The sequence below is a fragment of the Bos mutus genome, chromosome 20 (genome assembly GCF_027580195.1).
Source record: "Bos mutus isolate GX-2022 chromosome 20, NWIPB_WYAK_1.1, whole genome shotgun sequence".
In the NCBI taxonomy this organism is placed as follows: Eukaryota; Metazoa; Chordata; class Mammalia; order Artiodactyla; family Bovidae; genus Bos; species Bos mutus.
Window position 1 is genome coordinate 62,297,359 of NC_091636.1, and position 121,896 is coordinate 62,419,254.

Below are 121,896 nucleotides of genomic sequence, written 5' to 3' on the forward strand. Positions count from 1 at the left end.
CCTGGTGGCTCATCTGGTAAAGAATCCGCCTGCAATGTGGGAGACCTGGGTTCAATCCCTAGGTTGGGAAGATTCCCCTGGAGAAGGGAAAGGCTACCACTCCAGTATTCTGGCCTGGAGAATTCCATGGACTGTATAGTCCATGAGGTTGCATGCAAAGAGTTGGACATGACTGAGAGAATTTCACTTTCACTTTCACTTTAGGAGGGCATCACCTCGGAGGTAAATGTCTCCCTCTAGCCCTGCGATGGTTCTGAGAGGTCTAGGGGGTGAGGGTGGGCATGGAGGGCCCAAACACCCGGCCTCCGGCAGCCATGGGCTTTCGGTTCATTTCACTGATGCCCACACAGTGCCCACCGATGACACACATCCAGGGCCTCACGTGGCCCTGCCCACCAGGCACCTGGGACATTGCTGTATCTCTTCCTAGATGGGCCCTGTCCTCCTGCAGCAACTCCTGGGGGATGACAGTGGTGATTTCCCACTGCCTTTCAAGCTTCTCATGCACCCACCCCCACCCCCAGCAGTGCCCAGAGGTACCCTCTTGTACAGGGAGGGTACCCTCACAAAGGTCTGCAGCTGGCCTGGTGGAATGTGAAGTCCACAAGCTGTCCACAATCTCTACTCACTAGGCTGTAGTTTCCCCCCGAGCAGAGCAAGGGGCAGATTTGGGGAAGGACTCCCACCTCCCTGGGCCCTGCCTGCAGAGTCTAAGAGCAGTGGTCTCCCCGGGGCAGCACAGTTGCACACGTAATGCAGGAAGAGTTAAAGGCTCCTGAAGTCATGGATTCCTCTCCTGGCCTGGGGAAGCCAGCGTTCCTAGGTCACATGTGAGATTCTACATCGGTGGGAGACAGAGTCAAAGGAACCCACAACTAAACTGAACACTTGCCTCTGGCCCCTGAGAGACTGAATGGTGATGAAGGGCTGGAACTTTGGCCTCCAGTTCTGCTTCTCCCACTTGCTGGCTCTGAGATTTTAGACAAGTTACTTCAAGTCCTGGAATCTGTTTACCCACCAGGGAAATGGGAATACGAGTTACCTACCCCAGTGGAGCTGGCCTGATGGATGCGAAGAACTGACTCACTGCAAAAGACCCTGATGCTGGGAAAGACTGAAGGCAGGAGGAGAAAGGGACGACAGAGGATAATATGGTTGGATGGCGAGTCAATGGACATGAGTTTGAGTAAACTCTGGGAGTTGGTGATGGACAGGGAGGCCTGGCGTGCTGCAGTACATGGGGTGGCAAAGAGTCTGACTGACTGACCCCAGTGGATCCTTGTGAGGTTTAAGGCTTCTATGGTACATAAAGATTGTAGAGAAATGCTGGCAAATCGTAAGCCCACAAAAGGACGGAGCAGCCTAGCCTCGGGGCACAAAGTGGAGGCCGGGGCTCCTGCTCACATCTCTCACTCTGGTGATGACTCAGGCCTCTACCCCGAACAGCCTAAGCAGTATCTACAGAGGTCAGGCAAGAGCCAAGAGCTCACAAAGGTTCAGTATCCTCAGGTCAGTCTGAATTTTCAGTGATGAGGAGGAAGAGGCCCAGCTGGAAGATTCTGGAGAAGCCAGGAGGCTCTGACACCATGGCCGGTCCAGACTCTCACCCCACTCCCACCCCAACTGCCTGGCATCAGGCCACATCAGCTTTCCCTCCCCCATCATTCCCCACCAATGCCCCAGCCAAGGCATCTTCTCCTCTTTAAAGGGCCCAGAATGTTAAGTTTAATGGGCAGGCAGGAGCGGTGGAGGAGAGAAGGGGAAGGATGTGATTGGCATGGTCCCAGCCTCACGTTGCCCTGGGGGTCACTCTTCACTCCCCAAAAGCGTGTTCAGCTCTGAGCAGCTGTTTGCCCATTTGCCTGGCTAATGAATGCCCCACCAGGTCTGGCAGGCTCAGGCAGGGAGGGAAGGGTGAGGAGGAAAGAGAAACCATGCAGAAGGGAGGAGTTGCCTGGGCCTCGGCCACACGCAGAGGCTCACTTCAGTGTTCACACGGGCACATGCACAGGTGCATGCATGAATGCATACAGAGGTGCACACTTGTGCACACATGCACATATATACCTTCTGGCTCACTGATGGCAGAGGCAGTGGTTGTAGGACCATCCAGCATTCTCCTCTGTTGGTGAAGCCCCAGACCACGTCCCTGGATGATCACTCTTTGTCCAGCGCTTGTAACATGTCTTCTGGGGCTTGAGTCACTGAGATGTGACAGCCGCAGGCACTGGGCAGCTGTAAATATTTAACAGACTTAATGGCACCCCACTCCAGTACTCTTGCCTGGAAAATCCCATGGACGGAGGAGCCTGGTAGGCTGCAGTCCATGGGGTCACTAAGAGTTGGACACGACTGAGCGACTTCACTTTCACTTTTCTCTTTTCATGCACTGGAGAAGGAAATGGCAACCCACTCCAGTATTCTTGCCTGGAGAATCCCAGGGACAATGGAGCCTGGTGGGCTGCTGTCTATGGGGTCGCACAGAGTTGGACACGACTGAAGCGACTTAGCATAGCATAGCATAGCATAGGGAGCGGTGGGTGGGCCATGATTTGTTACTGTTGTTGTTTAGTTGCTAAGTCATATCTGACTCTTTGCAACCCCAGGGACTGTAACCCGCCAGGCTCCTCTGTCCATGGGATTTTCCAGGCAAGAATACTGGAGTGGGTTGCCATTCCCTTCTCCAGGGGATCTTCCTGGCCCAGGGTTTAAACCCAGGTCTCCTGCTTGGCAGGTGAATTCTTTACCACTGAGCCACTAGGGAAGCCCGCCATGATTTGTAGGGCTTGCCAATTTCTGGGGTGTAAATGCTCTCTTGAGGCTAGTTTCAGGCCCTGACATGTCACTGAAAGTGTGGTCAGGAAGAGACTCCTCGGACCAACTGTGGTGAGCATCCCTTCTGCTCGGGTACCAGGGAATCACAGGTGATGTGAATAAAAGTTAAAAGACCACAGTACTCAACCCTCGCAAGAAACGGAACCAAACACCAGCCCAGCTGCTGGCCAAAGTTTGTTTATTCAACTGACAATATTTATTGAAGTAAACAAAAACCAGGGATAAATCTTAGGGGGAAAAACAGTCCTTTTGACTTTTGCCAAAATACATAATTAACACTGACTCAGTGGACATGAGTTTGAGAAAACGCCAGGAGATAGTGAAGGACAGGGAAGCCTGACGTGCTGCCATCCGTGGAGTTACAAAGAGTCAGCTGTGACTTAGAGACTGAACAACAACAGTTAACATAGGTGGGATGCTTTTCAGTCTAGAAATTGGCAGGATAAACATCACCAGGTAAGCGTAAGCTCAGGGAGACATCATCTCTTGAAATTTTTGTTTGTTTTGGTTTAAAATAACTTCAAAAGGCTTTATAATGCACAAAGCCAGAAAAGAACTTACTAGAAAGGCACCTCAATCTAACTGAGGTCACGTGGAAGGAGTCTCTGCCTCAGATGTGTGGGATCGCTTTGTATGAAGGGTGAAGGGTCGTGTGAACCTTCTGGAGTGACTAGCTGGGGTGGGCAGATGTAAACTTCCCCCTCCTGAGAAAAAAACTAAGTCCTTCTGTGAGCAACAGCCTCGTCCCATTGTTCTGCAAAATCCTCACCAAACAATTTCTTTTCATTCCTCTGCTTTGGCCTAGTTGTGTGCAGCTCACATTTTTATTAGGTTTTTTAAATAAACCTGAGATGACTCTCAATGCAAACAGAGAAAACCTCGGTTACAGTCCATTTGAAAAACCGCTCACTAGAATAGGGGAAGCGAAAACACATTTTTGTATTTATCTAAAAGCAATGGAGCCTCAAACAGTAGTTAAGATTATAATATTCTTGAGGGAGGCAAAATCCTCAATTCCAATATAAACTATACAATTGGTTATCTCTATACTGTTAAGAAAGTGTCCCTGCCAAATGAGCTAAATATACTCTGGACAGCCAGGATCCTTTACAGAACAGCAATCTGAATGAAGGCAAAGAAGAGATAGAAACAGAACACCACCCCCAGACAGTAACCCAAAGCAGAAGACTGTAAACCTATTGGAAATGTGGGTTTAATGTCTCATCCTCCAGGAGCTCATTAGTGACACTGTTGGGCTATCAGAGCCTAGATTTATGAGACTCAAACTTTAGGACTGACAGACACAAAAAGGTGAATGTCCAGCCACAATCCCACTGTGGGAGGTAGGAGTCAGGACCAACCCCAAGTTCAAGCTAAATTGGGTCAGGAGGGCATGCAGATGCTGCCTTATCAAAGCGTTCTTTTCAAAACCTTTCTTTATAAAATAACTTCCACCTCTTGAATTTGAAAGTTACAAGAATCCTATCTTGTACATTTTTCCAGAAACTTGGACATTGAATGAATGGAGGTGAACCTGCTTTTCCAGGTAATGGGGGATAGAACAAGAAAAGATGCAGCCTTGTGTTCCTCAAAAGTCAAGGCATGAGGGTCCTGGAGTCCCCTAGTTGATTCCTTCTTCCACCATTTTGAAGTTGTACAAGCCTTGGCAAGTTACTTAACCTCTCTGAACCTCAGTTTTCCTCATCTGAAAAATAGAGGTAGTAATAAGTATCACCATACATAATCAGCATCACTGTTGAAATTATTCATTGAGATACACCAGGCACGTGGTGAAGGTTCACCAGTTGTCAGCTATTGGTTCTACATTTCATTGATCCAGTTCTCCCACATTTTACCATTTCTTCCATGCATATGACAGTCTGCAGCATCCTGGCACTGTGTCAAACTTTAACTGCACATCTTACAATCAACTGAGTCTTGGTTTGATGAAACACAGTGTTGTAATTATCAGTATTATTATTACCAAAGAGATCTGACCATAAAACAATAATGAGACTGCTTTCACGGGCTGTGGACAATAAGCAGCCTTATTATTTTAAAACAGCATGGCACAGACTTCCCGGCTGGAAGACTCTCCTGGGGGCCTCCATGCTGTGGTAAAGAGGGATGGATGTTGCCTTCTAGCAGTAAGTGACTTGCTATAGATCTGTCTTGTCTTAAGCAGCTCAAGATCTGAAAATCTGGATCTCTAATTTAAAAATTAACTAGGAGATAATACTTTAAAATAGAGACCTTCACAAAAGTATCATCCATTTAAAGTAATGTTTCTCAACTCAATTTTTATCACCTCTACCCCTCAAATATTCTTTTTAGATATTTTTGTCCTAATCACTCCCCAGTGAAATATTAAGACTAAAGACATACTGTATATCTACTTATGTATTATATATCTGTGCTTTGTTCATAAAAAGCTATACAAATGACACACTAAAAAAGGATTTTTCACCCCCCTTTGAGTGCAGAATTACTCCCCTTGAGAGTACATGCTTTAGAAACAGATCTTAGAGAGCATTTGAAATACTACATGACAGGACAGTTTTATTTGCGCTCAATTTTTACATGACATGTCAACTCTGAAAAGAAGGAAACCCAAGTACTCCTTGGAAGGAAAGTTATGACCAACCTAGATAGCATATTCAAAAACAGAGACATTACTTTGCCAACAAAGGTCCATCTAGTCAAGGCTATGGTTTTTCCAGTGGTCAAGTATGGATGTGAGAGTTGGACTGTGAAGAAAGCAGAACGCCGGAGAATTGATGCTTTTGAACTGTGGTGTTGGAGAAGACTTGAGAGTCCCTTGGACTGCAAGGAGATCCAACCAGTCCATTCTGAAGGAGATCAGCCCTGGGATTTCTTTGGAAGGAATAATGCTAAAGCTGAAACTCCAGTACTTCGGCCACCTCATGTGAAGAGTTGACTCATTGGAAAAGACCCTGATGCTGGGAGGGATTGGGGGCAGGAGGAGAAGGGGACGACAGAGGATGAGATGCCTGGATGGCATCACTGACTCAATGGACGTGAGTCTGGGTGAACTCTGGGAGTTGGTGATGGACAGGGAGGCCTGGCGTGCTGCAATTCATGGGGTGGCAAAGAGTCAGACACGACTGAGTGACTGAACTGAACTGAACTGAAGTAGCATATTTGATAAAATGTTCACAGTGAGATGTCCACACCGTGTTCATTACAGGCCAGTGTCTCTAGTTGTTTTTTAGACCATGCTACCTGAGCAATTCACCAGGAAGGTGGGACATATATCAGCTGGATTTGCCTCTACAATTAATGTAAACTTGTCTCAAAGTTACATTGACATTTTTTGATATGTATAAGTGTTTATTCACCCCGTGACAAGTAGCCCTGGATTATGTCACTCATTCATATGATAGTTATTGAAATCATTTTTGCAGTAGCTCCCTGATAATTTTCCTTATCTCACCTTGCTTTGTCGCTGAAATCAGCATCCTGGTTAACCATCTTCCTGAATATTTTCTACAGTTTAGCTCCAAGGGCAGGATTCTCTGCATCCCTAATCTCACTGGTCTTGACCAGGATGAAGTTTCTTGGGCCCCAAAGGAAGGAATCTGGAAGCAGCAGAAACAACTGCTTCCTGCTTCTCACTTCCCACTTGCTGCTTCTGGCTTCTCACTTCCCACTTCCGGCTTCCAGTTTTGGCCCAAGCTTCCGGTGCCTCTGCCTAGAGGCAGAGACTTAGTGTAAAGATGGACAGATGATACTCAGGAAATGAGCTCTGTGGAGCTGAAAATCTTTGCACAGGAGGAGGAAAGAACAGAGGCTAAAGGAAGGGGAGGAATGAGGGGAGAGGGAGCCACAGCCTCTGTGAAGGCAGCAAAGGGAGGGAGCCAGTGGGGAAGAGCCAGGAAAAGGGATGGTCACCCCACAGGGTAGAACTCCAAGGAAGTTGGAGTGGACTTGGGCCTGGGGCTGCAACCGGGGGAGGCCCCAGCCCCTGCTTGGATTACCCCGTCAGTAGCCCAGAAGTAACCAAGATGACCCGACCCAATCCAGAGACCACTCAGAAGCAGGCTGGGAGGTTGCCCTGGGAACTGCTCCAACCCAGAGCGGGGTCTCCCAGGGACCCAGAGGCTGGGCTCAGGACAGCACCCAGACTCCCCACCCCACCCCCAGTGCCCAGCAGACAGGCAGCTTAGGTGGCTCGTGTCTGAGATGTCATTTAAAGAGGGTAGGCCCTCCCACTCCACAAGAGGAGAGTGGTTCCTAAAATGTTAATTTTAAAAAACAGCCTGAGATCATTTTCCCTGAGTTATAGCCCAAGTAGGGGCTCTAGGACACTCAATATGACCATCAGCTCTGTCCTGTTGAACCTCAGGGAAAAGGCCTGAAAGAGCCTTCTCTCCATCCCCGGACTTGAGGGCCTTTGCCCTCCATGGAAGGCAGTATTTGTTCTGATACGGATCCCATCCCTGGCTGCCTTGTCTGGGCCTTACTGATGTAGATGGGGCCAGCACTGGCCTCATAGCTCCTCTTTCCTTGTGTGATGACCTGCCAGGGTCCCTGACCTAGAACTTGCTTGGCAAAGCTGGAGGTCCTCAAGAATGAGAACTGTGGAGGTTACTGAAAAATGCACTGTTATTCCTGAAGAGAGGGTCCCAGGCCTGGTAACCATGACCCTGATTTTCCTCCTAATCATAAATAAATGATAGCCTCTTTTTTCTTGTTTTGATTAGTGGAGAGGATCCAGGATGAAGAGGGCTGAGAGGTGGACAGGGGCATTGCCAAGGAGTTGAAAGGGCAGAGGAACAGGAAACAAAGACCATCTTGCTGGACTCTGCAATTTCTCCAGGGCTCTGCTCTGCTTCCACCAACTCTCACAAAACAGAGGTGGTGTTGAGGAGTTCATATCATATCTGAAGTCCAGAATTGTGCCGGGCTGACTGAAAACATTGGCAGGAACCACTTGTAGTTTTAAGCTGATTGATTGCATATTTAATTTAACTCCACTATTGGGGTAAATTCAAAAATCACTTTGCAGATCTTTCACCTGACAAACGAAGGGGGCTGAAACAGGTAAGCTGGTACTGACACAGGATGTATCAAGAGACTGTAGGTCTGCTAAGAAAGCAAAAATTAGAAGCTGGAAAGTTGAGCACTGGACAGACTTGGTAGAAGAAGGCTCACACACACACACACACACACACACGCACACACACACACATACACCCTTTGTTATCCTGTTTTATTTCCATCATTGCGGTTAACACAACCTGAGCACACATCATGGGCTTACTTCGTTTGTCACCTGTCAACCCACCATTAGAACACCCTGAGAGCAGGAACCCTATGTGTCTTGTTCAACTGCAGGGACCCCAGAATCTAGAACACCTGGAGCCAGAGCTCATCACTGTTTGGGAGGGAGGGGAAGGAGGGCTAGCAGCTGGGCTCTTGTCCCATTATAGACGCTGAAATCAACCACACTGAACAGCCCTGCACAAGCTGGTGATGTCAATCTCCTCCATACGCATCAGGCCAAGTACAAAACCATGGATGTGGGACAATGACCATCTCTAGAATTCTAAGGTTACCTAAAGGGCAACTGTACAAACCAAAGAGAGTAAGATGGAGAGAAGGAGAGTCCTTCCCAGTTCCAGAGGCTGGAATAAGCCCTGGATAATTCCAAATAATTCCAACCATGATAAACCCGCTTAAGAGGGGAGTTTGTGGTCGGCACTGTACAGTGAGCTGGAAACCCCAGAAATGGTCCCATCAGTAGGGTCTTGTCCCCGGAATACTGAGGCTCACTTTCCTTGGTCTGTAACTTTGCCCTGGTCAACACAGTGGGAATGCATTGCTTAGGGTGATGTATACATAGAGTCCTGGCCCACAATGTGTGCTTAGCCCACATTCTGATGTACTTACGTGGAAGGAACAGAAGCTGTGTGGTCTGTCTTGATGGGACAACAAGCACACTTGACTGGGAGATGTTTCTTTACTCTGAGCATAATAAGCCAGCTCATTTATAGCAAGACTGTGTGTAAACCTAGCTCCAGTCTACACCGGGACAACACATTAAGATGCATATCAGCCAACCGGAGAGTCCAAGAGGCGGACTGTGGTCAGAGGATGCTGGGCATGCACCCAAGGAAAGAACAGGGGTGTGGACCCTGGAAAACTAAGGGCTCAAAAGGGCCTAGAAATCTTATGGAAGCATCTGACAATGAGGAAAGAATGTAGTCACTCAGGCTACAGAAGGGGAACAAAAAAGTTAGACCTATGAGATAGGGAAGAAAAACCAGCTAAATGCAAAGAGGCTTTGGTAACAATTAGAACTTAAAGAAAGCTGAGCACCAAAGAATTTATGCTTTTGAACTGTGGTGTTGGAGAAGACTCTTGAGAGTCCCTTGGACTGCAAGGAGATCCAACCAGTCTATCCTAAAGGAGATCAGTCCTAAATATTCATTGGAAGGACTGATCCTGATGCTGGAACTCCAATATTTTGGGTACCTGATGCAAAGAACTGACTCATTAGAAAAGACCCTAATGCTGGAAAAGATTGAAGGCAGGAGGAGAAGGGGACAACAGAGGATGAGATGGTTGTATGGCATTACCGACTCAATGGACATGAGTTTGAGCAAGCTCCAGGAGTTGGTGAAAGACAGGGAAGCCTGGTGTGCTGTGGTCCATGGGTCTCAAAGAGTCGGACATGACTGAGCGACTGAACTGAACTGAACTGAAAACTTGATAACAATTAATGTACAATAGAGAAAAGGATGGCTTCTAGAATTGTTCTGACCTGGACTGGGGCCCTAACCTGCGTCTACTACTTCTGAAAGTGAAAAGTCACTCAGTCATGTCCAACTCTTTGCAACCCCATGGACTATACAGTCCATTGAATTCTCCAGGCCAGAATACTGGAGTGGGTAGCCTTTTCCTTCTCCAGGGGATCTTCCCAGCCCAGGGATCAAACCCAGGTCTCCCACATTGCAGGTGGATTCTTTACCAGCTAAGCCACAAGGGAAGCCTTAGTTCTGAGGTCTTGGCCAAATTACCCAATTTCCTTATGCCTCAGGCTTATTATCTCTAAATTAGGAGACATGACAGCAATTTCTTCAAAATTTGCTGTGAAAGTTAAAATTGTATAATGCATATAAGACACTTTGCACAGATAGTAAGTGCCCATAAACATAGCCATGATCATGTTATTATTGTGGAAAATTCAGGACATACTATTATGGGCTATCACCACCCAGCAACCCATGGTTTCTCAACACCTCAATATTGACTGTTGAGGCAGGGAGCTTCTGGAGGAAGTGAAGGGTAAAACTCCAAAGTTTGGAAAAAAGTCAAAGTTGAATCCGTTACCATTCAAAGTATTCAATGGGTTGAATTGTATCCCCAAAAAGACATGTTAGAGTCCTGACCCCAGTACCTCAGACCATGACTGTATGTGGAGAGAGGGTCTTAAAGGCTGTAATCAAATTAAAATGAGGTCATTAGTGTGGGTCCCAATCCAATAAGATGGGTGTCCCTATAAAAAGGGGACATTTGGACACACACGGGGCAAGACCCTGTTGAGAGACACAGAGAAGACGGCTGTCTACAAGCTGAGGAGAGACTCCTGAAATCAAGTTCTCCCTCCCAGCCTCAGAAGGAACCAGCCTGCAGGCATCTCGAGTCTGGACTGCTGGCCTTCCGAGCTACAAGACAGTAAACACCTCTGGTTCAAGCCCGTGAGTCTATGTGGTACGTTGTTACGGTGTGTTTGCTCGGTTGCTCAGTCATGTCTGATACTTTGCAACCCCATGGACTGTGGCCCGCCTGACTCTTCTGTGCATGGGATTTCCCAGGAAAGAATAGTGAAGTGGGTTGCTGTTTCCTCCCCCAGGGGAATCTTCCTAACCCGGGGATCAAACCCACGTCTCCTGTTTCTCCTGCATTGGCAGGTGGATTCTTTACCATTCCGCTACCTGGGAAGCCTGTTAACAGCAGCATAAATAAACTAAAACAGGTCACCACTTACCAAACATATAGGGCCGCTTGGGTGGAGATGGCTATGGGCAAACTACCATCCGTCGTAAATACAGACTCCTGGGTGCCAACACCAGCAACTGATCCAACTAGGTCAGGACGGGACTCCAAATCTGCATTTAAAAATCACCCCCAAGGTACGGCAACGGATGGTCGGTTTAAAGGCACTGGATGGACAAGCTCCAGAGGACTCTTCGGCTCTATTAACCATCCACATGAAGCAAACATGAGATTGAAGGTGTCTGCACACACATATGTGTCTGCGTGTGTGTCCACGTGTCCAGGGCTGTGTGCTTTCTAAGCATATACCCATGTTCAGAAAATAGCTTCAAGATTCTGCAGATGAGAATGACCGAAGAAGAGCAGAGCATACAAGTTGAGTTGATTTGTCTTTTCCAGAAGCAGCTTATCTTGGGCCAAGCAGCCCTGGCAGCTGAGTCCTGCTCCCGCTGCCGGCACAGCTCTGGCTGACAGCCACTCAGGCAGCTGCCAGGGGTCTGAGGGGCAGCGGGGTGAGCGGATCCAGCTGGGGTGATGCTGGGGCAGCTGCAGCTGCCCAGTGCCCGCTGCGCACGGCTCCTCTGCAGAGCACAGGTGCTAGAAGCTGCTGGGCACGACAGCTGTTCCACCAAGTGAGCATGGGTCAAAGCGGGAATGTTTGCAAAGTCCACACCTGTATCTGTGATGTGCCATAGTTTCATTTTCAAAGAAAGAAATAGCAGCAGCTCAATACAAAGTAAGCATTTTTCTGGCATTTTCTTTTGTATAAATATTAGCCAGTTCATATGTATAAGGCCATTTTTCCACAGGAGCTTAGATATTAGGTCTGTGCATAAAGATAGCTGAAGACCCAGCACACTATGCAAACCTATGAGAGGACAGCGAGCCCCAGCATGTGTTTAAAAATAGGTGGGGATGTCTGAACTCATGTCAAATTAACAGTCTGCTTCTAAAGGGGGATAATTTATTAATAGCTGCATAATATTCTCCAATTGCATTTAACTTAACTAAAGCAGACTGAACAAATTCTATCAAGCTGAAAGCTATACCATTCCCTCATTCAGCTCTGGGTTGTCGTTTTTTGTTGTTGTTGTTTTTTTCCTCCTGTGTAATGGTTATCTATAGCTGCATAACAAATTGTCCCCAAAATGTAGCTACTTATTAACAGATGACTGGATAAAGAAGATGTGGTGCATATATATAATAGAATATTAGCCATAAAAAAAAGCACAAAATAATGCTATTTGCAGCAACATGGATGGATCTAGAGATGATCATACTAAGTGAAGTAAGTCTGACAGAGAAACATAAGTGAAAGTGAAGTCACTCAGTCATGTCCGACTCTTTACGACCCCATGGACTGTAGCCTACCAGGCTCCTCCCTCCTTGGGATTATCTAGGCAAGAGTACTCGAGTGGGTTGCCATTTCCTTCTCCAGTGGATCTTCCCAACCCAGGGATCGAACCCAGGTCTCCTGCATTCCAGGCAGATGCTTTAACCTCTGAGCCACCAGGGAAGCCCTACCCCTTGCAGCTTTTTACATTTAAGAAAAAGATGCAAAAAGATAATATCATATGATATCCCCATATGTGGAATCTAATTTTTTAATGATACAAATGAATTTATTTACAAAACAGAAATAGGCTCACAGATTTTTAAAATAAACATGGTTACCAAAGAGGAAACACGGGAGGGAGGGGTAAATTAGAAGCTGGGGATTAACATACACACACTACTATATGTAAAATAGATAACTAACAAGAACCTACTGTATAGCACTTGGGAAATCTACTCAATATTCTGTAATGACCTATATAGGAAGAGAATCTGTGCTCGCTTGTAACAGACCACCCCTTGTAGCTTTTTACATTTAAGAAAAAAGGTCTCAGGCTGATAAACCGGAGGCAAACAGACCTGATTACTGGGCTACCTGACAGCAGCTCTGTTTTGAAAAAAGGCAAGAAAAAGAAGCAAGCAAGACTCTCACTGCTTTGTTCCTTACCGTATACCCCGGACTGTGAGCTCCACCTTTGTGATCCCCCCGACTGCCCATGTTGGGGGTGGGGCACAGTTCTTGAGATGTAGCCTGCCGTGTCTTCCCCCGTGACTGGCAGAGGAATAAAGCCATCTTTCATTCCCTCCAAACTCTGTCTCTGTATTTCTATTCAGCATCGGTTACAGCGAGCCAAGACTTTGGTGACATGGGCAGAGCTGAAACAGGAAAGAAGCAGCCTTTACCTGATTTCACGTCATAAAGAAGCCAGTCTGTGCCTAACCCTTGAGGCTGTCTCTCTTGGTGTCATTAAGTGATGCAGTTGACAGGGGTGGGCAAACTTCCTGCAAAGAATCAGACAGTAAACTTTTTTTGGCTTTAAAGGCTATATAACCTCTGTCCCAGCTATTCCACCTTACCATGAGAGCACAAAATCAGCATTAAGTAATATGTAAAAGAGTGGGCATAGCTGTGTTCCAATAAAACTTTACTTACCCAACAGGCATCAGGCAAAATTTTGTTCACAGGTGTAGTCAGCCAAACCTTCAGTTGAGAATAGCATATATTCTATTTGGGAATAAAATAAAAATTAGCAGTAAAGGTACAGTAGTGCTAGTATGATCCTATTTTGAACAAAGGTATTTTGGTCACATGTATAAAATGCTTCATCACAAACAGATGCAAATCATATTGAGTCCGTAAGGATAATCACCGTCCAAGTAGAGGACACATAACCGGCGAATTCTCCTGTTGTTTTTCAAGTCGTGTGACAGTTGAATCAATGGGGTGACCATGGGAAGACCTGAAATTACCTGATACTTTCCCTTTGCCATTCTAATAATGAATTTCTACCAAATCAACCAGAAGAGGAGTACTATTTATGTATTTATTTCAGTTAATGATATAACAGAAAAACATCATGCTGTCCATGAAAATCCTATGTGTTTGGGGGGTACAGATGAAAGACAAAGCACATGATGGAACTTACTAAACCTAAAGCTGAAACTCCAGTACTTTGGCCACCTCATGCCAAGAGTTGACTCATTGGAAAAGACTCTGATGCTGGGAGGGATTGGGGGCAGGAGGAGAAGGGGACGACAGAGGATGAGATGGCTGGATGGCATCATCGACTCGATGGATGTGAGTTTGAGTGAACTCCGGGAGATGGTGACGGACAGGGAGGCCTGGCATGCTGCGATTCATGGGGTCACAAAGAGTCAGACACGACTGAGCGACTGAAGTGAACTGAGAGTGAAGACAGAGGAAGAAGGTTGATGGAGCTCCTTTGAGTCTGAGCACCTGGAAACAGGAGTCAGGCCATTATCACAAGATCAAGGAAGTTTGATGGAATCTTTCTGTTAGGGGGACCACTGACCCAAACTGCCCACCGTGGCCAGGCACAGTAGTAACCACTTACATTAGTTATCTTATGACAGGATGTCCTGGTAAGGAACATGGAGCTAACAAGCTACCACCAACTGGAAGAATGTGGGAAAGATTAAGAGTAGAGAGGAGATTTCAGTCTGTATGTCCTACCAACCTCCAGAATCCTTCTCACTGGAACCCATTTGACTGAGTGATGCATGTGCCACCAGGAAGGACCCTGAGTCAGACTGATTGGTCAGAGACAACCCAGAAACTAAACAATTACCGTAAAGCCTGAGACTGTGAACCATGTGGCAGACCAGTCCTCCTGGGTTCCCCAACCCTACTACTCTCCACTTCGGTGTTCCTCCTCAGTGATGTCTCTTGCTTTGTCAGCATGTGTTATCTCCTTGGAAAATTCATTTTTGAGCACTAGATAAGAGCTGGCTTCCACAGTGGCTCCGACAGTAAAGAATTTGCCTGCAAGCTCTTGCTCCTTGGAAGGAAAGCTATGACAAACCTAGACAGCATACTAAAAACCAGAAACATCATTTTGTTGGCAAAGGTCCATATCAGTTCAGTTCAGTTTCCCAGTTGTATTCCATTTTTTGCCACCCAATGGACTGCAGCATGCTGGGCTTCCCTATCCATCACCAACTCCTGGAGCCTGCTCAAACTCATGCCCATCGAGTCAGTGATGCCACCCAACCATCTCATCCTCTATCATCCCCTTCTCCTCCTGCCCTCAGTCTTTCCCAGGATCAGGATCTTTTCCAAAGAGTCAGTTCTTCACACCATATGGTCAAATGATGGAGCTTCAGCTTCAGCATCAGTCCTTCCAATGAATATTCAGGACTGATTTTCTTTAGGATGGACTAGTTGGATCTCCTTGCTGTCCAAGGGACTCTCAAGAGTCTTCTCCAACACCACAGTTTAAAAGCATCAATTCTTCAGCACTCAGCTTTATGGTCCAACTCTCACATCCATACATGACTAGTGGAAAAACCATAGCTTTCACTAGATGAACCTTTATAGGCAAAGTAATGTCTCTGTTTTTTAATATACTGTCTAGGTTGGTCATAGCTTTTCTTCCAAGGAGCAAGTCTTTTAATTTCATGACTGCAGTCACCATCTGCAGTGATTTTGGAGCCCAAGAAAATAAAGCCTGTCACTGTTTCCATTGTTTGCCCATCTATTTGCCATGAAGTGATGGGACCAGATGGTATGATCTTTGTTTTTTGAATGTTGAGTTTTAAGCCAACTTTTTCACTCTCCTCTTTCACTTTCATCAAGAGGCTTTTTAGTTCTTCTTCACATCCTGCCATAAGGGTTGTGTTATCTGAATATCTGAGGTTATTGGTATTTCTCCCAGAAATCTTGATTCCAACTTGTGCTTCATCCAGCCTGGCATTTCACGTGATGTACTCTGCATATAAGTTAAATAAGAAGGGTAACAATATACAGCCTTGATGTACTCCTTTCCCAATTTGGAACCAGTCTGTTGTTCCATGTCCAGTTCTAACTGTTGCTTCTTAACCTGTATGCAGATTTCTCAGGAGGCAGGTAAGATGGCCTGATATTCCCACCCCTTGAAGAATTTTCCACAGTTTATTGTGATCCACACTGTCAAAGGCTTTGGCATAGTCAATAAAGCAGAAGTAGATGTTTTTCTGGAACTCTCTTGCTTTTTTAATGATCCAATGGTTGTTGCCAATTTGATCTCTGGTTCCTCTGCCATTTCTAAATCCAGCTTGAACATCTGGAAGTTCATGGTTCATGTACTATTGAAGCCTGGCTTGGAGAATTTTCAGCATTACTTTGCTGGTGTGTGAGATGAGTGCAATTGTGTGGTCATTTGAACATCCTTTGGCATTGTCTTTCTTTGGGATTGAAATGAAACTGACCTTTTCCAGCCACTTCTGAGTTTTCCAAATTGCTGGCATATTGAGTACAGCACTTTCACAGCATCACATTTTAGGATTTGAAATAGCTCTACTGGAATTCCATCACCTCCTCTAGCTTTGTTGGTAATGATGCTTCCTAAGGCCCTTGACGTCCATGTATTCAAAGCTATGGTATTTTCAGTAGTCACATACAGATGTGAGAGTTGGTCCATAAGGAAGACTGAGCACAGAAGAATTGATGCTTTGGAATCACAGTGCTGGAGAAGATTCTTGAGAGTCCCTTGGACTGCAAGGAGATCAGACCAGTAAATGCTGGTCTGGAAAGGAAAATCAACCCTGAATACTCATGAGAAGAACTGCTGCTGAAGCTGAAGCTCCAATACTCTCCACCTGATACAAAGAGCCAACTCAGTGGAAAAGATCCTGGTTCTTGAAAAGATTGAAGGCAGAAGGAGAAGGGGGAAACAGAGAATGAGATGGTTGGAAGGCATTACCAACTCAATGGGCATGAGTTTGAGCAAACTCAGGGAGATGATAGTGAAGGACAGGGAAGCCTGACATGCTGCAGTCCAAGGGTTTGCAAAGAGTTAGACGCAACTTAGTAACTAAACAACAACAGATAAGAGCCACTCTCGGACCCTGGAAGGGGTCCTCCTTCTTGCAAAATTTTCACTCATCATTCATCTACATAACCAGGAAAATATTCCAAACAATGGACTAAAGGCTTCCAGTGCTCACTCTTCCATTTCCTCATTTAGACTACACTTTGGAAATCCCAAACATTCAAACTCAGAGTGCCAAGAGGCAGGGGCATTTTTCCTTTAAAAGAGGGTAATAGTGGGTAAAAGTTAGCAGCCTCAGGGGCAGCATCAACCTTACCCTCTTGTGCCTATACATTGTTGCTTTTATTCAGTTGCTCAGTCATGTCTGACTCTTTGCCTTTACATGGGAACCTGTAATGAGACTCATTCACAGCCTCCTGGGATAATATGGGGAGTTGTTTGTAGTCACGGAGCACTAATACACATAATCAATCAATGTCTTCTCCTCAACTGTGATCAAAAACTGAAGAGATTTAACTTTTAAAAGGGAGACTGATGTGATGTTCATAAATCAGTGAGCTAAACATTAGCCCTCGTAAGTGTCATAAAATCAGTTAATGATCCTTTCTGTGGTGAATACAGTTCTTAATCAGTAATGCCATTACTGTATATGATGCCTCCCTTAAAATGTCTCAGCCAATGCATCTCAACATGCAGCATTCACTTTCTTAACAATCACGTGAAAAAATAAGGGTATATCAGGAATTCAAAAACTGCTTTGGAATTTCAACTTCCTAGCAGGTCCCGAAAAATTATAAAAAAAAAAGTCAAATGTTTGATGGTTCTCAAACTTTAGCATGAGTGGGAATTAACTGGAAGGCTTGCTAAAATACAGGTTGCTGGGCCCCACCCCAGAATTTCTGACTGAGTAGCTCTAGGGTTGAGAGCTTACATTTTTGCGAGGTCTCAGGCGACGCAGGTGCTGCTGGTCCAGGGACCACACTTTGAGAATCGTCGACTGAAAAGAATTGCACAAGCTAAAAATTAGAAGATGAGCATTCTGCATCTCTGAATGTTTGGAGACCTCCCTTCTCTTCCTTTTCTTAAGCTTCCTTATTTCCTTTCCATTTATCTACTAGTCAAAACCCCACTCACTGTGCTGATGGTGGAGACATTAACTGAAGTGGTGATTGGGGATGATACAGATAAGAGGTTGAACAGGAAGGATGTGAAGGCAGAGCTCTGGGAACCTGGGCTCATGAAGGGTGAGACTGAGGGGCTGGGACAGAACCCAAGAAACTTCATGGAGCTGGGGACATGGATTTCCAAGGGAAAGAAACTCCTGTTGCACAGAGTTAAATTCCCTGATTTTGGCGGTGTCCGAGTGCTTGTGAGCGAGATACTAGAATTCAATAGTACAAAAGAGCAGGCAAGACTGTCACCTGGAGAAACCAGGGGTAAGCAAAGTGAAAAGCCCCCAAACTGACACAACTTGTTGACTTGAAAAGATCTACAACCTAAAAGCTGAGAATTGTGTTTTATTCGGCAGACACAACTGAGGACGTAGGCCTGGGAAGCAACCTCTCAGACAGCTTTGAGGGATTGTTCTCGAAGATAAGGCAGGAGCCAGGATATATAGGGAGATTTGCAACAGAGACCAGGCAGTCGGAATATCAAAACGCTACTGTTAAACAAAGGAAACCAGACATCTCAAGTTAATGAATTTAACTTGAATTAATGAATTTCTCTGTCAGAAAACTAAGATCATGGCATCCGGTCCCATCACTTCATGGAGAAACAGTGGAAACAGTATCAGACTTTATTTTGGAAGGCTCCAAAATCACTGCAGATGGTGATTGCAGCCATGAAATTAAAAGATGCTTACTCCTTGAAAGGAAAGTTATGACCAACCTAGACAGCATATTAAAAAGCAGAGACATTACTTTGTCAACAAAGGTCTGTCTAGTCAAGGCTATGGTTTTTCCAGTGGTCATGTATTGATGTGAGAATTGGACTATAAAGAAAGCTGAGCACCGAAGAATTGATGCTTTTGAACTGTGGTGTTGGAGAAGACTCTTGAGAGTCCCTAGGACAGCAAAGAGATCCAACCAGCCCATCCTAAAGGAGATCAGTCCTGGGTGTTCATTGGAAGAACTGATGTTGAAGCTGAAACTCCAATACTTTGGCCACCTGATGCAAAGGGCTGACTCATTTGAAAAGGCCCTGATGCTGGGAAAGATTGAGGGCAGGAGAAGAAGGGGAAAACAGAGGATGAGATGGTTGGATTGAGGCATCACCAACTCAATGGACATAAGTTTGGGTAAACTCTGGGAGTTGGTGATGGACGGGGAGGCCTGGCGTGCTGCAGTTCATGGGGTTGCAAAGAGTTGGACACGACTGAGAGACTGAACTGAACTGAGCTGAACTGTGTATGGAAAGATGCAAGAGTCTGGACTCACTGAAATCATTCCTTTGATCTGCCCTCAACTATCTGGGGCCAGAATCCTCTTCTTTCCCGCCCAGATGCCCTCAGGGTGCACAGTTGGGGGTGGCTGCAATCACAGAGGCAGCCTGCTTGGCTCCATCCTGAGTGCCCTCAAGGCTCACCACTGGGGGCAGCTGCAGTGGCTTGAAGGCTGCAACTTTGTTTGTTTACTGATGGCAGGCAACATTTTTCATGCACAGACCCATTATTCTGAAGGAGTCTGTAAACTTTCTATGAAGGCTCAAATAATAAAATTTAGGCTCTCCAGCCTGCTTCATATCTACCATATCTCAACTCCAGCACTGCAGCATGTGGCTAGTAACCATAGACAATACACAGATGAATGCACATGGCTGAGTGTCTATAAAACTTTAATTAAAACCAGAGGCAGGTTGGACTTGGTTCATGAGCTGCAGTGTGCCCATCCCTGCCCCAGAGGAGGAAGGACCCTCACCAACAGACCTACCCTGGCTCTCAGGGTCTGAGTCACATCTGAAAGGCATAAATCCCTCCACGCCCACAGTTTCTTCCTGAAGGGTCTCGCTTGACCTGAACAGAGAACCACAAACACCAGCACACCTGGATTTTATCTTTTAAAATGTGTCCCGGAGGAACTCTTTGTTCAGTACACCTGCACAAACAACACGGCATGTTAACATCTCAAAGCTTCAGGATCTGGGGAGTTGTCCGGGGTTCAGCTGGTTTAGAGCAGAATATCAGAAGCTGACCTCTGTCACTTGTCACCTTGCACCCTTTCAGCCTCCAGTCATCCAGAATATAAGCTCTAAAAAAGCTGAGAAAAGTGAAAAGGAAAGCGACCCCATGGACTATACAGTCCGTGGAATTCTCCAGGCCAGAATACTGGAGTGGGTAGCCTTTCCCTTCTCCAGGGATCTTCCCAACCCAGGGATCAAACCCAGCTCTCCCTCACTGCAGATGGATTCTTTACCAGCTGAGCCACAAGTAGCCCCCAAAAAGCTGAGAATTTATCTTCAATTTCTAGAAAAGTGCTTGGCATGGAGTAGGTCCTCAAAGGTGTCTGCTGAATTAAAGAAAGTCTATAAAATCAGGAAACCCCTTTTTAGTCTTGAGATTTCTAGGTCTGTCCTCAGAGTCTGGTAAGGGACTGTAGTTCCCTCCTCCTGCCCTTATAACCCTGGGATGGTAGCGAAACCGCTTAACTCAGATAGGACTCAAACCCAGCCAAAACCCAGACAGGGGCCTGAACCCACAGGCTGGGATTCAAATCCACCATCTTTTAATTAAAATCACACACCTGGTCTCAGGACTTAATGAAGCTCAGTTTTTGTTTTTTTTTTTTTGTTGTTGTTGTTTTTGTCTCACCACAGAAGGAATTTGGTGAGAGGGAAAGTACATGGGTTTACTTAGTGAGAAAACACATTCCATAAACAGAATGTGGTCCTTAAAAGAGCAAGAGTGATCCTGGGAAAAACACAATTCACAGACAAGAGTATGGGCCATTTCAGAAGGCAGGAGGCTCTGAAATACTGCATGGCTAGTTTTTATGGGCTGGGTGATTTCATAAGCTAATGAATGGGAGGATTAGTCCAACTATTTCAAGGGCAGGGATTTCCAGGAATTGGACCACCACCCAGTCTTTGGCCTTTTATGGTTGGCTTTGGAACTGTCAACTGGCGGGCATGTCATTAGATGCTAATATATTATAACAGGGGTTTGTTGTTATTTTTCAGTTGCTAAGTCATGTCCAACTCTGTGACCCCAAGGGCTGTAGCATGCCAGCCTACTCTGTCCTCCACTATCTCCCAGAGTTTGCTCAGATTCTTGTTCACTGAGTCAGTAATGCTATCTAACCATCTGATCTCTGCTGCCTGCTTCTCCTCCTTCCCTCCGGCTTTACCAGCATCAAGGTCTTTTCTAATGAGTCAGTTCTTCACATCAGGTCTAAAGGATTGAAACTTCAGTTTCAGCATCAGTCCCTCCAATGAATATTCAGGTAATTTCCTTTAGGATTGACCGGTTTGATCTCCTTGTCCAAGGGATATAGGCTATTGGAAGTCAAATCTTTCACTGTCTTGGACCTAGTTGGTTCTAACCAGTTTATGTCACATCTCTAACAGTAATGTCATTCTTTTAAAGGTTATGCCTTGCCCTCTTCCCTTCTGGCTCAGTAGGAAGGACAGGGCTTCCGGGGGCAGGGGGCCAGGGGTGGGGGGGCGACTTGGGGCCAGTATATGTGTATCAGGACCATCCCCTGTGAGTGGGTGATAAGGACAAGGTTCCTTCCTCTTTCTCAGCTACAGTAGCTGAGGATCCTGCTGGAATCTCAAGGACCACTCAGTTCTCCAGCCATGTAAGTGACATTGGAAAAGCTTGTGAAGAACACCAGGGAGGAGCCCAGGATAAAAGCAGAGTGCTGTGGGCAGCTGATGGAGAGCCTGGAACCAACACTGTGTCTCATGGGATGGGGCAGATTTTAGCACCAGAAACTCCAGCAGGGTAGTATCAAAAAGAGAGTGGCTGAGGGGAGCAAACCTTCTATTTATGTCACAGATCCACTAGAGACAATACTTTTTATTTACCTGCAACCTGCAAGCATGGAAGGAGAAAAAACTAGACCCTGAAGTCTAAGAATCTTCCAACAAGCAAGAGATTTGACATAAGATATATAATCTATGGTGGTGAGCTAAATTGATACAAAGCCAGGGAGCTTTTGCAGCTTGAGTTCCTAACAGTAGGCATGATTTATGCACTAGCACTATTCCTCACTAGGTGTGGGTTTGGGACTCGATGCAATTCTCTTACACGTATTTCATGACTTGGTGTTATACAAGGAATGGGGTTAAAGATTACATTCCCCAATGAGTAAGCAGCAGGTAACAGGAGAACCCTGACTAGTACACTACCTATGGGAGGTCTTTTTTTTCCCCTATTAAGACCTTCAACTGGTTGGAGGTCCACTCACATTATGGAGGGTAAGCTGCTTTACTCAAAGTCTACTGATTTAAATGGTAATCTCATTCTTTACATGTCTTCAGAGAAACATTTACAGTGCTATTTGACCGAATGCCTAGGTGCTGTGGCCTAGCCAAGTAGACACAAAGATGAACATTTGCCTGGAGTTATCCTCTGATGGTGTTGTAGAGAGAGAAGCTCAGGTATTGGTCCACGTTTCTTCCTGAAGTTACAGGAGCCCTCTCCTTAATTCCACAAATTCTTCCTGTATTCTACAAGATTCCAGTAAATATTCAGAGTTGGTTTCTCTTTCTGAGAAGAAAAAGGAAGAAGAGAGGGGAGGGAGGGGAGAGAAGGTGGGAAGGGGAGCAGAGGAAAGAACAATAACATCCTTAAGTGAAAAGGGAGCAGTGAATAAGCCAAATCCAGCCCAGGTGTGGCCCAGTAATTACTCTCCCATCTTGCTGGAGTGACATTACACCACGTTTTAGCTCTTCTGTGGACCCTGCAAGGATTAGCTTAAGTGTAACTTTTCTTTACCCAAACGTTCCATGGTTCTTTGTTTTTCTTTTTTTTGTGAAGTTGCTCAATCATGTCCAACTCTTTGCAATCCCGTGGACTGTAACTTACCAGGCTCCTCTGTCCATGGAATTTTCCAGGCAAGAGTACTGGAGTGGGTTGCCATTTCCTTCTCCAGGGGAATCTTCCTGACCCAGGCATTGAACCCAGGTCTCCCGCATTGCAGGCAGACGCTTTACCATCTGAGCCACCAGGTAGGGATATGAACAGTTACGTTGTAAATTTCCAGCACACTACTGAAAGTTGTATATTTTCTTTTATCTTTTCTATAGTCAGTGGCAGTTTATTAATTTATGTCAGTGAAAAACTCTGAATGGTGCCCCGGGGGCCCCTCCAAACCTGAAGGATCGGCTCGGGGTATGTTCTTATCTAAATTAATAGCAATCATATTTCCCAAGCTTGGACCTTTTTTTAAACATTGAGCAACAGTTGAGCTGACTTTTCTTGCAAACATGGTAAGAGCTAGGATACTGGCTAAAATCATCACTTACAGACTTCTCTGGTCTACAAAAATCACACACAGATACTTTAGCCTGCATGGAATAATTAATCAATTATTTGGCTGAGATAAAAAGATGGCTTAAAAAGAAACCAAGGTAACTTCAGCAGGGAAAATAGGCTTTAAATTTGTAGAAGAAAGTACTTTCTATTTCTAACCCCAGAACTGTGAGAGAGAAGAAAACTGCAAATGAAAGAGCTCAAAAGTTATCTTCCAGAATCAAGGCCAGGTATACACTTATTAATAGACTATTATCAGTTTTTTTGGAGAAGGCCATGGCACCCCACTCCAGTACTCTTGCCTGGAAAATCCCATGGAAGGAGGAGCCTGGTAGGCTACAGTCCATGGGGTCTCAAAGAGTCAGACACAACTGAGCGACTTCACTTTCACTCTTCACTTTCATGCATTGGAGAAGGAAATGGCAATCCACTCCAGTGTTTTTGCCTAGAGAATCCCAGGGACCGGGGAGCCTTGTGGGCTGCCATCTATGGGGTCACACAGAATCGGACACAACTGAAGCGACTTAGCAAAATTATCAGTTATTAGGCAAATTCAAGATTAGGGTATAAAAAATTTAGTGTATGTTCACACTGATTCCTAATAAAGAGCTGAATTCATGAATAAATTAACCTAAATCTATAAAATATTTGTGCATACTCAGTTGTGTCCAACTCTTTGTGATTCCATGGATTATAACCCACAAGGCTCCTCTTCCCATAGAGTTTTCCAGGCAATAGTACTGGAGAAGGTTGCCATTTTCTACTCCAAGGGATCTTCCTGACTCAGGAATGAACCCACACCTCTTGGGTCTCCTGCATTGGCAAGTGAATTCTTTACCACTGGGCCACCTGGGAATCCTTATAAATCTATAAAATAACCATATTTAAAACCCTTTCTGAGACACGTGTACCCCAATGTTCATCACAGTACTGTTTACAATAGCCAGGACATGGAAGCAACCTAGATGTCCATCGGCAGACGAATGGATAAGAAAGCTGTGGTACATATACACAATGGAGTATTACTCAGCTATCAAAAAGAATGCATTTAAATCAGTTCTAATGAGGTGGATGAAACTGGAGCCTATTATACAGAGTGAAGTAAGTCAGAAAGAAAAACACCAATACACATATATATGGAATTTAGAAAGATGGTAACAATGACCCTATATGTGAGACAGCAAGAGACATAGATGAACAGACTTTTAGACTCTGTGGAAGACGTGGGTGGGATGATCTGAGAGAATAGCATTGAAACATGTATATTATCATATGTGAAATAGATCACCAGTCCAGGTTCCATGTATGACAGGGTGCTCAGGGCTGGTGCGCTGGGATGACCTTGAGGGATGGGATGGGAGGGAGGTGGGAGGGGGGTTCAAGATGGGGAACACATGTACACCCATGGCTGATTCATGTCAATATATGGCAAAAACCACTACAATATTGTAAAGTAATTAGCCTCCAATTAAAGTAAATAAATAAAAAATTTTTAATCCAGTAACAAAAAAATACAAAAAATAAATAAATAAATAAATAAATAAAACCCTTTCTATTGGGGAGGTGATCTAGGTGAACATCATCAACATAAAAATGAAACTTCACTTATGTGGCCTTCCATCCCAAAACTCATAACCTCTGTTTAACAATGAAACAACAAGCAAACATAAATTGAAGGATAATTTACAAGATGACATAGTAAGCAAGAATCCTTATCTATTTTTTTCCTGGAAGCCTGAGGGAACATACAAAGAATAAATGATAGACTCTAATGCCTCCAGGATTATTGATATATAGTGATTCACTTTCTCCTTTGGACATAGAGAATACTTCTATTTAGGTTTTCCAAAGTATATTGTTATCATCATTTTTCAAAACGTATTCATAGATAGTATTTCTTGAAAGCACTCAAGACATTCAGATTGCCTAATGAGAAAAAGGCACAGTATGCAGTTTGGAAGAGAAAAATGTGGCCAAGAGTATCCTGTTCGAGGTTTTTGCCATTCCTTACTTAAAAGCCTGTGAAAAATGGGTTTTTTTAGTTCTGTGGAAAATGCCATTAGAATTCTGATAGGAATTGCACTGATCCAAAGATGGCTTTGGGTATTATGGACATTTTTAACAATATTGATCTTTCCAATCTATGAACAAGGGATATCTTTTCATTTGTTTGTGTTTTCTTCAATTTCTTCCATCAAAGTCTTGTGGTTTTCATATTCATTTCCTTGGTCATATTCCTATTTTATTGTTTTGCTGGAATTGTGAATGGGAAAGACCTTAAGGGCGTTATACTAAGTAAGATAAGTCAAACAGAGAAAGATAAATATTGTATGACATCACTTACATGTGGACTCTAAAGGAGCTAAACTCATAAAAACAGGAGTAGAATGGTGAGGGTAGGGGGGAGTGGGGAATGGGAGAAATCTTGTTCAACGTACAAATTTGAAAAGTGAAAGTGTAAGTCACTCAGTCATGTCTGAATCTTTGTGACCCCAGGGACTGTAACCCGTCAGGCTCCTCCGTCCACAGAATTCTCCTGGCTAGAATACTGGAGTGGGTAGCCATTCCATTCTCCAGGGATATTCCCAGGGATCGAACCAGGGTCTCCTGCACTGCAGGTGGATTCTTTACCTTCTGAGCCCCCAGAACTAGCAGATAAAATGTCTTGGAGATCTAACACACAGGATAGTGATTATAGTATCTGTATTCTAAACATCACAGTTCCTAGAAGACTACATTTTAATTGCTCTTACCACAAAAAAAAGAGAGAGAGAGAGAGAGAAATGATAATTATATGACATTATAGAGGTGTTAGCTAACGCTAAGGTGGTAATCATCCTTTGATATATAAATGTATGAAATCAACACATCATAAGTGTTAAACTTACACAATGCTGTATGTCAATTACATCTCAATTTTTCAAGCCTGTGCAAGGCAGCCCTTTTGAAAAATCATGTCAGCGACACTATTAAAACTCGAAGACTGCTCAGACTGCCTTTTCAAAGGCAAACAGCACAGCGGGTGAGTTGTGTGAATCCAGAAACAGCTGTCATGAGTAGGGAAGCCCAGTCAGTGGGGGCTGCTTCTATCTCTGAAGGCCATCCTCACACTTCCCTCCCAGCTGTCATCGCTGGCCCAAGGCCAGTGAGTCAGCCTAAAAGAGGGGAGCCCCTGAGAGTCCCCCTGCTGCCTTGGGCCAAGCCGAGGCAACACCCCCAAGCCATTGTAATCCTGGCCAGTTGTAGGGTAGACATTACCACTGACTACAGTGTGGTGATTGTATTTTAATCCAAACATAAATATTTTTCTTATTGTTAAATCAACAAGTGTCTGAAGAATGATCTAGGACAGCAGTTCTCAAAGTGTGGTCCATGGAGGTTTTCTATCTATCCACGGCACTTGTGAGGTCAAAACGAATGTTTTTAAATACTACTGAAATGTTATTTGCTTTTCTTTCCCCCCTCTTATTCTCTCTTAAGTGTACAAGGAAGTTTTCCAGAGGTTGTGTGTGTTAGTTGCTCAGTTGTGTCCAATTCTTTTGCAACCCCATGGACTGCAGCCCACCAGGCTCCTCTGTCCATGGGATTCTCCAGGCAAGAATACTGGAGTGGGTTGCCCTCCCTTCTCCTTCCCAGAGGTTACATGACATGATATTGCAAGAGACTGAATGCAGAGGCAGAGGTAAGAGCCCAGCGGTCTCTTCAGCGGGACTTAAACCAGGACCTTCTGGTGCATCATTACTCCCACCTCACGTCAGGCCGGACCAACCAGGCCTCTGGCACGTGGGCTGCTGTTCCCTCCATGTTTCTCTCCTGGGGTAACGCCCTCCTGCTGCCTTCTGTCACCAGGAAGGTTCTGTTCCACACACTCCCTCCCTCAAAACCTATTCCTTATCACTATTCCTACCCACTCACAAACCTGCGGGAATCTCCTTTCTGTCCTAGAACTTTCATTGTCTGTTTTGTATTTTAAAATAAATGCCTAGTTGGATGTTGATCTAAAATCTCTAACAAGTAATGTGCTTTGGCTAAACTCATGCTTAGCCCTTTAAAGTGTAGCCAGAACTTTCAATGTGGTGTCACGTGTATAATACTTTCTGTGAACATTCTAGAGGGGCATGTTACGATCCCCACCTTTAGGTGAGGGCGCTGAGGCGCACAGCGAGTGGTTTCTCTGATGTTGCACATTTCGTGTGTGAGAAGGCTGACTCAAACCTCAGCCATTCACAGGTTCTCCTCCTCAGACTGATTTCACATGGAAAGCTGAGTCGAGGCTTCTGGGCCTGAAGAGAAAGGAGTGAAGCCTAAGTGTCCTTTGGCTGGTCATCTGTCACTTAAGCTCTCTAAATGTGACATACTCACAGCCTTTCACACACACGCACACACAAACTAAGAAGAAAAGGGTAAAATAATGTCTTAGTACCACTAAACCTGGATGAAAGTGAAAGTTGCTGGGTTGTGTCTGACTCTTTGCAACCCCATGGACTATACAGTCCATGGAATTCTCCAGGCCAGAATACTAGAGTGGGTAGCCTTTCCCTTCTCCAAGGGATCTTCCCAACCCAGGTCTCCTGCATTGCAGGCAGAGTCTTTGCTAGCTGAGCCACCAGAGAAGTCCAAGAATACTGGAGTGGGTAGCCTATCCCTTATCCAGCAGAGCTTCCAGACCCAGGAATCGAACCGGGGTCTCCTGCACTGCAAGTGGATTCTTTACCAACTGAGCTATCTGGGAACCTGGCTAGATTCTTTAAAAAGAAAAAAAAAGCTAACAAAAGTACGTTGTTCTTCTATTTCAGGTTTCATACTCCCTTGAGATGATTTTATCCTGCTGAAAGCCTCTTTATTCTTGATATCTTTGTCATGTTTGTTTTTCGTACTTATAGCAATTCATATACGCTTGTAGGATATTTTATACAAGGGATAAATGCTAAGACATAATACTGAGTAACTATTTGAATCCCCGCGTGAGAGGTGTATTATTGCCTCCACTATAATCACAGAATGTGGAAGTAGCTTGCGCAAGGTCAAATAATGACTCAGTGAAACAGCCAGAAACAAAGTTATCCCTACCCTCCACCCTCATTTCTTGCTAAAACACATTTTTCATAAAGAACTTACGTAGCATTTGCAATTCTGTGCCAAATCAGTATTCATGGTTGTCGTATTCCCATCTTTTTTGCAGTTTCTATTTTCCAACTTCCAAATAAAGATAAGAGGAATATTTTGCTGAGATTTGAGCTGTTTTTTTTTTTTTTCTTCAAATATCCTTAGCTAAAGGATGACCTCAGATGTGATGAAAAGTGACCTTAAGATCCTCTACCAGCTGTTGAATCACTTTTGCAAAATGCCTCAAAATGCTTTTCAATTACCCTGTGACTAACTGACAAGTTGGGGTCCAATGAAACCCTGAAGGACTCCGTGTGTGTGTGTGTGTTTTGTGTGTGTGAGTGAGACAGAGAGAGAGAGAGCCAGAGGGAGGGAGCGAAATAGCCCACCATTCTTATTTGGCTTTGGGACATGCTTATCTATCTTCTTCAAGTATTGTATGTGACTTGTGGGTGTCAAAGAAATTATATTTAAATAAATATTACTTAAACCCCCACAACATAATATACTGAGAAACATCCTGGATGTTACAAAGCAAAGTTCAGAGTGGCTGCTGCCCTCACCTTCCAAGCAAAATCAACAATGGAAGAGAAATCCTGTGAGGTGAGTCACAATATAAAAATTCTCATCCATTAGACAACAGCACAAGAAGACAGAGGCATGGGTCAGCACGAAATGAAAACGCAATGTTCATCAAACTGATTGATAGGTGCGGTTATTTTAAAACACCGTGGGATAATTCTTGTATTTAATGAATACAACCCAGACAGCATATTAAAAAGCAGAGACAATACTTTGCAAACAAAGGTCCATCTAGTCAAGGCTACGGTTTTTCCAGTGGTCATGTATGGATGTGAGAGTTGGACTATAAAGAAAGCTGAGCACCGAAGAATTGATGCTTTTGAACTGTGGTGTTGGAGAAGACTCTTGAGAGTCCCTTGGACTCCAAGGAGATCCAACCAGTCCATCCTAGAGGAGATCAGACCTAAGTGTTCATTGGAAGGACTGATGTTGAAGCTGAAACTCCAATACTTTGACCACCTGATGCGAAGAGCTGACTCATTTGAAAAGACCCTGATGCTGGGAAAGATTGAGGGCAGGAGGAGAAGGGGATGACAGAGGATGAGATGGTTGGATGGCATCACCAACTCAATGGACATGAGTTTGAGCAAGCTCCAGGAGTTGAGGATGGACAGGGAGGCCTGGCATGCTGCAGTCCATGGGGTCGCAAAGAGTCAGACACGACTGAGAGACTGAACTGAGCTGAACTGAATAAGAACTGCATATAGATTGCATCACCGACTTAATGAACGTGAATCTGAGCAAACTCCAGGAGATGATGAAGGACAGGGAAGCTTGGCATGCTGCAGTCTATGGGGTCACAAAGAGTTGGTCTATGACTTAGTGACTGAACAACAACAACGAGAACTTCTTCTGCAGTAACAGCAGTACATACCATAGTACATTCTACTTATAAAGCACTTTTAAAGGTGCATCCAAGGACCGTGGCAAGAGCTGGGCTCTCCTGGGTCTCCCCAATTAGCTACCAGTCCCTGTGCTTGGCCTTTCACATCCCTGAGGACCAGCCCGAGTTTGGCCTTTCATAGGCTTGGCTCCTTCATCCTTGAGGGCAGAGAAGCTCTGGTATCTCAGGATCTTATGGAGAGCAGATGATGGAGAGCTATATGGGTGTGCAGGGGGCACTGGGAAGGCCCTGGATTCTCCAGGCCTGAGGGAGGGCAGCGTTCACATCTCCAACTTGCAGATAAGGAAACTGAGGTTCGGAATGTTTCAGGGACGTAACTGAAGGCACAAAACACACACACACAGAGGAGAGAATCTGCATTTTCTGTTTCTTCTTTGAATACTTTTCCAGTGTTTACAGCATTCATATTAAGTAGTGTCTTAGATTCAGTGCCATTTTCCCCAGTATCATTTGGGATGACAAGAGAGCCTTCTTAAGAGAGGAAGGGAAAATTAGCTCCCAAAACTTACTTTAAAAGGCAGCCAGTGGTGGGAGGCAACGGGTTTGGGGCTTAATGCTCTGGTTTCTGGTACCAGGATGCACTCAACAGGGTTGTGTCCCACATAAGTCCAACGATCCTTTCTTTTCCCTTTTGTTTGCCTTTTTTCTTGGTAAAAATGGGTCAGCCTATTTTACTCCCAGAGGTATGGTGCACTTGTAAGATTATTCACTCAGGAATTCTAATATTTATTGTGTGCACATCCACATAAAGAGTTGTGTCTGACATTTATCCTCAGGATAGACGACTTGTGTGCCTGGACACACACACACACACACACACACACACACACACGAACATATAACACACAGAGGGACAAATGTACTTATGAGTGAAAGTAGAGTATCAGAAGAGACTCACGGCCACCTGAACTCGCGCCATCTCCATTTGCTGTTGCTGTTCAATCACGAAGTTCCATCCAACGCCGCGACCCCATAGACTGCAGCACGCCAGGCTCCTCTCTCCTCCGTGACTGTGTTTAGTTCTCATTCTGTGTGTAGACCTCATTTGCTGCTCTTCATTTATGCAACAGTTGTGAGAAAGTAAATGTATCTACACTCCAGAATGATGGGGGAGAATGTCTATCTGTGCCCACCCCGGTTTTGGATGCTGAGAATGCAGCGGGCAAGCTGGACAGGAACTCTCTCCTTGTGGGGCTGAAACGGACTGTGCATCAGAGGAGAAAGACAGCAATGCCCAGGCAGAGAGATGATTGATGAGGATGAAGACAAAGTGGTGAGAGTCAAGGGCCTGGGCTGCCTTCTCTAGATCAGGACCTTCTCTAGGTCAGGCTAGGCTCTTTCAAACCCTTATTCAAGAATGGGGAGGTGTTAGCCATGCAAGAATCTGGGGAGATGATCCTAGGTGGAGGGAACAGCTAATGTTAAGGCCCAGAGAGAAGGACTAGCTTGTCACATGGGAGGAACATCAGAGAGGCCAGTGTCCAGAGTCGCTGTTACAGAGGAGCTTCTGGGGACAGGCAGGGCCCCATCACCGGGGAGGGGTTGCATTTAGCTGCATGTAAAGATACCATCCACAGAGGCTGGATCTAACAGGGGACTGTTTTCCACAACAGTCTGGAGGCAGGGTCAGCTGCTCTGTAAAGCCTCCACAGAATCTCAAAGCCCCACCTCCATCTGTCTTCCTGCTCTGCCACCTCTTGCATATGGCTTATATGCCTTTGGTTGCCTCATGGGTGCAGTACAATCACTCTGGCTTCTACCTTCTGTATGAATTCAAGGCCATCTGAACAATGAAGTCAACAGGAAGAAAAGTGGTCCTCTTTCAAAAATGTAGAAACTTCCCCAGAAAACCCCAGTCAACTTCCACTTGTATTTCAATGGCCGGAACTGTCTCTTGACCACTCCTAGCTGCAAGGGAAATATCGGTACTTTTTTTCAAGCTCAATTCCTTAAATAACAGTATTTTCTGCAGTAAAATGCAAGGGATTAGGCAGGTACTCCCATCATAATGAATAGTCCGGATTCTCCTTTAGATGGGAAGGTCTCTGTGGGTAGGTGGGTGACTCAAGAGTTCAGGTTCTACATATAAAACTAGGCACAGCTGTTATACCAGAAGGTCTTGATCAGTGTAGTCCCAAAACAGGTCTCAGGCAAGTATATGGATACTCTCAGTCCTCACTGCAGCCCAGTGGGGACCAGAGCCTCCAGGGCCCCTGGGTAGTTAATTCCTTCCTCAGAAGGTTCCTTACCTCCAGGGTTACTTGCAATATCATGGGTCACTGAATCTAAACTGCCATCACTCTTAACATATGACTTTATGTGCCACTAAGGGGAAAAAAGCCATACCAAAATCAGATTGGTTATATTCTTTGCAGCCAAAGATGGAGAAGCTCTATACAGTCAGCAAAAACAAGACCGGGAACCAACTGTGGCTCAGATGATGAACTCCTTATAGCAAAATTCAGACTTAAATTGAAGAAAGTAGGGAAAACCACTAGACCATTCAGGTATGACCTAAATCAAATCCCTTACGATTACACAGTGGAAGTTACAAATAGATCCAAGGGATTAGATCTGATAGACAGTGCCTGAAAACTATGGACGTAGGTCCATGACATTGTACAGGAGGCAGGGATCAATACCTCGCCCAAGAAAAAGAAATGCAAGGCAAAATGGTTGTCTGAGGAGGCCTTACAAATAATTGAGAAAAGAAGAGAAGCAAAAGGCAAAGGAGAAAAGGAAAGATATACCCATCTGAATGCAGAGTTCCATAGAATAGCAAGGAGAGATAAGAAAGCCTTCCTCAGTGATCAATGCAAAGAAATAGAGGAAAATAATAGAATGAGAAAGACTAGAGATCTCTTCAAGAAAATTAGAGATACCAAGGGAACATTTCATGCAAAAATGGAAACAATAAAGGACAGAAATAGTATGGACCTAATAGAAGCAGAAGATATTAAGAAGTGGCAAGAATACATAGAAAAACTATACAAAAAAACACGGCTTAATGACCCAGATAACCACGATGGTGTGATCACTCACCTAGAGCCAGACATCCTGGAATGTGAAGACAAGTGGGGCTTAGGAAACATCACTAGGAACAAAGCTAATCGATGTGATAGAATTCCAGCTGAGCTATTTCAAATCCTAAAAGATGATGCTGTGAAAGTTCTGCACTCAATATGCCAGCAAATTTAGAAAACTCAGCAGTGGCCCCAGGACTGGAAAGGGTCAGTTTTCATTCCAATCCCAAAGAAAAGCAATGCCAAAGAATGTTCAAACTACCGCACAGTTGCACTCATCTCACATGCCAGCAAAGTAATGCTCAAAATTCTCCAAGTGAGGCTTGAATAGTACATGAACCAAGACCTTCCAGATGTTCAATCTGGATTTAGAAACGGCAGAGGAACCAGAGATCACATTGCCAATATCCACTGGATCATCGAAAAAGCAAGAGTCCCAGAAAACACCTACTTCTGCTTTATAGACTATGCCAAAGCCTTTGACCATGTGGATCACAGCAAACTGTGGAACATTCTTAAAGAGATAGGAATACCTGAGCATCTTACCTGCCTCCTGAAAAATTTGTATGCAGGTCCAGGAGCAACAGCTAGAACTGGACACGGGACAACAGACTGGTTCCAAATCGGGAAAGGAGTATGTCAAGGCTGTATATTGTCACCCTGCTTATTTAACTTCTATGTAGAGTACATCATGTGAAATGTTGGGCTGGATGAAGCACAGCTGGAATCAAGATTGCCGCGAGAAATATCAATAACCTCAGATATACAGATGACACCACCCTTATGGCAGAAAATGAAGAACTAAAGAGCCTCTTGATTAAAGTGGAAGAGGAGAGTGGAAAAGTTGGCTTAAAACTCAACATTCAAAGAACTGATCATGGCATCCAGTCCCATCACGTCACGGCAAATAGATGGGGAAACAATGGAAACAGTGATAGGCTTTATTTTCTTGGGCTCCAAAATCACTGCAGATGGTGACTGCAGCCACAAAATTAAAAAATAAAAGATGCTTACTCCTTGGAAGAAAAGCTATGACCAACTTAGACAGTACATTTAAAAGCAGAGACATTACTTTTCCAACAAAGGTCCATCTAGTCAAAACTATGTTTTTCCCAGTAGTCATGTATGGATATGAGAGTTGGACCATAAAGAAAGCTGAGTGCCAAAGAATTGATGCTCTTGAACTGAGGTGTTGGAGAAAACTCTTGAGAGTTCCTTGAACTGCAAGGAGATCCAACCAGTCCATCCTAAAGGAAATCAGTCCTGAATACTTATTGGAAAGACTGATGCTGAAGTTGAAGCTCCAATACTTTGGCCACTTGATACAAAGAACTGACTCACTGGAAAAGACCCTGATGCTGGGAAAGACTGAAAGCAAAAGGAGAAAGAGGTGGCAGAGGATGATGCTTAAATAGAATCACTGACTCAATGGACATGAGTTTGAGCAGGTTCCGGGAATTGGTGATAGACAAGCTTGGCGTGCTGCAGTCCATGGGGTTGCAAAGAGTCAGACATGACTGAGTGACTGAATTCACTGACTGAAGGGGAAAAAATGAGTCCAGTTAAACTATAACACAGTGTTTTCTAACCCAGAATGTTTTTCCTGTACTTCTTAGAAATGGTTCTTTTAGACTTAAGTTTTTAACTATATAGCACTCACAGAAATTATTCTTACAATTAATTTGGTTACATGTCCTTCAAGTGTCTATTTAGACTCCAGATCGTCAGTGTCTGTGTATTCCTCAGTATGTTCTATCAATAGTGTTGGTGATGGAGCATCTCTTCAAAGTGTCCCACTATTGATTTCGGATTTTCTTCTAAGCTGCTGACACCTGTCTGCAAGTTTGGATGTGAATGCAAGACAATGACAACTACATCATGACTGCTGCCTGGCCAACAGCTCTCTTGCTAGTAGTGCCACTGAAATGGGGGGAATAGTTCCAGATCCACCCGTAGTGTGTGCATTTCTACACGTGCCCTGAAGCAAAGAGCTGGGCAGCACTGGGTGAGACCTCCAGTTAGGGAGGCTGAGGGAGCAGTGGAATGTGAGCCTGGCACTTAGTGGAGGGACAGGTGTAGAAAGACAGGTTTGCAGATTTGTGACCCACAGGCACACAGATAATGGGCCTCATGGGCCAAGGAAGCCAAGGCAAGGCGGAGAAAAGGGTTGGTGTTGAGCCTTGGGATTCTCAAGTGTTTAGAAACCTACAAGAGGAGCCAACCAACACCACTGAGAATTAGCAGCAGGTATCCAGTCCAAACCCTGGATATCAAGGCAGTGATAGCGAAGCCTGATGTCAGTTAACGAAGAGGGGCACAGTCAGCGAGGTCAAGTGCTGCCCAGAAGTCAATGAGGATGAGAGCTGAAGAGTGACCACTGGACTGGGCAGCAGAGAGGACATGAGTGACGTTGATAAATGGACCTTCCTGGTGGGTGGCAGCCTCTGTGGAGCTGGATGACAAACAGATGGATTGGACTGGGTTGAGGAGTGAGAGTGGGTGAGGTGGTCTTCAAGCAGCTGTGCTGTCAAAGCTAGACATACGGCCGAGAGAGATCGCGGTGTTTCCATTTCAAAACCACATGACATGTGTGGATACTAACAGTACAGTGGGATTGACTGTGCAGGAGAGGATACGAGTCGTGGCAAAGTGCTTGAGAAGGTGAGAAGGACGTGATCCAGAGTACGAGACCAACTCAGCTTTGGGCAGAATCAAGACCCATTGCAAAGCCATCATCTTGGCACAAACGCACAACCTTCCAAAACCTTTATCCAGGTTTCCAGGCTTCACAGCACTGCCTCATCTTCTTTCGGGGGTGGGGGACACCCCCGAATGTCCTGTTTCTAGCATCTTTTCAATAAATCCTGCAGCCATGAAATTAAAAGACGCTTACACCTTGGAAGAAAAGTTATGACCAACCTAGACAGCATATTAAAAAAGCAGAGACATTACTTTGCCAACAAAGGTCCTAGTCAAAGCTATGGTTTTTTCAGTAGTCATGTATGGATGTGAGAATTAGACTATAGAGAAAGCTGAGCACCTAAAATTGATGCTTTTGAACTGTGGTGTTGGAGAAGACTCTTCAGAGTTCCTTGGACTGCAAAGAGATCCAACCAGTCCATCCTTAAAGGAAATCAGCCCTGAATATTCATTGGAAGGACTGCTGCTGATGCTGGAACTCCCAATACTTTGGCCCCCTGATGGGAAGAACTGACTCATTTGAAAAGACCCTGATATTGGGAAAGATTGAAGGCAGGAGAAGGGGACGAGAGAGGATGAGGTGGTTGGACGGCATCACCGACTCAATGGACATGAATTTGAGTAAACTCTGGGAGTTGGTGATGGACAGGGAGGCCTGGCGTGCTGCAGTCCATGGGGTCGCAAGGAGTTGGACACGGCTGAGTGACTTAACTGAACTTCAATAAATCCGGGCTATTCTCGTACCCCTGGTCGGTCCCCGTTGGTGTCTCATTTCCTAACTGCGGCTCCAGATGTGAGTTGGACGACGTGGCAGACCGGCCGGTTCCCCGACGACGACACGCACCACCAGCCTGGGGGCCCCGCTCTGGAGGCTCAGCTTCCCCACCACGGTCACAGTCCTTCTGGCGGGTTAGCGGACCACCGCCCACGTGGGTGACACCCTCCCGCTGGACTACGCTCATCCAGTCTCCCGCTCCTGCCTCGCCAGCATAGCCAGCGTCTACTGACGCCCAGCCCTCCCCACGCCCCCTTCTTCCTCCTCAGCTTCAAGCCTTGGCGTCCTACGTGGCGCTAAGGACTGCGCATGCTCAGTCTACGGGGCGCGCGCGGGGGCCGGCGGGGCGGGGCTGGGCTGGGAGAGCGCGGTGACGCCACTGCGCAGCCGCGGGTGGGCGGGACCGTGCCACGTCGGCGCGCGCCGGCCGCGCCCCCTCCCGGCGGCCGCGGTCAGCTAGCCTGTGCGCGACCCCGGAGCGCAACGCGCGCGCTTCTCGCTGTCGGCGCGCTTCCCTCCTGGCCGCCCGAGCCCGCCGCCGCCTAAGTCCGTCCGAAACCGGCTTCGCACCATGTCTTCGCCTCCCGAGGGGAAGCTGGAGACGAAAGCTGGACATCCGCCCGCCGGTACGGACGCATTCCCACTTTCTCTCCTCTCGCGGGTCCGGAGGGCGGGCTCGAACCCGCGGGCATGGGGCGCGGGGCACGCGGGGCGCCGGGCGGGGAGGCGGCGGCCCGCCGGTCCGCTCGTGCGGTCTGAGGTAGACTCAGCCCCGCGCGGGCGACACCTGTTTTCTTTACGCGAAAACATCGCAAGTCCGTGGGAGTTGCGTGCAGATTAGACTGACTTGAAAGAAGCCCAGCCGAACAATGTGTCCCCAGAAGTTTGTGCGGTGAATGCTTCCTTAGAATGCACAGATGCTTTAGAAAGGAAAACGAGGAGCCGAAACAATGACAAATCACAGAGTTCTCAGCGTCTTGGCGATGATTAATTGTAAGCTGACAGCATTACAAAAAAGAACCAAAGGAGTGGAAATCTTTTTTTTTTTTTTTTTCGTTAACCACTCAATATGACTTTTTTTCCCGCCCTCCAGTTTCTTTCTCATTCTGCTTTTCCTCAAAAGTGGTTTTGTTTTGTTTTGTTCTGCTTTTTGCTTCTATACATCCTAAACTTCTGAGACAAGGAAGTTAAATGCTGGAGTCTTTTTCTTCGAAAATGAGACTCTGAGCAGCCTTTATTTTCATATCGTCTCCTCCCCCTTTTGAGCACAGTTCCTGTTTGCTCTTTCGAATCTGCCCAAACGGGTCGATTGCTTTTTTCACCTCTCCTTTGAAATGACCATCAATCCATATGGACGGGCACTAAGGGAATCAGAGGTGACTGACTCCCAGTGGCTTCGGCGTGTGGGGTTTTTAGGGTCTTCATTCCACACGTCAGTGAAGAGTATCAATTCAGTCTGCTAGTAACAGAGGCCTGAGCCAAACATGGCTGCTTTCTGTGGAACATTTATGCCATCTTCTTGTTGAAGGAAAGATTTCCCCAATTTCTGCCTGCCGTCCCCACCATAGGGCACTAATTCTTTGTCTCTACTAATTCTTTGTCTCCACAGTGAATATAGCAGTTCCTTAACATATGTTGCATTCCAGCGTAGGTCATACTTTTCATTAGTGAAACAAGCTCTCAACAGCAAGACAGGCACCAGGAAAGAAAAATGGCTAACCGATGCATGGGGGTGGGGGTGTGAGAGGCATGGGATTGTAGAAAACAGTTCCACTGTAATGGAAAATAGATTTTGGGGACCTCTGTGTTGAATTAGTTTTAAGTTAAAAAAGAACTTCAAAGCGTTTCCTTTCATGATAACTCTGGCCTATAAGTCCTACCACTGCGGGTTCTTGCCCAGCTGCCTGATGACCTGGGCAGCCAGGCAGGAGGGAACACCTTCGTTTACACTGGTGACCCTCAGCCACACAGCCGCAGTCTGCCTGGGGCTCCCCTGTCCCCAGGGAGTGAGTAGCAGTAGAATGTCCGTGTTGGGACGATACCAAAGCAAAGTGGCAGTAATTGCATACAGAGACAGCCATATGGAGATCTTTAAGATCGGAGGAGTAAACTGTTGCTATTAACTCCCTGGGAGAAATTTCACAAAGGACTCTGAGTTTTCTCTGAATTGTAAACAGCTAAGCTGTGTGAATCACGAATTAAGTATCTTATTTATGTCCAAGGAGAAGGGAGCCAATGTATTTGTGCTGGCATAGCGGTGAACTTGAGTTCTGAGTTTGAGGCTGGTCACTTCTCTAGGGCTCGGTTTTCCTAATCTGTGAAATGGGAGGTTTGTGCCAGATGGTCCCTGAGGAGATAGCAGGGCAGAGCTTCCTTTCTGCGCTTAATGTCACCATGTATAGGATTGGAGCCCAGGGACAGTCAGTGCCTCAGGTAAACTCCTCCAGTGACTTCAGGTTAGTGACTCTTAAGGCTTTGAGAGCCCAGTCCAGCAGGAGCCACTAAGGAAGCCGTCACTGTCATCCTGGCTTTCGCAAGGGTGGTCACACTTGGCCAGAGCTGGAGGAAGGGCCTGGCATTCTGGCCCAGGGGTGCAGGTTAGAAAGAGACCTTTCGTTGGTTGCAGTGTCTTGTCTCTCAGTTAGTACCGCACAGAGACCTCTGCGTGGAAGCCTTTTCTGGCAGAAAGGTCTGGGTGGTCTTGTTTACTCCAGCATGACCAGAGAACAGACAGTTCTGCAGAGTGAATGTTAAAAGAAAAAAAAGCATCTACTGTAATAAAGGGTAATCATCACGGATAGCCCAGAACCCAGTTCCTAAGTCAAAATAACAGCCTTGAAACATTGGGAACACTTTCATTAAGTGCTTAAGTTGGATGATAAAATCTTGTGCCTAAGTCTGCAATCAAAAACAATAAAATTCTCCTCCGTGACTCTCTTCATGTTCTTTTGTGTTTTCTCATTATTGTTCTCTGAACCAGGTACGCTTCTCTGCACCCCACAACGTCTACCTGTCTGCCTGTGCCCCTTGCTTCTGGGCCTGGGTCCCGTTGATGAGCAGGGCCTGGCTCTGTGATACCTAATAAATAGCTTGTGAGTTTCTCCATATCCTCTTACTGCCTCTCACTTCCTCCCTGGCACTCGAGGCCCACAACTTCCCTCCACTGCTGAGCTGTCTCCAGCGTGTCCTGGTGGTGCAAGCGGGACTCTCAGCCAGCTTAGGCAGCAGCAGCATCATGGAAATCGTAACTCATGTTTGCCGAGTGTTACAGGGCGTGGGGTGCTTCCCGGGTGGCACTAATGGAAAAGAACCCGCCTACTAGTGAAGGAGACGTAAGAGATGCAGGTTCCATCCCTGGGTCAGGAAGATCCCCTGGAGGAGGGTATGGCAACCCACTCCTGTACTCTTGCCTGGAGAATCCCATGGATGGAGGAGCCTGACAAGCTATGGTCCAGAGGGGTGCAAAGAGTCGGATAGGACTAAGTAACTTAGTATGTGTGCATGCTTAGGGTGTGGGGTATAGGGGAGAAAAATCACTTTCCCTTTATTCTTCTAGGTTTCTGGCTGAGATCCCCCTTATGATAAAGAACAGACTAATAAAGAAAAAGAAGCAGTTCAATAACATATATCTCTCCTGTATGCATAGCAGATGCTCAAGAAAAATGAGTGACTCCCAAGCCCCACCTTAAATACTAATGATAAAACATGCCCTAAAACATGCCCTGGAGAGGAGGTTCCCCTTGTGGGAAGGAGCCAGGAAATGCCTGGTAAGCCAGGGGAAGGTCGTTATGCAGAGTAGGATTCTCCTGTGACTTAGTCATCTTTCTTTTCCTGTTAGAAAAAGAGATACTTACACGTGGAGATCTCCCTTTGGAGTGTAAAAGTTCCCAGCAAGGGTGACTTCTCTGTATCCAGCTTTTCCTTGTGTGCTGTTTCTTAAATCAACTCAAAATCATACTTGCCCAAGAGTCAGGTTTTGGGGGTGGCAGCCTGCTCCCCTTCACCAGTTAGTTCTAAGTGCTTGGCACTAATGAACAGTCACCTTGCAGTTGGGATCAAGGGGACAATGCCGTTTTTAAACCTGGCCAAGCCCTCTGGAGTGTTCCCGACACCCCCAAGTCAGTGACTTCAGGGTGGCTCCCCTGGGTGGGGGGGTGGGCGGGGCTTTGCCTCCTGGAACCTCAGCTGCTGCTGCTGAACCTCAGCAGCCCTTCTCAAAGGGGCTCCATTCTTCACCAGGTCCTCCTTCCCGGACGTGAGGTTAATGAGGCTCCTAAAGAGACTCGGAGGAAGGGGACTGTGTGCATAAATACAGAGTCCACCCACTGAGTGCTGGTGGGCACTGCCTGGCATCCTGTGATGTGCTGGTGGCTGGGTCCTCTGTAAAAGTAGCCAAGTCTTCATGATTTGAGAGCTCGCCACTGCTCTCGGCGACCAAGTATTTGTGGAGAAATGAAATGAGATTGCTGCTTTTCTGGGAATTCTTGTAAATAACAGATGAACCGAGTGAGTGAGGTTCTGTTTCATCTAATAGCAGAACTCTGATCCCCAACAGAAGGGGGGACTCGGTGACAAGCCACACTGTGACTCACTCCTGCCAGTTTCCGTGGGTTTCTGGCAGTGGTGGGAATAACGTCTCTTCATAACATACGTTTTGCCAACCCTGGTCCCCTCCCATTTCCCCAGGGGACGCAGACTGTATGTCAGGAAAGTTCTCATAAATCTAGTACGTGATGGCTTGAAGTGTTACTAATCTTGTGTGTGGTTTCCTTTCAAGAGTAGACTTTATGTCCCTTCTAGAACTGAGTCAAATGGAAATACAAACACAATTCTATTCATTATAGTGGAAAAAAGACCACTTTGTTTTTCTTTAGTAACTTCAAAATAATTCAGTTCTCTGGTCTACTGATCATTCAGGATGCATTTAAAAGGTTGTGGGTGACACTTCCCCTGAATTACCTCCCTTTGGAGGTTTCGTATTATCCAGGCCACTCTGTTGCTAGAAAGGCAAGACTGATTTGGTTTTTATTGTATTAGCCATGAAATCAAAGGTGTGCTAATCATGACCCCCAGTGTGCTCAACCCAGTCACACTGATCAGCGCTTGAAGATACAGGACAGAGGTGTCTGCCTTTGCTCCTGTGTGGGTGTGCTCTGTTGCTAAGACATGTCCGATGTCCGACTCTTTGCAACCCCGTGGACTGTAACGCGCTAGGCTCCTCTGTCTATGGAGTTTCCTAGGCAAGAATACTGGAGTGGGTTGCCATTTCTTCCTTCAGGGGATCTTCCCGACCCAGGGATAGAACCCACATCTCTTATGTCTCCTGCAATGGCAGGCAGGTTTTTTTTACCACTAGTGCCAGTTGGGAAGCTCGCCTTTGCTCCTGAGATGCCAAGTAAAAAGAGAGACCCTTTTAGTCACGGCATTTTTTTGTTTTTTTCAAGAGCTTCCAGTTGGGGTGGACCAGGCACTTCTATGACGTGTTTAAGATTTCCCCTCTGTGCTCTGAGACTTTGGCTGACCTGTGCCTCCTCCCCCTCACTTCTGTGAGTGTCCTGTTCAATTCATAAGATGCCTGCACACTCTTACTTGGTCTTGTGAATGGCCTCCCCTTCCCAGCTTCATAGACTCTTTTGTTTGTATAGGGACTATACACTTTTGTATCAGGTCCTGTATTAGTTACAGTTATATCAGCTGTATTACGTTGTATTCACTGTTGTAACAGACAGGTCCAAATCGCAGTGGCTGAACAAGTCAAGGTTTGCTTCTGTCCCAGGAGGCCCTCCAACCGGGGGAAAAATGCAGAGGGCGAGGCCCCTCCTGTCCAGTGTGTGGACTCCTCGGAGGGGACTGAGTGCAGGCTGAGGTGTGGGGGCCTGGAGATGCCACCTGCAAATGCCAGGTGTCACTGTGTTAGTTTCCCGTGGCTGCTGTAGCAAAGGACGATAAACTTTGTTGTTTAAAACAGCACCGCTCTATCGTCTTACGGTTCTGGAGGTGAGAAGTCCAAAATGAGTCTCACTGGACAGACATCAAGGCATTTGCAGGGCTGGTTCATCTGGCGGTTCCAGGGGAGAACCCCGTTTCTGCTGCTTCCACTTTCCAGACGCCCCCACGCTCCTGGGTGCACGGCCCCTTCCTCCACCGCAACAGTTGTTCCAGCCTTCCTCACAGTAGGCACGCTGATGCTCCTGTGTCACATTTCAGGTTCCCCTTGTGAACACAGTTGCCCAGCCACGTACTCTAGAATAGCCTTCTTATTTTGAGGTCAGCTGATTAACAACCTCAGTACCATCTGCAACTTTAATTCCTCCTTGCCAAGCATAGTCACAGGTGGGGGACTAGAGTGTGGCCAGCTTGGTGGGGAGGGGGACATTACCCTGCTTACCGCAGTCTATTTTCCCTGGAATCAGCCACGACCCAGGTAAATGGCCCCACTCACTGCAGGGAAGACTGGGGTTGTGGTCAGTGAACACTGTCGGGCTGCCTGTCCCCGAGAACCTCCAGGCAGGGATCTTGCTCTTCCCTGGGCTTTCTGAAACCAACCTCCCTGAACTCAGTTTCCCCTGTGTCTGCCTCTCCCACTCCTCACCTTTGGACCAGTCACTGTCTGGCAGGTCTTGGCCCCGTCACCACACGAGCTGAGCACCGAAGAATTGATGCTTTTGAACTGTGGCCCTGGAGAAGACTCTTGAGAGTCCCTTGGACTGCAAGGAGATCCAACCAGTCCATCCTAAAGGAAATCAACCCTGAATATTCATCGGAAGGACTGAAGCTGAAACTCCAATATTTTGGCCGCCTGATGGGAAGAGGTGACTTCCTGGGAAATACCCTGATGGAGGCCACGAGTTGAAGTAGCCAACAGAGGATGAGATGGTTGGATGGCATCACCGACTCAGTGGACATGAGTTTGAGTCAACTCCAGGAGATAGTGAAGGACAGGGGAGCCTGGTGTGCTGCAGTCCATGGCGCCATAGAGTCGGATAGGATTGAGCAACTGAACAACGACCAGGCACTCTGACCTCTGGGTCACAGCCGCAGGGGGATGGAGCCCACACTGCGTGGAAGACCGAAGGCCTCTCTAGTCCCAGCCCACGCGCGAGGTCTCTGAACCTCACCCCGCCTCTGGAGAGCGAGCAAGGTTCCTCCGTGTCAGTTAAGGGCCTTCCCACCCTAACACCTTTCGCCTCTGAGTGGAGAATAGCAGTTTCCCTTCTTTCATCCTCTGTTTTCTCAGAGAGGAAGCCATCAGGGGTGCAAGTTCAGCAATTTATCGGGGACTCATTTTTTCGGGCAAGCATCACCCGTTGTGGAAAGCCCCTGTGGGGACTGACTGAACGTGGCCGCGGGGCTGGGGAGCTCCCGGGGTCCCCTTAACTCAGAGCCGCTGCCCCTCTTTCTCCCACTCCTTGCGGCGCGCCCCTCGCTCAGGACGCCAGCCTCCCTGGCTGGGCGTGGCCTCTTTGCTGGCCAAGGAGCCCCTCTCCGGGTGGGGCCCCTCCTCTTCGCTGAGAATGACCATGACCGCCTCCCTGTGCCTTGGTCCCACCCACTGTCCCCATCCCAGGGCCGTCCAGTCTCGTGCCCACTTCGCTTTCCGGCCACAGCGCTGCTCTACCTGGGAGGATTTGGTTCACCCCTGATCTGCACCTTGGGCGTCTCTGGTTTGCTCGCCTTTTGTTCTCGCCGGAACAATTCTCAGAGCCCTTCCTGGCTTCTTTTTGGTGGGTTTGCTTTCCTTTGAATCACATTTCAATAGCGCTTCCCTGCAAGAGCAAAGGGAAGCCTCTGCTCGGGGGTCCTGCCCTGCTGGTCCCCGGGGCTGGCCCCTCCCTGGCTCCGGGCGCTCTTACCGTCTCAAGCCCGCTGGGGACACCCTCCTCTTCACCCTGCCTGGCCTGCTTCTGTGGGTCTTCCTGGCCTGCTGTTGAGGGGATGGAGCCGTCTGTTGGGGACCCTTTCACAGCCAGGCACCCCTGCACCTGGGGGGGTGGGGGCTGCCCCGCCCCAGGGCGCACTGTCCTCGGTTGCTTCCTCCCCTGACAAAGGCCGAGGTTTCCTCCGCCCTCTTTGCTCTGTGGGCAGGAAAAGCTGCTTCACAGAGAGCTTTCCACATCAAACGCACTTTCTTCCTGGGCAGGTTGGGCCTAGAACCTGCCCGGAGGCATCTCTCTGAGGAGCACTGATGCTCTGTTTCCTGGAATGTTCAAGCAGGAAAAGGCCTGTGGGGTGAGATTAAGGGCACCGGCTACCTCTGCTCGCTGTGGCTTCCCCTCCTCCTGGGGTTGGGGTTGGGGGGTGATCTGCACCACAGGGTTAGGGTGAGGTGGGTGGGGTGGTAACTGGCCAGTGGTTAGAACCGGGCCTGGCACGTGGCCACCCAGTGGGAAGGGTTATCCAGGGTCCTCAACTCTTCCAAAAGCTTCCTTAGATGGTGATGGGCTGAGGACAGTCCTGGAGGTGGTCAGCTGCTGGGGCGGGGAGTCCCTCACCATGGAGGGCGCACGGCTCCCTCAACGATCTGGTGTTCAGGTCCTGCCACCCCCACTTCACACAGAGGAAACTGGGAGGAGGTGGTAAGCCACCAAGGACACACACACAGAGGGCTCTGAGCGCTGGGTGCTCAGTGTTAAAACAAACCTTAATAACAAACTTAACTAGCTTAATAACAAACCTAGACAGCATATTAAAAAGCAGAGATATTACTTTGCCAGCAAAGTCAAAACTATGGTTTTTCCAGTAATTATGTATGGATGTGAGAGTTGGACCATTAAGAAAGTTGAGTGCCAAAGAATTGATGCTTTTGAACTGTTGTGTTGGAGAAACTCTTGAGAGTCCCTTGGACTGCAAGGAGATCCAACCAGTCCATCCTAAAGGAGATCAGTCCTGAATATTCATTGGAAGGACTGATGTTGAAACTGAAACGCCAATCCTTTGGCCACCAGATGTGAGGAGCTGACTCATTGGAAAAGACTCTGATGCTGGGAAAGATTGAAGGCAGGAGGAGAAGGGGATGACAGAGGATGAGATGGTTGGATGGCATCACCAGCTGGATTGACATGAGTTTAAGCAAGCTCCAGGAGTTGGTGACGGACAGGAAAACCTGGTGTGCTGTAGTCCATGGGGTTGCAAAGAGTCAAACACGACTGAGCAACTGAACTGAATGAGAGTAGCCAGGAGTTGAGCATTTGTGGGAGTCAGGCCCTGATGGAGGTGTTCCATGTGGGCTCCCTCTTCAGTCCTCAGAAAACCTCTGGGGGTAGAGCATTGCCACCCTTTCTTCACAGATGGGACCCGGAGGCAGAGTGCCAGCAGCTTGCCTGGACACTCACAGACACACAAACACATACACATGTAGAGCTGGCACTTGAACCTGGGGATCTGGCTCCCAGAATTCATAACTAAACCTTAACTTCTGCCCAGGATTCCTACCAAGAGGAAGCTTGTTATTCTTTACATTTGAAGCTCACATTTGAATAACAACCATCACAACAAAAGTCTGTTCTGGTTTTTACTACTGTCTCAGAAAAATACTTGCATTTGCAAATAATTCTGCAAAGATTTCTGCAGAAGTAACTCTTCCTTTGTTTTTCTGACCAATGAAGGGTCCTAGTGACAGTGATAAAACAATCGATAAATATATGCTGTCATATTTTTTGGCAGTCATGCAAGTTAAAATGAATCTGTCTCAGCCTTGAGTTATTATTATTGCCACTTTATTGCAGCATTAATCACCACCCATACTGTGAGAGACTGATGAAGTTAATTGTTTTTATAAACTGGATTAAATGAAGTGCTGAAATGGAGGTGTGGGTCTGGGAGTGTGTGCCTACTTCAAGAGAGGAGTGGACAGGCTCCCTGCGAGCTTCTCAAGACTTGATTATTTTGAACATCACCTTGACATTCATCATCTGTTCCTTTTGTAATGAGTTGCACACCCTTTTTACTTTTAGCCAGTTGATAGAATACACCCGGGACTTACAGTGTCAAGGTGTTTTGTCTGCCAAGTTGAAATGATTCAGAGATTATTTTTAAATGGGCATCTGTATTACTTTGTGCAGGCTGCTATAACAAAATAGCACCAACTGGGTGGTTCCATCAACGGAAATTTATTTTCTCACGGTCGTGGAGCCCAGGAGTCCAAGATCAAGGTGCCAACAGGTGTAGTTTCTCCTGAGGCCTCTCTCCTTGGTTTGCAGATGGCCACCTTCCCTCTGTGTCCTCATGTAGCCTTTCCTCTGTGCACGTGTGTCCCGGGTGTCTCTTCCTCTTCTGATAAAAAGACCAGGCCTATCAGATTCGGGCCACCCTGTGTGTGTGTGAGTGTGTGACTCTGTGTGTGTGTGAGTATAAAGTCAGTCGTGTCCGACTCTCTATGACCCCATGGGCTGTAGCCCGCCAGGCTCCTCTGTCCATGGGATTCTCCAGGCAAGAATACTGGAGTGGGTTGCCATTCCTCTCTCCAGGGGATCTTCCCAACCCAGGGATCAAACCCACGTCTCTTATGTCTTCTGTATTGGTAGGTGGATTCTTTACCACTGCACCAGCTGGGAAGCCCTAGGGCCACCCTAACAGCCTCTTTTTCACTTGGTTAGTTCTCTTTCTTTTAGCTGCACTAGGTCTTTGTTGCAGCATGCGGGCTTTCTCTAGTTGAGGGGCCTAGGCTTAGTTTTCCTGCAGCATGTGGGTTCTTAGTTCCTGAACCAGGATCAAACCCAGATCCCTTGCCTTGGAAGGCAGATTCTTAACCACTGGGCCACCAGGGAGGTCCCCTTAATCACCTCTTTAGAGGCCTGTCTCCACACCCAGTCAGGTCTAAAGTTCCAGAGATCAGGGCTTCAATGTACGAACTTGGGGAGGTCATAGTTCAACTCATAACAGCACCTTTGATCCATTTCTTATGGACATGGGATAGGATTGGGATAAGTGGGGCAGGAAAATGCTTTTTTGTTTTAATGTTTAATGGGACGATTCTAGCCTTATTGTTCAAACAAAAGCATTCATAATCTTACATTTCAAGAGAGTGGGTAAAGAATAACGTAAACATAATTGTAGAATTTTCAGTCTCCATTTCTTAAGGTTTGGCAGGCTTCATAACCCTGGAAATCTTGAGAAGCCACCTGAAAATGGTATTTTTGTTTTCTTTTTCTTCTTTAAATCTTAGCCCAAAGTGAGGGTGATCTCTAGGAGCAACACCCAAAGAAGAAACTAAATTGAGAACGGTTAGTCTGAGCCTTGGGCCCCCAAGAGGCAGGAAGTGACTTGGTGTCTCCTCTTCTTCCGATAAGAACACCAGTCGTGTTGGGCTTCCCTGGAGGCTCAGATGGTAAAGAATCTGCCTGCAATGCAGGAGACCTGGGTTCGATCCCTGGGTAGGGAAGATCCCCTGGAGAAGGAACGGCTACTCACTCCAGTATTCTGGCCTGGAGAATTCCACAGACAGAGGAGACTGGCAGGCTACAGTCCATGGGGTTGAAAAGAGTTGGACATGACCGAAGCGACTTTAACTCATGTTTAATTAGGCAACCTCCCCTCCACAACACACACACAGCCTCATTTAGCTTAAGACCCCAGCTACAAGCTGGGTGCTCAGGAGCCAAACCCGTGGAGAAAGGGTGCAGGAAAGTGTCCAGCAGCACAGTGGGTTGGTGAGGAAGCTGGTGTGTTTCAGCCTGGCCTCCAGATGGAGAACTGAGTCTCCTTGAGAATTTGTAACTGCAGATCTGCCTGTACATGGGCAGTCTGTTCAGATTTACACTTTGGTCTTTCCTGTCCTGAGAAATCAGATGTAAAAAGGATTTTCTGCTGCCCTTACCCTTGGTTTGACAGAAGCATGCATAGCATCTTTCCAAGGGGTGCTGCCTAGACCACCCCGGAGGATCCCCACAGACAGAGGCTCACTGAAGACGGTCCCCCTAAATGAGCCAGATTCAGAAAAACGAACAGTGGGGGTGAGACTCCTGATGATAAAATAGTTACATAGGACTTCCCAGGTGGAACAGTGAATAGGAACCCACCTGCCAACGCAGGGGTCACTGGTTTGATCCCTGGTCCAGGAAGATTCCACGTTCTGTGGAGCGACTGAGCCTGTGCCCCACAACTTCTGAGCCGAGCTCTGGAACCTGCGAAGAGCAACTCCTGAGCCCGTACTCCACATGAGAAGTCACCTCCGTGAGAAGCTTGTGAACCACAACTAGAGAGGTGCACAGCCCCAACTAGAGAAGCTTGTGAGCAGCAACTAAGACCCAGCACAACCAAAAGTTAAAACTAAAAAAATTAGGTATACAACCATAAGACAAGTATGCCTAGAATGATAAAATGTATAAAAGAATCAAAAACATGGGAAACAAGTAAAATGCTCTCAAATAAAGACCAGATGAATTCGAGGGGGGAAACGCTCTAGAAATGAAAAGATAAAATGATTGGAATCAAAATCAGTCAGGATAATTATTCCTACTTCAAAAAATTTCAGGATAAAATCAGATTTTTGAGAGAATTACTGGACAGGATTATACTTCTTTCTTAACAAATGGAATATCCACACTGAAAAGAAGTGTGGTGGCAGCAGGGAGAATCTCGTCCCAAACCTAGGCCAGCAGACGTGTCATTAAATGCAGTCTTTTATTTCTCATGCCTCTGCTTTACCTTCCTCTGAGCGAGTGCCTCTGGGTACCACTGGCCGTGCTGCAGCCACCAGCAGCTTTCTGAGTTCTCCCAGGGAAATTGAAAACTAATAAACCTCAAGTGTATAAGCCTCAAGGTGTCTCACATTCTCCTTCCTGTTTGCAGCATCACAAAGAAAGCAGTCCTGAGCTGTCATCAGCAGGGTCCAACTTAAATTTGGCTGTACCAACTCAATGGACATGAGTTTGAGCAAACTTCAGGAGATAGTGAAGGACAGGGAAGCCTGGCATGCTGTAGTCCATGGGGTCACAAAGAGTCAGATGAGACTCAGCAACTGAACAGCAAGAACAACTTAATTTGAAACACTGGAAGAAGTGGCCTGACCAGCTGGCTGTGCTTTGTGATCGAAGCAGGGCTGTGACAGAACGTGGAGTGGCTGTCCTGGGGCAGAGGGGGAGGGCTGTGGGTAGGTTGGGGGGTGGGTAGTGCTGGGAGCCCCACATACGAACCCTGGACAGTGAGCTCAGTTAGCAAAGTCTGCTTTCCATTAAGTGCTGGGAAGCTGCCGTGCACCTCTGTCTTAGTCTGTTTGGGCTGCTACAACTGAATACCATCGACTGGTGGCTATAAACAAAGGACATTCTGGAGGCTGGAAGTCCAGGGTCAGGCCAACAGCAGATTCAATGTCTGGTGATGTCCTGGTTCACAGACAACTATATTCTCTGTCCTCCCTGGCAGAAAGGGTGAGGGAGCTCTCAGGGGTCTCTTTAGGAGCGCGCTAATCCTGTTCATGAGGGCTCCACCCTTATGACCTAAGTGAAAAGGAAGGAAAAAAGTGAAAGCCACTCATTCATGTCTGACTCTTTGCGACCCCATGGACTGTAGCCTGCCAGGCTCCTCTGTCCATGGAATTCTCCAGGCAAGAATGCTGGAGTGGGTAGCTGTTCTCTTCTCCAGGGGATCGTCCCAACTCAGGGACTGAATGGTCTCTTGCAACAAAGGTGGATTCTTTACCATCTGAACCACCAGGGAAGCCTGATGACCTAAGCACTTTCCAAAGCCCCACCTCCAAACAGCATCACTTTGGGAGTTAGGACTTACAGCTTCTCTTCTCATCTAAACTCCTCCAATTTAGGACATGGCTCTTAACCCCTTTCTGGAGATGAAGCATTGAGACTTTGAGCAGCTGACGACTATGAGAACATGTAGCTGAGGACATGGAGGGACCTGCTGACTCTAAAACACAACGCTGTCAACTGCTGTGTGACACTGGCTATTCATATAAGGCCAGCATTTCCAAACTTTATCCCGTGGAATACAGGAGTCCGAAAGGATGATAACCAGCATTACTGGGGAAGGAGGGACATTCTGTGGTGAAATACACTTGGGAAAGACTGCACACTCTGTGCCCACGTAAAGCTTACAGTGCATGCTAAAGGCAGAATATCTGTCTTGAGGAAACCCACTTAGTTTGTTCAACCTAGCTCTTTCCACACTTACTAGATCCTAGAATCTCCGTTTTTATTGCTGCTTTTTCTCTTGCAAAACAGCATTAACGTATTAATTATTAAGGAGATACAAGTAAAACTATAATAAGATACCACACCTACTAGAACAACTATATTTACAAAGAAATGCAATAGCAAGTGTTGGTAAGCATGTGGAGAAATTGGAACCTCCACTGGTTGGAGTGTAAAACAGTGCCATGGCTTTGGAAAGCATTTGAAGATCTTTCAAGAGAGTGAATATGGGATTACTATGTCACTCAACTATTCCACTCCTACATATGTACCAAGGAAATAAGGGTATAAGTCCGTGTGGCCACACAAAACTTGTGCATACACAGTCGTTCATAATGGCTTTATTCGCAGTAGCCAAAATGGAAAAAGCACACATGGCCGTGCACAGATGAGTGCATCTTAAAGTGTGGGCTATCCATGCAGTGGTGTATTATTCAGCCATGAAAAAGAATGAAGGGACTTCCCTGTCGGTCCAGTGGTTGGGACTTTATCTTCTAAATTCAGGATGTGTGGGTTCCATCCCTGGTTGGGGAACTGGGATCCCACATTTCTCGAGGTCAAAAGGCCAAGAGAGAACCAAGACAGTGTTGTAACAAATCCAATACAAACTTTGAAAATGGTCCACATCCAAAAAAAAAAAGTCTTTACAAGAAAAAAGGAAGGAAGTACTGACACATGCTACAACATGGGTAAACCTTGGAAGCATGATGTTAAGAGAAAAATCTTGTCACCAAAGGCAGCGTATTTTACGAATCCATTTGTCAGATGTCCGGAATAGGCCAGTGCAGGTGACTGGTTGCTAGGAGCTGAGGGGAGAGGAGGGGTTGGAGAGGGACCCTTGATGGGTTTCTGTTGAGGGTGATGATATTGTTTGACAATGATTGTGGCCACAGTGGTGTGACTCTGAATATACACAAAACTGCTGAACTGTACACTCTAACTAGGGGGACCACATCGTATGTGAATTATATGTCAATAAGGCTGTTTTTTAAAAACGAACTTAACTTCTGCCAACCCCAGGGTTTCACAGCACAGTCTGGGAAAGGCCGTAACCAGAGCGGGCTTTGTGCTGTGACATGGCCGATGTCCTGTGTCGCCTGTGGCTGTATCCCCATCAGAGCACCATCGGCATTTGAGAGAATGTCACAGGCAGGGATGGAGTGGCCGCTGCTGCCTCACAAAACCGAACAAAACCTAAAAGCCAGCGGCCGCTTTCTCCACGTGGTTTGTACTCTGGTACCACCACTGCTCTTAACCAACTTGAAAGGAGACCAGACACACAGATGAGCCTTGGAAACTTTCTAAGTGGCTCCAGAGCACGAGACAGTGTTGAGCATCCTATCATACTAAATCTCCCACAACAGTACTGGGGCTTCAACACGGTTCAGTCCCTGGGTTGGGAGGATCCCCTGGAGAAGGAAATGGCAACCCACTCCAGTATTCTTGCCTGGACAATCCCATGGACAGAGGAGCCTGGTGAGCTACAGTCCACAGAACTGCAAAGAGTCAGCTGTGACTTAGTGACTCAAGAACTGCAATAATAGCACTATTCTCCATGATTAATAGCTGTCACTGCCAGCCGGCCTGGACTTGGGGCCACAGGACAGCCACACACCTTTGAGTAGCTCCCCTGCCATCTGGTGGTTGCATGTCCACACTGATCACACACCTTCGTCTTCATTTCAGTGAAAGCTGGTGGGATGCGAATTGTGCAGAAACACCCGCATTCTGGAGACACCAAAGAAGAGAAGGACAAGGACGACCAGGAGTGGGAAAGCCCCAGGTAGGAAAGTTCTGGATTCACAAGTCACCCTTATTCGGTTAAACATTAACGTTTGTTCTCTGCTGCTTGCTTCTGATAAACCCTGAGCTCCTGGGGCCCTGTGCTGTGAGCTTTTCCTCTCCTGCTCAGTGAGGAGGGGGTTCTGTCCCCCAGACAGAGGAGAAACAGGACAGCTGGAGCACGCCTTCTTCTCTTGCCCCGAATAAATCTAAGTGGATTCATCCGTCTTTGGGCAGAAGCCCTCCACCACCACATTGAAATCACCCACAGACCTTTGAAAATGCTGTTCTGATTGAGTCTCTGGGCTGTCAGGGCAGAGAACCACTGATTTAAATAGTGTTCACAAGCGTTAGAGCTTTGCCAGTTTCAGCCAAACCTTAAATCATTGAGGCCACACCCTGATGAGTAACTGAGTACCCTTAAATGACGTCTTTGCCCCCAGATCCCTGGGTCCCCAACAGCTCACCTTCCTGCAACACCACCATCTCTGTTTACACCTGCTTTCCTTGCAGGTTCTGATGTCAAGTTTGGTCCAAAGACCTTGTTACAAGCCCATCTCCTTCCACCTGTAACACACAGCCACGCGCCACCAGTCCCCACCTGTCTGAGCGTGTCCCCAGAAAGGGAAGTGAACACTAAGCTTTGCACCATGTAACTCATCTCCAGCCGCGTCTCAGCCAGAGGAAAAGGAAGTGTGGAGAGCAGCCAGCCCATCTTTGTGCATTTCATTCCAAAAGTCCTAAATAGCAGGTGGAATGCTCCCCAGGTTACCCATGGGAGACTGAAGTCCACAGAGGCCAGTGCTTGCCACACTGAGTAGGAATGAACCCCAAGCCCAGGGTCCCGAGCAGGCCAGGCTTCCAAAAGAATAGCTCCTGACAGCAGGTACCCTCCGAGAAGGACGTGCATGGGTTTGGTGACCCCACATATCTGCTTATGTATATGCTGTGCCATTGGGTATTTTCTGGAAAACGTTGAGTGTCACTTAGGGCGGTCCCTGGAGGGGAGGACAAAATCTGGGGAGAAGTTTCTGAGTGATTATTGCCCATTTTAAGTCATGAGATATCAGCACCAGGAAAATCAGCTCAAGTTCTGGTTTTTTAAAAGAAGAAGGTGGTTTAAAGAAAAGTCTCGAATTTTCTTCCACTAACTATTTTCACAGATTTGTGTTTGGAACATAACCACATCACGAATTCTCCTACAGGTCCACGGTCCTGTATCTGAAAACCGTGGGGCCTAATTTATATCAGAATTCAGAAATTCTAATGTCTTGGGAGAGGAAGCAGGTTTTAGCAGAAAAAGACCATATGCATTTCATACAGTACCCATTGTGGGGTCTCGAGCAGCCTGTTGGAATCTGTGTATGATGTTTACACCAGCTGAGATGCATTTTAAAGATTTACAGACTTGGACCAGTTCAGGGTAAGTTTTGCCTGCATAAAAGAGTTAGAACGTTAGGTGTTGAGAACATTCTTGGACTTGGAACCGAGGATAAAAACATGTGACCTGTAGCATTCTTCCACTAGAAACCTGGAACGTCATTTCCCTTCAAATCCACGGGTTCCTTAAGAAGGAAGAGAGAGGATGAAACAGAGAGCTGTATCTGGGGGGGGGGGGGGCGGGAATCCTGGGAAATTAATGAAATATGCTTTTCTGCATGTTTAAGTGGAATAAGGGACAAATAGCTACTTCTGTGTGTAACACAGTGTCAATACAGTGACAGCTGATCATTTCTTATCGTGTTTAGAAATAACGACAGAACAGCCCATTCATTTTCTATTGATTTTTTTTTCTCATGAGATGAAATACAGCATTTATGGAAGATGCACAATGTGAATAAACGTTCCAGAGGGTGAATGATTGCAAGAGAAAGGAGGGGGATACCCAGCACCCTAGGTTTTAGTCTCTTACCCACCATGAAGGCTGGTTTGCTCTGGAACCAGGTACTTTTGAATCAGGCTGACTGCAGGGCGGGGTTTGCACATGAGCCAGGGTATGTTTGTTCCCTGCAGTCACACTGTTGCGCCATGTTCCTGGTCCGGCTGATGGCTCTTGTCCTCTGGACAATAGCTTCTCTCCTCGCTGCTGTGGGTTAAACCCCCCACACACCGTTGACAGAGGCGAGGAAGCCTCTGTAGACGCTGCAGCTCTCGGCATATGTTGCCAATACAACTTCCAAACTCCCCGCACCAGACCTGGTATTCTGTGTAACAGTCCACTTCCACCACCACGCAGCCTCCGTTTTTCTAGGGGGCTGATTGAATAATTATAGTTAATAACGATCACTGATGGTATTACAGAGTGCAGGGAACCTAGCCCAGTTCTAATGGGGGCTCTGCCCATGTTGATTCATTTGATCCTTGCAACTACTCTATTCTCATCCCCCTTTGGGAGTTGGCTTTTCATTATTATCCCCATTCTGGATTACTACTCCCACTTCAATCACTCAGAGAGATTAAGTGACTTTTGCAAAGTCACACAGCAAGTAAGGGGCAGAGCCAGCATCCCAGACTGGAAGCTGGGTTCAGAGCCCCCTACTCTTAGCCCCTGGACTATGTGTACCATTGGGTTTAATGTTCACACCACCTAAAAGCTGCCCATTACACAGATGAAGAAACGAGGCTTAGTGAGCTTATCTGACCCAGTCAGTGGTTCAGATAAGGCCAGGATTCAGCCCTAACTCTGTCTTGACTTGGAATCCCGTGTCCCTCGTGTCATCGTGAAGTCGCTCAGTCGTGTCCAACTCTTTGCGACCCCATGGACTATAGCCTGCCAGGCTCCTCTATCCATAGAGTTCTCCAGGCAAGAATGCTGGAGTGGGTTGCCATTCCCTTCTCCAGGGGATTTTCCCAACCCAGGGATCAAACCCAGGTCTCCTGTATTGCAGGTGGATTCTTTACCATCTGAGCCACCAGGGAAGTCCTAGATCTCTCTATAAAATAAACACTGATTCTGGGGTTGCCCACAACCTTTCCTATATTCCTCAAGCCCACAGTCCCACCCATGCAACCTCACCAAAGTAGATGGCCTAATTACAGCTTGTAACAAGCTTTTGGGACACTGGGCTGGTTTTCCTTTACATATGGAAAGGCCATAGTTATTTCCAGAAATTAGTCAGACATGTAATGTTTTACATTAATTTCTTTTGGAAATGTCATGGCATGTGACTTCAAAATTCACATTACCCTCATCCTAAAGTTTTCTATTTTATCATGTTTTGAGCCAAGCGTTCTCCAGATATGAAAATAAATGCATAATCTCAGATGCCATTTTCCTCCTTGGATCTGCGTTTGCAAATCTCTCTGCTTTCCTTCCTAGATATTTAAAGCTGGCTTTGCATTTACTGATTCATCTCTGGTGGCTTCCTTTCCCAATCAGAAAATCAAATACTGATTGCAGAGAAAATGAACAACTGGAGCATTAAAGAGGTTGTTGTATGACCCAAAAAAACCTCAAAGCCCTCTTACTTGTACTTTTCTTTTGCAAATCTTTATGTTACCCTTTGTCCCCTTAGTCCTATCATTTTTCATATATTAAAAAGATAATTCCTTATACCACCAAATTGTTTTAAAATGCTATTAAAAAAAATAATGTAGCAGAAATTTGAAAATGTTTTCCAGACATTCCCATCAGGCTGAATTCTAGTTACCTGCGGCCCTTTGTATCCAAGACGAGTAAGAGGTTTCATTGTTGTGAGCTCATACTCCTGAGTGGGTGCAAGACTCGATCTCAGAACTGACCCAATCAAGGAAAGCTGTGATTGTTTTCTCAAATCTGTCTGCTGAGCATATTAAGTCAAAATGTCCAGTTTCATTATGTAACAGAGAAACTGCAGACATAGAATGGACTTCAGGGGTCATTAGCACCCACTAACATACAGTGTAGTGGCGAGCATGCGCTGAGGCCCGAGCGTGAATCGAGCTGGGTAGAAAGTATTTTAAAAGGTAGGCGGCAAGAGGAGTAAAGTAGAAGTGGAAAGGTTAGGTGTGGACTGGGGGTGGATTGGAAAGGGCTAGAAGGAGTGAGGTAGGGGAAAGGGGAAGGGTCAGGAAGGAACAGCCCTTCCTGAGCTCCACAGTTTGTACAGGACTGACTTAGGGCTGTGATGCTGTTTCATGTTCACATACCTCCCCCATCAAAATAAGCAAACAATTCCAATCTTCCAGGATGTGGGAAATACCCAAGATGGAATACACACAGTAACAGATGGCCCTAAGTGTAACACAAATGCTTAGTGTTATTGACTGCAAGGAGTACAGTGGAAAAAAATGACCTAACCTAAGTAACTTCAGGAAACATTATTTTGACTGGATACTATAAGGCTAAAGACAAAAAAAAAAAAAAGGCAAAAAAAGAAATGCATAAATGCTACACTCCAATTAGTCAATGTTTCATACAGGACTTTGGGTTAGTGATTCTGAAATTGCTTTATGTGTGCACCAAGACTGAACAAAATAAATATGTTGTGACTGATGAAGAGTCAAGTTTCTCACGGTCAGAAAAAGGGGAAGACTAAGATAACTGTAATATTTAATTAGAATTAGAGGTATTAGTATGAACTCAGGCTTCCCTGGTGGTCCAGATGGTAAAGAATCTGCCTGCAATGCAAGAGACACAGGTTCCATCCCTGGGTCAGGAAGATCCCCTGGAGAAGGTAATGGCTAACCACTCCAGTATTCTCGCTTGGAGAATCCCATGGACAGACCAGTATTCTTGCCTAGAGAATCCCATGGACAGAGGAGCCTGGAGGGCTACAGGCCATAGGGTCACAAATAGTTGGACACGACTGAGAGACTAACACTTTACTTCAGTATGAACTCATAGCTTAACTGGATGAATAGATGGACGGATGGATGGACAGTAGGTATAGATGCGAACATACATATGTAAATAAACATACATGGAGGAGATACATACATCCGAGCTGTGTTCACTGACAGGGCATTAAAGAACTGTCACCACATAGCCATGAGCACCCTCTAGGGCCAGGATCTTGGTTTCCAAACACCATTCCCCAGTCAAGGGTATTTTGGCTGCTGCTGCTGCTAACTCGCTTCAGTCGTATCCGACTCTGTGTGACCCCATAGACGGCAGCCCACCAAGCTACCGCATCCCTGGGATTCTCCAGGCAAGAACACCAGAGTGGGTTACCATTTCCTTCTCCAGTGCATGAAAGTGAAAAGTGAAAGAGAAGTCACTCAGTTGCGTCAGACTCTTTGCGACCCGTGGACTGCAGCCCACCAGGCTTCCCCGTCCATGGGATTTTCCAGGCAAGAGTACCAGAGTGGGGTGCCATCGCCCTCTCTGAGGGTATTTTGGAGAAGTGGTTCATTCCAGAACCAGGGCTGGAAAAGTACCAGATGAGCCTGGCACAGCTTGTAGTGCCATAACACAAGGAAGTGTTCCCAAAAGGATGGGGACATGTCAGAACAACACAGAAACCAACCAGAAGGCGCACCTAATGGCAAAGCTGGAATAATTTGTGATAACTTAAATAATGATAGTATTAGATTATAACCCCTAGAGTAAAATAGATATCCATGAGTCCATACTGATATAAATAATTGAATACATAGATGAGAAGGGGCAGCTCTTCTTTATAGAAGAATTCCAATGAATAAATGTGTAAACTAGAATATTACCAATAGGCAAACACCGCAGTAATTGTTGTCGGCAGGATACACTGAGGGATGCTACAATTAGAGGGCAAAAACTCAAGGAGAAATGGGCTATTTGCACAGTCTGTTTCCCCCAATATACTTATTAATTGCTAAGCAAGGAATTTACATGGAGACCACGATATTACAGTAGAAGACACTCATTTACAGTAGAAGACCTGAAATAAGAAGGCAGAGAGTTGCTCAGTGTTATGTGGCAGCCTGGATGGGAGGGAGGGAAGTTTGAGGGGAGAGTAGACACATGTATATTATGGCTGAATCCCTTCGCTCTTCACCTGAAACTATCACAACTTTGTTTGTTAATTGGTTGTCAGTTCAGTTCATTCACTCAGTCCTGTCCACCTCTTTGTGACCCCATGGACTACAACACACCAGGCTTCCCTGTCCATCACCAACTCCTGGAGTTTACTCAAACTCAAGTCCATCAAGTGTGTGATGCCATCCAACCATCTCATCCTCGGTTGTCCCCTTCTCCTCCTGCCTTCAATCTTTCCCAGCATCAGGGTCTTTTCCAAGGAGTTAGCTCTTCGCATCAAATGGCCAAAGTATTGAAGCTTCAGCATCAGCCCTTCCAATGAATATTCAGGACTGATTTCCTTTAGGATTTGATCTCTTTGCAGTCCAAGGAACTCTCAAGGGTCTTCTCCAACACCACAGTTCAAAAGCATCGATTCTTCAGCTATACCTCAATACAAAATTAAAAGTTTTTTTAAAAAGGTAGGGGGAGCAGAGAGTTATCTCGTTGGACCTCAGATGGAACTTGCATATCCATGATGTTCCTTGTTGTTGCTCTGTGTCTGTGAATGACCGTGAAAGTGCTGTATTTGTTTCACAACAAGCTTTCACCTGTTGTTCTTCACTGTCACTGATAACTCCAGCCTGAAACAGTTGTTACTAGATGTAGGCTGAGTTACCATGGGGCTGCTGTAACAAATGCCACAAACTGGGCGGCTTAAAATAGCTGTATTGTCTCACAGATCTGGAAGCTGGAACTCCAAGATCCAGGTTTCCTCAGGGTTGGTTCCTTTGCTGGCCATCTTTGGCTTATAGATAGATCACTTTTTTTTTGTCTATGCTGTGCAGTACTCAGGCTCTTGGTTCCCCAGAGAATGAACCTCCTGAACTGGGAGCTCAGAGTCTTAACCACGGGACCACCAGGGGAGTCCTAGATACATCACCTTGATCTCTGTCCTCATGTGGCCTTCTCCCTGTGTCGTCTCACCTTCCCTCTGTGTGTGTCTCTCTCCCGTTTTGTAAGGACATCATGCATGCATGCTAAGTTGCTTCAGTTGTTTCCAACTCTTTGCACCCTATGGACGGTAGCCGCCAAGCTCCTCTGTCCATGGGCTTCTCCAGGCAAGAATACTAGAGTGGGTTGCCATTTCCTCCTCCAGAAGATCTTCCCGACCCAGGGACTGAACCCGCATCTCTTCTATCTCCTGCATTGGCAGGGGGTTCTTTACCACTGGCGCCTCCTGCAAAGCCCCACTCATGTTCGATTAGGACCCGCCCTAAAAGCTTCATTTGAACTCATTTACTTCTGTGAGACCCTGTTTCCATAAAAGGTTAAATTCTGAGGTCCTGAGGGTAAGAGCTTCCCATAGTTGGGGGTGGGGAACGAATCAATCTCTAGAAGATGCCAAATGATAATCTGTGGCCATTATTAATGATTCTTTCAGTTAAAGTTAATTCTTAAGTAAAAAATGGAAAATTGAAAACATTGAGGTTAAGAGATAGTACACCCTATACGCCTGAGAATTTTTATCTTTAAGCTATTATCTTCATGTTTGAACTTGAATGAGGCTTGTGAGCCAATTTCAGCATCATCCTTACTTTGCAATAGGATCATCTTTTATATCCAGGCTAGTCGTCAGCTATCTTTTAGAAACATTGTAACCCTTTCCCCATAATGTGTGGAGTTGCCAGTGGACTAGGAGTGCTGAGTGCCAGCCATCCACTCCTATGCTGTTTGGGTGCCCCGGTTAGCAGGCAGGACCCATGACATGGCAGCCAACCCCTGCCCTCAGCCACAGGAAGAGTCTTAATGAGGTGGGGTGTTGAATAACAGGGGATGTCCTTGTGATGGGGCAACGGGTTGTCAACTGCTTGTGGACTGAGATGCCACCTCCAGGGAAGAGCCTTCTTGAAGGTACAGCAAGATCCTCCAGATAGAAGGCACATGAGGCACGTTGTCATGGCAGCAGGAAATAGCGATGGACGGTCCTGTCTGCCTTGATGGGGACACGGGGAGAGTCTCGTTGCTGTTGGGCAGCTCTGTCAGGTTTGCCCAGGAGTCTCAATGGTCAGTGGTTCTGTGTCTGTAGGCCACCTGGGCATGGATGAAGTGGTACAGTTTGTATGCTGACCAGCGAGCTGTGAAAGTCATTGTTTTGCCTGGAGCTGCTTGGGCTGCAGAAGGTTAACAGAGCTCATGCAGATGCCCGGGTCCCCACATGGCAGCCCGGGTCAGTGGGTAGCATGGGAGAACCTGCCAAGGGGTAGGGAGCATCTGTCTGCATCACGGAGTCTGCAGCCCCTCCTCAAGGCAGCCCTCCTGTCCCCATCACTCTGCAAAGGCTCAGGTACACCTGCTGGCATTTCCACCTGGGTTATAGTAGGACCTTCTCACCAGGCAGCCTGCCTCCCCTCAAAGAAGCAGTGAATTCATTTCCTTAGGGCTTCCAGAATAAAGTGCTACAGACCCAGGATTGTCTCACAGTCCTGGGGGTCGAGACATTTGAGATCAAGGTGTTAGCAGGCCCGTGCCCTCTCGGAAAGCAGTAGGGGAGGATCTGTTTCAGTCCCCCTCCTGGTTCCTGGGCTGAGGCAGGAGAACTCTAGTGTTCACACGGCTGTCTCACTGTGTGTGTCGGGGGCCTGTTTCCCTTGTTCATAAGGATGCCAGTCATATTGCATCAGGGCCCACCCTAATGACCTCATCTTAATTAATTCTTGTTTAGTTGCTAAGTCGTGTCCAACTCTATGTGACCCCATGAACTGCAGCACACTGGGCTCCTCTGTCCTCCACCATCACCCAGAGTCTGCTCAAATTCATGTCCATTGAGTCAGTGATACCATCTAACTATCTCATCCTCTGCCACCCCATCTCCTTTTGCCTTCAATCTTTCCCAGCATCAGGGTCTTTTCCAATGAGTCGGTTCTTCGAATCAGGTGGCCAAAGTATTGGAGCTTCAGCTTCAACATCAGTCCTTCCAATGACTATTCGGGACTGATTTCCTTTAGGATTGACTGGTTGGATCTCCTTATAGTCCCAGGGACTCTCAAGAGTCTTCTCCAATACCACAGTTCAAAAACATCAGTCCTTCAGCACTCAGACTTCCTTATGGTCCAACTCGCATCTGTGCATGACTCCTGGAAAATCATAGCTTTGACTAGTTGGACCTTTGTCTGCAAAGTTATGTCTCTGCTTTTTAATATGCTGTCTGGGTTTGTCATAGCTTCTCTTCCAAGGAGCAAGCGTCTTTTAGTTTCATGGCTGCAGTCACCATCTGCAGTGATTTTTGGCGTTCAAGAAAGTAAAATCTGTCACTGCTTCCATTAACTATGCAACAAGTTTATTTTCAAATAAGGCCACATGCTTAGCTACTGGAGGTTAGGACTTTAACATAAGAAGCAGAGGAAGCAGAGGGACACACAATTCAACTGTTAACAAGCTTCAGCACCTCATGGCATGAGGCACCGGTTGGCAGTGCCCAGCTTCCGTGACATCCCACAGCAACAGCAGCACAATAACTTAGCAGCTATGAGGCCCACACGGCAAATGGCTCCTGCTTCTGTGTGAGCATGTACAGTTGCCTAGGCGGAGCACTGCAGCAGTCTGCCCCTCCCATCCCGGTGGGTACCCTCTATCAGGGGAGTGACTGTGCACCCCCCAAATTTATTTTTTTAATTTTTTTAAAAAGTATTTATTTTACTCATTTCCTCGGTTGCACTGGGTACTAGTTGCGGCACGCGGGATCTTTGATTTTCACTGAGGTATGCAAAGTCTTTTAGTTGTAACATGTGGAATCTTTAGTTGTGGCATGTGGGATCTAATTCCCTGGCCAGTGATCGAACCCGGGCCCCCTGCATTAAGAGCTCGGAGTCTTAGCCACTGGGTCACCAGGGAAGTCCCCCCATCAATTTAAAAATTGCTGTTTGCCTGCACCCCCCATATTTGTATATTCATTTTTAAATTATGCTCTGCATATTTTGCTACTGTTATATACATTGTAAAATGTATACAAAATGAATATTAATGTATGAGATCAAGGTGAAATAAGCAATGTTTTAAATGTCCTGCCAACCATTATGACTTTTTATTGTCATTAGCTCATATCTCAAGGTCCAAATACCCTTGAGGTAGTGTTTCTCATTAATGATTCAGGATGTAAATCTAAATTTCTAATGTCCTTCCTGGTGACTTCAGGTTTTGTGGGAAAGGATGGCTTCCTGTCAAGTCTAATTAGATCTTCAGTGTTTGTAATGTGGTTCGTGAAAGACTTGTACCAGGGCAAGAAGCTTGAGCTTGTCTCTTTTTTTATTGTGCGTATCTTGGTGGTAACCTCAGCCTCTGGAAGGTTCTTTCTGCAGTAGTTTTTGAAGCCACATGTTCATTTTGTTATGTGTGTGCTAAGTCGCTCAGTCATGTCCTACTCTTTGTGACCCCATGGACTGTAGCCCGCCAGACTTCTCTGTCCATGGTTTTCTCCAGGCAAGAATACTGGAGTGGGTTGCCGTGCTCTCCTCTAGGGGATCTTCCCGACCCAGGGATCGAACCCTAGTCTCTTACATCTCCTGCATTGGCAGGCGTGTTCTTTACCACTAGCGCCACCTGGGAAACCCCCTCATCTTGTCACAGTTAGTTTAAATTCATTCATTGTATATTTGAGCACAGTTCTAGGTTCTTGAAATGTATCAAAGGTAGAACTAGAGAATTTACTTAGCCCACTAACCAGACAGTGTCATGCGTATGTTGTCAGACAGGAAGCCAAGGAAGGGGCACCGGGCCCTGCGGGTGGTGACCCTGCTGCTCCATCCGGAGCCCCGAGGACCAGGAGGCCGGGTGGGGGACCGTCAGCCGCAGACAGGCAAAATGGTCCCTGTGAGTAAACAGCGCTGATGCTTAGTTCATTGTGTTTGAGGTTTTTTTAGATAGAGGATAGATGTAAATAAAATAATTTGCACGTTTATCCTTTTCCCTGACTGTGCTGTGGCCTTCTAGAGACAAGGACTGCCTTCATCATTGACTTATGGGTGGGGGCTCTGATAGGAGTTCCCTGGTTGTATGCGTGTCCTCAGTCACAAAGTCACATCCGACTCTGCAACCCCATGGACTGTGGCCCAGCAGGCTCCTCTGTCCATGGGATTCTCCAGGCAAGAATAGTGGAGTGTGTTGCCATGCCCTCCTCCAGGGGATCTTCCTACCCAGGCTTCCCATGTCTCCCGCTGAGCAGGAAGATTCTTTACCCCTATGACACCGGGGAAGCCCCTCTCTGGTTGTATGTAGTTCCATGTCTTCCAAAACCCATGGCTACATGTATTTTAGGATGATCGGGAGGAGCACAACGAGGTACATTAAGAAGTTTTGTCCAGAATTGCTCAATGAATACAGAGCCACTGGTGTGGGATGCAGAATACTTTGTGTCCCAGGAGTCGTGGGCAGTGGTGTCATCAGGAATTCAAGAGTCTGAGCTCCCCTTAGATGGGCCCTGAGGCAGGCTGGGGTCTGGTGGGTGGTGAATCAGAACCTCACCATGCAGTGGAGGGAGGAAGCATGTGGGCATCCCTGCGTCAGGGGAGCCTGGCTGGACCCTGCCGGGGTGAGGCTGAGAAGGGACGTGCAACAGGCTCCACTGTCCTCCGGCACCTGGCGCTACTGGTCATGGGCTTGGAGGCAGTATTTAGCCAGTATCTGGTTCCGTAAGGGATGCAGAAACGATGTGTGATTGATGCGCTCTGAGCATCCGCTTCCCTCCCTTCACAGTCCCCCAGCCTCCTGACCGGACCTCCACGCTGCCCTCCGCCTTTCATCAGATGGAAGAAGGGGAGAAAGGAGATGGAGCTATCGGCTTCCGTCTCCAGACACAGCCCTGTGCGTGTGCACCGGAGCCAGCCTCTTGGAATGGATAATCCTTTTGTTTTCATGGTGCTCCTCAGAGGGCTGCAGTGTTTATCAAGAGCGTTTCCTCATTACATAAACACAGGAACTGAATTTAAATCAACTCTCCAGTGGCTGGATTTTACAGAATGCAATATGTAATAATAACGACATAGAATAATGCTACCTAGAAAAATAACTACATAGAAACAAGAGCCCTTTATTGAGTTTATTACATTACAATGACTATGCCTGAAATTTTTAAGCCCTCTATTTAAATAAACTCTATTTTTAAAAAAAAAAGAATGAATGAGGAAAACAAAAATAAACTCTGTTGACTTCAACTGGGTCAGAATGCATAGCACTCAGAAAATGCTTAGTGAATCAGTAATAATGAGCTTAGCATTTGATTCTTTAAAGGTAAATAGTTAATTAACTTAGTAACTTGGTTACCTCTTATTTTCCAGCGGGTGAAAGAGGTGAGCCAGGTAAGGTCGGTGTTAAGGAAGAAAATTCTTCCTCCTTCTGGGATATTCCATTGAGCACTCAGCTCTCTCTAGGGAGAGGTTGACTTTGATTTCTGGTTGTGTACATCTTGTAGGGGAAGATATACTCATTAATGTGCGCCAGAGTCATGAGGATGGCATTATACTCAAGAAATTCTCATAGAATCGTTGGATTAGAGCTGGACACACCTGAGAGGTCACCTAATCCAGATTCTCCAGGAGGAGCTCCTGACAGATAAGATGCCAGATTTTATTAAGGACCTAGAAAGGTCAGATACCAGAAGCAAAACATCTATTGGGAAGAGATCCACAGAGATTTTTATGTTAAGAAGAAGCCCTTGCCCACGTATGGGTATATACGCAAAAGTATTGAAAACAGCGTCTCCAAGAGTTATCTGCACACCCGTGGCAGCATTATTAACAATAACCAAGAGGTGGAGGCAGCATAAGTGTCCATCAGGGATGACTAGGTAGCCAGCATGTGGTGTAGACATACAGCGGAATACGAGGCAGCCTTAGGAAAGCAGGAAATCCCGTCACAATGCCACAGCATGGATCAACCTGTGTCAAGTGAAATAGGCTGCCCAGGTGCTCGGTGGTAGAGAATCTGCCTGCAAAACAGGAGACGTGGGTTCGATCCCTGAGTCAGGAAGATCCCCTGGAGAAGGAAAAGGCAACCCACTCCAGTATTCTTGCCTGGGAAATCCCACAGACAGAGGAGCCTGGCAGGCTACAGTCCATGCGGTCGAAAAGAGTCAGACATGACTGAGCAACTGAACAATAAAAACAAGTGGAATAAGCCACTCACAAAAGGACAGATATTACACAGTTCTACTTACGAGCTGGTTGGTGTGCTGGTAGGGGTGGTTGGCTTCTTTCCTGGCACTTCAGGTGAGCACAGCCCCACAGGGGAGCATCCCAGAACGTTCGAGAAGAGTATGTCCTTGGCACCCCCAAGAATTTGTCCAAAAGTTGGACCGCCACCACGAACTTTTTATTCTGGCTAACTCTGAACTTGTGTAAGTCAGGACTAAAGATGAAAAGTGGGGGAGCAAAGATTCCAAATGGCATCTGTTGCTCCTTTTGTAGCTGATTCCCTCAGTGTGATGGTGGTGAAATTTAGAGCGTCTTCAGCCAGGCTGACTAAATTTAGAGAAGTAATTGCTGTTTACCCTTCTGGGGACATCGTGGGAGGCCTGAGAATGAAAGGATGGAAAGCCAAGATGACAGAGTAGAGACAGCCAAGTTCTGGTTTGGGTGCCCGTTTTCAAAGATGACAGTGGAGTATAATCTTTAAGTTTGATTATAGGGGGGCTAACTGGTTTCCTTGTCTTTAACAACATTCCTTCCTACAGAATAGCTGGACCTTTGCTGCTGAAGTTCACTTTATGACACAGAGATTCAGTAGAAAGCGGACCAGATGCAGTCATTTTTTGACAGTTTTGAAATCTACACTTTTTGCGGAGAAAGTACCGTTGATACTCTGCACTATTGGATAAGTTCTGGGAGTTGAGAGAAAAGCTAAGATGGTTAACATGTGAGTGTAGTTACTGAACCTGCTGTTCAGTTAACAATGAAGAGTTGATACTCTGAGCCTGGGAACATATATGAAATTTTGACAGGTAGGGAGAGACTGCAGCTGCCAGGGAACAGCATTAAGGGGCTTTTGCGGACAGGTTGGGTGAGCGATGCTCCTGCTGGAGTGTGAGCTGGGCGGGGTCTCCCTGCCGCCTCCTCCTCCCCATGCCCTCCTCTCCTCACTCACACCATGCCTGAGGTCTCCACGTACAGGTGTTTCTCTCCCAGCGGCTGCAGCGGGTCGTGACCAAAAACACCTACCGTCAGGCAGGATATGCTCCTCCTGGCCCTCGGTTCATTTGAACCTGGGACTTTGATGATATACCATTCACTTGGACTTACTGGCAGGTCACCTGTCTGAAGAACATTCACAGAACAGTGAATATAGATCGGTAGCACTACTTTAACTTCTTGCACCCAGAATCTACCACTCTGTACATCTATTTATATTTCTTTTCCCTGAAGCTCTGAAAAATAAGGCCAAAGGAAAGGAGTGCTGGTCCATCAAAGGTACCCAGTGTTGTCTTTCTTGCCTGCCCCTTGGGCTGTCTAAACCTTTTCCCCAGCATTTTAAGTAACTCCATACTTGCATTTTTTTCTTTTTTAATAGCTGCTGCTGCTGCTGCTGCTAAGTCACTTAGCAGCAAGTGGAGAAGGAAATGGCAACCCACTCCGTGTTCTTGCCTGGAGAATCCCAGGGATGGCGGAGCCTGGTGGGCTGCCGTCTATGGGGTTGCACAGAGTCGGACACTACTGAAGTGACTTAGCAGCAGCTGCTAAGTGATGCAACCCAGTGATGATTAAAAACCAAACATGGACTGCAAAAATGAATGGGGAGAATACTGAAAGTAAAACTCTCAGAGTCCCAAGGAATTAAAAAGAACATGAATAAACAGTTCATAAAACAATAGAAATTTGTCAACAAATATTACTAGTAAACAAATAAAATTAAAAGTAAACAAATAAAAAAATAAGAGTTCACTTTCTGGTGTCTAAAAAAGTGAACTAAAAATATCCTAATGTTATATGTAATTGTCTATTAAATCTCTATTATATAGAGATTGGATATCTCAATCCTAAAAAATGTTTTAAATTGCCTACAGATTTGAACACATCATTTTCTTCCACCAAACCCTGATCCCCTCCAGATTTTCCACTCCTATTATCTTTTCCCAGCTTTAATGAGATATTACTGACATATACATAAATTCAAGGTGTGCAGCATGATTTGATAGGTATATACATTGTGAAGTGACCACCACAATAAGGTTAGTTAACACCTCCACCCCCTCAAGATAATTAACATTTTTAGTGATGATAAGATTTAAGATCTACTCTCTTAATACAGTATTAAGTTATATAATAGTGTATGTGTGTGTATATGTGCTGTTCTCAGTCATGTCCAACTCTTTTGTGACCCCATGGACTATAACCCGCCAGGCTCCTCTGTCCATGGGATTCTCCAGGCAAGAATACTGGAGTGGGTTGCTATGCCCTCCTCCAGGGGATCTTCCCAACCCAGGGATCAAATGCAAGTCCCCTGCATGGCAGGCAGATTCTTTACTGCTTAGCCATCAGGAAGCTATAAAAATACATACATACATATATATATATATATATATACACACACACACATATATATGCATACATACATATATATATGACTATATACATATATTGGAGAAGGCAATGGCACCCCACTCCAGTACTTCTGCCTGGAAAATCCCATGGACGGAGGAGCCTGATAGGCTGCAGTCCATAGGGTCGCTCAGAGTCGGACAGGACTGAGTGGCTTCACTTTCACTTTTCACTTTCATGCATTGGAGAAAGAAATGGCAACCCACTCCAGTGTTCTTGCCTGGAGAATCCCGGGGATGGTGGAGCCTGGTGGGCTGCCGTCTATGGGGTCACACAGAGTCGGACACGACTGAAGCGACTTAGCAGCAGCATGTATGTATATGACATCTGTAACTGACAGCTCCCCGTTTCCCCCACGCTGGCTGGCTGGCAGGTAAAGTAAAACCCAGATCCTTTACAGGTTGCAGTTTAACAGGTGGGGTGGAGGTAGGAGGTGTGGACAGCGTGGGACTTGCCCAGTGGTGCTCAGCCAAGCAGCAGTGCTCCTCAGGAGCGGACAGAGCCTCTCAGGTTTCAGAGAATTTATGAATCACCTCGGAATGCCATGGGCTGGCGGGGGCAGGGGGTGTGGTGCGTGGGCCTGAGGTTCCGGGAGGGTGGCATTGGTGCTGCCTCCTCCCACCACACTTAGAGTAGTCAGACCCCATCCCTGTCTGTCTGATGAAGTCTATGTGCCTGTCAGAAGTGTATCAACACTACGCCAAAGGTTGCATATCCAGTCGTGTCTGACTGTTTGTGACCCCATGGACTGTAGCCCGCTAGGCTCCTCTGTCCATGGGATTTCCCGGGCAAGAATACTGGAGTGCGTTGCCATTTCCCCCTCCAGGGGATCCTCCCCACCCAGGGATCCAATCCACAACTCCTGCATTGGCAGGAGGGCTCTTTACTGAGGGTTCTCACCTGAGAAGCCCATGTTTTATAAAAGGTAGAGAATGTTATATGAACAATTTACCTTTTGGCTGTTCATAAGTAGTTATAACTTCCTAATTGGTCACCGTATTTATAAGTCCTGCAAAGAGAAGGAGCAGACACTCAGAACTGTCCAGAGAGCAGGACTGAACCCTGTTTCTATGGGACTTGAATCTATTGAGAAAGCATCTATCACTCAGCTGGGTGCGTTTATGACTATGTCTCATCTTAATCAGGCCTCAGGGAATAAGTTTAGAAGATGGTCCCTGCTATCAAACAACCAATTCAACATCATTCAGAAAGTCTGATAGTCAAATAATGATAAATACCGGCCGCTCTTAAACTAGTGCTTTATATACTTAGTCTTATTTTGTCCTCCCAACCTACAGGAAAGGTGGACGTTTATTTTATGAATGAGGAAATTTGCTCAGAAAGGCTAATGATGTGCCCAAGGTCATTCTGATAGAAACTGACGGAAGTAGGATTTGAACCCAAACCTATGATTCCAAAGACTCACGCTGCTATATTTAAAGTGGACCATCAAGGACCAGCTGTACAGCGCAGGGAACTCCGCTCACTATTATATAACAACCTAAATGGGAAAAGAACAAGAAGAGATACGTGTATATGTATGACTGAAGCATTTTGCTGTACACCTGAAATTAACACAACATTGTAAGTCAACTATACACACATATAAAATAAAAAGTTTTTTTAAATATCCTTTACTATTACATTAAAAAAAAATCAAAACCCACAACAAAGACTTGCTATTTTTCTGCCCGGCCCTTGTCTTCTGGCAACTGGCCCTCTTTTCACAAGGAGTTGGAGAGCAATTATTGAAAAGAGAGCCTGGGACTTCCCAGGCAGTCCAGTGGTTAAGACCCTGTGTTTTCATCACGGGGGGCATGGGTTCAACCCCTGGTTGGACGAGACTGGGTCCAGCACTATCTGAGAAGCCATAGATTCAAGGTTTCCAAAGTCAGCTGCAAAGAGAGGAAACCAGACCGAAGTACAAATGAGAGGAAGTTGGCGTCAAGGTAAAACCAGTGACTCACAGTTCCTAAATTCGTTATGACTTTAGGTGGAAAAAAGAAATAATGGCCTAAATGGGAAGGGTGGTGCCACAGGGACCCAGAACAAATACTGTTACAGAATGGGAGAGGCTGTTTTCATTTTGCCAGAGCTTCTGAATGTGATTATAGGTAGAAACAGATGCAAACCGCTGCCACCCTCTGCACAGCTGAGCCTGTGGGGTGGATTTCTACGAGAAATCTTTTTTTGCATTTGTGGAGTCAGAGGGGAGCCTGAAGTGGAGTGAGGCTTAGGCCAGCAAGTGTCAGTTGACACCCACCTCTCCTCCTGGGAAGGGGAAGGAATCCCACCCTGAGTATCTCTGGACACTCAGAGCCTGTGGCTTTGTGTCCAGATGGCTGTCATCCTGAATGAGAAGCGCTGAACACCCAGGTGTGGGGCCGAGCACGAGGGCTTCTTAGGGAGACCCAGAACCAGAGCAGAGAAATAGTCCCCTGGAAACCGGCTCAGGCCTTTCATCTGTTGGTTTATCTGTTGGTCTTCTCGGTTTCCTTTTTAAATCTCGACCACCCTTAAGACTGTGCAGTCAAGTCACTTGGGTACCCGTCATCCTCAAGGATCAGGTTTCCACGTTTTCCTGAAATGTGCCTACAGCATGTTGGCTGGGGAGGTGGAAATGGGGGCAGGTGGGGGACATTGGCGGCTCCCTGTGTCCTGGCCTGTGGCCCCTGGGTGGTCCCAGGTAGAATGCTGGCCTTTGGGGCCTATCTCCTCATCTGTAGCACAAGGTTTGTAGACCAATCTGTTTCTCTTTCTGGACTTTTGTAGTGAAACGGGAGGAGGCAGTGAATCTCTGCAAGCTTTGAGGAGAGAGAACTAACAACACAGCATGAATTAACATCAGTCTCTGGTTGTTATGGAGATACTTCCACGTTCTAGAATTCCAATACACGTGGGAGGAGATGAGAAAACAGAATTCTGTCCTCCAGAAACTTGGGGAGATGGCTTAGTCCTCACTGAGGTCCTCTGCATTCCCCTGTGGGTAGAGTAGTTCCTGGGTGCTCCTGTGTGCTCAGTCGCTTAGTTGTGCCTGACTGTATGTGACCCCATGGACTGTAGCCCATCAGGCTCCTCTGTCCTTGAAATTCTCCAAGTAAGAATGCTGGAGTGGGTTGCCATTTCCTCCTCCAAGGAATCTTCCCAACCCAGTTCTTGGGTAGGTATTTATAAACCATTTCAGGCTTAAACAGGATGAGAGGTGCTGTGCTCTTAAATCTTTTTAAGTTTTTACTAAAAATTATTGTAAGACAGTTTTAGGGTAGCACAGGAAATGGGCTGCCTGTGCTCAACAGCTCATTAAACAAATCTCTCAGGTTTACTTTTGTGCTATATGTGTCTTTCTGCCCCTGAACGATGCCGCATCTGTATTTCGGCATTTCTTCAATAATCTTCCAAATGGATGGCTGGCAGATGCGCTCGGATGGCAGCCAGGCCCCTTCAGATGCAGGTCAAGATGGATAAGCATCCTTTTCACACATCCTTAGGAGCCCCAGCAACACTGCACTGTGATGACTCCGCAATATAATGAGGAGGAAGATGTTATTGTTCAGTTGCTCAGTAGTGTCTGACTCTTTTCAATCCCATGGACTGCAGCACACCAGGCTTCCTTGTCCTCCACTATCTCCCAGAGTTCACTCAAACTCATGTCCATTGAGTCAGTGATGCCATCCAGCCATCTCATCCTCTGTCACTCCCTTCTCCTCCTGCCTTCAATCTTTCCCAGCATCAGGGTCTTTTCCAGTGAGTTGGCTCTTCACATCAGGTGGCCCAAGTTTGGAGCCTCAGCTTCAGCATCAGTCCTTCCAGTGAATATTCAGGATGGAGTTGCTTTAGGACTGACTGGTAGAAGATGGTGACATATAGTAAAATGTAGAGCCAACTCAGACCAAGACTTCTAATGAGACAGGCGCTTGCTTTCACACATTCCTTCTTTTACTTCGGACCCAGAGTCTGCAATACAGTCTCTCCTTGAAAAGCACTGTATGTTAGTGACTGTAGCATGCTGTCTGTTCCTTTACTAAAAATACTCAGAACTGTTGTTTTCTTTCTTGCCTGGTTATTTTTTTTTATTGCCTGAGTATTCTTAACAGTTGTTTCTATAAGCACCTCTATTTCTCATCTGTTATTTCTCCCCAAATGTCCCAAGGACGTGGGCTTACCAATAAACATTATGCTGCTCCAGAGGAGCTTAGTATTGTTTCTAGGGTTCATAGCCACATAATTGTTCTCACGGGGTATCAAGGTGAAGTAGGATCCAGCTGGAAGACCTGAGTTGGGCCAGTTGTACCACTACCTAGTTGAGGGATCTTGTACAACTCAAATGATGTTTATAGGATAGGAGACACATAGGCTTCCCAGATGGTGCTAGTGATAAAGAATCCACCTGTCGATGCAGGAGACACGAGAGATGCGGGTTAGATCCCTGAGTCTAGAAGATTGCCTTGAGGAGGAAATGACAACCCACTCCAGTATTCTTTCCTGGAGAATCCCGTAGACAGATGAGCCTGGTGGGCTACACTCCACGGGGTCACAAAGAGTCAGACACAACTGAGTGACTGAGCACAGGAGATGTGTATATAAGGGATTAAATTAATTGCCTTTTTTTTTACATTCTTATTTGTTATCTAATAAACTATTAATGTATCTTCTCTTTCCTATCAGCTTAAGAGTTTATTGTCATAAATACTGTTTCAGATGAGAGAAATGGTTCGCTGGTTTTCTTTTGTAAACTGCTTGCTCTTTAGGCTTCTCTGGTGGCTCAAAGAATCTTCCTGCAATGCGGGAGACCTGGGTTCAATCCCTGAGTTGGGAAGATCCACTGGAGAAGGGCATGGCAACTCACTCCAGTATTCTTGCCTGGAGAATCCCCATGGACAGAGGAGCCTGGTGGGCTACAATCCATGGGACTGCAAAGAGTCGGACACGACTGAGCAACGAAGCATGTGATAGCAGGAAGGAAGTGAGGCGGCAGAGGAGTGAGGCATGTCTGACTATATTTCTTTGGCTTGGCCATTTCATCAAGGGGCATGATTCTGAAGGACGGCTGACCTTCTGACGGCCAGGACTCTGCGGCTGCAGCAGCCAGGGGCTAGAAGACGTGTAAAGAGCATTTCTCAGTACACTGAACACCGAATGTCTCGCTGTGCAGCTTTGGTGATTGATATTTGGTTCTGTGGTCTCATTCCTAACTGAATCCCTTAAAGGGAGGTCGGGAATAGTGATTTCCAGAAAGAGTCAGCGTGAGGGCCTGTTGCTGGGTGGTGGGTGTGAGCTGAGAAGCATCACTGTCAGGGCACATGTGTCTTCATTTAGACCCTGATATATTTCCCTTGGGCTTCCCAGGTGGCGTTAGTGGTAAAGAACCCGCCTGCCAATAAGAGACAGTGTGTTCAATCCCTGGGTCCCCTGGGTCCGGAAGATCCCCTGGAGGAGGGCATGGCAACCCACTCTGGTATTCTTGCCTGGAGAATCCCATAGACAGAGGAGCTGGGCGGGCAATAGTCCATGGGCTCACAAAGAGTTGGACACGACTGAAGTGACTTAGCACACATATTTCCCCTAAACCGTTCTCCTTAGGAGGACCAGGGCATCTGCTCTCGGGGGCAGGGGACCCACACACCGGGTTTAGTCGGTGGCTGCTTGTCGGAGGGGAGGAGATGGAATGAGGTGGCTGCCCATGGATGTCTAGTCCAAAGGGCGTTTACCTGGCACCATTGATGGGTTCCTGCAAAGTTCATCGTTAATCAGGTTCCCCAACCAAATGCTCTTCCTTCCTGACTTGCTGTCAGAGTTTATTCAGCCTTGCTTTCCCACTGATTCTCCAGCGGTGGCACTCAGTCTCTGCCTGTCCTCCTCACATCCTGAAAACTGTAAATGATCAGTGAGCAACCCTGGGACACGCGCTTCCTAAAATCGTCCACAGCTGTCAGAGCAGGGGGCTGCACGGCCGCCAGCCGGCGCCCAGTCGAGTGCTCTGGGAATTAGAATCAAGGCCCCGGCTGATCCTTGCATCTCTGCCGGAGAAATTAGAAATGGTGTTCACCTCTGCCGAATACCAGGCGTGCCGTATCATCAGGAGGCTTCTTGTCAGGTCCAATTTGGGATCATCAAATTAATTGTTACATGTGACAAGCTGACATGCAAAGAAAGTGATAAATGCTTCGGTGCAGCCTCCCGGTGAAAATTCCACGGTGAGCTTTCGTGGCCCCAGGGCACGGATGATGGACAAGGCAGGAGAGCTCCCGTCCTGCTCAGCTGCCCAGCTCTTTCCACAGCATGGGAGAAACAGCCCCGTTTGCCTGGAAACCTGCACTAACCCCCTCCTTTCCTGACAGTTGTGTGAATCCTTCACTTCTGTCTTGCTTCCTCCCCAGATAAACTCTTGTGAATTGCTTTTCAAGTAAAGAATCCGCCAACCTGGGTTCAACTAGCTCAGAAAGATCCCCTGGAGAAGGAAATGGCAACCCACTCCACTATTCTTGGCCTGGGAAATCCCATGGACAGAGGAGCCTGGCGGGCTACAGTTCATGGGGTTGCAAAGAGTCCTATACGGCTGAGCAACTAACACTTTCACTTTCCTCCCCAGATAAACTTGTGAATTGCTTTCCAGGGGACACCTTTGCTGCTACTGCTGCTGCTAAGTTACGTCAGTCGTGTCCAACTCTGTGCGACCCCATAGACGGCAGCCCACCAGGCTCCTCTGTCCCTGGGCTTCTCCAGGCAAGAACACTGGAGTAGGTTGCCATTTCCTTCTCCAATGCATGAAAGTGAAAAGTGAAAGTGAAGTCGCTCAGTTGTGTCTGACTCTTAGCGACCCCATGCACCGCAGCCCACCAGGCTCCTCCCTCCATGGGATTTCCCAGGCAAGAGTACTAGAGTGGGGTGCTATTGCCTTCTCCGAGGGGACCCCATTACCCCCTAGAAATAACCAAGCAACCATTTCATAGGGGCCTTTGCTGGGGTCTCAGGAACTGCTAGTTAAATGGCCTAAGGGACAGGGAGATCACTATCTGAGTTTTTTTGTTGCTCCGGGAACCACACTGTTGGCTGCTGCCGATGTCCTGTGGGGAGAGGGCGCAGGGCACAGCCATTAGACTCAGCTTGTCCGAGTGTCACCTGGAGGGGCCGGGAGTGTCAGCAGCCCGTGTGCTGGGAGGTGACCCCCCATGTTCTTTATTTCCTTTTTTAATATTTATTTACTTGGCTGCACTGGGTCTTCACTGTGGCAAGTGGAATTGAGTTCCCTGACCAGGGATCAAAGCCAGGCCCCCTGCATTGTGGAGCTCAGGGTCCTAGCCACTGGGCCACCAGGGAAGTCCCTTAAAAAAAGTCTCTTTTCTTGGCTGCACCACACGCCCTTGGGGAACTTCCCAGACCAGGGGTGGAACCCAGTTCCCCTGCAGTGGAAGCCTGGAGTCTTAAGCGCTGGGCCACCTGGGAAGTCCACTCCCCATGTTCTTTAGAGCCATCTTTGGAGTCATCCCCATCACGTCACAAACACTTTCTAGTATCAGGTGTAGAAGTGTTCCTCCACGGAGCAGACCCAGGCCATCAGGCTACGGCATTCATTTAATTTTTTAATATTTGAACTAGGCTGGGGGAAGACAAACAAACCAAAACCGAACCCTGTCTTTTCATTTTCATTCTCTCACTATGCTCTGCAGCATTGGCCCTCTGTGGTGGTGGGGGCGGGGAGTCCTCCCTTCTCCGGGCTCTAAAAATAGCAGCTCAGCAACTATTCGCTTATTTCCCTCCACAGTGGGTGCCGGCAGTTTAAAGCCACATTTGAGACTCATGCTATCAGAAGGACCCACATAAGAAGCCCCTGCTCTCTTAACAGGAGAGCCTACCGTCTGTCCATCTATGTTTCCTCGTTTTTCAAATTCTTTTGAATTTTTTCCTCTATTTTTTGTTTTTGCTTCCTCCTAATACAAATTTTCTTAGGTGTGCTAAGAGGTATGAAATGCAGTTATCAAAATATTGTGTGTGTGTGTGTTAGTCACTCAGTCATGTCTGACATTTTGCAACTCCATGGACTGTAGCCCGCCAGATTCCTCTGGGATTCTCCAGACAAGAATACTGGAGTGGGTAGCTATTCCCTTCTCCAGGGGATCTTCCCAACCCAGGGACTGAACTTGAGTCTCCTGCATTGCAGGAAGATTCTTTAACGTCTGAGCCACCAGGGAAGACCTATTTTAAACTGGGCTGCATTTACTTAAAGAATTTAATCACAAGATTGCATGATCGCGGCTGTCACTTTGAAATGGTGGTGACTGTAAACTGTTTTTCAAGGTAGCTGCGATGTAAGAGCGAATTAGGAGTTACAGGTTCTGCTCACACTACTGTGGCTTGTTGTCTGAATTCACAGTGAGAGAGAATGAAAATTAAAAGACAGGGTTTGGTTTTGGTTTGTTTGTTTTCCCCTAACCTAGTTCACGGATTGCCTGATTTTTTTATCTCTGGACCCCTTGGATTAAGAACCCTTGTTCTCTTAGAGCCATGTTATAGCAGAACGTCCCTAGTGGTTCAGATGGTAAAGAATCTGCCTACAATGCAGGAGACCCAGGTTTGATCCCTGGGTTGGGAAGATCCCCCAGAGAAGGGAATGGCCACCCACTTCAGTTTTCTTGCCTGGAAAATCCCAAGGACAGAGGAGCCTGGCCAGCTACAGTCCACGGGATCGCAAAGAGTCAGACACGACTGAGCATCTTTCACACAAGTTCAAATTCACTCTAATTTTCTGGCACATCAGACAGGTTTTCGAAGGTCTGGGTGCTGGCGTGGTTCTCAGGGTTCTACACCCCGTACGCACCTCCGTTCGGGGGGAGGCCCACAGCTTAGTTGAAGCGACTGGACAGCAGGTCTGCAGCTCTGCCGGTCCTGAGTACCTTCTCCAGTTCCAACTATAACAGGGTGGACTGGCGAGACTCCCTCTAGCCTGATGAGGGCTCTCAGCTCAGCCGCCTGCACTGCCAGTTCATTACAGAGCTTGTGCTTCTTCTTCCTCGGTCCTCGTCCAGCAGGGCTCCCTGCAGCACCACCTGCTCCAGCTCTGCTGCTCCGCAGGGCACCCCAAGCCTGCCCGGAACTGGGGGGACTGCACCCTGGAGGGTCCTGTCAACCTCTGCAGTGGGACAGGGTGCAGAGTTAGGGCCAGAATGCTTATTTAAAATATTTCTTTATTTCCCTGTGCCTTGCCTTAGTTGGGGCTTCCCTGCTGGCTCAGACAGTAAAGAATCTGCCTGCAATGCGGGAGACCCAGGTTCTATTCCCTGGGTCGGGAAGATCCCCCTGGAGGTGGGCATGGCAACCCACTGCAGCATTCTTGTCTGGAGAATCCCCATGGGCAGAGGAGCCTGGCGGGCTACAGTCCACAGGTTCGCAAACAGACACGACCGAGCGGCCGCCACACACACTCTTGTCCCGTCGTCAGCACCCCCACATGCGGGAGCAGGTGTTCCCCTAGTTGTTTCTGAAGGTGGAGGAGACTGGACCTCCAGGGCTGCCCCTTTCCCCGTGAGCACCATGACCTTGGGGACAGCTTGGTTCTCAGCCTGAGTCAAGGCGGCATCTCCTGGGAGTAGGTGAAATACAGATCACCAGCCCTGCACCCCCTCCCCACCTGGCATTTCTGGTTGAGCAGATCTGGGGGTGGTGGGGGGTAGTGTCTGCCTCTCCAGCCCCTTCCCAATAAATTGACGCTGCCGTGTGGGGCCCATGCTTAGAGCCACTGCCCTGAAGCACACGAGGGACACGTGATAAATTAGGCTGAGCACTGACAGCCATGCTTGCCTTTCGAGGACTCCCCCTGGGACATGTTACAAGGAGCTAACTGTCAGCTTATTTTACATTAGCCATGTTTTTTGATGATACTGTGAGATGCGGGTGCATCCTTGTGTAGAATTTTTCAAGCCTGCTCATCCCAGCCGGCCAGCCCCGTAAAGGACCCTGATAAAAAGTCCTGTGGCCCCAATTTCCCCGCCTCTTTGTCTTCCTGTGCCCTTGGGGTTCCTGTGCATTCACTCCCAAGAGGCCTCTGGCTGAGAACCAGGGGCCCGCTGGGTGGCCTCAGGGCCCACACCCACTGATTACCCACCAGACAGCGGGTCCCACACAGAACAAGGTAGGCCCAGGAAATGACCTGCGGGCCACCCAACGAACAGGGCACAATCAGAACAGCATTTTTTAAAGTGTTTTTTAATACAAATATTTTTAAAGTTCCACGTATTCTTTTACTGCTTCAAACAAACCAAGGGAAAAAAGATTTTTTATTTTCAGCAAATCAGGAAAATTGAACACATTATTGATTACATACTACTTTTTAAATGAATATTAATTGCGTTGGGTGTCCTAAAATGGTATTGTCTTGTTCTGTCAAAAATCCTTGTCTGTTAAAGGTATCTGCTTAAATGTTTATGGATGGAATGATGTGACACCAGGGATTTGCTTTAAAAGCCACCACGAGACCAAGTTTAGTGGGGAGGCACAGATAATGGAGCAATGTCGGCATGTGAGCTGTAGGAGCTGGGTGCGAGTGCATAGGATGCTATCTACCTCTGTGTGTTTGCAAAGTTTAAAGGAAAAAGCTAAAATTGAAAAAAAAAATTTAAGAGTCCCGCAGTCAGAGAAGTCTCGTCAGTGCCTTTCGTGGTCACCTCTTGGGAATTCCACGGGCACCTGAGCTGTGACCTGGCCTGGGAGTCTCAGCACAGAGAAAACCGCAAACCCCGTGCAGCCTCAATATCTGCCGAGCCCGTCCACAGCCCTCTGCAGGGGGCAGCGGGGAGCTCACAGCGGCGTGGGAAAGGAAGCCTTCTCTGCGGGTGGAAGGCGCTAGCCCTTGGCCTTTTTGCCTCATTCCTCTCTGGGGCACGCTCTGTTTGGCTCTTGCCCCCTGGGCACAGCTACACAGCCTCCAGGAGACTAATGTGGGGTCAAATGGAATTCACTGGACTTTGACTTGCCACCCGCCATCCCAAGTAATTTGCCTCTTTTTAGAAAAATGTTTATTTATTGGGTGCACCAGGTCTTAGTGGCAGCACGTGGGATCTTTAGCGGCAGCATTCGGACTCTTTAGTTACGGCGTGGGGGCTCTAGCTTCCTGGCCAAGGACCGAATCCAGGCCCCCTTCATCGGGAGCTTGGGGTCTTAGCCACTGGGCCACCGGGCAAGTCCCCTGCCTGACCGTTTATAGGAATGCGTGTATGTATTCTGAATGGCATACCTAACAGCTCTTATAAAGTACAACTTCATGCAGTAGAACTTTACCAGTTCATATTAATTGTATTCAACAACTGGATACTTTTTTTAGAATTCCAAGTTAGAAAATAAAAAGAAATGTGATGTTGTTGCTTTTGCAACCATACTGTAACTCAGGCTTGTCTAATTAGAGTGTTGCCAGTAAAATTCCTCGTAGAAGAGTCGTGCTTTCATGGCTAAGTAAGAATTCTTTGTAATAAATGTATTCACTATTTGTGTATACAGATGATACACAGATACTATTTTCACTGTTGAGTGTTTGGGGTTTCTTCCCCAAACCTTTCTTCCATAAGGGGTTTTAATATCCTTCCTGCCATCTTGTTTATGTTGCCTACTCATCCAGACTGTCTCCTAATGGATATAAACTTCAAATCAGTGAAATCTGACTAAATAAGGTTTTCCTCTAATGGAAAAATCAGTCGCCTGACAACACACTCAAGCCACCCTCCAGCGCCTCACCATCTGGTCCAAGGACTGTGTCCTGGTCAGAGACCCTTAGCTGTTTGCCAGCCGATTCTTGTAACCGCCCTGCAGGGCAGGCATTTCCCTGTGAAGCCCTACAGTGATGTTCAGGCATTATTATAATTACAGACAAAAGTGGAGGCACAGGAAGGCCTATGGTTTCCTGTGACTCCTCAAAGTAAACTGGACTTTCCAAATGCAGGCTATAGTCCATTGGTAGGTCCTGAAGCCCGTTCAGTGGCATTTTTTTTTTAATGGAATAGGATCAAGCAGAAAATATGTGGGTGCCTCCCAGGCTGCAAGAGTCAGAGCTGTTTGTTTAGGTGTGCCAGTGTGCACACACTGGGTCCCGGTGTTACATGACCCGAGTTTTTATTGTGGGTCTTGATCAAAGCTGTCCGATAGAGAGTAGTTTAAGCAATGCCAGACTTGTCGTTCTGTCACTAAGTCCTGTCTGGCTCTTTGCAACCCTATGAACTGCAGCACACCAGGCTTCCCTGTCCTTCTCCATCTCCAGAGGTTTACTCAAACTCATGTCCATTGAGTCGGTGATGCCTTCCAACCATCTCATCCTCTGTTGCCTCCCTTCTCCTCCTGCCCTCAACCTTTCCCAGCATCAGAGTCTTTTCCAATGAGTTGGCTCTTTGCATCAGGCAGACTGGAGGATTAATAACTGAAGATTCAGCTTTTTCTCCTTAAGTTTTAATTTGGGTGTCTGTGCCCCCAAGTCATTTCTGTGCCCTGGCACACTCTGGCCTTTCAGAGGCACCTGCTACATGGAGCTGCAGTGATGCCTGGCCATCGATTAGTAAAGTGAGTTAGTCTTAGCAACTCATCAGTCACCGTCTGATTTTCTTATCAAATAAGCAACATTTGGGTGAATTCACAGGATTGTGTTGCAACCTCAAAAGACTTTAAAGTATGTGGAGGTTTGGACTCTGAAAAACACTGCCTGCCCTGGAGGGCCCAGATTTGTGAGTGTGGATCCCAGCTTCCCCTCTTACTCGCTGTGTAGCCTTGGGCAGCTTGCTAAACCTCTCTGTGCCCTGGCCTCCTCATCAGTGGACAAGTTGTGGTTGATGATAGAGCTTACCTGATCAGGCCCCTTGTGAAGACTGCATGAGTTAACACACCACCCGCACCTGGATCTGTTCCTGGCACAGACTCAGAGAAACATTAGCTCTTAGCAGGATGTCCAAAACAGACCCTTCACCTCCTTTACGGTCAAAATCCTAGAGCTGAAAGCAGTCCTCCCACTGTAAGTAGATCCCTCTGGTGGTCCTAGAACATTAGGGCACAGGGGGCCGCCGGGGTCTGTTCTGACTGTGGAATGCCATCCACAGGACAGGCTGGCAGGAGGCAGTGGTCCATGCTGCCCCAGGCACTGCCACCTGCTTCACAGGTTTTAGTGCATCTTTTCAGTGTCCCCGGGGCTTCCCTTGTAGCTCAGTCAGTAAAGAATCTGCCTGCAGTGCAGGAGACCCAGGTTCGATCCCTGGATAGGGAAGATACCCTGGAGAAGGAAAGGGCAACCCACTCCAGCATTCTTGCCTGGAAAATCCCATGGACAGAGGAGCCTGGAGGGCTACAGTCCATGGGGTCTAAAGAGTCAGGCGACACCATGGGCTGAGCGACTGAGTGACTAACCCTTACTTTAACTTACTCTTAGCCTTTAGTGTCCCACTGTTTGATACAAGTGCTGACCCTGAGCAAAGCTTGAGTTCCCCCGTCCTAACTTTGGAAATAATTGTTGCTTTCTTGTCCCACCTAATAGTACATGTTTGGAAAATGGTTTGTTTCTAGGGATCTCACATATTTTCAAGGGCAATTTTACTATTACCCAAATGAAAGTAAAATTCCTAGTCACCACTTGAATGTCGCTTTGTTCCAGCTCCGGGAACAAATGTTCACCAGTGATACTTGGTCTAGTTCTCCCACCTGACCAAGAATTTCATAATTTCTGGAATTTCCCAGCATGTTGATAGATCAAATAAATTCCAAAGGAAAAATCAGAGCCAAAGGTATAACTTCACTTTGCTTTTAAATCTGCTGCTGTGCCCTCGTCATCTTGCTCAGCCAGGAAAAACGGTATGTGCATTCATGTGTGCAAAGTCATCTCAGTCCTGTCCAACTCTTTGCAACCCTGTGGACCGTAGTCCACCAGGCTCCTCTGTCCATGCAGTTCTCCAGGCAAGCATACTGGAGTTGGTTGCCATGTTCTCCTCCAGGGGATCTTCCCAACCCAGGGATCGAACCCCCATCTCTTAGGTTTCCTGCATTGGCAGGCAGGTTCTTTACCACTGGCAATGGGGAAGCCCCAGGAAAGGGTATACTGGCTTGGAAAGGAACGCTAGAGGAGAGCAGAGGCTTAGACCACAGATGGGTCCCCTTTCACCGTGAAAAATGCCCATTGTCCACCAGGTTTTGCACAGACTGTGTGTGCCAGTGAGGACATTCAGCTCTCGGTGGGGGTGCTGTGTCTCCCCGTGAATGACAAGGTGCTCAAGCATCTGTGAGCAGGATTCCCAGCCTTGCTCACACTCAGCAGTAGAGGGAGCCCGGCTTGTCCATCCAGGACTCCAACAGCATGTGGCCGGGGATTACTGGCCGTGAGAAGGAAAAGAAGGAGGATTAGAAAAATGGGTTCTAAATCACTGTGGTTTCTCTTCCAACCCTGGAGATAAAACACTTTCCAAGTGCATCAGCCGCATTCACCTCTATGCACAGCCTGGAATGCAACTGGAGCTGCCTTTAATCAGCGTCCCTGAATGTGTCAGAGCCGATGGGAGTTCTGCCCCAGAGATTTCATATTCAAATGCATTTAAGAAATACATGTGAAATGAAGTTCATCTGGGTGCCTTACGACATCTCGGGGTCCTCGTGCGCTCAGGACATTTAAATCTCCAAGAGGAGGAGATGGGCAGCAGGGTTTCCAAGAATTAGTTGACCAAGGTTACTCGAATCACATTACAAGACTAGAGGTAGCTGGCACACAATGTGTGTGTTAGCCACTCAGTCGAGTCCAACTCTAGGCAGCCCCGTGGACTGTAGCCTGCTAGACTCCTCTGTCCGTGGGATTCTCCAGGCAAGAATATTGGAGTGGGTTGCCATTTCTTTCTCCAGGGGATCTTCCCAACCCAGGGATCAAACCAGGGTCTCCTGCATTGCAGGTGGACTCTTGACCCTCTGAGCCACCAGAGAAGACAACAACAATACTATAAAGCAATTATCCTTCAATTAAAAATAAATAATAATTTTTTAAAAAGACTAGAAGTGATTGGAACATTTGAGGGCCACAGTCCTGAGAGTTGTGCATGTGGCCGGTGTTAGGAGGACAGTTTGTCCGAGAATTTGAGGACCCAGGTTCCTGTCGGGACCCCACTTCCTCTCAGACAGGGGACCACAGGAAACACAGTCTCCTCTGTCGCTAGGTGGCTTCCTCATCTGTATAAAAGAGGGCAAGCTCCTCACATGCCACCCACGCTGCCCACCTCACAAAGAGTGGCTGGAGCGTGGGCTCTGAGATCAGCTGCAAATGCGAGACTAGGTTATTAGTGCAAGTTGTCTGAACCCAGAAAACACTGGGGCGGGCTGCCAATCTGGGAGGAATTTCCTGGTTGCATCTGTTTCATTCTGCCTTGCCAAAGGTTTGGCTTAAATGCATGAATCAGATTTTGCTGTCTATAGATAAATGTACAGAGCTGACTGCAGCTTCTCTGTATAATCCCAGACTAATGCCTACGATTCTTTTTACCCCTCGACAGCTGTACTGTCTTGTTTATTTCAAATCCATTTCTCTTGCTTGGTAGCAGAGGGAGCCTCCTAGGAGGCAGCGAGCGGAAAGTGCCCCAGTGTCCCCAGAGAAGCAAAGTGCACAGTCCAAGGGGGCTCTGAAAACTGCAGAGGTTTTCATATTTTCACAGTAAAACTCATACGGTGGCAGAAACTGAAGTGCAACTATTTTTAGTTCTTGTTTATCCTACTTGGTGGCACCTCCATATGTTTGGCTGTAGAAAATATGAGTGGTTTTGACTAAGGGGTGCTGCCCGGACCCCTTCAGGAATATTCATTAATCACAATTTATGCAGTGTGGTGCCTTTGTAATGTTTGCAACAAAATCTGAATTCTGAAACTTATCTGGCCCCAAGGGTTTTGGTTTGAGGTCAGGGGAGATACTGGAGACTCTGAGGCACAAAGGGCCATGTGAAGATGAACATTACCTGCGTGGGCTCGGGGTTGGAGGCGCAGGCTGCCTTGTTCCTGGGTGCAGGTGGGAGGTTGCTACACCCTGTGGATCACTTGTCACTGTCACAGTCATCATTGTCACGGCACCTGGCAAGAGGTTTCATCTGTGACCCTCTCTCTCTCCTTCCTCCCTGCCTCCCTCTTAAAGTCACAGCCAGCCAGTGCCCAGCCCCGGGCTGGGTGGCAGGGACCCACGTCACAGCACAGGGCCCTGCTCTCTGCTCCACTGGGGCACCTTGGGAGGCCAGCCACGGAGAAGGCTCCCTGGTACCCCACACCCAGGCTGCTGGGTTAAAGAAGCCGTTGGCATGCACCCCAGGTGCTGCTCGTTGTTTTTGGTTAGCTGCCAAGTCATGTCTGATCCTTTTGAGACCCCATGCACTGCCAGGCTCCTCTGTCCATGGGATTTCCCAGGAATGGAAATACAGGAGTGGGTTGCCATTTCCTTTTCCAGGGAATCTTCCTGACCCAGGGATCAAACCCACGTCTCCTGAATTAGCAGGCAGATTCTTTACCACCAAGCCACCAGGGAAGCCACAAACCAGGTGCTAGCTACCGCCAAAAGCCAGCAGTATTTTATGAGCCTTGGAAGTCTTGTAGAACCAGTCCGTTTTGAGTGATCAAATGAACACTGCTTATTTATAGCAATTTCTTAATGATTTAATGTTTTACTCAGCCCTCATAATCCTGTGGTATATTTCTTTTAATTGTTAGAGGAAAGGCCCCTTTTAGAGCTAACGTCACTGGGCTCCTTCCTTGGTGATCCTTTCAAAATTCTAAAATAGAATTCCCAACAACTACTCCCGATACACACATTTAAGAATCCAGCTGAAGAGGCAAGTGTTAGTCGTTCAGTCGTGTCTGCCTCTTTGTGACCCCAGGGACTATATAGCTCACCAGGCTCCTCTGTCTATGGAATTCTCCAGGCAAGAATACCAGAGTGGGTTGCCATGCCCTTCTCTAGGGGGTCTTCCCAACCCAGGGATCGAACCTGGGTCTCCTGCACTGCAGGTAGATTCTTTACTGTCTGAGCCACCAGCAAAGCCCCAAAGGGAAGAGGTAAATGGAACTTAAAAACCTGTCTGTGATGTGAGTTGGAATAGCAGGTGCCCGAGTGCATCTTCCCCAAGCTCTGGAGACAACACCTTGGACATTATGGTCCCTCTTGCAGTAAAGTGAAGTCACACTTTATTAAAAAAGACTCCAGTTTCTTTACAGGGTTGGCTGCCTTTGAACCTGTGCCTTAGGTCTGTAATTTTTGATATTTTTAGGGAAATGTGATGAGAGTCCTGCAAAGAAACCCAACCCATCTGTTGACATCTACCAGGAATGGCCATAGAAAAAGTTGATGGATTCTTTTCCTGTGAAATTGAATTCGTAGACTCTGGACAGTGGTCTCAGTAAGGTGCTCGCCCCTTCTCTCTCTTCCATCTGCCCTTGGCTAACTGTTCTTATCCTCTAAGACTCAACTCATCGTTCCACCAGCACTCTCAGTTTGGCATGAGATGATTTAAGAGGTACCTCTTAGCCTGAGCCCTGTCTTAATAGGGAGAGACTGTTTATTAGTCTTCAAGGTCATTCTGGCAAAAGCTGGGGAAAGAGCCCATTTGATTGAAAACACCAGGTCCACCACCCCCTTCGCCAGTGGATCTGGCCCAGCCAGCCTAGTAGGTAACAAAAGCAAAGCTTTGAATTGCTCCTTGCAAGCCTTCGAGGCTCTGGTGCCAGAGGAGCTCTGTGCATTCCTAAGACATGAGCCACAACTCACCCTCCCACACCCCACTACTATAGACTGGTGCCCACCACTCAATTCGTGCTGACGGCATCTGTTAAGGCTCTATGTGCACCAGATACTACGTCAGGTGCTGGGGACAGTGTAAATTCAGCCATTAACCTTGACCTTGAAGGGGCACTGGGCATGTAAGCACTTCTGCTGTATCACGATACGTGGGAAGTCCTCAGGGGAACACAGCTGGGGAAGGGTCAGTGCAGGGAAAACAATGGAAAGAAAACCCGTGTGCCACCCTCGAAGATAGCTCAGGTTTTCAGGTTATATGGGCAGGAGTTCAAGAATTGCTAACATGCATGATCAAACGCCTACGAGCCCGAGTAACGGTGAGGATCCTTCTAGAATTCTGTCTTGGCTTGGAGCTGCCATGCAACGTGCTTAGACTGGTATGTCTTCCAGCGTGAAAGGAGGTGCAAATAGTAATGACACTGTGACCGAGGCCTAAAGCTGGACTGTCCCAGGGAGTCAGGGACATGTGACTCCCACGAGCACGGGGGCCGATTCTGTCTTCTCTCTGCTGGCCAGGGAACGGGCAAGAGGGGGTTGGCTGCTTTGTTTCTTCTTCCCAGAAAGGGTAGTAGACAAATATACAATGCCTTCTGCCCTTGTGATCTGTTTTGAAAACTGCGATGCAGAAAATGTCTGAATTTATGTCATTAGTAATTGTTTTAGGAACTCATAGACCTGTTGCTGCTGCTGCTGCTGCTGCTGCTAAGTTGCTTCAGTCGTGTCCGACTCTGTGCAACCCCATATACTGCAGCCCACCAGGCTCCGCCGTCCCTGGGATTCTCCAGGCAAGAATGCTGGAGTGGGTTGCCATTTCCTTCTCCAATGCATGAAAGTGAAAAGTGAAAGTGAAGTCGCTCAGTCATGTCCGACTCTTCGCAACCCCATGGACTGCAGCCTACCAGGCTCCTCCACCCATGGGATTTTCCAGGCAAGAGTACTGGAGTGGGGTGCCATTGCGTTCTCCGATAGACCTGTTACTGAACCATAAAGATGTTGCTTTTTTTCCCTTTATATTCAAATCTGTGCCTTTTTGAGGCAAATACTGAGGAAAGGTAACAGAACATCTTGAGCTTAAGAAGAACTCCTCTTTGACTGGGGTTTCCTATAGGGGATACAAATTATTTCTTTTAAAACAGTGTTTCAGTCCCAATTGGAATTGACATATATACACTGCTGGGCATAAATAGGCTTTCCTCCTAGCTCAGTCGGTAAATAATCTGCCTGCAATGCAGGAGACCCAGGTTCAATTCCCCTGGAGAAGGAAATGGCAACCCACTCCAGTATTCTCGCCTGGAGAATTCCATGGACAGAGGAACCTGGCAGGCTACAGTCCATGGGGTCACAAGAGTCAGACACAACTTAGCAACTAAACCACCACCATGAGTAAAATAGGGCTTCCCAAGTGACTCAGTGGCAAAAGAAGCTGCCTGCCAGTGAAGGAGACATGGGTTTAATCCCTGGACCGGGAAGATTCCCTGGAGGAGGAAATGGCAACTCACTCTAGTATCCTTGCTTGGAAAATTCCATGGAGGAGCCTGGCAGGCTACAGTCCATGGGGTCACGAAGAGTTGGACATGACTTAGCACACAGGCACAGCATAATATACATAAAATAGATAACTAACGAGAACCTGCTGTATAGCACAGGGAACTCTACTGTCTCCGTGGTGAGCTAAATGGGAAGGAAATCCAAAAAAGAGAGTGTCACCAAGTCCCAGGTCGCTCTGCTCACCTCACGACAGGCCAACAAATCGGAGACAAGGTGTTGAGGCGAGGAGTATTACTTTATTCAGAGAGCTAGCTGATGGAGAAGATGGCAGACTAATGTCTCAAAATAACCATCTTATGGGGATCTGGATGCCAGGTTCCTTTATGGGGGAGGTGAGGAAGCAAAGTAAAAGGGCCATTAATCTTGCAAGAATCTCCTAGAACAGCAAGCCTCAGGCAGGGGAGGTGTTAATTTCTTCCTGCCGTCCACTTTGAGGACAGGGTGCTAAATGAACAAAAGCGCTTTGGTTTAGGTCAGGCAGAGGGGCAGGATTCTCTGAGGCAGCCCATTATGTGTGATTATAATAACAAAAGCAACGGAGAGCAAGTCAAAGAAACAGTTCCAACGTGGAGTCAGCAATGGCTTTTTCCTATAACAGGGATATATACACACATATATATATATATACTGATTCACTGTGCTGTACAGCAGAAAATAATACAACATTGTAAAGCAACTGTACTCCAGAAATATTTAAAAACAAACCAAAAAACCCACACAAAAAACAAAAACCAGTGTTTCAAGTTAGTACTCCCGTTCCATCCTCTCCTGCCTCCGTGAGAGAAGCACGGACACCGGTGATGTTTATCTGGGTGCTCGGTCGAGTGTCTCATGTGGAACACGGCCCTCTGATTCCCCCAGGCAAATGATTCTCAGCCAGGCACCCACTCCCCAGCAGACTCCCTGCCCCACACCTTTCCAGGTAGCCCCCTGGGAGTCACGTTTCTTAGTCTAGGGTCCTTCCCTCTGGTGTCCATCACAACAGCTCCACCATCGAATGCAGTAACCGAGGCTGCGGACAGTGCAAACCCAGGGGACTCATACCCTCTGCTCCAGAGACCACGTGGCCCACATTCCCGGGAAGAGCTCTGGTTTTAAACACTATTTCCCTGTCACACAGGAGTTTCTACTTGTCTGGCAATGTGTCCTAGTTTTCAACAACAAGGTGCAAATCAATGGCAGGGTTCGCTCACCTGTGGCACGTGACCCAGAGAAACCCAGAGGTACCGGGGCCCTGGGTCCACTTGCATGTAGGTCAGATGTGTCCTGAGCCCCAGACCACCCTCCAGAGTTAGGCTCTGTTGATGGTGTTGGGTCTGTAGAACTCAGCCCTCTGGCTGAGTTGTTTAGTGTTTATTCAGCACACAAGCCCAGGCACAGAGGGTGGTGAACACACCCATGTGGATGAACCTGCCAAACCCTAGACATCTCTGCCACCCCGGATCCTGACGGCAGCAAGTCCAGCTTCCCAGCCAGAACCTGCTCTTCAACTGAACTGCCCGCCTCTCCCAACCCTAACAAAACTCTCCCAGCCTTAGTTTACATCCCAAATCCTTTACGTTTGTGACGGTAACTCACAGTTGCCCTTGACTGAGGGCAACCTTCGGCTCCTCTGAAATGTGGCCACACTGTCCTCACACATTCCATCACCCCCTCAGAATAGATGGGCCTTCAGTATGGGTTTATTTGCCCAATGGTGGTGGAAGGCAGGCCCTGGGCGGCGTGTGTAAACGCCTGCCATCTCAAAATAGAGGTTCTTCTTTGATGTCTTAAACACTGAGTTTACATTGGCACTTCCCTGCTGGCTCAGACAATAAAGAATCTGCCTGCAATGCAGGAGACCCAGGTTCACTCCCTGGGTTGGAAAGACCCCCTGGAGAAAGGAATGGCAACCCACTCCAGTCAGTATTCTTGCCTGGGAAATCCCATGGACAGAGGAGCCTGGTGGGCTACCATCCATGGGTCGCAGAGTCAGACACGACTGAGAGACTAACACTTTCACTTTCAAGCTTACATTTAGCCCTAATACCCCCAGGAGCTCAGTCATCACCAGCCTGCTGAGAGCTCAGCCCGAAGTCTCATCCTGGGCGCCCTCTGTGTGACTGTGGCCGTGGGACCATCTCTCCAGGTATAACTAGGCTTGGCAGGAAGCTCCAGGCTGCACTGGTTCAGCTTCAGTTCTTCCCCCAAAGCCCCAGGCACAATCCATATCGTGGTCTCCCAAGTACTGCCTCATGTTTACAGGTTACACTTCCTCCAGCCACAAGAATGTGCTTCTCTGCTTTAATTTTTGCGAGTACTATGACCACCGTCCAGTTCGCCGTCCACACGGTGACATGGGGATAAATCTGCTTTCGTTCACATGCTAACCTCATGACAGCTCCTTCTGGAGTCCCACCTCGTATGCAGCATGCCTGACAAACAGCGCTCCCCTGATCTTCCTGAATCCCTGTGGGATCCAGGGGTGACGAGCTCCACATCTCAGATGAGGACGCTGAGGCTCAGGTGCTGCATGGTTATTGTTGTGATTGTCATTCAGTCTCTTGGTCTCCCATGGACTGTAGCCCGGCTCCTCTATCCTTCACTGTCTCCTGGAGTTTGCTCACATTCATGTCCATTGGGTCGGTGATGCTATCCACCCAACTCATCCTCTGCTGCCTCCTTCTCCTGTTACCCTCCTCACATGTTAATATCGGGTACCATGAATGCATCATCAGTGGCAAAAGGAGATTATCTGGGTGCCTCCATGGAAAGCAAAGGGCCTTCAGGAAGACAATACCCAAAGGGACACTGGAAGGGAGGGTGGCAATGAGAGCTTTGGGGGCTCTGCCCTTCCTTCCCCACTTGGAATCCTTGGTCAAGTTCAGAGTGAGCCTCTGGTCCCCTGCTGGTACTCAGGAGCAGCCCTGGAGGATCCTGTCCCCATTGGAGGATCAGCCTGTGGACCTCCTTCCTGTCGATGAGGACGAGCTTGGTTTCCCTGTGGTTGTCATGGAGACTGGCCACACTGAAATAAGGAAAACCCATTTCTGGAACATGGTGATGAGCCGTTTTCCAGTTTGGCATCTGGGGAACCTCACAGGTGTGCCCTGTGGGCTTCCTGATGACATTCGAGGGGTCTCCGGGCCCAGCTCCCTGAGGACTTTCATCTTCCCCCCTCCCCCTGGCCCCTAACCCAGAGTGCTGCCCAGTGGGTGTTAGTGGGGGAGAGGAGGACCGTGATGAGAGGCGGGGGGAGGTCCTTGCAGCTGCCGCCCAGGCAGCAACTGGGAGACGCATCTGATGCAACTTGAGGCCTTCCCAATTCTGAGGCATGTTGGGTACTTAGGCTGTGTACGTGTATACACACACATATTCTTGTTGAATGAATAAGTCAGTGAAACTGATGAATCAACAAATAACCCAACAAATGAAACTGATGAGTCAAGAATAAACCATAGGGTCCCGAACAGTGATTTCCACCCCCGACAGTGACCTGGACTGTGGAGGGAATCTTGGCTTCCTGACTGTTCACCAGCAGGGAGAGAGTGAAGGCTCTGACCAGCGCCCAGCGTGCACTCCCCACGATCGCAGGGACCTTGACGCAGTCTGTCCTGCTGCGCTGCGTGCTAGCAGGATATTCCCAAGAGCTTGCTCTCAGTGCGTGGGACAGGGTGGGAGCTGCCTGACTGAATGGGAGTTGTCCTAACTCACGCGTTGGCTTGTTTCAAGAAGGCAGAATTTGCAGTGCATTTAGTTTTCTGTGTACTTGACTCGGCGCCTCTTTTTCTGTTAATTCTGGAAAAGGCAGGAGGGCGTGGTGCAATCTGAAGAGGGTCCACAGAGGCAGGGTTTTAATCAGGCGGCGGTGAATCTGCAAATCCGCAGACCACTGAGGACCGCAGCTTATTGCTTATCGTGTGCACCGGGCTGCCTGGGGAGAGAGCCACGGCCGCTATCAGCTCATGGAGTCCCTCTGCGCCGTGAGTTTGGAGGGTGGATTAAGGATGTAATTACTGGGGAATCCAGCAGCAGAGAAATCCAAAATCTCTCATCCATCTCTCCATGTACTTGACTTTAACCTGAGCTGTGACTGGTCCTCCCAGGCCATGTCTTGACTTTTGTGAGAGGCAAAGCTCCCACAGCCAAGATAGACCTGCTAACAGTCTCCCGGGAGAGAGTTAATCCCGGTCTCCTCTTTCTTGGCTGGGGTCTCCCAGAACCAGCCTAGCGAGAGCTGGTCCCACGCAGAGCCAGCCCCCTGCACCTCCCAGGATGGGAGTAGACCCAGATCAGAGGAGGGTTTTGGTGTCTGTATTTGATTTAACATCAGTGTGTACCTCTTTCTAGTAGGAATTCTACTAACAGTCATCTTGTCAGGGTTTTTCCTACTTACACAATCATTTTCCTTTTTATAGCCATAATAGCTGTCTTCTAGAAAATACATACTTTGTACTTTGAACCATGAACCCCCAGCTCATTATAAAACATGACCTTGACCCTGAAGACAGCCAATGAGATCTGATTTCAAGCTGTAGGCCACAAATATATATATATTTTTAGCACCTGTCTAGTCAGCATTGGAGAAGGAAATGGCAACCCACTCCAGTGTTCTTGCCTGGAGAATCCCAGGGACAGGGGAGCCTGGTGGGCTGCCGTCTATGGGATAGCACAGAGTCAGACACGACTGACGAGACTTAGCAGCAGCAGCAGTCAGCATTAGCTATTCACTGGTGAAAAGTGTTGGTTGCCCAGTCGTGTCCAACTCTTTGCAGCTCCGTGGACTGCAGCCCACCAGGTTGCTCTGTCCATGGGATCCTCCAGGCAAGAATACTGGAGTTGGTAGCCATTCCCTTCTCCAGGTGATCTTCCTGACCCAGGGATCGAACCCAGGTCTCCTGCACTGCAGACAGACTCTTTACCATCTGAGCCACCTGGACTTCCCAATATTGGAATTCAAAAGCATGACACTGAAACAAATGTGTTCAGAATCGAAGATGGGTTCGCTCATTGTAAGTGCTACTTACTGAAATGAGGTAACATTTAGAATATTTAATACATAGAATGATCGCTACACTGAATGTCGGATAGTTACATGAAGTGTTCTCAGGTTAAGCTCAGAGCAAGTCTCTGTTGTAACCAACTGGTTTTGCCAGTGGGGGCAGTATCCTACCGTAAGCACAGTTTATATACATTATTTCACTTGAACAACTCTTCTTTAAAAGAGGAATTGCTCCCATTTTGCAGATGGACACGGAGGCTCAAGGAGGCTACTCCTCTGAACTAAGATTTGAACCCAGAGCCCTTTGTCTCCAAAGCCCAGCCCTCAAACACTCCGTTACACAGCTTTGCTCTCTGCTGCCGAGTCCTCACTGCACTTGGTAGAGACAGTGGCAGAAGGCAGTGCTTTCCCAAGCCCTGCAGATGCTCGGCTCACCCCAGCACACTCAGGCAACCAGGCTAGGTTTCCCTCATCGGACGTGGTGACCACTGTATCGTGATGAATGCAGACACACACACACTGGCCTGGAACGGCACCTGTGCATGAAATCCTTAGGATGCAAGCTAAGAATTAGAATCAGGACTGTGTTTATCTTATCCTCTTTGCATCCAGCAAGAGAGAGAGAATAAGGTGAGAGCAGAGGGAAGACGGAGGAGGGAACACTTGTTAGGTCACACAATGAGACGGTCCTATGTGTAAAGACACTGGTGGGAAGCTTAGAGTAGCTTTCTAGAAATACGTGTCTGGAGGGAAGAAGGGGCTTCCGAGGTCCTGGTAAGGCAGCTGCCACCGTGGCTAGAGTGTCTGTCAGACACTTGTTTATACATAGTCCATCCTCGCCTTACACAGTCAGTACTAGGGGCGGCAGTCTTCTCGAAATAAGCAGGTGGTGAGGTGCTGGCATCTGGATCAACAACCAGTCTGGTATCTGGGCGGAGTGTCACCTGGAGGGCAGACTTTTTGCAATTCCAAAGAGCATCTTCTGGCATGGAGACTCATGTCTGGGACAGACTCAGAGAAACAGGCTGGGCTGGGCTTTGTCCCAAAGTCATGGCCCCCTGGGATCAGCAGGCCTGAGTCAGAGAACTAGAGACACCATGGCTGATGCTGAAGCTCGGTCTTCTTGTTGATACGAAGATGTGAACACAAATTCAGACTTTGTCCCCAGAGAGGAGCCTTTGCTCACGCCCTTAAAAAGACATTACAGGAGACTTCCTCAGTGGTCCAACAGTTAAGAATCTGCCTTGCAATGCAGGGGTCGCGGGTTTGATCCCTGGTGGGGGGACCAAGACCCCACATGCCATGGAGCAACTAAGCCCAAGCTCCGCCACTACTGAGCCCACACGTCGCAACTAGAGAGAAGCCTGTGTATCACAACAAAAGATCCCACGTGAGCCACAAAGATCCTGAGTGCTGCAGCGAGACCTGATGCAGTCAAATTTTTTTTTTTTAAAGGATTTTGCAAACTCCGAATGCCAAATCCTGGAAGGAGTTGGATTCCTGATCATTTTCTTTAGATCTAGAATTTCTCCTAAAGCCCTTGAGTCGTACTTGGTTTCCCTGTAGTCAGACCCCCTGAACAATGGCCTCGCCCTTAGGGAGAAGGGGGCACACCCTAGGGTGCCAGTGTCCCTTGCCCACCCTGGACTCCCAGTTTCCTGGGGCAAGTTTCCCGGGCTTGGCCGAGCCGGACAAAGCCTGGCTGGCCTGAAAGTCGCAAGCTCAGAGGACCAGCAGTGCCATCTTGTGGGAGAGCTCTTGAAGCGCCTGACATCAGGCCGAAGGAGGGAGGCAGCCTTGACTGCCAAGCTTCGAACAGTTAGAGACAAAGCGGTGCCTGGGTGCAGTCAAGTGCGAGGGCTCCCTCTGGGCACCAGGCATGCTAATTAGGATTTTGGTGTCCAGAAAATTAATAACTTTAATAAGCAAATGCCAAGCCAGAAAGATATTTCAAGAATTAACAGTGGCCAGGAAGGATTTTTGCTTGCCTTCCATTTACTAGGAAATCTATTCAACATCACCCCAGGTGGGATATATTTCTCAGTAAACTCTGAACACAGAGTCACAGACTATAGCCAGAGCTTCAGCTTCTGGACCACCTCCAGGCCCAGTCCTCCCAGCAAGGAGATAGCTTTTCTCAGGAGTCCGTCACAGGACCTGAGCCCAAACTGGCCCACTTCCATCACTAAGAGATGAGAGGCTTGGACCCCAGGCACTCTGCTGACGACAGCAGATGAAGCCAAGCCCCTTCCTTCTCACTGGGCTGTGGCGTCGTGTCCTTCCTGTTACACACGTGTGTGCACATGCTCACACTCAGATCTCAGCCTAAACTCCACGTCTCAAGGTCTGCTCTGGATTCCTTCTACAAAGTACCCCGACCCCAACCACCCGCACCCCGCATCCCAGGTGTTAGCCGCTCTTCAGAAAATGAAATCGAGACTCTGATGCAACTTTCTGGGTCCGAGCGTTCATCAGAGCCCTGCTGCCCGATTCCCAGGCAGCTTTGACCTTTAGGGAGATTTTAAGAGTACAGTCCCTTTCTGAGCACTCACATCCTTTCTCACCAGGAAGGGCGGGAGCATCACGTGATGATGGCTCCCAGGTCCTCACATAGCCGACATGAGGATGCTCCCGCCGCCACTACCAGCGTCCCCACCAGCTTCCTTGCCGGCTTGCTTCCTGTGCTGTGACCACAGCTGTGGGTGCACAAGGAGCTGGTGGGCCAGGTGGAGCTGCCCGCTGCAGGGCAGCCACCCCACCTTAAGCTCAAGTGGCCTTATCACTGTCCAGGCTTTGTTCCAGTCTTCCGTGGGCTGGAAAACTAACAAGCAGGCCGTTCCGATCGGGTCAAACAGGAATCAGATAGACTGAGGACCCAGAGGGCTTCTTTTCTTCAAGTCCATGGTTTGGTGACATCTGTGTATGTATCTCAGATCCTCTTTTTGCTTACCTGGAAGCTTCTCTGTCCCGGATCAGCAGGGTTATTCTACACGGTCAGGGGATCTGAAGATGAGACAGAACTGAACCAGCTGTGAATCAGGGGTGGAGACATAGGAGGGCTGGGGATGTCCTCGTCACCCCGGCACCTGCCATTTGCGGAGTACTTGCTGTGTGCCAAGCAGCGTGCGTATGTGTAGCTCCTGGTGAGAGAGGGTCCACTGCCACCCATTCCACAGGTGAGCAAACTGAGCCTCAGAAGGTCAGACACCAGCCCACCCACCAATCACTGGCAGAGTTGGGATGGTCTGACATCAGAACCCACACTCAGCTGGCATCCACCTGCCACCGTCCTCTGGGCCTCCTTCTTAGACCGTGTAGACTGCATTTTGACTCAATGGATAGTTTGAAACCAGGCTTTGCTCCTGAAGCTTGGGAGCTGAGACGTGGGCAACGGTGGGGCCCATGAACCAACACAGAGCACAGAGCTGAGGGGTCCAGGCCTGCGTCCTCCAGGCTGTGCTTCCAAGGACCACGAACAAAGTGCAGCCTCTTCAGCCACCGCGCCTTCACCTGTAACGAGGGAAACACCTGCTGAAGAGCATCAGGTGCATTAATAACTTATATGGAAGTGCTCCGTGCCCTAGTTAAGTGCTAGAGACATAAATGATGGTTTTCAAGGAAAAAGAATCTGTTACCAAGTCAGAAAGAAAGTGCTGAGGCTGATTTGAATACCTTGTACTGTCTGCCTGGATAGTGGATCCTCTGACTGCATGTAGATTACTTACTTTAAAAATCTGCAACTCTAAATCGTGTGTAAAATCCAGAATCTAAAAATAGAGGCTGTTCCATGACCCAGTTCTCAGCCCTGAAATGAGGGCAACAGGCTAACGCTCTGGGCTGCCCTTGTTCCAAGTCTGGCTCAGAGTGCTTATCCACTACGCAGGCATCAGGTGACTTACTGGACCTCTCTGATTTACTGTCCCCTCACCTGTAAAATGGGCTTCCCAAGTGGCTCAGCAGGTAAAGAATCCATCTGCAATGCAGGAGACCCAGGTTCGATCCCTGGATCGGGCAGATCCTGTGGAAAAGGAAATGGCAACCCACTCCAGGATTGTTGCCTGGGAAATCCCATGGTCAGAGGAGCCGTCATAGAGTTGGACACGACTAAGCACCTAACACATATATGACAGGTGAATACTGGAAACCCACATGCATCAAATGTTTGGCAGCTACACAGGCGAAGTGTGAGAGAGCTGCGGTATCTGCTGATGTATGGGAGGGTTGCTGCTGCTACTGCTAAGTCGCTTCGGTCATGTCCGACTTTGTGTGACCCCACAGACAGCAGCCCACCAGGCTCCTCTGTCCCTGGGATTCTCCAAGCAAGAATACCAGAGTGGGTTGCCATTTCCTTCTCCAATGCATGCATGCATGCTAAGTCACTTCAGTCGTGTCTGACTCTGTGCAACCCCATGGACAGCAGCCCACCCAGGCTCCTCTGTCCACGGGATTCTCCAGGCAAGAATGCTGGAGCGGATAGCCCTTTCCATGGGACAGTTACAGGGGCTCTAAATTCCCGCTAATTCCATCAGGTTTGCGGTTCCTTTAAATTTAAATAATATGGTTTTCAAAGACTGAAAAGGCCTAAGGATGTGGGGAGGGCAGGAATGATATTTTTCACTGTCTCTGTTTCGTGAAAGTAATGTTGCTTCTTCAAACCAACATCTGTCAGAATGATTCTCATCAGATTAAATAAATCCTCAAAGCCGCTCTCACAGTTTATAGAATCTTGGAAATGTAGGTTATGCTTCACGTGGAACCCTAATGGAATTTAAACAAGTGTGTTTTTGCAAGCACAGCTTGGAGAGCACACACTTTACTGGGGTTTGTGAATTTAAGCTACCATGTCTCAAGTTTAGAGAGGGCTTTTACTACAGGAAGGTAATAGACAATCCCTGACCAATTTGAGATGCTATTAATTGAAGATGGAAAAGACCAAGTCTGATGAAAACCAGCACTGCACACACACTCTGCCAAAGAGACGTGTGAAAACAGAGATCGCTCTTAGATAAGACACGAGGGGCTAGCCTTCAGTCAGTCACCTCTGCACAGGCAGTTGCCATGTGTCCTTATGGTTGGTTATGGCCTTTTCAGTGTTTTAGAGGAGAGAGGACTTTGTTGGGGGCAGTGGATTTTATGCTATAAAGATCTTGAATGGTCAATACAAATGTTTATTATTCCCTGCCACAAGAAAGCTTATTCTTAAAATTAGTTACTAAATCTAAGCACAATGAAATACCACTTCACACCCACTGGGCTGGCTTCTATCAAAAATAAATAACAGAAAATAATTAGTGGTGAGGGGGCTTCCCTGGTGGTCCAGTGGCTAAGGCTCTGAGCTCCCAAAGCAGGGAACCCAGGCTTGATCCCTGGTCAGAGATCTAACCAGTCCATCCTAAAGAAAGTCAACCCTGAATATTCATTGGGAGGACTGGTGCTGAAGCTGAAGCTGAAGCTCCAATGCTTTGGCCACTGTTGGGAAGAACTGACTCATTAGAAAAGACCTGATGCTGGGAAAGATTAAAGGCAGGAGGAGAATGGGACGACAGAGGATGAGATGTTGGATGGCATCACCAACTCTATGGATATGAGTTTGAGCAAGCTCCAGGAGATAGGAAAAAACAGTGAAGCCTGGAGTGCTGCAGTCAGGGGATTGCAAAGCATCAGACACGACTTAGCGACTGACCAACAACAGGGAACTAGATCCCAAGTGCTGCAACTGAAAGCTCCTGCATGCCACAGAGAAGATGGAGGGTCCCAAGTGCTGCAGCCAAGACCTGCCCTCACCAAATGAATAAATTAAATAAATAAATGTATAATTTTTTTAAAGTGGTGAGTGTGTGGAGAAATTGAGCCCGTATGCATTGCTGGTGTGAATCTAAGATGTGGAAACACTATGGAAAGCCATTCGGTGCTTCCTCTAAAATATTAGAATCCAGAGCATGGTTCTCAAGCTTCCAATGGGAAACCCTTGGCTGTGAAATCCCTGGAGGTGGAGCTGGTGGGTGATTTGGAGCAGTCGAGGCATGGTGTTCTTGGATTCCAGACAAATCCAAACATAATGACATCACAGACTTACACTTGGACCAAACTTACTCATCCCTGGCTTGCTGTTGATCCTGTAGCCAAGCCATATTTGTAAAAAAAATAACCAACCCAGTTAACCACACAACAAAAGCTAAATAAAACAAAACCAGCGTCATGTGGGGAACATTTCTGTGCTGCTTAGTAAGACTTGAAGTCCTTAGTCTCATGGAGTAACAGAACTTACTTGGGGGAATTTCAAGTGTTTTTGCTAAACTCTTTGGTATTAAAAGACACTTCCTCCTTGGAAGAAAAGCTATGACCAATCTAGACAGCATATTAAAAAACAGAGACATTACTTTGCCAACAAAGGTCTGTCTATTCAAAGCTATACAGTAGTCATGTATCGATGTGAGAGTTGGACTATAAAGAAAGCTGAGTGCTGAAGAATTGATGCTTTTGAACTGTGGTGTTGGAGAAGACTCTTGAGAGTCCCTTGGTCACCAAGGAAATCCAACCAGTCCATCCTAAAGGAAATCAGTCCTGAATATTCATTGGAAGGACTGATGCTGAAGCTGAAGCTCCAGTACTTTGGCCACCTGATGTGAAGATCTGACTCATTTGAAAAGACCCTGATGCTGGGAAAGACTGAAGGTGGGAGGAGAAGGGTAAGATAGAGGATGAGATGGCTGGATGGCATCACCAACTTGATGGACATGAGTTTGAGTAAACTCTGGGAGGTGGTGATGGACAGGGAGGCCTGGCGTGCTGCAGTCCATGGGGTCGCAAAGAGTCGGACACGATTGAGTGACTGAACTGAACTTCCAGTGTAAACAGCGAACTTTCTGAATGCTGGGACTTTTGCCTGCAGCAAAAGAAAGCTAAAACGAGTGATTTCCTTCCAAGGTAGAGCAGCAGAGCTGGTGGGAGGTGGGCTGGGCAGCTCAAGGGTGATGATTCCACTCTGTCTGCCCACAGGACCAGCCTTAAGCCAAGCCACCCGCTTCCCAGAGCTGCCCTCACCCCACTGTCCACCCTGACTGGCCAGCCTTGGATTCACCTAATGGCTTCTGGGTCCCCTTATCTCTCATTGAGACATTTCAGAAGCGTGCACACCTGTGTACTACCTGGAACTGTGTTGTGATGCTTCTAAACTATGACACGTGCGGTTATTTTTATAGAGGCATATGTGTGAGTGCTAAGTAACCTCAGTCATGTCCGACTCCTGCGACCCCATGGACAGTAGCCTGCCAGGCTCCTCTGTCCGCGAGATTCTCCAGGCGAGAATACCGGAGTGGGTTGCCATGCCTTCCTCCAGGGGATCTTTCCGATCCAGGGATTGAACCCATAGAAGAGTTTATAATATCATAGAAGTATGCTCACCAGATGCTAAGTGCAGAATGCAGACTACAAAACAAGGAGACTCTTTTGGTAAGAAGACAATTTAATAAGGACACAAGTGCATCTCTCTGTCCACAAAAAGGAAGGCTAGAAGGACGTCCCGCACGTCAACAGTAGTTCTCTCCAGGTAGCAGAACTACAAGTGATATTAACGTGCTTGGCTTGTTGCTTTTGAACAATGAACATGTAGTGCTTTCATCCTAAATCCTGTTCCCTCAGTACTGGTGACAGGGTGGGTCAGTCAGTATGATGAAAGAGATTAAGAAATAGCAAGAGCTTCACAAGGACCTTACTTTTTCTTTTTTTCTTTTTTTATTCTTTGGCTACACCATGGGACATGCAGGATCTTAGTTCCCTAAGACAGTGAAGTGAAAGTGTTAGTCTCTAAGTCTTGTCTGACTCTTTTGTGACCCCCATGGACTGTAGCCTGCCAGGCTCCTCTGTCCATGGGGTTTCTCAGGCAACAGTACTGGAAGGGGTTGCCATGCCCTCCTCTGGGGATCTTCCTGACTCAGGGATCGATCCCAAGTCTCCTGCATTGTGGGCAGATTCTTGACCGTCTGAGCCACCAGGGAAGCCCCTCAGTTCCCTAACGAGGGATCAAACCCGTGCCACCGGCAGTGGAAGCATGGACCTTACGTTTTTAATACTTGGCATCCCAGAAAGGCCAAGAGCTTTGCATCGATCGGCTCTGAGAATCTCACCCATTAGAAGCTTCTGGAAGCCAAGGACTCTGGCAAGGGGAGCGCCTCACAGCCCAGAGGACCAGAGGCTCCTTGCCTGGAGTCTCCTGTTCTCTTGTGACCCTGCCCCTTCCCTGCTCCAGGGATCACCCAGATCCACAGTCTGCTGAGACCAAAACCACTGGGCTTGCCCATAGCTGAAGGATTGACCAAAAACAAAGAGAATGCTTTTCAGCAACACGTCCTCTGTCTGCTACAGCGTTCTCCCTCTCCGCCTGAGCTCAGCCTCAGGAGGAAGGGGACCCCCGGGTGTCTGGAGCATGGCGGCCATCGGGTCCATGTGATGAAATAACGGCCAGAGGCGTGCTCCCGCCTCCCTCCGGGGGCTCCTTATGCGCCATGTGGTCACGAAGTCAGTCTCCCCATTCGCATCACCTGCGTGTTCCTCTCTGAGAGTCGTGGTGGCCCATGTCTTTTCCTTCTTGTCTTCCAGTCCACCCAAGCCGACCGTGTTTATCTCCGGAGTCATCGCCCGGGTAAGAGCCCTTTCATCATTTCAGGGTTTCAGCACACAATCTCCTGATTCCTCTTGTCCTTACTCCACCCCGCTCATCCACCCGGGACCCGGGGGTGGGGTGGCTCTTAGTTGCCCGCCTGTCCACGGAACGTGCTTCTGTGGTCAGGGACAGACTGGGTGGTGGCCGGGAAGAGCCCAGAGCACCTGCCTGCCTCTCCTCCACCCTCTTCTGTCTTCTTTCTCTTTAGACTTGACCAGTGTCAGCAGCCTGTCCACAGGCCAAAGGGTTTCTGGGGGATCTGTGAGCTGACAATGTTTTTACATTTTTTAATGGTTGAAGAAATTTGAAATAAGAATTACATGGCAATACCTGTGAAGTGTTAGTCGCTGAGTCGGGTTCAACTCTTTTGTGACCCCATGGACTATAGCCCACCAGGCTCCTCTGTCCATGGGATTCAAAACGACCACAAGAACTGCTCTAGCAGAAGAAAGCCACCCAACACCCAAGCTTAGTTCTGAGTGAGTCATGTGGTACCTGACCCCTGGTGTGGGGGCAGAGATGGTGAGCTTTCTCACCTTCTGGAAGGTACATGGGTCTTTGTGCCCCTTTAAACTCCCCAAAAAGCCTCAGGACCTCCCCACAGTCCTAGGAGATGGGTTTCCATCTTCCAACAGGTTGTCCACTCCACCACCCACCCACTCGCACAGGGAAGCCAGAGAATGCTGGGTTTGGTTCTTGCTCATGAACTTATTCAGGCTTCCCTGGTGGCTCAGACAGTAAAGAATCCACCTGCAATGCAGGAGACACGTGTTTGATCCCTGGGTCAGGAAGATCCCCTGGAGGAAGGAAATGGCTCCCCAACTCCAGTATTCTTGCCTGGGAAATCCCATGGACAGAAGAGCCTGGTAGGCTACAGTCCATGGAATCACAGAGAGTCAGACATGACTGAGTGACTGAGCAGACAGGCGTGCATGAACTCAACCAGCTGTCCACGGTTGATGAGACAGTGCTTTGAGCCAGTGCTTTCCGTGTCTTCCCACAGGGTGACAAGGACTTCCCTCCAGCGGCCGCCCAGGTGGCCCACCAGAAGCCCCATGCCTCCATAGACAGGCATCCCTCCCCGAGGACCCAGCACATCCAGCAACCTCGCAAGTGACCAGCGAGGACCCAGCACCCTCACCAGCCACACCTTGGTTCCCTGACACTTTGTATTTCCTCTGGCGAAGAGAACTGGCATCTTCCTCAAAACACTGCCCCATCGGGAAATCTAAGACAAAGCAAAGCACCCATTATTTAGCCTTCAATTTCCAGCTCTAAAACTAGAGTCAGACCCCCAAACCTCACTTCCAGGGAGTCCTGGCTGATGTCTTTCAAGGACCATCACGCCTCTCTCTGTGCCCTGAGCACAACTTACCAAGACCTGAGTGACGTGACATTGTTCCCAGTTTAGCTTCAGTTCTGGTTCATCAGTTGCCCTGCCAGTGGTCTTAAAAATTAGCAGGCACAAATCTGGGAGGATTAGATTAAAGTCAGGGGAAAGCTCAATCATTGCATGCTTTTTAGTAATAGGACAATCAAATCTTAACACCTAGAGGGAAGAGAAAGAGATGAAGGCGTTAATTTCAGAAAACCTGAGTAGGGAGGATATGCAGCAGACAACAGCATCGCTGAATTTCCCTCCCTTGTGTGAGGAGGGATCCGAGCTCTCCCAGAAAAGCCAGACAAGAGCCTACCACTTTGAAGAGGCTCTTTTATTCCAAGAGTCACCTGGCTGAAAAATATTGCCCAAACACAATACTTCCAGAATGAGATTTCTCAGTGTGGGTCCCAAGTCCTGCACGGCCCCACCATCCACACAGGCTCGCCAGGAAATCAAGGTGAACCTTCATTTTTTCAGTGATCACCTCGAGAACCGCTTTGGAGTTCTTGGAGTGATCCCTGACCAGGTGGAGGAATAGACACATGGCTAATCCTGGAACGCTAGAGCAAAAGCATTGACCACAGGGAAAGACGGAAGGGATGAAAACCTGCCTTTCCTCCCCGAGGGAAAAGTAGAAGCATCACCCACCACTGGAGCTGGAAAAGCCTGTTTGTCAGTCAGTCAGTGTCAGAACAACCTCTGCCCCAGGGCACCGTTCACTTAGGCACCTCAGATTACCCTCCGCTTTCTGCCTGGGTTTCCTGCCCAGAGCTGCCCTACACTGCTTACTGCCTCACAGTAACCGGGCGCCCTGCTTTTCTGAAAAGCAGTTGTTCGAATCTCCCGGAGCAGATGCTCTGGGAGCTGGTGTGGCCTGACTGGCCCACTTGCCAGTGCGGTATTTGCAGCAGGTCCGCAATGGGGGCAGCAGGCCCCCCACAGCCTTTCTGACACTCTTTCCAACTCCACGTCCACGACTGGTAAAGGTGACGCAGACCTAGCTTTCGCCCCTCTCTAAGGGAAAAGCCAGCCCTGCTTCACAGCCTAAAGGCGACTTGGTTTCCCCTCTCGTTGACTTGTGGAGCCGGGGTCTCACCCTCAAGGCAGTGCATAGTCACATCTCATATTTCTTCATCACTGAGATGTTCCTATAAACAGAGGCTGGCTTTTGGAGATGCCACCTGGGTGTGTAGCCTCCTTCTGGCAACCTCCCGGAGCCAGCATCTCTGAAGGATCCTGAGAGCAGGCAGCGCTGGGCCAGTCTGTGGACCGCTGCACACGTGCTGCAGAGATGAAGGCGCATCCTTGGCACCTTGCAGTGCTGCAGCCAGGAGCGCCGTGCTGTGCATTTTTCTTGTCCTTTTAGCTACATCTGGTGTGTATCTGTGGGCTTCTGATCATTGAAAGCAAATTGTTCCCCTGAATGAATTTATCAATGGTTAACTTCAAGAATAATCATTCTAATAAAGCTCCTGCGTGGTTTGTTTTCTCTTATATCTCAGAGATTGTTCTTTCTCATCTCGCTAGGGTTGCCAGATGGTTTCAAAAGAAATACGAACATGCAAAAATAAGGAGTATGTTCACAAATTGTTTCCCAGACACAAAGCCAAACTATTGGACACCTGGCACCTCGAGTCTAATCGCCTCCTTTGAAATGTCATAAAGTGGAAAAGCTTTAATATGGAGGGTTAAAATGCACTCCTTGGGCCGAGCAGCTGGCCCTGTGCTCAGAAGGTCCTTTGGGAACAGACTTGGGAAGAATGATTAGTAGTAAGCCCAGGGGTGGCTGTGAGCAGCGTTTGACAAATAAGACATTCACCTAATTTATCCAAAGATCCCCTGGAACCCTTATGAGCAGGATGAGAAAATAATCCTAATTATTAGCTTTGAGATCCAGAGTCAGACTACAGATGTGAGCTGGGAGGGACCCTGACCTGTTTTCACCCTAGAAGGACAGGGCAGCTTGGCAGCCCTGAGCCAGGGGAGGGCACGTATGACCAGAGTCTGTGTCCCCAGCCCTGGCCTCCCCCGGCCCCTGGTGTCACCTCTGGAGGCTGCTGTTTGCATTCACGCCTCCACCCCCCTTTCTAAGTTGAGGACAGAATGAGGGTCTTGCGCATTTAGTGTCACTGGGTAGAGAGTTGTTCTAGGTACATAACATTGACTTACCAGGCCATGTCACCTTCTGAGAAATGTTTGTGTAGACATTTGTTGGGAGGAGGTTACCAAACACTTCCTATGACTCATTAGGGCCCACACCCTCCACTTAGAGAATGCAGCCTACCTTCTTCCAAAGTCTGTATTATCTTTCAGAATGATCTATATCTAAGCAGACCTGAGAATGACAAGAGCCACAGGTCTTCCACCATTTATTACACTCATGATTATATCTAGTTACTATATGACTGTGAAGGGCTTCCCTGGTGGCTCAGAGGGTAAAGAATCTGCCTGCAATGCAGGAGACCCAGGTTCGATCCCTGGGTTGGGTAGATCCCTTGGAGGAGGGTTAGGCAACCCCCTCCAGTACTCTTGGGCTTCCCTGGTGGCTCAGATGGTAAAGAATCTGCCTGCAATGCAGGAGCTGCAGGAGACCCAGGTTCGATCCCTGAGTCAGGAGGATCCCCTGGAGGAGGGCATGGCCACCCACTCCAGTATTATTGCCTGGAGACTCCCATGGACAGAGGAGCCTGGCTGGCTACAGTTCATGGGGTCACAAAGAGTCGGACATGGCTGAGTGACTAACACACACAAATAGAAATACCAAGCACACAACAAACGGGGCAGAATTGCCCCCCAGGGCGTTCCACATTGTCACAAACATCATTGTCATTGTCACCTGCATTTGTTAGTTGCCACCATGACAAAGTACCCCAGACTGGAAACAGTGGAAATGCGTGAGCTCCTGGTCCTGGAGCCTAGAGGTTTGCAGTCAAGGTGTGGGCAGGGCCGCCTCCCCAGAAGCGGCAGGTGACTATCATCCTCGGCCTCGGCCACTTCCGACGGCTGCTGGCAATGCCTAGTGATCACTGACTTGTTGCCACAGAGACCCAGGCTCTGCTTCTGCTGTCACTGGACTAGAGCCGCCCCCATCCAGTGTGAAAAGTGGGAGCATTAGTCATTCAGTTGTGTCCTACTCTGCCACTCCATGCACTGTAGCCCGCCAGGCTCCTCTGTCCATGGGGTTCTCCAGGCAAGAATACTGGGGTGGGTTGCCATGCCCTCCTCCAGGGGATCTTCCTGATCCAGGGGTTGGACCCAGGTCTCCTGCATTGCAGGCAGATTCCTTACCATCTGAGCCACTAGGGAAGCCCACCTAGATGACCTCACCTCAACAAATCAGATCTGCAAGAAGCCTAATTCCAAATAAAGTCGTGTTCATGGACCCTGGGAATCAGGACCTGAACTATCTATCTTCTCGGGGGGACACTATTCAATTCAGGACCTCAACCACATGATGAAAGCCAGAAACCCTGCTCCCAGCTCACACTGTTGGAATAGCTGTTCATTCGGTCAATTGGTTCCTGAGCTTTACTGTGAGAAAGTTTTGCCCACCACAGATTTTGTTACAGTGTTGCTGTACACAGAGCGGCCAAAGCCTGTGTGGGGCGGGGGGGGTGGACAGGGAAGAGAGCAAGGCAGAAATGCCAAGGGATGAGTGACCCAGGCCGTGGGGGGGCCGTCCACCCCCAGTTCTAGTAGCTCCTGAGATTGCAGCTCTGTGCTGCATGCATCCTCAGGTCAGAGTCACTATGTCCCAATAGCACATATCGTATCTTCTGTAAGAGTGCTCTACAGGTGGTAGTCAGCCCATTTTTCACAGATGGGAAGACTGAGACTGAAGCTTAGTGCCCAGGGTCAAAAGCCACTGTTAGCCAACACTGGTCCAGGGAAGATACACAAATGGCCAATAGGCACCCAAGAAATGCTCGAGATCATCAGTCACCAGGGAAATGCAAATCGAGACAGTGAGATACCCATTCACACCCACGGAGATGGCAGGGATCAAAAGTCCAAATAATAAGCCTTGAAGACGGGGGAAATCAGACCCGTGCGCAGTGACTCATAGAGAGAATGAAAAACGGTGCGGCCACTTAGGAAAACAGGCTGGCAGTTCCGCAAACAATTAAACAGAGTTACTGTGTGACCCAGCATGTCTATTATTTCTGTATATACCCCAAATAAATGAAAACACATGTCTGCACAAGAATTTGTACACAGATGTTTAGGGTAGCATTATATGTAACAGCCAAAAGGTAAAAACAACCCAAATAGGTCCATCAACTGAAAACTGAATACACAAAATGTTATATACACACATACACACAAATGGACTATTACTCCATTGTAAATGTCGTTCCATTATTTGGCCATGCAAACGAATGCAGTGCTGATCAACGGGACAATATGAGTGCACCTTGAGAATATTATGCGCAGTAAAAGAAGCCAGTCACAAAAGACCATGTATCATAGGATTCCATTTGCATGAAATGTCCAGAATCAGGAGATATCTAGAGACAGTGGCTGCGCAGGGCTGGGGGTTGGGGGGCAGGCAGGATACAGGGGGTGAGAGCTTAAGGAAACAGGGCTTCTTTTTGAGGTGATGGAAATGTTCTGAAATCAACTGAGGATGGACCTAGAGACTGTCACACACAGCGAGGTAAGTCAGAAAAACAAATAGTGCACATGAATGCATGTATGTGGAATCTAGAAAAATGGTATGAAAGTGAAGTCGCTCAGTCATGTCCTACTCTTTGCAACCCTGTGGACGGTAGCCTCCCAGGCTCCTCCATCCATGGGATTTTCCAGGCAAGAGTACTGGAGTGGGTTACCATTTCCTTTTCCAGGGGATCTTCACAACCCAGGGATCGAACCTGGGTCTCCCACATTGTAGGCAGACGCTTTACTGTCTGAGCCACCAGGGAAGAAAAGGGGTATAGATGATCTTATTTGCAAAACAGAAATATATAGACAGACAAATATATGGCCACCAAGGAGGGGAAAGGAGTTGGGGTGGGAGTAATTGGGAGGCTGGCATTGACATGTATGCACTACTGATGCTGTGTAGAAAACAGGTTCCTAATGAGAACTTCATTGTAAGGCACCTCCTCAGTGCTCTGTGTGCGTTAGTCGCTCAGTCGTGTCCAACTCTTTATGACCCCATGGACTGCAGCCCTTTGGTCTCCCCTGTCCGCTCAGTGCTCTGTGGTGACCTAAATGGGAAGAAAATCCAAGAAAGGGGATATGTGTACCGGTGCAGCTGATTCACTTTGCTGTACAGTAGAAACTAACACAACATTGTAAAGCAACTCTACTCCAGAAAAAATTAATTTAAAAAATAAAATCAACTGAGAGGATGCTTGCATGTGTCTGTGACTACGATAGACCCATGGACTCTTACACTCCTTTCAGGATCCTTAAGGAAGGTACCAGTCAGAGCAGACATACCAGTAATTATAAGGTGATGAATAGGGGGATTCCCTGGTGCCTCAGCTGGTAAAGAATCTGCCTGCAATGTCTGAGACCTGGGTTTGATCCCTGGGTTGGGAAGATCCCCTGGAGAAGGGAAAGGCTACCCACTCCAGTATTCTGGACTGGAGAGTTCCCAAGAGTCAGACACAACTGAGCGACTTTCACTTTCAATGGGGGTGCTTGAGGAAAGGGTTAGGGTGGTGGGCTTTGCATTGGTGCAGGCTCACACCTGCCTGGTTCCAACCTGGCCCCTGTTGGGGTAAGAAGTTTCTCAATCAGCATCTCTGGATCTCAGCCCTTCACCTGTCTAATTGGGCCACTGTGTACGCAGAGTTTGGTAAAAGATGAAAAGAAAATTGCGGGCATTAACCCCCTGGTTAATAGGGAAACCAGTTTCGGTAGGACAGGGTTTCCAACATGAACAGCATGCTGGAACTGTGCAATGCTGAGACTGTGGGTTAGCAGGGAGAGAAGATTCCAGAAGGAGATGGTTGGCTCAGTGCCACTGTAGATGCTGTGCAGGACCAGCAGCAAGGAAACACAGAGAAGACAGGAGGCATAGTGAGTGACCTGTGGAGCAGGGATGGGCACCCTGGGACCAAAGGACCCCCTGGGGATCCCGTGTGACCCTGAGATCAACCAAGCTGACTTCTGCCCCGGCTCCTGCATGCTGTGCCCTGGTCTCTGTTGGGGCTCATGTCACCCCAGTACAAACTCAGCCCTTGAATGGTTTCAGCAAGAAATGCGATTGTAACTTACAGGTGTTACTGGAGGGAGTCCAGCCCTGGGAGGTACCGGAGGGGAACATGTCATCTTCCAGTGCCTCCAGCTTGCCCAGCTGCTGCTGCTGGAGCCTGAGACCCACCCGGGCACCAAGAAACAGGCACCCTCACGCCAAGTCCCCGTTGGCCCTCTGCTGCCTGGCCTGACCTGGGAAAACCAGTTCACTTTTTGGCACATGCCCTCCTAAAGGAATGAGAAGCCCTGGGACAGTTCCTGTCTGGGGCCAGAGAAAGGAACTTGGGCTGCTTCTCAGGTCCATGTCTGTGGCATCGATGCCTGTCTGCTTCAGAGGACACTCAGCTGCATCCTCAAACGAGGGTCAGAGTCAGCACCCCCGATGCAGTCCCAGGGAGGTGCTCCCTCAGAGTCTATGTCCCTCCTCCCCCAGCTGGGCAGCTGGGTTTTCTTCTCTGGGTTCAGCTTCATCACCAGCAAGAGGAAGCCTCCAGAACCTCCCCGATGGGGCTGTGTAAGCATGCCATCTATGTTCATTTATCATCATTATTGTGGTGGTTGTTAATTGATGATGCAAGACCAGAGACATCGTGAGAGTCTGCCCAATTAAAGCCAATGCCAGGAGGGAGCTGAAGAGCAGGTGCAAAGGCAACCAGGCTCTGAGCTGAGCATTTTGAACCTGCTCAGAGGTTACACTGCCGAATGCTGACTCAAGTGTGCACCGGTGCACACCAGCCTGGAACGATCCTGCTCCCAGGCCCAGTCCTGGCTCTCCCACAAGCCGGCAGCCCACGTGTGCTCAGGAGCAAGGCTGCAGGTATGACAGCCCATGCGGCGGGCAGGGACCACCTGACCCCAGTGGGCACTGGGCTCATGCACCCTGACAAAGGGCAGGACTCAAGGGAGAGCCTGCAGGGTGGGAGATACCACAAGACCCAAAGTGTTTTTAATTAATGAATTCTTTTTTAAACATCTGCCTCCTACCTCAGCAGCCTGTGGGGTTCTTCTGCAACCCTGCAGCTTTTTCTAACTTCGCAGCTACTGTGCTGGTTAAATGCTTCCTTCTACAAACCCCAAAGTAAACTTTTCTCCCCCAAGAGTTGGCATCCTGCTGCCTCTGCAGTGTAAAAATGAAAACAAAACAAACAAAAAAATTTAAAAAACAGGCATTTCATAACCCTCCCAGGAGACATCTATAGCCATATGCTCCTGAAGAACAGAGAGGGACTGAGTGGGTGGTGGCGGTCAACCAGAAAGTTTTGTGTACTTGAAATATCCTCAATTGTTGTATTAGCTGAGGTTCTCCAGGGAAACAGAGCCAGCAGATAGGTGACAGATAGACAGATGATCGATAGACAATATACAGGAAGAACAGATATAAACAAACATATAGATGGTACATGGATAGATAGAATAGATATAAAGAAATAGGTACATGATAGATTGATAAAGAGAATAGATACAAATAAGTATGTAGATGATGGAGGATAGATAGAATAGACATAAATAGATGATAGATGGATCCATTCAGTTTAGTCGCTTAGTCGTGTCTGACTCTTTGCAACCCCATGGACTGCAGCATGATAGATGGATAGAAAAAGAGATTTAAGGAATTGGCTCATGTGACTATGGAGGCCCGTGCTCACTGAGTGCTCATTTGCTCAGTCATCTCCAACTCTTTGCAACCTGGTGGACTGTAGGCCATCAGGCTCCTCTGTCTGTGGGATTCTCCAGGCAAGAATACTGGAGGGGGTTGCCATTTCCTTTTCCCAGAGATCTTCTCAACCCAGGGATTGAATGCATATCTCCTGAATTGTCAGATGAATTCTTTACCACTGAGCCACCTGGGAAGTCCCGTATGGAGGTTCATGAGTCCAAAATCTTCAGGGTGGGCCAGCAGGCTGGAGACCCAGAGAAGAGCCAACACAATTCAAGTCCAAAAGCATTTTGCTGGGAGAATTCTCTCTTCTCTGGGAAGGACAATCTTGAGCTCTATTCAAGCCCAAACACATTATGAAAGGTAACCTGCTTCACTCAGGAGTCCACTGGTTTAAATGTGAGTCTCAACCAAAACTACCCTCATAGAAACATCCAGCATAATATCTGACCAAATATTTAGGCATTGTGGCCCAGTCAAGTTGACACATAAAATAGACCATCACAAGAGTTCATGGTAGTTCGTTTTTCTTGGAATTCTTGGAGCATCATGGATCTGTTTTTACTTTGACCATGTGGCATCCTCACAACCTTCTGTCTAACATTGAACTTGCTCTTCTGAACAGACATTCTAAAATTCAATTAAGGGCATGCACGACAAGAGAAAATAATTTTTCCCTCATCTTCCCACTTAATCTTAAATATTATTACAAATCCAACTGCCATGCTTTAAAAAAAAATCCAATTTGTCAACTGGAAAAGAACCCACATGATCTGATATAATGACCTGTTATAGTCTGGAGAAGATTTAGGACTCTATCCAGAAGCCCGGAGTGAGCTTTTTGATTACATTTCAGCATTGTCATTCTGTGCTAGCAAGGGTCACCTAAAAGAGAGTTCCACATTTTGTAACACAAGGGCTCAGCTTCTGTGCAAATTTAACAGAAACCTGCTTGGGTCTTTCTTTGAACAGAGATGTATTGAAGCCTTTAGAGTATTAGTAAGGATCTTCATTATCTCAAGGGCAGTGGTTTTCACAGAGGGAGTGGGCAGTGTCAGCCCCAGAGAACACTGGGTGGTGTCTGAGGACATATTTGGTTGTCACAACAGGGGGACTGGAGAGGAAGCGGGGATGCTAGCAGCTGAATCTTGTAGGTAGAGGCCAGGGATGCTCATAAAAGTCCTTCGATATTCAGGACAGCCCCTGAAACAAAGTATCCAGACCAAAAACATCGGCAATATGGAGGCTGGGGAACACTGTTGTGTTCTCCTTGTTGTTCAGTTGCTAAGTCATGTCCAACTCTTAGCAGCTCCACGGACTGCAGCAGCCAGACTTCCCTGTCCTTCATCATCTCCCGGAGTTTGCTCAAATTCATGTCCATTGAGTCGGTGATCTATTCTTATAGTAATACAATTAAACAATAAAAGGCAAATTCCCCTCATCCTGGAATCATGAGGGAAAAAAAAAAAAAAAAAAGTTATATGTGTGTCAGAGACAGAGCATGTTTCGTGGAAGCAGCTGAAGTAACTCAAGCTTGTATGCTTTTCAGTCCCTGGAGCAAAAGATATCAAATTGCTATGATGCAGATTCACTCCTGGGTGCGATGGAAAATTGTAGATAAAGCAAGCTTTTTCCTTGCTCGACAACGTAATGGCTGTTTTCTCAGTCACCGATACAAAGAGTGGAGACCACGGTCTCTGGTTGGCTTCCCCTGCACTCTCCCTCAGGACAGGCGGGACAAATGCTCAGGCTCTTGGCTCAGCTGATTTAATAGCCTCAAAAGGAGGTCTAGAAACTTCTCTCCAAACAATTGCAGCCTGTTTTCCAAAATAGATCGTGTCTGTCTCAAGCTGATTCACCTCAGAGATATCCGTACAAGCGGCAGAGGGGAGGACGGAACCGGAAGAGGAAACCGAGCGCCTGCGTCAAGCAAGCGGCCAAGCGTGATGTGGGGGCAGGGAGACCCTCGTGGAGGCAAAGCGCGCCCTCGGCTCAAGACTGTGTCCTCGTCCTGTATCCGTGTCTCCTAGCATAGTCCCCGCCTCCAGCCCTCCGCAGCGCCTCCCACAAGTCCCTGTTTCTCTCACAGAAGGGCTAAGGCTAGCTGTGCACTCTTGAGAGCGTGGCCATATTTTTTTCCCTTAGAACTTACCACGCCACCTAGATCCTAGGCTAGGACTCCACATCACCTAGACCCTAGACTTGGAATGCTGCCATCCTGTCCCTCCTTCGGTTCTGAAAGCGTTCAGTGACTTTGTTCTACTTTTAGCTGCATCAAGTACCTAGAGTGCCAGAGTACAGCACAAGGTATGTAAAAGTCACCTGCTTTATCACCAAATTCTCTCCCTTAGTGCTAAGGATGCTGATGCCATTGTATGTCAGTTGGCTAGAAACTCTCAGGTTCAGTCACTTCCGAAAAAGCACTATTTGTCAGGGAGCCATCACTGCCCAGGAAGCCATGTGGAACCACACCAGTCACTCGGTGTAAATGAGCAACACTCAGTTAGGGGGAGATTCCTCTCAATGCCGGTCACCAAAATTCACAAGTACCCAATATATCACACCGGAACCAGAAAGGCTACTGCAGTGTTTGTGGTTCCCACATCTTCTCAGTCTACCTGCAGACTGGAAACCAGCGCACTGTGGGAGAACACCCATCCTCACCCAATGGGACCAGTGTGAGAAACCCACATCTGGACAAGTGCCACCTGTCAGCCACATACAAGGTGCACATAAGTGGGCAGATTTTAGGAATAGAAATGACTTCTGAATGAAAACAATAACAAAAAAGAGGGAAAAAAACCCATAAACAAAATCTAATAAACATGTTTGGGTAACCATAGTCAGGTTTCCATAAAGCATAATAAGAGAACCCCTCAAATTACACAGAATGTCACATCATGTATATTTAACATTCCTAGGCTGATGCTCAGAGAAGGCAATGGCACCCCACTCCAGTACTCTTGCCTGGAAAATCCCATGCACGGAGAAGCCTGGTAGGCTGCAGTCCATGGGGTTGCTAAGAATTGGGCACGACAGAGCAACTTCACTTTCACTTTTCACTTTCATGCATTGGAGAAGGAAATGGCAACCCACTCCAGTGTTCTTGCCTGGAGAATCCCAGGGACAGAGGAGGCTAGTGGGCTGCCATCTATGGGGTCACATAGAGTCGGACACAACTGAAGTGACTTAGCAGCAGGCTGATGCTAAGCCCATCATGCCAGTTAAAAAAACTAAAAAAGTTCCTCATGTCCTTTTTGTTTTGGTTTCACAGTTAAAGCTTTTTCTGGCTTAATAATTACTTTATTTTACCTTCATATGTTAAATTGGACTTCCCTGGTGGCTCAGATGGTAAAGCATCAGCCTACAATTCGAGAGACATGGGTTCAATCCCTGGGTCAGGAAGATCTCCTGGAGGAGGAAATGGCAACCCACTCCAGTATTCTTGCCTGGAAAATCCCATGGACAGAGGAGCCTGTTAGGCTACAGTCCATGGGGTCACAAAGAGTTGGATACAACTGAGCGACTTCACTTTCATTTTCATGTTAAATTATTTAATTATCCTCATAGAGGTGCTTAACATATCAAAAAGATCTCCAGAAAAAAAAAACTTTCCTAGGAAACAACAGCAAAAGCAAAGATTTTTATTTTGCAGGCACAAAACTGCAATATCTAAGAATGTAAACTCGTTTTATAAACAAGTATTTTCTTCAAGGACAATTAGATAAACTGAACATAAGAAGATATGATAAATGGGTATTTATTAACACTTTGTTTAAACTATATAAGCTAAATCAAACTTACTATTTTTCATAAACCAGAAAAGAATCCAAGTAGACAGATTACCCACAGGAAGAGATTCTGAGCCTAAATTAGTTATCACCATCACTACCATCACCATCACACCATTATTGTCCCTCTCTCCCTCTTAATAAACAAAATATGCCAGCAAATTTGGAAAACTCAGCAGTGGCCACAGGACTGGAAAAGGTCAGTTTTCATTCCAATCCCAAAGAAAGGCAATGCCAAAGAATGCTCAAACTACCACACAATTGCACTCATCTCACATGCTAGTAAAGTAATGCTCAAAATTCTCCAAGCCAGGCTTCAGCAATATGTGAACCGTGAACTTCCTGATGTTCAAATTGCCAACATCCGCTGGATCATGGAAAAAGCAAGAGGGTTCCAGAAAAACATCTATTTCTGCTTTATTGACTATGCCAAAGCCTTTGACTGTGTGGATCACAATAAACTGTGGAAAATTCTGAAAGAGATGGGAATACCAGACCACCTGATCTGCCTCTTGAGAAATTTGTCTGCAGGTCAGGAAGCAACAGTTAGAACTGGACATGGAACCACAGACTGGTTCCAAATAGGAAAAGGAGTACGTCAAGGCTGTATATTGTCACCCTGTTTATTTAACTTATATGCAGAGTACATCATGAGAAACGCTGGACTGGAAGAAACACAAGCTGGAATCAAGATTGCCGGGAGAAATATCAGTAACCTCAGATATGCAGATGACACCACCCTTATGGCAGAAAGTGAAGAGGAACCCAAAAGCCTCTTGATGAAGGTGAAAGTGGAGAGTGAAAAAGTTGGCTTAACGCTCAACATTCAGAAAACGAAGATCATGGCATCCGGTCCCATCACTTCATGGGAACTAGATGGGGAAACAGTGGAAACAGTGTCAGACTTTATTTTTCTGGGCTCCAAAATCACTGCAGATGGTGACTGCAGCCATGAAATTAAAAGATGCTTACTCCTTGGAAGGAAAGTTATGACCAACCTAGATAGCATATTCAAAAGCAGAGACATGACTTTGCCAACAAAGGTTCGTCTAGTCAAGGCTATGGTTTTTCCTGTGGTCATGTATGGATGTGAGAGTTGGACTGTGAAGAAGGCTGAGCGCCAAAGAATTGATGCTTTTGAACTGTGGTGTTGGAGAAGACTCTTGAGAGTCCTTTGGACTGCAAGGAGATCCAACCAGTCCATTCTGAAGGAGATCAGCCCTGGGATTTCTTTGGAAGGAATGATGCTAAAGCTGAAACTCCAGTACTTTGGCCACCTCATTCGAAGAGTTGAGTCATTGGAAAAGTCTCTGATGCTGGGAGGGATTGGGGGCAAGAGGAGAAGGGAACGACAGAGGATGACATGGCTGGATGGCATCACTGACTCAATGGACGTGAGTCTGAGTGAACTCCGGGAGTTGGTGATGGACAGGGAGGCCTGGCGTGCTGCGATTCATGGGGTCGCAAAGAGTTGGACACGACTGAGCGACTGATCTGATCTGATGTACCAGGTACTCGTAGCAACTCTGTTTGGTAGATGCTTTTATTATTGCTATTATGCAGATGAGGAAATTAAGACATGATGTGCAAAATTTACTTAATTTACGTAACCAGTAAGTGGCAAAGCCAAGATCGATCTGATGCCAAGTGCTATGCTGTTCACCACCAGTCTTTAAAGAGCAGAAAACTCCACTGTCATTTCTACACAATCCATCCCCCACTGTCTCATTCCCATCCTCACACTCTGACCAGCCAGTATGGCCCCCAGAGTTGGAGGAACAGTAAGGTCCTCTGCTTGTCAAACCCTGTTTGGCATCTCAGAGATGTTTGGCCGTGCTTTCAGGATGGGTAACCCTAGGAGAAGTGTGAAACCCATTCCTCCTGAAGGTCTTCTTTGGACCAGATTGTGAAAGGGACTAAATCTTGAAAGACTAGATCTCACTTTCACTGCATGGAAATCCAGTGCTAAATTCTCCCAGAGGCCTAAGGACGGACCTCCTAGCCTGGCTTCACACAGGCTCTGGGGAGAAAGGCATCACTTATCCTCAGGAACTATCCTTCTTCCTTTCACCATCATTGGAAAGATGGTGACCCAGCCAGTATGGGACACTGTTCTGGGCACTATAGATATCTCAGCAGTGAAGCCAACCCCAGATCATAGAGTTCACTAGACCTCTTGAGAAACCTGTATGCAGGTCAAGAAGCAACAGTTAGAACTGCACATGGAACAACGAAGTGGTTCAAAACTGGGAAAGGAGTACATCAGGCTGTATATCGTCACCCTGCTTATTTAACTTATAAGCATAGTGCAGGCATGCGTGCTAAGTCACTTCAGTCATGGCCAACTCTGTGCCACCCTATGGACTCCAGCCTGCCAGGCTTCTCTGTCCATGGGGATTCTCCAGACAAGAAAACTGGAGTGGGTTGTCATGCCCTCCTCCAGGGTATCTTCCCAATCCAGGGATCAACTCCGCATCTCTTACATTTCTGCATTGACAGCCTGGTTCTTTACCACTACTGCCACCTGGGAAGCCCAATATAGAAAGTACATCGTGCAAAATGCCAGGCTGGATGAAGCACAAGCTGGAATCAAGATTGCCAGGAGAAATATCAATAACCTCATAAATGCAGATGACACCACCCTAAGGGCAAAAAGTGAAGAGGCACTAAAGAGCCTCTTGATGAAGATAAAAGAGGAAAGTAAAAAAGCTGGCTTAAAACTCAGCATTCAGAAAACTAAGATCATGACATCCGGTCCCATCACTTCATGGCAAATAGATGGGGAAACAATGAAAACAGCGTTAGACTTTATTTTCTTGTGCTCCAAAATCACTGCAGATAGTGATTGCAGCCATGAAATTAAAAGAAACTTGCTTCTTGGAAGAAAAGCTATGACAAATTTAGACAGCGTATTAAAAAGCAAAGATATTACTTTGCAGACAAAGGTCTGCTTAGTCAAAGCTATGGTTTTTCCAGTTGTCATGTATGGATGTGAGAGTCGGACCATAAAAAGAAGACTGAGTGCTGAAGAACTGATGCTTTTGAACTGTGGTGTTGTAGAAGACTCTTGAGAGTCCCTTGGACAGCAAGATCAAACCAGTCAATCCTAAAGGAAAATATTCATTGGAAAGACTGAAGCTTCAATACTTTGGCCACCTATTTGAAGAGTCAACTCATTGGAAAAGATCCTGATGCTGGGAAAGACTGAGGGCAGGAAGAGAAGGGGACGACAGAGAATGAGATGGTTGGATGGCATCACTGACTCAATGGACATGAGTTTGAGCAAATTCTGGGAGATAGTGAAGGATAGGGAAGTCCAATGTGCTGCAGTCCATGGGGTCACAAAGAATCAGATATGACTAAGCAACGGAACCACAAAGGCCATGAGTGCAGTGTGGCCCTGGGGACTAGGAGTTGGGTCACCTTTCCACCTTCTCAGAGACCATGCTCAAGCCAAGGCAGCTCACCAGAACTGGGGCTCACATAGGGTCTGGGCTGAAGGGCTCTGGTCTGATTCTCTCTGGGGAGGATATGAGCACCCAGAAGGCCTTGAAAACCCCTGTCTCACCTTATGCCCCCCACAGGCCTTATTTTGTTGATCTGCCTTTCATGGAGAGTCACTGGGGTGCTGAGAGACATTCCGGATCAGGAATGGAGGCAGAGAAGAGACAGAGAACGCCTGAGGACTGTCAGTCAAGGTCACCAGCACACAGTCTGTGCTCAGAGTGGCCCCCAGCACCCTTCTGCCCAGCGGTACCAGGCAGGGTGTGGAGCATTCACACGGGGACCTGTTGTTCTATAGGAAAATGACTGTCCTGCCAGCATCACAGCGAACATGCAGCAAAGCCAGGACCAGACCCCTGTCTGTCTCCAAAGACCTTTCCCCATACAGCTTAGGACATGCCTGTCTCTGTTTGGTTTAATTAAGCAAGCCAAGCGTCTTCTTCCCCGTATGCTTTTCTGGGAGGAGAGCCAGGCTGTGTCTAATGACGCAGAGTATTTTCCATGTTGCTGTTTCTACAGAGCTGATGTAGCTGGTTTTCACATTCATCACATATCTTCCTAGTTAAACACCAGTGCCCCCATCAACAGGGTCTTAATCAGCAAGGTCCCAAGAGGCACTGGTTGCCACCCACCCCAGCGTCTCCGCTGATGGGAAGCTGCAGGTGGCAGGTCTGTTCCTCAATGCCTGGGCAGATGACGTGAGGGGTGGGTGGCTGCCCCAGGTGTGTTTCCAGCTTCCTTCAGGTCCTGCTCATCACTATTCTTGCCTGGAGAATTCCATAGACAGAGAAGCCTGGAGGGCTTCCATAGCTCCATAGCTCCATCAGATCAGATCAGATCAGATCAGTCCCTCAGTCGTGTCCGACTCTTTGCGACCCCATGAATCGCAGCACGCCAGGCCTCCCTGTCCATCACCAACTCCCGGAGTTCACTCAGACTCACGTCCATCGAGTCAGTGATGCCATCCAGCCATTTCATCCTCTGTCGTCCCCTTCTCCTCTTGCCCCCAATCCCTCCCAGCATCAGAGTCTTTTCCAATGACTCAACTCTTCGAATGAGGTGGCCAAAGTACTGGAGTTTCAGCTTTAGCATCATTCCTTCCAAAGAAATCCCAGGGCTGATCTCCTTCAGAATGGACTGGTTGGATCTCCTTGCAGTCCAAAGGACTCTCAAGAGTCTTCTCCAACACCACAGTTCAAAAGCATCAATTCTTTGGCGCTCAGCCTTCTTCACAGTCCAACTCTCACATCCATACATGACCACAGGAAAAACCATAGCCTTGACTAGACGAACCTTTGTTGGCAAAGTCATGTCTCTGCTTTTGAATATGCTATCTAGGTTGGTCATAACTTTCCTTCCAAGGAGTAAGCATCTTTTAATTTCATGGCTGCAGTCACTATCTGCAGTGATTTTGGAGCCCAGAAAAATAAAGTCTGACACTGTTTCCACTGTTTCCCCATCTAGTTCCCATGAAGTGATGGGACCGGATGCCATGATCTTCGTTTTCTGAATGTTGAGCGTTAAGCCAACTTTTTCACTCTCCACTTTCACCTTCATCAAGAGGCTTTTGAGTTCCTCTTCACTTTCTGCCATAAGGGTGGTGTCATCTGCATATCTGAGGTTACTGATATTTCTCCCGGCAATCTTGATTCCAGCTTGTGTTTCTTCCAGTCCAGCATTTCTCATGATGTACTCTGCATATAAGTTAAGTAAACAGGGTGACAATATACAGCCTTGATGAACTCCTTTTCCTATTTGGAACCAGTCTGTGGTTCCATGTCCAGTTCTAACTGTTGCTTCCTGACCTGCAGACAAATTTCTCAAGAGGCAGATCAGGTGGTCTGGTATTCCCATCTCTTTCAGAATTTTCCACAGTTTATTGTGATCCATACAGTCAAAGGCTTTGGCATAGTCAATAAAGCAGAAATAGATGTTTTTCTGGAACCCTCTTGCTTTTTCCATGATCCAGTGGATGTTGGCAATTTGATCTCTGGTTCCTCTGCCTTTTCTAAAACCAGCTTGAACATCAGGAAGTTCACGGTTCACATATTGCTGAAGCCTGGCTTGGAGAATTTTGAGCATTACTTTACTAGCATGTGAGATGAGTGCAATTGTGCGGTAGTTTGAGCATTCTTTGGCATTGCCTTTCTTTGGGATTGGAATGAAAACTGACCTTTTCCAGTCCTGTGGCCACTGCTGAGTTTTCCAAATTTGCTGGCATATTGAGTGCAGCACTTTGGGTTGCAAAAAGTCAGACACGACTGAGCAACTAACAATTTCACTTTTCAGCTGTCACCAGACTTTTAGTCTCCGGATAGAAAGGCTTGTTGGATCATGGGTGTGGCCTCTGTAAAGTCAAGCAGCTTTCAGAGCCAATGGGAAGCCAGTGGGTGGGTGTGGAGATTGGGCAGGAGAAGGGTCAGAGTTCAGAGCTCTACTCACTTACCTGGGAGTCTGAGCTTTTATGCTAAATGAAGTAAGTCAGACAGAGAAAAAATATATATATTCTCACTTATATGAGGAATCTTAAAAAAACAAACAAAACCCTAACTCATAAGATACAGAGAAGGGACTGGGGGTTGCCAGAGGCAGGATGTGGAGGGTGAATGAGATAGAAGGGGGTCCACTGATACAAATTTCCGGCTGTAAAATAGTAAGTCTCATAAGTCATGGGATGTAACGGACAGCTAGTGACTATGGTTAATAATACTGTACTGCATATTTGAAAGTTGCTCAGGTAGTAAGCTTACTCCTTTATGACCAACCTAGATAGCATATTCAAAAGCAGAGACATTACTTTGCCAACAAAGGTCCGTCTAGTCAAGGCTATGGTTTTTCCAGTGGTCATGTATGGATGTGAGAGTTGGACTGTGAAGAAAGCCGAGCGCCGAAGAATTGATGCTTTTGAACTGTGGTGTTGGAGAAGACTCTTGAGAGTCCCATGGACTGCAAGGAGATCCAACCAGTCCATTCTGAAGGAGATCAGTCATGGGTGTTCTTTGGAAGGAATGATGCTAAAGCTGAAACTCCAGTACTTTGGCCACCTCATGCGAAGAGTTGACTCATTGGAAAAGATCCTGATGCTGGGAGGGGTTGGAGGCAGGAGGAGAAGGGGACGACAGAGGATGAGATGGCTGGATGGCATCACGGACTCGATGGATGTGAGTCTGGGTGAACTCCAGGAGTTGGTGATGGACAGGGAGGCCTGGTGTGCTGGAATTCATGGGGTCACAAAGAGTCAGACACGACTGAGCAACTGAACTGACTGAACTGACCTACTGAAGGTAGTAAATCTGAAAAAAATTCTCATCACAAGAAAAAAAACACGATAACTGTATGTAGTGATGAATGTGAACTAGATATGGTAGTGATTATTTTGCAAAAACCCTGATTCAGGGAAAGATTGACAGCAGGAGAACAGGGTGGCAGAAGATGAAATGGTTGGATGGCATCACTGCCTCAATGGACATGAGTTTGTGCAAACTCTAGGAGATAGCAAAGGACAGGGAAGCCTGGCACAGTGTAGTCCATGGGGTCGCAAAGAGTCGGATGTGACTGAGTGACTGAACAACGACGACGGTGAAGCATCATGTTGTACACCTGAAAGCAATATAATGTTTTATGTCAATTATGTCTCCATTTTTAAGAAAGAAAAAAAATTGGGGTACATGAGGTCTTCAGTGCTGACTCCACACCCAGATGGAAAACACCCACCACCTGGACTGGTGCCCAAACAGGAGTCGGCATGCTTTCAGAGTCAAAACTTGAGGCTTTGTGGGCACATGGCCAGTGTCACAGCTGCCCCACTGTGCCCCTGGAGAATAAAGACTTCCGTAGACGACATGTCACTGAGCGAGCGGGCTGGGCTTTAGTACAATCACACTTACAGATACAGGTGGTGGCTGGCTTTGAACTGTGGGTTGTGGGCCACTGAGGCTAGAAGTGGTGGTCAAGATCACAGCTAAAGATCAGCAGCCTCTAGCTGGCATGTAAAGCCAGGGGCTGTTGAGATGCCCAGGCAGGGATGCAGAGAATGGTTCTCAGGATGGAGACCTGCTTCTAGCCTTCAGGGGTAAGTGAGGGCTGCGGGGGACAGGATGGCCATGACATGACGCCAGTGGTCAGAGAGGTGGGGCAGAGCGTGAGTGTGTGTGTTGAGAAAGGGCCTGGCCAGGGCACCAAGTTAGGGAAGATGAACACCCAGGCTTTCAGCATCTCTGACACATCTGCTGGGTGCTGCAGATTGAACTGTGCCCCCCAGAAGGACTTACCCCAAGCCCTTGTGCTGTTGTTGCTGTTCAGTAGCTAAGTCGTGTCTGACTGTGACCCCAGAGACTGCAGCACACTGGGCTTCCTTGTCCTTCACCATTTCCTGGAGTTAGCTCAAACTCAAGTCCCTGTGAATATGCCCTTAGTCAGAAATAGGGTCTTTGCACATATACTTAAGTTGCAATGAGGCCACGCTTGCTTAGGGTAAGTGGGTGTGAACCGATGACTAGTGGCCGTACATAAAGGGGGAAATGTGGACACAGATGCAGAGAAGGAAGATGCCATGTGGTGATGGAGGCTGCCACAAACCAAGATTGCTGGCAACCACCAGGGCTGGAAGAGGCAAGGAAGCACCTACCCTCGGAGCCTTTAAGGGGGCGGGCATGGGAGATTTTGATCTTCTGCCCTCCCAAACTACTAGGGGATGCATTTCAGCTGCTTGAAGCCATGCAAAT

At 47.4% G+C, this 121,896-nt stretch overlaps 1 protein-coding gene and 1 non-coding gene across 2 annotated transcripts; one reads left to right on the plus strand and one right to left on the minus strand.

Annotated features, from left to right (window-relative positions):
- Positions 1-12,301: 12,301 nt before the first annotated feature.
- TRNAS-GGA (transfer RNA serine (anticodon GGA)) lies at positions 12,302-12,373 on the minus strand. Its single transcript has one exon. It is a non-coding gene; the product is annotated as a tRNA-Ser (tRNA).
- A 24,289-nt stretch (positions 12,374-36,662) lies between these two features.
- On the plus strand, positions 36,663-103,507 carry DAP (death associated protein). Its single transcript, XM_070357716.1, has 4 exons — positions 36,663-36,873; positions 52,078-52,174; positions 100,569-100,611; positions 101,636-103,507. Exons 1-4 carry the CDS (start codon positions 36,819-36,821, stop codon positions 101,747-101,749), a joined length of 309 nt encoding a protein of 102 aa, XP_070213817.1. The 5' UTR covers positions 36,663-36,818; the 3' UTR covers positions 101,750-103,507.
- Positions 103,508-121,896: the final 18,389 nt, after the last annotated feature.

Excerpts from the sequence above, each read along its gene's own strand:
- DAP (XM_070357716.1), top strand. The coding sequence starts at position 36,819 with ATGTCTTCGCCTCCCGAGGGGAAGCTGGAGACGAAAGCTGGACATCCG. Across the intron at positions 36,874-52,077 it reads AGCTGGACATCCGCCCGCCG|TGAAAGCTGGTGGGATGCGA; the intron begins GTACGGACGCAT and ends TCTTCATTTCAG. Across the intron at positions 52,175-100,568 it reads CAGGAGTGGGAAAGCCCCAG|TCCACCCAAGCCGACCGTGT; the intron begins GTAGGAAAGTTC and ends CTTGTCTTCCAG.